At 38.3% G+C, this 114150-nt stretch overlaps 3 protein-coding genes across 6 annotated transcripts; all 3 read left to right on the forward strand.

Moving 5' to 3' along the window:
* Nucleotides 1–723: 723 nt before the first annotated feature.
* Nucleotides 724–20783, forward strand: tmbim4 (transmembrane BAX inhibitor motif containing 4). The gene is made up of 7 exons (XM_061913205.1): nucleotides 724–910; nucleotides 7586–7694; nucleotides 8353–8458; nucleotides 8765–8798; nucleotides 8880–8997; nucleotides 9126–9171; nucleotides 19412–20783. The coding sequence occupies exons 1-7, from the start codon at nucleotides 817–819 to the stop codon at nucleotides 19616–19618; spliced, it is 714 nt and encodes a 237-aa protein (XP_061769189.1). The 5' UTR covers nucleotides 724–816; the 3' UTR covers nucleotides 19619–20783.
* A 1078-nt stretch (nucleotides 20784–21861) lies between these two features.
* Nucleotides 21862–58530, forward strand: lemd3 (LEM domain containing 3). The gene is made up of 13 exons (XM_061913204.1): nucleotides 21862–23129; nucleotides 35136–35176; nucleotides 36513–36582; nucleotides 38321–38394; nucleotides 42007–42086; nucleotides 42178–42323; nucleotides 42446–42547; nucleotides 47637–47739; nucleotides 48065–48243; nucleotides 48315–48396; nucleotides 48469–48574; nucleotides 50484–50562; nucleotides 57164–58530. Exons 1-13 carry the CDS (start codon nucleotides 21935–21937, stop codon nucleotides 57340–57342), a joined length of 2436 nt encoding a protein of 811 aa, XP_061769188.1. The 5' UTR covers nucleotides 21862–21934; the 3' UTR covers nucleotides 57343–58530.
* A 2240-nt stretch (nucleotides 58531–60770) lies between these two features.
* msrb3 (methionine sulfoxide reductase B3) lies at nucleotides 60771–89986 on the forward strand. Of its 4 annotated transcripts, XM_061913208.1 has the most exons (8): nucleotides 60981–60995; nucleotides 72442–72556; nucleotides 78073–78220; nucleotides 80248–80356; nucleotides 83244–83321; nucleotides 88065–88093; nucleotides 88334–88431; nucleotides 88551–89986. In XM_061913208.1, exons 3-8 carry the CDS (start codon nucleotides 78145–78147, stop codon nucleotides 88716–88718), a joined length of 558 nt encoding a protein of 185 aa, XP_061769192.1. In that variant the 5' UTR covers nucleotides 60981–60995; nucleotides 72442–72556; nucleotides 78073–78144; the 3' UTR covers nucleotides 88719–89986. The 4 variants fall into 4 exon arrangements, with proteins under 4 accessions (XP_061769190.1, XP_061769191.1, XP_061769194.1 ...); XM_061913206.1 differs by lacking the exon at nucleotides 78073–78220 and having other exon boundaries at nucleotides 60771–60995; XM_061913210.1 differs by lacking the exon at nucleotides 72442–72556 and having other exon boundaries at nucleotides 60855–60995.
* The last annotated feature ends 24164 nt before the right edge of the window (nucleotides 89987–114150 follow it).

Below are 114150 nucleotides of genomic sequence, written 5' to 3' on the forward strand. Positions count from 1 at the left end.
TAAAAGAGTGCGTGCACTTTCCTGGCCCGCCTGCAGTCCAGACCTGTCCCCTATCAAAAATGTGCGGCGCATTATGAAGCGTAAAATACAACAGCGGAGACCCCGGACTGTTGAACGACTGAAGCTCTACATAAAACAAGAATGGTAAAGAATTCCACTTTAAAGCTCCAACAATTAGTTTCCTCAGTTCCCAAACGTTTATTGAGTGTTGTTAAAAGAAAAGGTGATGTAACACAGTGGTGAACATGCCCTTTCCCAACTACTTTGGCACGTGTTGCAGCCATGAAATTATAAGTTAATTATTATTTGCGAAAAAAATAAAGTTTATGAGTTTGAACATCAAATATCTTGTCTTTGTAGTGCATTCAATTGAATATGGTTTGAAAAGGATTTGCAAATCATTGTATTCCGTTTATTTTTACATCTAACACAATTTTTCAACTCATATGGAAATGGGGTTTGTATATATATATATATATATATATATATATATATATATATATATATATATATATATATATATATATATATATATATATATATATATATATGGGGCAGCACGATGGAAGAGGCGTTAGTGTTTTAACGTACAGTTCTAATTAGTTTTTAAAGGCAGTTTTATACACATTTATGTATATAAAACTGAACAAATAGTATAATGAGATTGCAAAGGTATATAGTTGCGTGTTTTCAATAAAGTTAGCGGGTTTAATGACGTCATAACTTCGCGCTACAGTGGCACCACCATTCGAGCTTCCGAGTCTCGACGCCTACCGGCTGCTCACCAGACCGAGGACGGTGTTAGGACTCGTTTTAATGATGAGCGGTGAAAAGTACCCAATGTCTTCAATAGAGGATGACTTCAACTATGGCACAAACGTCGCCACTGCTAGTGTCCAAATACGTATGGGTATGTCAAGTACACACCTGTTATGGCGCCGAGAAGGTGCAGCACTTGCTACTAGCTACTAGCTACTAGCTCGCCTGATGTTTCTGACATAATTATCATGTTGTTGTGCTGCTTTGGTATACTTTATTTACTCTGTATGAAAATGAGTTTATCATAATGTCGGTGTGATTAATAAACACCTTTAAATTCTGGTTATGTTAGAACAAAGGCTCTCCGATGTCAACACGCAGTTGGCTTTTAATTCACGCACTTCTGTGTTTACACTACAGCCATTTTGAGTCCATAAATGGGGCCAAATAACGACGTGACACTTAAAGTAGTGTTGTAACGATACTGATATTTTGCTACTTTTCCAAATGAAGGGGACCACAAAAATTGCATTATTGGCTTTATTTTAACAAAAAATCTTATGGTACATTAAAGGCCTACTGAAATGAGATGTTCCTATTTAAACGGGGATAGCAGGTCCATTCTATGTGTCATACTTGATCATTTCGCGATATCGCCAAATTTTTGCTGAAAGGATTTAGTGGAGAACATCCACGATAAAGTTCGCAACTTTCGGTGCTAAGAGAAAAGCCTTGCCTCTACCGGAAGTCGCAGACGATGACGTCACAAGTGTGGGGGCTCCTCACATATTCACATAGATTTTAATGGGAGCCTCCAACAAAAAGTGCTAGTCGGACCGAGAAAACGACAATTTCCCCATTAATTTGCGCGAGGATGAAAGATTTGTGTTTGAGGATATTGATAGCGACAAACTACAGAAAAACAAAAACAAAACGCAATTGCATTGGGACGAATTCTGATGTTTTTAAACACATTTACTAGGATAATTCTGGGAAATCCCTTATCTTTCTATCGTGTTGCTAGTGTTTTAGTGAGTTTAATATTACCTGACAGTCGGAGGTGTGTCTCCACGGGAGTCTTGACGCCAATGTCTCAGGGGAGTCGACGGCAGCTATGGGCGGCACAAGCTCAGCTTTTCTCCAGTAAGAAGCGTCTTTTCAACCAAAATTTTCTCACCGAAACCTGCTGGTTGACCTTCCGCCGTGATTCATGTTCGCTTGACCGCGCTATGATCCATAGTAAAGTTTCACCTCCAGGAATTTTAAACAAGGAATCACCGTGTGTTTGTGTGGCTAAAGGCTAAAGCTTCCCAACTCCATCTTTCTACTTTGACTTCTCCAATATAAATTGAACAAATTGCAAAAGATTCAGCAACACAGATGTCCAAAATACTGTGTAATTATGCCGTTAAAGCAGACGACTTTTAGCTGTGTGTGTGCGCAGCGCTCATACTTCTAAAAACCCGCGATGTCTTGCGTACACGTCATCATTACACAACGTTTTCAAGACGAAACTCCCGGGAAATTTAAAATTGCAATTTAGTAAACTAAAAAGGCCGTATTGGCATGTGTTGCAATGTTAATATTTCATCATTGATATATAAACTATCAGACTGCGTGGTGGGTAGTAGTGGGTTTCAGTAGGCCTTTAAACATGCGTTTGTTTGTTATCGTAATTCAGTTCTTAAATAAAATAGTGAACATACTAGAACAGTGGTTCTCAACCTTTTTTCAGTGATGTACCCCCTGTGAACATTTTTTTAAATTCAAGTACCCCCTAATCAAAGCAAAGCATTTTTGGTTGAAAAAAAGAGATAAAGAAGTAAAATACAGCACTATGTCATCAGTTTCTGATTTATTAAATTGTATAACCAGGGGTCTCAAACTCAATGCACCTGGGGCCGCAAGAAAAGATTTCTTAAAACATTTTTTTGCATACTACACAGCATGTCTAGTTGTATAATAACATTTCAAATTGTATTCCTTGTCCAGGATGTACCCCGCCTTCTGCCCGATTGTAGCTGAGATAGGCGCCAGCGCCCCCCGTGACCCCAAAAAAAGGGAATAAGCGGTAGAAAATGGATGGATGGATTGTATTCCTTTCTCTGTGCAAATAAGACACGTCGGGGTGCCCCTGTGCTCAACAAAGCAATATTGCATTTCCCACTTTTCCCATGAATTGTCTTTGCACATCACTAACCTTTCTCTTCACTGAAAAATACATGTTTGGGGTTGTGGAATATATATGTATTTAGCCGACGCACAGAGAATAATGTTATTTCCGCAATGTGTTTCGTTCCGCTTTTCCTCCCTACAGCAACACGGCGTACGGCGGATAATAGCCGGCCTTGAAAGTACTGGGATAGCGAGCGCAATAAAGTAATGGCTCCTGAAGTGTTATCCGGCGTCATATAAAAATATAAGTAGTGTTCATCATGTGAGGCAATGCAAATTAAACAATAAAACAAAAACAAATAACGGTTTGAATTGGTTTAGTTTATCAAGGACTGTTATTACTGACGAAAAGGTGTCACGGCGTGACTGCAGCCAGGCACGTAAGAAAACCCTCGTCTCCATGGCAACGTCTCTGTCGCTTGCACTCATTTGCCGCTTTTCCATTAACGCAGGGGTAGGCAACTCAGAATGCTGAAAGAGCCATTTTGGACCCAGATAACACAACGCTGTCAAGCGCCATTCATATAAAACTTGCGGGCCGCACTAAAATTAAACTTTCATATTAAGGTGGGGGCCGCAAAATAACGTCTTGCGGGCCACAATTGGCCCGCGGGCCGCTGGTGTGAGACCCCTGTGTATAACAGTGCAAAATATTGCTCATTTGTAGTGGTTTTTCTTGAACTATTTGGAAAAAAAGATATAAAAATAACTAAAAACTTGTTGAAAAATAAACAAGTGATTCAATTATAAATAAAGATTTCTACACATAGAAGTAATCAACTTAAAGTGCCCTCTTTGGGGATTGTAATAGAGATCCATCTGGATTCATGAACTTAATTCTAAACATTTCTTCACAAAAAAATAAATCTTTAACATCAATATTTATGGAATATGTCCACAAAAAATCTAGCTGTCAACACTGAATATTGCATTGTTGCATTTCTTTTCACAGTTTATGAGCTTACATTCATATTTTGTTGAAGTATTATTCAGTAAATATATTTATAAAAGATTTTTGAATTTTTAGAATATTTAAGTAAAATCTCACGTGCCCCTTGGCATACCTTCAAGTACCCCCAGGGGTACGCGTAGCCCCATTTGAGAACCACTGTTCTAGACAACTTGTCTTTTAGTAGTAAGTAAACAAACAAAGACTCCTAACTAGTCTGCTGACGTATGCAGTTACATATCGTGTCATTTATCATTCTATTATTTTGTCAACATTTTTAAGAACAAGTGGTAGAAAATGAATCATTAATCTACTTGTTCATTTGCTGTTAGTATCTGCTTACTTTCTCTTTTAGCATGTTCTCTGTACAGTTCTGTTAAAATGTAATAATCACTTATTCTTCTGTTGTTTGGATGCTTTACATCAGTTTTGAATGATACCACGAATTTAGGTATCATTCCGATACCAAGTAGTTGCAGGATCATACATTGGTCGTACTTAAAGTCCTCAAGTGTCCAGGGACATATTTACTGAGTTTATAAACATAATATACACAAATAAAAAACGAAATAAGAAGTTAGGATGCCAAAAAATAGCGACGTAATCATAGTATCGACAAGATACGTGTCTGTACTTGGTATCATTACAGTGGATGTTAGGTGTGGATCCACCAATGGCGTTTGTTTACATTTTGATACCGGTGAGCTACGGTGTGTTGTGAAGCATGTTTAGCTATTCCTCGTCCTGCAGGTATTATACTTTTAAGAAACATGCATTATTTGTTGCCATGGAGACCGGGATTAGTGATTTAGAAGTAGCTAAGACACTGCCGACGGTGTATGGATGTTAGCTGCTAGATAGCTAGCCATGTCTTAAAGCACCTCTTCCGGTGGGCGTTTCAGTGTTATAACTTCACCTCTATCGTTACTTTTTACATCAAAATGCATCTGTTCTCCCTTTTCTGTCTACACACCGTGTCTCCTTGTAAGTACTCCGTGATTGTGTGCCGCCGAACATGCTCGTCTGCTCATAAAACCAGCAACGTCACGATGTAACTTCGACGCGGGCGCGGGTGGTGCAGGTCCGGTACTTTTCAGAGACGGTATCGTATCAAACATTATTATGTAGTATCGCGGTACTATACTAATACAGTTATGCTGTACAAACCTAACTTAAAGCTACCAAGCTAGTGAGTGCGCAGTGCTGGACACATAATACCTTCAAAAGTTGCCAATTGGGCTAAATAACGTGGCCTTTTTACTCTATTAAAACTCTACAAAGAGGTTCAGTAGCCTCCATTGCAGAACATCCAGTTACTGAAACAACTTCTTCCCTCCCTCCATAAAACTCTTGAACGCATCATAATAATCCCATCAATTTCCTCCCAAAACGGATTAACTCGCTGGAATATAAAGACAATATAACATGTATCCATAAACATGGATGCATATGCAAAAGTACAATATATTTATCTGTACAGTAATATATTTATTTATACCTGCACCTTATTGCTCTTTTACCCTGCACTACAACAAGCTAATGCAACTAAATTTCATTCTTATCTGTACTGTAAAGTTCAAATTTGAATGACAATAAAAGGAAGTCTAAGTCTGTAGCCAAATTGACAACTTTTGCGGGGTAGTAAATGTCACTCACTAAAGAGGAAAGAATGATAACAAGCAGGTATTAAAGCAATACTCATTCCCGGTCAGTGGTCAACGACACTAATGTAATGTATTTTGGACTAAGTACACAATGTATACCGTATCCATCAATCCATCCCACCATCCATCCATTTTGTACCGCTTGTCCAGTTTGGGATAGCGGGGGGTGCTGAAGCCTATCTCAGCTGCATACGGGCGGAAGGCGGGTAGCACACTGGACGAGTCGCTACCTCATCGCAGGGCAAACACAAATAGACAGACAACATTCACAGTCACATTCACACACTAGGGACATTTTAGTGTTTCCAATCAACCTATCCCCAGGTGCATGTCTTTGGAGGTGGGAGGAAGCCGGAGTACTCAGAGGGAACCCAAGCAGTCATGTGGAGAACATGCAAACCCCACACTCAACATGTTTTTTTTACAAAATGTAAACAATTCACAAGCATTAATTTTTTGTTCAAGGAAAAGAGCAGAGCTTGTCTGGTCCTACCCATGTCCATTAAAAACTATTTGATCCAGTTTATGCTGTGCATACTTATCGGGGACCTACGATCATTTGAAACTGCATTTTTTTAATAGTATCTGATAGATGCTAGCCTAGCTACGGTATGTATTTTCTATTAAATAATGGCCTCTTGGTGCAGCCTCAATTATTGTGTGCAATAAACGTCCGTTAGCTCCAGGATGTTCAAAAATAAGGCCAACATGTGTTGAAAATTTTTACTCTGTTGTTACGCCACAGCCAGGTAAATAATAAGCATTTTGTTTTGTACACAGTGTACTTATTGAAGTGCACTGATGGAATTAGGAAATCCATTTGAGACGCAGGTGTTAAAAATGAGCTAAACAAGATTCTACTCTAAGCTTAGGTCTGGGCAATATTGACGAAATGTATATCTCTATATATTTTTACTTAAACTCGATATTTGATGTATATCTCGATATATTTTTCGGTGAAAGTATACATATAAAGATATACTTTTTTTTTTTTTTGCGAGATTCACTGAAATTGAATTGAATGACAACTGTACTGTAAAAAGTCTGTGGTATTTTTTATTAACCCGGGTAGTCAAGATGGATTTTAACAGCACTGAAAAGAAACTTGTTTAAGTAGCACATAATTACATAACATGAATAAAATACAAAAATATTATTTCTATGTAAAATAAATGACATAGCAGTGCAAATAATCCAATCGTTGTCAAACTCAGATCAAAAATACATTTGCAAGCAGGAGTTCTTTAATTCCCAGTCGACTATGTAATGGACTGTCACACACGTACGGTTCTGGTCAGCGCCAAGTAAGTGACTTAACTCAATTGTGCAGTTATTATCTTCCTCACTTAGGCATACATTTTTGGCAGCATTTCTCGTGCGAAATATGCCCAGCTTGGAAACTCGAGAGCAGTTTTGATTTGGGCTTACCGGGTAAACAACTCAATTGAATGTTTTATCCAGACGCATACATTTTTCCAAATGTGGCCATGTAGACGCATTGTGGGTTTCTTGGACGTGGTCTACATCAGTAAAAAGAAAAATCTAAAGAAGACAATTCCTCTGCCATCTTCCACTAGTTTTTTAAATACATAAATCGCCGGCTTGGATATCCTTTCTTCTCTTCGATGACTCTCGTCGTCATTTGGGATGTCTGTTATGCTTTCTCGTCCTGGTTCGATGACCCGCCCTATCTTGCCTCTGATTGGCCTGTCCCTAATGTTTTGCCGTAATCTCAACCAATCGTGACTCATCATAGTAAACAACCAACCAATAATGGATGTTCTTGTACGTGCTTGCACGTCTTGGAAGGGGGAAGGGGAGGGGTTTAGTAGGAAGTGGGAGGGAGTGGGAAGTAGGGGAGAACTAGGTACACAACAAATAAGCAGTGTTTGGTCATTTTAACGTAAAATAAAGTATTGATATTAAGATATTTTCTTAATTTGTATTTTGTTTAAAAGTATATCGATAAATCTTTCAAACTCGGTATATCGCCCAGCCCTATCTCAGCTCATCTAATTTTGCTATCTTTCCTTTTTAGACTTTCTGCGGAAAGTGTACACTCTGCTGAGCTTGCAGATAATTCTGACGACGGCCACATCTGCCCTTTTTATGTTCTCTCAGACCATCAAGGAGTTTGTCCATGCCAGGTAATGAATGCCATGACAAAGTAGTTGAGATAATGATTACAATGGTAGACCACTACATAATTACAGTGATAATTAGTATTTTGAATATATATTATATAAATAATCACACTATTTTTTGGACCGTGCGTGCCCCTTTGGCTTAACCGCAGATGGTTTCCTGAAAGGCGACGCAATTTGCTACATAGTCAGTGATCAGGTAAATGCAAAAGTCAATGTAGTGCAAGGATGAGCAAGGAGACTCCCAACTGTTGTGCTCGTTAGCAAATTTCACAAGAAAATATTCACAGATGGGACTTTAGACCAAACTGTTTATCAGTTTTGAGCAAATAAATTATGTGGATTCTGACAATAAATTTGCATTTGTGTCCAAGATATTGGGCTATTTTTACAGATGACTTAGATTATGCAAATTAGTGATAACATGTGATTAATCATGATTAATCTAAATTTCAGTGTGATTAATCTGATTAAAAATTATCTTTTGACAACACACTTGCATTAGTAATAACACGTGATCAATCATGATTAATCTGAATTCAAAAGTGTGATTAATTGGAGTAAAAAAATAATCTTTTGACAGCACTTATGCTACATTGCATGTACTGTACATGTATGCCGCTTTGTGTTGAGCTGACATTTACCTGTCTTTTTTTTTCAGCCCGGCTGTGGTTTTGGGTTCAGCTCTGGGCTCCCTGGTCCTGCTTCTGGCCTTGGCTGTGTACAGACATAAGCATCCAGTCAACCTTTACCTGCTGCTTATGTTTGTAAGAGAATAAGCACGCATATTTCCTTCTTTAAGACATGTGTGTCAAGTGGGAAAAACGTTTTTGGTTATGTGCACTTTGCGCGCCCTTGCTATAAAAAACGTTGGAAATAAAATATTCAAAGTAACCTTTTATTATTCCTATTTGTAATTTAATTGTCAAAGTAATGCATTTTAAGGATGATTGACGTTGAACTCCAAATTGTGCAACCTCGGATGTTAACTTTTGTGGAATTTTGTTTTAAGCTTTATGCATTTTTAAACACGAATATCGCTTGATTTTTAAATAACTGTTAATTGTTTTCAGACTCTGCTGGAGGCGATCTCTGTGGCAACAGCTTGTAAGTTTTTAACTGAGTATTACTATTTTGGGAGCCTGCGATGTGGCGGCTGAGCTAATGACAGAGCTGTTGTCTGTACAGTGACTTTCTACGACTACTCCACTGTGCTCCAAGCATTGTTTCTGACTTGTGCTGTGTTTGCCGGCCTGACCACCTACACCTTCCAGTCCAAGAGAGACTTCACTAAACTTGGAGCATTGTGAGTACAACATTGACTGGAAATTAAGTGTCTATATTTCCGACAGCACTCCTGAAGAAAACTATCTTCAGTGTGCCATGTATCCATGATCACCAAAATGTTTACTTTGATGTGCTCTCTGCTTACAGTCTTTTCTCCTGCTTGTGGATCCTCATAATTGCAAGCGTCATGAGGGTGAGTTCATCCTGAGTCCTTGATGTCAGATTGTCTTGTTTTATATGTAAGAATAATGTTACATATTGAGAATGTATCATAGGATAATGCAACACTCGGTTCACTGTGGAGGATATGTGGATTAGTCTCAGTTACTACTATTACCTGGTTTAGAAAAGACAAGGTGCATGTATGTTTCTGTAGATTTCTGTATACAATGGCCTTTTCTACTATACGATTGTATAGAGAGTCAATTATCATACAGTCCTTTTAAGGTAATACTGTGGAACACTATCTATTTGGGGATACTGAATTATAGGAGTGTAACGGTATGCGTATTTGTATTTAACCATTACAGTATGGGGGTTTCGGTCCGGTTCGGAGGTGTACCGAACAAGTTTCCACACAGACATATTAAGTAGCGTAGTGCACGTTGTGTAAACAATGCACACGAGGCACAACACACGGCATGCGAGCAACGACTGGGCTACGATAGATTGACCATACGTCCTCTTTTCACCGGACATGTCCTCTTTTGCGGAGCTGTCCGGGCGGAGTTTCTTAACCGCGTCAAATGTCCGGCATTTTGAGTTCTGGTTGCGTGTATTTTCAATATACGTTCAGGGTTAAGAACGGGTTAAAAACAAAACAAATTGTGCACGCAGCAGCATTTGTGAGGGAGGAGCAGAGACAGAGAGAGCGTTGCCAGGCTCTGCTTTTTATCCATAGATTTATCAGATTAAATGTTTTATTATCTATAGCAGGGGTGTCAAAAGTGTGCCCCGAAGGGCATTTGCGGCCCACAGCTAATGTTTTAATGGCCCACGGCACATTCTAAAAATACTATTAAAATAAACAAAAACATAACGAAAGTGAAATAAAAAAGCTTAAAGGTTAAATGTAATTAAGAAAAAGTTGCAATGTTGACTAATAAAACAAAGCTGTTTTTTTTTTATTTCAAACTGTCACTGCTCAAAACATAATATTGAATCAAAATCAATGTTATTATGAATTATTGACCTATCCAAGGTTCTGATTACTTCACATCAAATATTCCACTAAGAAAAATATTTTTGTTGGAAGATTTTGCAAATTTAGTAAATAAATAAACAACAAATCTATATTTTGTGGTTTTCTTACTGTACTGAAAATGAACCGAACTGTGACCTCTAAACCGAGGTACGTACCGAACGGAAATTTTTGTTTACCGTTGCACCCCTACTGAATTACCTTCCATTTGACTATATTTCAAACTTAACATGGGAAGTAATGAATTAGTATAAACTTTTATTAAAGGTTTCTCATTGTTATCCCATTGGGTTGAGTTTTTTCTTGCCCTGATGTGGGATTTGAGCCGAGGATGTCATTGTGGCTTTTGCAGCCCTTTGAGACAATCGTGATTTAGGGCTATATAAGTAAACATTGATTGATTGACTTGGGGATCAAGCAAAAATGCAGGATTAAATCCGTACAGAAAGAACTGACATTTTTCCTGCCTTTGCCCTTACCTCTCCCTCAAGGTGCACCCATTTCTGTCCCGCAGCATGTGTTTCGTTGGTACACATCATAACCGACAATCTCACAACCCTCATTAAAAAATTACCAGGGAGGATTAGGACCACACAGAATACATCAACAAGAAAGTGGGAAAAGACCAATGTTGTGTTTCTGCATATGGGCAGATATTGATATTAACACAAATCATGGATAATATTATTATTTTGTAGTGTGGAATGTTAAAAAAAGTTTGATGAAGTTAAGTTACCTAAACAGAACAATGGTAGGTTTGAAAAACAATAACCTGTGTTTTAGTAACTGTGCGGAAATGTACTAATGTTGCTTTTGTGCAAATATATTTTATTAGATTTTACAGTTAAAATGACAAACAGTCACATCCACTCATACACACACACATACACACTTGAGGAGAGAGGTGCACATGAACTTTAACAACTCAAGGTTTACAGTACAGACATTATTAGAAAATATACCCATATATTGTATATATATATACATACACACACACATATACATATCCATACATATATATATATATATATATACATATATATCCATCCATCCCGCTGCGGCTCACGATCAGCAGGCTATCGAGATCACAGCAAAATAGATGAACATACCTCGGCATCATGGATCCTCAGGAAGTGTTCACAAGATCACCTCCCGAGGGCCTGCCCACCGTACACACTTAGAGGGGAAAAAAAAGGAAAAGTTACAGGGCTTGATCAATACAAAACAATAATCACAAAAAAAAAAAAAAAAACAGAACAAAAAAGCAAGTAAACCATGACAAAACCATATCAGAAGTGACACAAGAAAAACAAATGTAGTGTTGAATCAGTACAAAAGATAATAACAATAAAAATAAAAAATAAAAAAGGAATACAACTACAAAAAAAATGGCAGTTTAGTTTTCCTTTAAATGTCTATAAGTTATGCTTCAATATATGTCAGTAAAGGTTTCCAGGTTAATTCCCATTTATTCATATTTGTAGAGTTTATAAATCTTATTTTTTCAAGAGTCATTACATTCACAAGTTCATTTAACCAGTTCCTGAAGTTGGGTGCAGATAGAGTATTCCAGTCTCTGAGAATGAGTCATTTGGCCAAAACCGTCCCAAGCAGCAACACAGTTCTAATATGTTTTGGAAGCTTTTGTGTTTCTGAAGACCACCCAAATAAGATCATATCCCTATCAGGGACAATTTTTCTCTGATATACCCCCGAGTAAAAAAAGAAAATGCTGGACCAAAATGATTGAATAATTGGACATCCCCAAAACGAGTGAGACAATGATCCTTCAGCAGATTTACATTTATCACAAAGTGGAGATGTATCCGGATAAAATTTGTGTAATAAAACTTTAGAATAATAAAAACGATGAATCACTTTAAACTGTATGAGCCTATGTCTGCTGTTAATTGAGCACTTGTGAATTTGAGAGAGTGTCTGTTCCCATTGCTGATTGGGTATTGTTGTTCTTAGTTCCTGTTCCCATGCTCTTTTAACACTGTCTGCTGATGTCATAGACATAATGAAGCAGCTGACAAATTTAGCGATAGACTTTTTACTTGTGGGTGGTAAATTTAATAGTTCTAAAAGAGGATGTTTTTCATTTACCAACTGAGACTTTGAAATGTTTTCTTTAATAAATGTTTTTACCTGCAAATAGCAAAACCAACTGAATTGGGACAAATTGAATTTGGTTCGTAATTGCTCAAATGACACAAGACTGTCCTCGACATAAATGTCTTTTATGCATTTAATTCCATTTGAGTACCAGTCAAAAAATGTTTTATCTGTTATCGATGGAATAAATGCATGATTGTGATATATTGGTGAATACATAGTTACATTGGAAATATTCAATTGTTTTTTAATTTGAGAAAGAATTTTGATAGAATTTCGTACTACAACACTATGACTTATTGATTTAATTGAAGAGACTGGTTTAGTAAAAAGTAACGATAGCAATGATGTATAAGGTTTCACTAATGACTGCAGTTCCAATTTCAGCCATAAGGGAGCAGAATTAAGAGATTCATTATTTGGGGACCCCATCTTCCAATAGGTCAATGCGTTCAGATTTGATGCCCAATAATAATTTTTGAACATTGGAAGACCCAGTCCCCCTTCCTCTGTAGATCTAAATAAGTGCTTTTTGGATATTCTGCGTTTTTTACATCCCCACACAAAATCTAGAACTAAAGATTCAAGTTTTTTGAAAAAATCTACAGGAATTACAATTGGTAAATTTTGAAAAAGATAAATAAATTCGGGCAGAGTGATCATTTTAATAGCATTCACCTTGCCTAACATAGAGAGAGGTAGGGTCTTCCAATACTCAATACACACTTTCAGTTTCTCAAAGGCTTCAATAAAGTTCAACTTTAGTAATGATTCATAATTTTTAGATATTTTTAAGCCAAGATAGGATATGTAATTTTCTGCGACTTTAACTGGATTTTGACTGATCTCAACGTTATCTCCTAGGAACATAAGCTCACTTTTGGACCAGTTTATTTTATAACCAGATATTCTACCAAAAGAGTCTACATATTCTAAAAGAAGTGGTAGTGCAACTTCTGGCTCAGTGAGTGTAACAAGTACATCATCTGCATAAAGGGAGATGAGACTCTCTGATGAGCCCACTGAAAATCCTTTAATATTAGAGTTCATTCTTAAACCAATAGCCAGTGGTTCGAGGGCCAAATTGAAGAGTAAGGGCGAAAGGCAGTCACCCTGTCTCACACCGCGATGTAATACAAAACTATCCGATATTACATTATTAGTTATGACATATGATTTTGGTGCAGAATAAATTATTTTAATCCATTTTATAAAATTTTCTCCCAATCCAAATAATTTGAGAACATGAAAAAGATAAGCCCACTCAATTGAATCAAAAGCTTTATGAGCATCCAGAGTCAGGACGGCAGCCTCTTTGTTTCCTGTGCAGTCTGAGTACAATACGTTCAGTAATCTCCGTACATTGCCAAAAGAAGGTCTGTCCGGGATGAAACCGACCTGATCTGGATGAATAATTTCTGTTATGTGGTTGCTTAACCTTGTTGCGAGTACCTTAGTTAGAATCTTATGGTCTAAATTGAGCAGGGAGATAGGTCTATAATTGGCTGGATCAAGTGGATTTTTTCCCTTTTTTGGTATTATACATATATGGGCTTCATACAAAGAACTTGGAAGTTTGTTGTTCACAAAAGAATCATTTAACATTCTAAGTATTATAGGGGATAGTATTTCACTGAAAGCTTGATAAAACTCCGCACCAAATCCATCTGGACCAGGACTTTTATTCAAGGAGAAAGACTTCAGTGCTTTTTGCAGTTCTTCAGTTGAAATAGTGTTGTCTAAAGAATTCTGATTATTTGGACTCAGTTGAGGTAAGTTTAATGAGGTAAAAAAATCATTTAAATCATTAACCGATATAGCTGAATTAGATTTATATAATTCTGAATAAAAGTCTTTGAAGACATTATTGATATCCTTTAAATCTGTACATATTTCACCTGTTTTTGAGCATATTTTGTGAATAGCAGCTTTGGCTTGATCTCCTTTGAGCTGTCTAGATAGAAGTTTTTGTGGTTTATCGGATATTTCAAAATGTTTTTGTTTATTTTTCAGCAGGAGTTTAGATACTTCCCCATGAAGAAGAGAGTTGTATTCATTTTTCAGTTTCAGCATCTTATTGTAATCAGACTGCAAAAGAGAATTTATATGAATTTTTTCCATTTCTTTAATTTCTTTTTCTAATTCTCTCTGCCTTTTTCTTGTTTCTCTTTGTTTTGAATTTTCAAATGAAATGATATATCCTCTCACAGTAGCTTTAAGAGCTTCCCACTACTAATGTTGCTTTTGATTAAGTTAAAATGTAGTGATAATGTTTTTTTGTGGGCAAAATCATTCAGTAAGCTAAACTCATGAAGCAATAAGCTGAATGATGCAGACACATTTGTTACTAGATACTTTCTAATACACTTCTGCCACGGAGACGTTGTATGTGTTCGTAATATGCAACCATAATTATTTGATACTTATTTATATTGACAAATGTGTTTTAGAACCCAGTATTTTTCAATTAACACTTAGTAAAAATGTCTAGCTTGTGTGCTAGCTCATAGGAGTTTATAGTCTACTATATTTTATTTTTGTAAGTGACTTGACTAAAATACAAGACAACAACAACCTTGTGTGCTTATTGAAGGACATCTAGATTTTAGCTGGCTGTCCAGCTTTGCACATGTAAACACACTGCAGGACTGCTTGTATTGAAGCTTATATCAGAGAGTTTAGGTGCAAGCCGATATAATCCGATACTTATTTTTTTGTTGATGGGATATCAGACTGATATCCAATATCAATGCACAGTGGAATACACTGTCAAAATGTTTGCATAAGTTAGTCCCTTCTTTTTCACTGCGTATCTAAGATGGCAACTATTAAGGGTCAGTTTCAGGCAAGGTAGCGTCATAGAAATGTGTAAGAAGAAAGATGATTGCAAAGCCAAATGTCCAGTCTGGGAATATTTAGGCTTCAAAGAGAAAAGCAGAGTGAGCCCATCAACATGGACGATCCAGAGATGGGATTTTGTTTGAAAGTGGTGGCAACAAAAAAGACAAAAAAAACTAACCACTTGTTGTCTTCCCCAACTTAATAATCTTCACCTCAAAATGTTTAACATTTTTTTAAGAGCATATTTTTCTTTTGTCGAGACTTAATAAGGCATTTCATTGATCTTATTCTTAAATGTGCCATATGCAGTAATGTGGCCAGAAATGGTACTGCAATCACGGTCAAAATTCTGTAGTCCCATCCCACACTCCCTGACTTGGGTTGCCAGATACGCAGCTGAATCCGAATCCTACTCCAAGGAACTTCAAATGACAATCGACGAGTCCTACCCTGTAGGTTTCTCTTGTTTGTGCTTCTTGCAAGATGGTTTACTAAGTAATTATGCCACATTTTACTAATGTTGATTAGCCAAATGTATTTGTAAAGTTACACAGCAATATTTTGGTCGGGAGACGGGACAAATTGTTGGCATTACCCTGCTTAAAGGTCTAGTTTGGCTGCAAGGACCACCATCGAAATAATGATATATAATAATACATAATATACTATATATCACATAGGCCTACTTTTAAGGTAAGCCAAGGTCAACAGTAAAATTACCGCCACATTTAGTTCAGCATAACTCCATGTTTCTTTCAACCTGACGCAATGCATTCTCCTTTATTTGCGCACATCAAAAGAGCATCACACACAAATACAAATAGGAGTAGACATTGAAAGGGTAAAATAAACTACATTTTTGGGTGTAATAATAGATGATGAAATTTACTAGAAATCTCATATAAAAAATATGCAACATAAGATGGGAGGAAATAATTCAATAATGAACAAAGCAAAATAGGTTTTGGACCAAAAATCACTCCATATTCTCTACGGATCCCTAGTGTTAGCATATCTGAGTTATTGTGCAGAAATATGTGGATATAACTACAAACGTGCCCTTCATTCATTAACTGTTACAAAATAGATCAGTTAGACTGATACATAATTTTGGATAGAGAGAAAAACAAACACTTATTTATTGAATTAAAAATATTGAAGTTCAGCGAGTTGGTAAAATTGCAAACAGTTAGAATTATGTACAAAGCAAACTATAACCTGCTAACTAAGATTGTACAACAATTCGTCTCAACTAAAGAGGAGAAATATAACCTTAGAACAAAAACTAACTTCAAACATTTGTATGCACGTACAACATATAAGACCTTTAGCATATCAGTATGTTGAATTGAACTATGGAATGGATTCAGCAAAGAAGTTAAACAATGTACTAATATGATCCAGTTTAAGAGGTTGTTCAAATTAATTGTGTTTATAAAGTACAAGGAAGAAGAATTATGAGAAATGCCTTCAACCTTATTGAAAGTGGGATATTCTTCATCTCAGTATGTTTGTCACGACTGACTTAATTACAAACCCCGTTTCCATTTGAGTTGGGAAATTGTGTTAGATGTAAATATAAACGGAATACAATGTTTTGCAAATCATTTTCAACCCAGATTCAATTGAATGCACTACAAAGACAAGCTATTTGATGTTCAAACACATAAACTTTTTTTTTTTTTTTGCAAATAATCATTAACTTTAGAATTTGATGCCAGCAACACGTGACAAAGAAGTTGGGAAAGGTGGCAATAAATACTGATAAAGATGCCAGCAACACGTGACAAAGAAGCTGGGAAAGGTGGCAATAAATACTGATAAAGTTGAGGAATGCACATCAAACACGTATTTGGAACATCCCACAGGTGTGCAGGCTAGTTGGGACAAGGTGGGTGCCATGATTGGGTATAAAACAGCTTCCCAAAAAATGCTCAGTCTTTCACAGGAAAGGATGGGGCGAGGTACACCCCATTGTCCACAACTGTGTGACCAAATAGTCAAACAGTTTAAGAACAACGTTTCTCAAAGTACAATTGCAAGAAATTTAGGGATTTCAACATCTACGCTCAATAATATCATCAAAAGTTTCAGAGAATCTGGAGAAATCACTCCAGGTAAGCGGCATGGCCGGAAACCAACATTGAATGACCGTGACCTTCGATCCCTCAGACGGCACTGTTTCAAAAACCGACATCAATCTCTACAGGATATCACCACATGGGCTCAGGAACACTTCATAAAATCCACTGTCAGTAACTACAGTTTGTCGCTACATCTGTAAGTGCAAGTTAAAACTCTACTATGCAAAGCAAAAGCCATTAATCAACAACATCCAGAAACGCAGCCAGCTTCTCTGGGCCCGAGATTATCTAAAATGGCCTGATGCTAAGTGGAAAAGTTTTCTATGGTCTTGACGAGTCCACATTTCAAATTGTTTTTGGAAATATTCGACATCGTGTCAATCGGACCAAAGGGGAAGCGAACCATCCAGACTGTTATCGACGCAAAGTTCAAAAGCCAGCATCTGTGATGGTATGGGGGTGCATTAGTGCCCAAGACATGGGTAACTTACACATCTGTGAAGGCACCATTAATGCTGAAAGGTACATACAGGTTTTGGAACAAGATATGCTGCCATCTAAGCGCCATCTTTTTCATGGCCGCCGCTGCTTATTTCAGCAAGACAATGCCAAGCGACATTCAGCACGTGTTACAACAGCGTGGCTTCGTAAAAAAAGAGTGTGGGTACTTTCCTGGCCCGCCTGCAGTCCAGACCTGTCTCCCATCGAAAATGTGTGGCACATTATGAAGCGTAAAGTACGACAGCAGAAACCCCGGACTGTTGAACGACAGAAGCGCTACATTAAACAAGAATGAGAAAGAATTCCTCTTTCAAAGCTTCAACAATTAGTTTCCTCAGTTCCCAAACGTTTATTGAGTGTTGTTAAAAGAAAAGGTGATGTAACACAGTGGTGAACATTCCTTTTCCCAACAACTTGGGCACGTGTTGCAGCCATGAAATGTAAGTTAATTATTTTTTGGAAAAAAAAAAAAAAAGTTTGAGTTTGAACATCGAATATCTTGTCTTTGTAGTGTATTCAATTGAATATGGGTTGGAAGGGATGTGCAAATCATTGTATTCTTTTTTTTATTTACCCTTTAACACAATTTCCCAACTCATATGGAAACGGGGTTTGTTTATATTGCAATAACTGCTGTATTAATCATTCACTAATGTAAATGTGTTACAAAAAGAAGACAGTAAATGAACATATTTATTTGTAAATAAGCTTTGTTTCTTCCTTCTCCTTTTCGGACATGATGTAAAGAGAAATTATATGAAATTATGCGTATTTACTTTAGATTTACTAAGGTCTAACATGTTCAGTAACTTTACCAGCGGTAGCTCGACAAAGAGGGCGGTGCGTAACTGGCAACGTGGATGTGACGCACTCACTGACTTTAATTGGTCAAAAGGTGGACGGCGGGGCATGGAAATGAAAAAAATAACAAGATTTCGGGGCTGAACTACGGTTAGCAGTTCTAAATATATTTGAAAAGAACATGATTTAATAATGCCTTTTGACATATTGGGGCCATTTAATGATGACTTGACATGACATTATTACATATGGCACCTTTAACATTCCAAATACAACTGTAAAACACTAATCATCAGATAGGGTATTTTCAAACCCAAAAAAGGATTTATCATGTGAAAAAATAAAATGTGGCGCTTGTTCAGAGGAAATTTTTTATTGCAATTTTCAACCATGCAGTCCTGTCTCAAAAAAACACTAAGCATGAGATAGGGTATTTTCAAACCCAAGAAGGATTTATCATGTCAAAAAATAAAATGTGGCGCTTGTTCAGGGGAAATTTTTATTGCAATTTTCAACCATGCAGTCCTGTCTCAAATCTTATGTTGTTGCACACTTACTGGAAATGACGATCACATTCCTTTCTAGCTGCTTCATCTGCCCATGGTCCCTACTTTTCACTGCAATGGGCTCATCAGCTGCCGTTATTTTCAGTTAATTCCTCCACTTCCGCTACATAACATTAATGGCGGCTACTGAGAGCGGTAAGTGTCCATCGTAGCACTCTGGCGATTGTCAGTTTTGATGCAACAACTATGCCAGGACAGAATATGGATCTTCCCTGTGAAAATAGATGCTCAGTTTTGGTCCAGTCGGTGAAAATCTCATCTGCTCACCTCCTGTATCACACTTACCACATTTCAGCTTGCTGATGTGCTTCTCTTTGGCAGGTCTTTTTCAACAACGATAGCACAGAGCTGCTGTTCGCCGGCACAGGGGCTTTAGTCTTCTGTGGCTTCATTATCTATGACACCCACATGCTGATGAAGCAGCTGTCCCCCGAGGAGCACATTTTGGCATCCATCAACCTCTACCTGGACATCGTCAACCTCTTCCTTCACATTTTACGTATCCTCGACTCGATGAAGAAGCACTAAAAAGAAGCTGCTCTGCTGGCCACACTCAATCATACCATCACTAATTGAATTAATGCTGTGTCTTGAATTGAATTGAGACACCTGTCTTTACTGAGAGCTCCATATCTGCACTTTATTTGAAATCAACCTACAATACACTTGTAAATATTGAAATGTGATACAACGCTCATTTACAAAAGCAACCAAAACCACAATGAAATAAGATCCTAATGTGTAATCTTAAAATATTAACCGTTTAAAAGTGCAAAAGATCAAAATAATCTTATATTGTACTGTTATTTGTGTGATACCATTACATGTCCGATATGCAATCTTGTATAAACGATCCAAAACCCTTAACTTACTGTTAAATGTGGTGCTGCATACGAATAAGCAATTATACAAATTACACAACTTATTCTTTGGATTGATTGCCATGCAGCATTGCTGCAATTTGCTACAGAAAAGTAACGACTAATTCATTTAAAATGTATGGATTTAAAATATCCATTTTATTTGACAACTAAAGTAAGGGACAACTCTGCACCAACATAACCCAAACAAAAAAGGAAAAACCGACGGCAAGTGCATATTTTGTTTATTACTGAATGTTTAAAAATGTCTAAAGATTTACATAAGATGGATTTTTTAAAGTTGTTTATTCAAGTGTTTTTATTCCAATAAGGCTATGTGCAATGTATTTCAACATCATTATTGAGAAGTTCCCTGAGGAACTTTTGCTGGAAAATGCCACAACACATCACGGCATAACATAGCAACCCCTGGAAAAGTGTGCCCACTCCAGTCTGCTATGAAACATACTGCAGCAGTGATTGCAATTTCCAGACACCAAGCAAGTGATGTATCCCACAAAGTTGGCTCATTTGGGGTTAGTTTGATGTGACGTCATCTCTATGCTGCTGACAACCACTGAGGATGTATTTGCATACATTTGGCGGCTATAGTATGTTATTTTCTTTTCTCAGTTTTATGACATTTCTACTTTAATGAACATTGGTTATCTGTACATAAACGTGCAACACCCAATATTTAATATTTGTCCAGTTTCCAATGTTCGTTATATGCTTATTCCTATTGGGCTTAACTACTTGATTATACTTACCATGCTTTGCTATTGTAAATTGCTGATTTCCTACCATGGGGTTAATAAAATATCTTAAGTGACGTTATGATTGATTGATTGAAACTTGTATTAGTAGATTGCACAGTTCAGTACATATTCCGTACAATTGACCACTAAATGGTAACACCCGAATACGTTTTTCAAGTCGGGGTCCACGTTAATCAATTCACGGTAAATTCATGATTCAATTCATGAATTTATAATAATCACGCATGACCGCAGCCCGGGGCCAGAATACAAGTGGTGGTATTGCATGTTACAGTACTTTGCAAGTGTCCTGGAGTAAGATACTGCAAAGACCTCTTAAGTCACAGTAAAATGCACACTTTTAATGACATTTCTTAACACAATTGTTAATCATATCGGAATGACAGAACGCCTTGATTGATTGATAGATACTTTTATTAGTAAATTGCACAGTTCAGTACATATTCCGTACAATTGACCACTAAATGGTAACACCCGAATAAGTTTTTCAACTTGTTTAAGTCGGGGTCCACGTTAATCAATTCATGGCCTGGTACACCACTACATAACAAATACTGATCTTTGACTTATTCAAGACTAATCACTGACGATTTGTTTTAGAACTTTAAAATATCTGTAGGAAACGTTTACAAAGTCAAGAGTTTGGCATCCGCGGCTAAAGCATTTTCTCCTTAAAGGCAATTAATGTACTTCCGACAACCGTAGGTCACATGTTCGAGGCGGCCAATCAGTTTCACCGTCTTATTTCCCTCTGCAGCGAATCAGCGTCACCCTTTGTTCATTGCGTGTGATTAGCGGTCTGGCAACAGGCTTTAAATTGACATACTGCTTTCTGTCGGTCGGAAATAGAACAGCACAGTTGCGTACAAATAAAAGTAAATACACTGTCCATAAAAAAATAATGTAATATCTGAAATAAATTAAATGAAGATATCAAATATTGTTTTGAATGCAGAGAAAGGGTGTGTACAAGTCTGATAAACGCTTGATATATATATTTGCTGTATTTTATTTGTTTATTATATTTTCCGAATTCTGATGATGAAATGAATGTAGAAGTGAACAAGCATTTTTTCTTTTACGCTTCTATTTATACACTTTCAAAGATTGCGTGTTTTGAATAAAGCCTATACTTTGGACGGCATCCTGCCCCTTTGCTGACGTCACTTCCGTCACAAAGTCCTTTGCGAGAGAGTTTGACCAAGATGGCGTCAACGCAGCTAACCGACGAGGATCTTTGCTCCGAATTAAAGCGTTTCGGTTTCACCCCAGGGCCAGTGACCGAAAGCACTCGACCGGTGTACTTGAAGAAACTGAAGAAGCTTCGGGAGGAACGGCAGCAGCAGCAGCGAGGGGTTCGGGCCGCCAAAGCGCGCAGCGGCGGTGGAGCCATCAACAGCAACACGGCGGGATTTGGGCCAGCCAGTCGTGACGTCACGCACCTGAGCTCGAACAGGCGACCCGGCCGGAAGTCTACCGTTCTCGGCTTCAGCTCGGACGAGTCTGACACTGAAACTCCACTGAAAAGAAGCGACGGGGGGGCGAAACAACAAGCGAAATATCCCGCCGGAACCCCGTGTGTTAAAAGTCGACATGGTGCCGGGAGTACGCTGAACAATTTTCCAGACGGGGTCTCGGCGAGTTGGGGACTTGGTGTTAGACCTTGCCCCGAAGCGGATGGTCGGGTTAGTGGCGACTCCGAGGACGAATTTGACGTTGGGGAGGAGAAGTCCTGCCGCTCTTTAAATGGCAGCAGGGCGTCAAACTTTAACGCTAGCAAGCTAGCCGGGAATTATTCCGACTCGGAAGAGGAGGGGGGTTGGGGCCTTGGGGGAGACCGACAGCGGGGTAGTCTGGATCCCAGACAGGGCCACGCGAAGGCGGGCTTCTCACCCCACGTCGCCCCCCGCGGGTCTAACACAACCGGGGGTGTACACATGGTGGGGAAACGTCACGGGGAGAATGAAGGAGACGGCATAAAGAGAAATGACTCAAGGAGGAAAACTATCTACGTGTCCCTCGCCGAGAACCACATGGAGACTGCAGGCAAAAACCACCACGCCGACAAGGAGGGTATTAACTCGAGTCGGTTCAGCACTGGGTTGAGACCCCGCTTTTCCACCTACAGCAGTCTGGCTCCGACCTACAGGGCCAACCACTCCAACCACAACTCCCCCAACCACTCATACAGCTCCCCGCTGCTCAAGGAGAAGCCGCCCGCTCCACCGGAGGATGACATTTTCCAGCAGTTCAAAAGGGAAGAGGTGGCGACCGCAAGCAGCTTCAGCGCCCACTACCTCTCCATGGTCCTGTTGACAGCCGCCTGCCTCTTTTTTCTACTCCTGGGCCTCATGTATCTCCGGATGAGAGGCAACGGGTCAACAGAAGTAGACGTAGTTGGTGAGTATCCCAACGTTCAGATGGGTCCCATACATTAATCAACCTGGAACTTCGAAGTACCAGTAGAATGGAAAAACAAGTTGCCTCTATATTGAAGCTATTTCATATATATCTGATTTATAACACTGAAATACTTAAAAAATTTGCATTGCAAATGTTGTATTTATTGCGACGCAATATTGGCTTTATTTTAACAAAAAATCTTACACTACTTTAAACGTGTTTGTTATTGCAAGTTTGTTCTTAAATGAAATAGTGAACATACAAGATAACGTGTCTTTTAGTAGTAAGTAAGCAAATAAAGGCTCTTAATTAGTCTGTTTACATGCAGTAATATATTGTCATTTTCCTTTCTATTATTTTGTCAACATTATTAAAGGCCTACTGAAACCCACTACTACCGACCACACAGTCGATAGTTTATATATCAATGATGAAATATTAACACTGCAACACGTGCCAATACGGCCGGTTTAGTTGACTAAATTACAATTTAAAATTCCTGTTGAAAACGTCGCGGAATGATGATCCGTGTTTGTGACGTTATTGGTTGGAGGGGACATATTAACCAGCACCACTTGCGGCTAAAAGTCGTCGCTTTTCATCGCGCAATTACACAGTATTTTGGACATCTGGGTTGCTGAATCTTTTGCAATTTGTTCAATTAATAATGGAGAAGTCAAAGTAGAAAGATGGAAGTGGGAAGCTTTAGCCACACAAACACACGGTGTTTCCTTGTTTAAAATTCCCGGAGGTGAAGCTTTACTATGGATCAGAGTGGTCAAGCAAACATGCTTCCCGACCACTTGTTAACCGGCAGGTTTCGGTGAGAAAATTGTGGTAAAAAGTCGCCTCTTACCGGAGATCAGCGGAGCTTGCGCTGTCCAATCAGCTGCTGTGATTTCCCTCAGAGACTGGCGTCAACACACCCGTGGACACACCCCTCCGACCATCAGGTACTATTTAACTCACTGAAACACTAGCAACACAATAAGCAGATAAAATAAGCAGATAAGGTATTTTCCAGAATTAACCTAGTACATGTGTCTAAAAACATCTGAATCGCTCCCAATGCAATCTGCCTTTTTTTTTTTTTTTTCCTAGTCCTTCACTATCAATATCCTCATCCACAAATCTTTCATCCTCGCTCAAATTAATGGGGAAATTGTCGCTTTCTCAGTCCGAATAGCTCTTGTTGCTGGAGGCTCACATTATAAACAATGTGAGGATGTGAGGAGCCCTCACACCAGTGACGTCATCATCTGCTACTTCCGGTAAAGGCAGGGCTTTTTTTATTAGCGACCAAAAGTTGCAAACTTTATCGTCGATGTTCTCCACTAAATCCTTTCAGCAAAAATATGGCAATATCGCGAAATGATCAGGTATTACACAGAATTGACCTGCTATCCCCATTTAAATAAGAAAATCTAATTTCAGTAGGCCTTTAAGGACAGCTGGTAGAAAATTACTTATTAATCTACTTGTTCATTTACTGTTAATGTCTGCTTACTTTCTCTTGTGTCAAGGTACATATTTCCAGAGTTTATAAATATATTATACATTTTTGAAAGACAAAAAAAAATGTTGTGATGCCAAAAATTATCGACGTAATCATAGTAATATCGACTAGATACGCTCCTGTACTTTGTATCATTACATTGGATGTTAGGTGTAGATCCACAAATGGCATTTGTTTACATTGTGACGCCAGTGAGCTACGGTGTGTAGTGAAGCATGTTTAGCTATTCCTCGTCCTGCAGAGATGATAGTTGTAAGAAACATACTTTATTTGTCGCAATGGAGGTGAGGATTATTCATTTAAAAGTAGCTAAAACACTGCAGACTGAGGCTAGACTTAAGCTGCTAGCTAGCTAGCTATGGCTTAAAGCAGTGGTTCTCAACCTTTTTTTTAGTGATGTACCCCCTGTGAACATTTTTTTTTTAATTCAAGTACCCCCTAATAAGAGCAAAACATTTTTGGTTGAAAAAAGAGATAAAGAAGCAAAATACAGCACTATGTCATTAGTTTCTGATTTATTAAGTTGTAAAAATATTGCTCATTTGTAGTGGTATTTCTTGAACTATTTGGAAAAAAAGATATAAAAATAACTAATAACTTGTTAGAAAATAAACAAATTATTCAATTATAAATACAAATTTCTACACATAGAAGTAATCATCAACTTAAAGTGCCCTCTTTGGGGATTGTAATAGAGATCCATCTGGATTCATGAACTTAATTCTAAACATTTCTTCACAAAAAAATAAATCTTTAACATCAATATTTATGGAACATGTCCACAAAAAATCTAGCTGTCAACACTGAATATTGCATTGTTGCATTTCTTTTCACAGTTTATGAACTTACATTAGGGACGGCGTGGCGCAGTGGGAGAGTAGCCGTGCGCAACCCGAGGGTCACTGGTTCAAATGCCACCTAGAACCAACCTCGTCACGTCCGTTGTGTCCTGAGCAAGACACTTCACCCTTGCTCCTGATGGGTGCTGGTTGGCGCCTTGCATGGCAGCTCCCTCCATCAGTGTGTGAATGTGTGTGTGAATGGGTAAATGTGGAAGTAGTGTCAAAGCGCTTTGAGTACCTTGAAGGTAGAAAAGCGCTATACAAGTACAACCCATTTATTTATTTAATTTATTTACATTCATATTTTGTTGAAGTATTATTCAATATATATATTTATAAAGGATTTGTGAATTGTTGCTATTTTTAGAATATTTTTGAAAAATCTCACGTACCCCTTGGCATACCTTCAAGTACCCCCAGGGGTACGCGTACCCCCATTTGAGAACCACCGGCTTTAAGCACCTCTTCCGGTGGGAGTTTCAGTGTTATAACTTAACCTTTATTGTTAGTTTTTAAGCCAAAATGCCTCAGTTCTCCCTTTTCTGTCTACACCCATTGTCTGTTTGTAAGTACTCCGTGATTGTGTGCTACCGAACATGCTCGTCTACTCGTAAACCAGCAATGACACGACGACGGGAGTGCGGGAGGCTGGTGGACCGGTACTTTTCAGAGGCGATATAGTACCGAATATGATTCATTAGTATCACGGTACTATACTAATACCAGTATACCGATCTCACAGTGATTCCTGGGCCATTTTTAGAGATAATGAGCAAGTCAGTCATTTGGTTAGTGATGTAAAGGTGGGAACCAAGGATACGTTCCCCATCAACAACAATGCTAACCGTGTAGACTTTGTGAGAGCCAACAACGAACACTTTGGGAAAATTATGATCCAGAAGAACCCTATATTTTTTTTAGCCTGAGTATAAAGAGAATATAAGTTTTTAGAAGCTGCGTGTAAAACAAACAAAACACTCTAGCATTGTGTAGCACTATTGTTAAGTGCTAAACAAGAAATACAAACTACGAACACAATAATACGATCGTTTGCTATACAATGTTGACTCTCACTGCAATGACGACTCATAGGATGTTCATATATTCCTACGAACATAACAAAATGATCGCTTGCTATACAATGTCGACTCTTAAAGCAATGACGATTGATGGGGTGTTCATATCTTCCCAGTTAAGTGAAGAATTAATCATAATCTGCATGAAGTTGCTGCCTGCATGCATCAAAGTCTGTCTTCGGTTGCCATATTTTTGATTTATGGCTAAATCCTTTCTATTCTCCAGATGAGGCATAATTTATAATCTAAAATAAAATCGACGAGCCAAGATGCGATGCAGCAGGACATCGGCCGGTTCAATGCTGCAGCATAAGATAGTTGCCTCTGTTAGTAATGCACCGCTAAAAATAGTTGGTCTGCCTTAGCGCTTATAATAACAATACAGCAAATATTTGGTTAATATTCACATTACGATATGTACAGTATTGTTGGTAGTAGGGCTGGGTATTGCCAAGGACCTCACGATACGATACGCATCACGATACTTGTGTCACGATACGATACGATATTGCGATATTAAAAGTTTTGCGATACATGCGATATATTGCAATATTCTACATAGTTAACTGAAAAATGTAAAATGCATTATGCATCTTAAAATCTGAGTTGTATGTACATCAGATGATCGTGATAATTCACGGAACAAACTGAGGCAAATGTAATTCAAGTTACCCATGCCATTTTATTTTAACTATACAAGCACAAGTTACAACATATTTGCATGAACAACACACTGTCTGAAACACATTGAAAAGTGCAGTGTGCTTTATTATTAGTCTCCCTGAGCACAATGACACAAAGTGCAGTGTGGGTCAGTGTCCACAAACTGAACTGAAACCTCAGTGCATCATGTTTATTCTGAACTTAGATTAAATACTCCAAATAAGTGGACGAGAGGACTTTGACAAGGTCCAATGTGGTCTGCTTCGGGTCGGCAGGTTTCGGCAGCTGCGGTTCTACAAATATGCCGGGGTGGTGTCTTACTAAATGTGTTCGCAAGTTTGTCGTGTTGCCTGAGTATCTAATGGGAGCGAAACAGCGTTTGCAAAGCGCGCGTAGTCTTTGTCCAGCTCACATGTGTGCTCTCTTTTCCTTTGGAATCCAAAATACTTCCAAACATCTGCCTTAAAGTTCGAGGGCGTCTCTAGTTTAAGTTTACCTTCCATGCTTGCTTGTTTTTTTTTTTTTTTTTTTTCAGCTCCACTGCCTCACTGCAACAGCCGGGGAAAAACGAGAAGAAGAGTGCAAACGCCTTGCAGTGAGGTAGCGGCACAGCGACACCTGGCGGAGCGGAGGTCGCACTGCATTTACAGTCCGTCTAAAAAACATGATTTTTTTTATTTTTTTTAATCGATATTCAAACTTTGAGTATCGATATTGAATCGGAAGAGAACGTATCGCGATGTATTGCTATATCGATATTTTTGCCCACCCCTAGTTGGTAGGTTTTTTATGTTTATTTAGCGGGCTTTGTGGGCAGAATAGATCACCCCCGTTGACTCTATTGTTAGCAGACTTTTTATTTATTTATGACTTAAAATGCATTTAAAAAACTGTTTTTTTTTTTGTGTTATATAATGATTGTAAATGATAGAAGACAGCACACCGCTGTCTAATTTTTGCATATTTCCAGTATGATTGATCTGCTGATATAGTCAGAGTGCAAAAGGGTTCCCACTGGGACGTCATGCCACCCCGAACCTTAGGAAATTGCCGAAGACATTCAGAGCGAAATATTCAAAATTGCTGTTCGAAATTGTGGCGTTTTGGTATGTTTAAATTGTATTTTCACAAACTTTGTGGATTGGAAATACAACCGGATATTATTTAAGGATGCAATGAAACACAATTAAGCATATAAAGTCAACTAATTTTTCCACTCCACTGATATTTTAACTCTAGTACAAGGAACACAATGGAAGGTGATGCTGAAGATTTTTGGTATCAGTCGCATACTGAGTATATCTAGGGCAAATATTGCCAATATCGATACATTGTACAAACCCCGTTTCCATATGAGTTGGGAAATTGTGTTAGATGTAAATATAAACGGAATACAATGATTTGCAAATCCTTTTCAACTCATATTCAATTGAATGTACTACAAAGACAAAATATTTGATGTTCAAACTCATAAACTTTATTTTTTTTTTGCAAATAATAATTAACTTAGAGTTTCATGGCTGCAACACGTGCTAAAGTAGTTGGGAAAGGGCATGTTCACCACTGTGTTTCATCACCTTTTCTTTTAATAACACTCAATAAACCTTTGGGAACTGAGGAGAGACATTTTTGAAGCTTTTCAGGTGGAATTCTTTCCCATTCTTGTTTTATGTACAGCTTAAGTTGTTCAACAGTCCGGGGTCTCTCTTATGGTATTTTAGGCTTCATAATGCGCCACACATTCTCAATGGGAGACAGGTCTAGACTACAGGCAAGCCAGTCTATTACCCGCACTCTTTTACTATGAAGCCAAGCTGTTGTAACACACGGCTTGGCATTGTCTGGCTGATTAAGCAAGGGCGTCTATGATATCGTTGCTTGGATGGCAACATATGTTGCTCCAAAAGCTGTATGTACCTTTCAGCATTAATGGTGCCTTCACAGATGTGTAAGTTACCCATGCCTTGGCCACTAGTACACCCCCATACCATCACAGTTGCTGGCTTTTCAACTTTGCACCTAGAACAGTCCTGATGGTTATTTTCCTCTTTGTTCCAGAGGACACCACGTCCACAGTTTCCAAATATAATTTGAAATGTGGACTCGTCAGACCACAGAACACTTTTCCACTTTGCATCAGTCCATCTTAGCTGAGCTCGGGCCCAGCGAAGCCGGTGGTGTTTCTGGGTATTGTTGATAAATGGCTTTGGCTTTGCATAGTAGAGTTTTAACTTACACTTACAGATGTAGCGACAAACTGTAGTTACTGACAGTGGATTTTATGAAGTGTTCCTGAGCCCATGTGGTGATATCCTTTACACTGAGGGAACGAGGGTCCGTTATATCATCGCTTACGTGCAGTGATTTCTCTAGATTCTCTGAACGTTTTGATGGTATTACGGGCCATAGATGGTGAAATTCCTAAACTCCTAGCAATAGCCCGTTGAGAAATGTTGTTTTTAAACTGTTTGACAATTTGCTCACGCATTTGTTTACAAAGTGGTGACCGTTTCCCAATCCTTGTTTGTGAATGACTGAGCATTTCACAGAAGATGGTTTTATACCCAATCATGGCACCCACCTGTTCCCAATTAGCCTGCACACCTGTGGGATGTTCCAAATAAGTGTTTGATGAGAATTCCTCACATTTATCAGTATTTATTGCCACCTTTCCCAACTTCTTTGTCACGTGTTGCTGGCATCAAATTCTAAAGTTAATGATTATTTGCAAAACAAAATGTTTATCACTTTTAACATCAAATATGTCGTCTTTGTAGCATATTCAACTGAATATGGGTTGAAAATGATTTGCAAGTCATTGTATTCCGTTTATATTTACATCTAACACAATTTCCCAACTCATATGGAAACGGGTTTTGTACTTAGGGATGGGCGATATGGCCTTTTTAGGCGTTATTTTTAGGCCATATCACGATACACGATATATATCTAGAAATTTTGCCTTAGCTTTAAATGAACACGTGATGCATATAATCACAGCAGTATGATGATTCTATGTGTCTACATTAAAACATTCTTGTTCATACTGCATTAATATATGCTCATTTTAAACTTTCATGCAGAGAGGGAAATCACAACTAAGTCAATTGACCAAAACTGTATTTATTAAACAGTTAATAACAGGTGACTTTTCAAATGATGCTACATATTAGCAGTATTGCTACTTCTGGTAGCAATGCTTGTGCCCCACACTTGACAAATTAAAGTTGGTTATTCGACATCTTCCTGCTTGAAGCCAAACCACCGCCAGACGATGGACCCCCTGCTGTTTTTCTTGGGAATTAATTCTTTTTTCATTTGTTACCAGATTCGCACCTTCTTTCTCTCGTATTACCACTCATACTGCTTCGCTAGCATCACAGCTAATGTTACCTAGTCTGCTACCTCTCTGCTCCGCCAGGGCGTATACATACGTATGTGAAGTATGACGTGAAAGTATGTGACGTGTGTAAGAACGTGGTCTTGCTTGTCTGTGAGAAGGAGAGACAAGAAGGAGTGGGAAAAGCCTGTAGTGTAATGCCAGCAGCTAAAAGCAACTGCGTGAGAACGTATACCGTATTTTTCGGACTATAAGTCGCAGTTTTTTTCATAGTTTGGCCAGAGGTGCGACTTATACTCAGGAGCGACTTATGTTAAATTATTAACACTTTACCATAAAATATCAAATAATATTATTTAGCTTATTCATGTAAGAGGCTAGACGTATAAGATTTCATGGGATTTAGCGACAAGGAATGATAGATTGTTTGGTAAACGTATAGCATATTCTATATGTTATAGTTATTTGGATGACTCTTACCATAATATGTTACATTAACATACCAGGCACGTTCTCAGTTGGTTATTTATGCGTCATATAACATACACTTATTCAGTTCACTATTCTTTATTTATTTTAAATTGCCTTTCAAATGTCTATCCTTGGTGTTGGGTTTTATCAAATACATTTCCCCAAAAAATGCAACTTGTACTCCAGTGCGACTTATATGTTTTTTCCCTTCTTTATTATGTATTTTTGGCAGGTGCGAGTTATAGAACGGAGCGACTTGTACTCCGAAAAATACGGTCCTCGGAATATCACGATATAGTCGTTTTCTATATCGCACAGAGACAATCCCGCAATATATCGTGTATATTGATATATTGCCCAGCCCTAATTGTACTTGACATTTTCAAGATCTGTAAATTATTTTTGCCTTTAATTGATCGTGATAATAATCAATACAGAAATTAATCCAGAAATTTATTCGTAAACAATTTAACAAATTTGAATACAACCACTTAAAATAGTGTAGCAGTATCAAAAAAGTAATGCAATTTTACATTTTATAAAATACATAATAATAAAATCAGTAGAGCCCCACTCTTCAATGGGGGTTAGTTCCAAGACCCCAGTAATTGACAAAAACCGACAATAATGGACGCATCCATAAAAGTCTTTAAAATAACCATCACTGTATCAAAAAATAATTCACATTTACCTTTTATAACATACATAATAGTACATCCCCACTACTTGTGGAGGTCAATTCCAAGACCCCTGCGAAAAACAACAATAATGGACACATCAATAAAGTCCCAAAAATGAAGTTTTTATTGGTCTTTTTAGCCCTTTACTAATCTCTTTTAAATGCAAGTTTTTTTCACATATTAATAAATAATTACAGGCATACAGTATGCCTCGTGCTTACAAAACGTGCAGTTTAGGGCTAAATGCGATATATCCTTTCAGAAATAACTTTGCGATATACAAAGCGCACAATATAGTCAGTATAGTATACAATAATGTGCTTTGCGATGTACGAATATGCAATAGTCACACCGCGAAGTCCCTGAGATAGTTTTTTTGCCAGCTTTGTAAGTGTGTCGTGATTTTAAAAGTGATGTACACATTGTATTACTAATATCTCATTCATATTTGTCGCTGCAACCTGGCGCAGGTGTACTACTGTCTCACCAATTTCTGGTATCCGCATGCCAACATTCAAATTCAAGACTTCAATCAACTGGGGCTGCAACCATTCACTGATTAATGTAATTAAAAGAAGGTTACATTTGTACTTTGATGCTTGAATGTTTTGTTTAATATGTAAAATAAGCGGGCATTGTTTCTGCAAGACTACTCCAATAGGGTTCACAAGAGAGCAGTGCACCTATTGGTCGCAGTGCCGGTGATGTGACAGGACCTGTGGTTTTAAGAAACACAACAGTGCAATGGTGGAACGACAGCAAAGGGTATAAAGAAGACAAGAGATTTTTTAAAAAGACATGTTTGTCCCATTGTCGAGCAGCACGGTGGTAGAGGGGTTAGTGCGTCTGCCTCACTATACAAAGGTCCTGAGTAGTCCTGGGTTCAACCCCGGGTTCGGCATCTTTCTCTTTGGAGTTTGCATTTCCTCCCCGTGACTGCGTGGGTTCCCTCCGGGTACTTCGGCTTCTTTCCACCTCCAAGGACATGCACATGGAGATATTGGCAACACTAAATTGACCCTAGTGTGTGAATGTGAGTGTGAATGTTGTCTGTCTATCTGTGTTGGCCCTGCGATGAGATGGCGACTTGTCCAGTGTGTACACTGCCTTCCGCCTGATTGTAGCTGAGATAGGCACCAGCGCCCCCCGTGACCCCAAATGTAATAAGCGATAGAAAATGGATGGATGGATGTCTCATTGTCTTGTCAGAACATCTTCAAACTGAAAAGTCTTACGCTAGTACTGATTTGATGTCAGTGTTTAACCTTAGTATCGATATGATCAATGTTTGGATAAATCTGCTCACCCCTTGCAAAATTTCAGGTTTTTATTATGTACAAAATGATACAACACAAAATTATCTAAAAACGCATCAGATAAATAGGCTGGTATTTTGTAAAATACAATTAAAAAGGTTTTTCTTAGGTAATTAAGAGCATTTGTGCACTTAATCAATTGACAATCAATTGATTCAATACAGGGACGCAATGCTTAACTCGAGCGTTTTTTAAATTATTACTTTTAAGCACTTGCCATTTAAAGTCTTTGGGGCTTCTCAATGGCATTTTTTCAGTGTTATTTCCTTTTATTTGGAAGCCAACCTTTTTGATATAAATCAGTCAAAAAGACTTAAAATGATCGATTAAGTCTAAACATGAACCAGTCGCTCACTCAACTGTATATCATGTATTAATTTGATAAAATACTAACAAAAAGGAAAGCAAATTAATCAGTGGGCTCTATTGCTCCTCCGTCAGCTGGTGATGCTCTCCAATAGTTTGTATTTCAAACTTAAATCAATATTATTTATTCAAATTCTATTTCTATTAATTTATTCTCCTTTTATTTCATAATTCTGCAGTGAAAAACACCATGGAGTGCAACATGAAATAAATCAGTTTTCAGGGTTTCCCGCAGGTTGCCAATACTCTTGTGGAGATGGGGGCGTGTCTAGGGTCGTGGTGAATATGACGTCATCATATAATTAGCCTAACAGTCGCTGATGCATATATTTTCTTTAAAAAAAGGCAAAAAAATGTAAAATAATTTATAAACAAATCTGTGTTAAGTATTGAGATATTTGTTTTTTGTCGTTTGCTCTGTTATAATTATTGTACAATGTAAAATGCCGTATACCAGTGGGGGCTGCTGGTATTTCAAATAGGGGAAGCTCATTTTCAGCTTCATTCTAAACACAAGTACTGTCTCCAATTACATATTACAGATATCAAAATGCTAAGTTTTACAAAGAAAACATCACTTAAAAGATAGTAAAATTCTCCATATCAATTGAATGAAAATTTAAAAATGCAATAGCAGTGGTTTATATTTTAAGACTGCTGATTAGATCATTTTGCTTTCAATCAACAAGGAATTTAGCCTCAGACAGATCCTCCAATCACTATGCGGACGCTTGACATCCAGGCCAGCCAAGGCCTCACCCACTTTTCATTCATTTTTAGAGATGCTTGGCGTATGTGGGCGGGGCAAAGCTAAGCATTTATCCAATGACTATCTAGTTTTGCTGCAGTGGAACAACCCACACTATGCTTCAAATTAATGAGAAGGATGTCGCGTCAGCTGTTATGAAAGTAGTTGATTCTGAACAAAAAGAAAGCATGAAGAATGTATCCTTGCGCATATAGTTAATGAGCTGTACACAAGAGTACATATTTGACCACTTTTTTGGGGAAATTTTAGGGTAAGCTGTCTTGCAGTCTTAGAGCAATTGCCACTGCTGTATACCCACATATCCCCAGCAGGTCTCCAAGGTAAATGCCTCTGGCATGTTGGAACAAGGCGGGTAAGGGAAGTCAGCAAGTCAGATCCATAACTTTGAGACGAGGATTTGCTCTAATGGCTGGGTCGGACTGGCTGGAATGCATAGCGCGGCTGTGTACTTGCAATTGTTGGAGGAGCAGCCGCCCCACCCTGAGTCAAGGTTTTGGGCAAAGTGGCGGCGCCTCGGTTTTACTGCCAAGGCTCCGTACAACCGCGTGCGTCTTGCTTACGGTTGATCAGAGTTTTTTGGGGGCGGAATTTTTAGTGCATCACTAGTCAAAAGTGTGTAAACAATTAGGTATGTACATCCATTCATACAATGTATTAATTCATTTTGTTTTCTTGGTAAATACCCTGATTTTTAAAGGTTTCATTTGTAAGGTTTGGCGGCTTTCATATTGCCATGGCGCTTCGCCACGACTCATTTCATGTAGGGCAAACCCTGAGTTTCTCATAAAATATAAATATTTTTGAATAATCAAAGGCCATGAAATATACAAATATACCATTAAATACATTTTCACAAATAAATGGAAAAATTGATGCATTATTTGACATTTTGGTTAATTTAAGATTCAATTATAGATTGCAGTTTTGCTGTTTAACAATTATTGTCTGTTTTTCTCTGTTGCAGTTAAAAATCACCCCTTTGGCAGTGAGTTTGATGATACATATGTAAGTACATAGATTTTTTTATATCTGTACATGTCCATGCACTAAATTAGTCCAACTTCTCAAATAGTTCGGCTGTAGGTAAGCCTCCGACATCCCATGGAAACACTTTAATCCGATCGTGTTCAGTTTTTGAAAAGTCAGACTAATACACCTGGATTGTGCAATTGAAAACCATCTCTCTTGAGGGGCGGGGTGTGCGGCAGGAGAAGGCCCTTTTGTACCACGCATTTGCCAGTCACAACGTGTGGGATACAACTCGGAAGAAGATGCCAAGCAATAAAAACATAGCAACAATTGTAATGAAAGGGAGACTCGTTTATTTGCTTCACGGATTAAAAAAACAAAAACATTTTGAAGTGCATTGATGGTAGAAAAAAAGAACCTCTAATTTATTTAAGAAGGTATCTCAGGAAATATAGGATACCGGCTTAATTTGGACTACCGAACGAAATACAAATAAGATTAAATAGAATGAAGCAGGTATATTAAATACAAATAATAAAGCGTACACAAACCTCTTCACACTGCATTTGTGCAAGCGAACTGATTAACTTTCCACACAACTGGCAAGATAGTCCAGAACAATAGCAACCTTCATCTGGATATTAGTCGGGGCACACACGGTCTTTTCCTTTGAATTTAAAATTATTTTTATCAATCCACAGATCCTTTTGGATGAACTTTAAGACATTCAAATGTTTTGTTTCCATGATTTTCGCCCGCAAATTCCTTAGAAAAAAACGCCGGTCTTTCATTGCATCCGACCTGCCCGATACATTCTTGGTAGTACCCCATGTTCGTAGCACAATCTAAGATCAGTTCTTGATGCTGTCTGCTATTTAACAACAGCACCGCCATCAGAGACGTAATATATGTAATACCTGTAATATCTGACAGTATTACATTGGACATCAGTTAAAACCAGTATTAAGGATTCACAAATGGCTCGGGTGACGTCAAATTCATTGAACCACACTAAAAGGCATCCCCCATAGTACGGTGAGGCACATGGAAAGAGTGCATGGACTCTTGGACTTCATACTTTGGAGTGAAAATACAAAAAAACAACTATATACTTAAGTCTCGGATGTAAAGCTAAACAACAGTTGACACAAGCAGTTATCGCATTCATCAAATTTGGACAAACTTTAGTGTTGACGTGCAAAGATGCAGCTCATCCTACTTACTACTAATCCCTGTTTTCTTGGGCTCCAAAAGTTGCATAAAGTGTTCTGTCTTGTTGCCCAACATTCTTTAAGAACTGTTACGCAGCCACCAATGACGGTAAAGAGCATGGAAGTAAAATTTCATTACATGTTTTCTTTTTTGTTTGCAGGACAAGCCTGTGAGAGACCTCATCTTGAAGTTGTTGCTCAATCTCCACGACCATTTGGCACACATAGCTGGTAGTTACCAAACATTAGCACTGCACAAAAAGACAAAGTTGCTTAGTTGCTGCATCAAAATTGCTGTATTAGTGAAGGGAGAGTTCTATCCATATAGATTCTGCCATCTCAGTTTTGTCCTGGGCTTTATTTCGGTTTGTACACTTGACGATTGATTTTTAGAACAAAGAAACCATCCACTGTTTCTCCAACCAATAAATTAATCTTTCTATTGCTTTCCATTACAAAAGTCAGTACTAAAGGTCAGTGTGAGGGTTTTTGGTGACAGTTGTTTGTGTGAACATGTTTGGCTACGTTACATGTTTGCAACTACAATGCCGCAATTATTTAAAATACAAAGTAACGTATAATTTCAATTTGTGATATTTTTCTGTACCTGGTGAGAAGCGTACCTTGAAAACTACAAAAATGTCTGACAAGGGGAAGCAATCTCAGTAAGATGGAGGGGGTTAATCCACCCCTTGAAAAGACAGCCCCCATAATGATTTTGAATGGGTTTGAAGATGGGGTTGTAAAGGGAAATGTTTTGCATAATTTGACTAAAGCCCCAGCATTTCAGGTTATGTAGAGAAGGAAATATGTTAAATGTAGATTACAATCATAATACTATATGGCCTCATTAAGTTAGGTACTGTTATTTTTCTCCCAGCATGTTAAACTTGTGACTATTGTAAATTAATGTTGGGTAATTCTTAAACATAATGTCCCCATTCAGGCCATGTGTACAAAATCAACAGTGTGGATTATTTTCAGTCTCACTTTAATTCTTTCTGATTGTTTCTATTTGGGGGGTGGAGGCTGTCATTATGTGACCTAAAATAGACATAGTTATTACGCATACTAATGTGGTTGCGAGTGAGTGAGCGAGCATACCCAAGAGATAAGATAGCTTTCTACGTCAGTACCCGAATCATATCTGAGTTTGTAATGGACAAAACAATGCTTTAAGACACCACAATGCACTCCATTTATGTTGAAATAGCATGGCTCCAAGTTCCACATTTACACCATCAAAGTCATGCCGACCCCCTGATTAAGAACACACGAGCGCTTGTTGCTGGAAGTGCGCTGCTATGGAAACAAATCAATATGCGGAAGAAGTCACTCCCAAAATTGATTAAAAAAAAAAAAAACGGTATATATAGAACGTATTACATGTTGTTATGAACTTGTCTGTGACTACATTTTATATAGACTTGTGTGTATAAAACTGTGGAGGGTTTTGAAGTTATTGTAAAGGGTTTTGAAAGCTACAACAGTGACTCATTATTGCGTCTTCCAAGCGTTTTTTATCATCTTTAAAATCCTAAAAAAGAAAAAACACATGCGTTCTTTTCTCTCATAAAGATTGTGAACGATAAGCAAAATTCTCCAAAAAAGTGCAGTTTCCCTTTAACGTTCAAAAGTTAGGGTTACCTGCTGTGGGATGTTACATGATGTTGCTGGTGTTGCTTCCTCTTGTGGTTAAAAAAAAAAAATATTTTCACATTTTTATTTCCATCAAATTACATGCGTTCATTTAAGGGATGCATCAAATTAAAATTTCCAACCAAAACCAAAAATTTGTAAACCAAGGTTTAAAACCGAATCATCCAAATAAATTGTTATAGTAATTATTATTACAATTACATTTTTTACCATGACTGTGTACTACCTTCACTAAAATGAAGACAATGCAGTTTCACACATTGATATTTATATTTTGGGGGTTGTTTATGTTTATTTGTTGTGTTTGCAGGCAGACATGACTGTGGAGAACAGCAGTATCCAAACAGAAGTCTGTCCATAGCTGAGGCCTCTGCATATTTAATGGTATAGTTTATAATTACAGTGAAACCCATTTAAGTCGACACCCTTTAGACTGGCTGACTCACAACATACAGTGCATCCGGAAAGTATTCACAGTACTTCACTTTTTCCACATTTTGTTCTGTTAGTCTCATTCCAAAAATGAATAAATTATTTTTTGTCAAAATTCTCCACACAATAACCCATACTGAAATTTTTTTTTTCTTGTTTAGTTTTTTTTTTGCAAATGTATTAATGATAAAAAACCAAGACATCACATGTACATAAGTATTCACAGCCTTTGCTCAGTACTCAATGCACCTTTGGCAGAAATAACAGCCTCAGTTGTTTTTGAATACAATGCCACAGGCTTGCTTTGGGCACTTTTGCCCATTTCTCTTTGCAGCACCTCTCAAGCTCCATCAAGTTGGATGGGAAGCGTCTGTGCGCAGCCTTTTTCAGATCTCTTCAGAGATGTTCAATCTGATTCATTTCTGGGCTTTAGCTGTGCCACTCCAGGACATTTATAGGGTTGTCCTAAAGCAATTCCTTTGGTATCTTGGATTTGTGCTTAAGGTTGTTGTCCTGTTGAAAGATAACTTATTGCCCCAGTTGGAGTTCAAGAGGTTTCTTGAGCAGGTTTTCATTCAGGATTTATCTGTACATTGTTGCATTCATCTTTCCCTCTACCCTGGCTAGTCTTCCACTCCCTGCAGCTGAAAAACATCCCCACAGCATGATGCTGCCACCATCATAATTTACTGTAGGGATGGTATTGGCCTGGTGTTGAGCGGTGCCTGATTTCTTCGAAACATGACGGCTGGCATTCATGTCAAAGAGTTTAATTGTCTAATCAGACCAGAGACTTTTGTTTTGTCATGGTCTGAGTCTTTCAGGTGCATGTTGGCAGACTTTTACAACAAAAGTTTCCATCTAGCCTCAATACCAAACAGGTTTATTGCTTCAGAGATTGTTGTCCTTCTGGAAGGTAGTATTCTCTCTACAGAGGAATCCTGTAGCTCTGACAGAGTGATCACCAGGTTCTTGGTCACCTCCCTGACTAGGGCCCCTTTCCCCCGATTGCTCAGTTTAGACGGCCAGCCAGCTCGAGGAAGTGTTCTGGTGATTCCAAACTTTTTCCATTTATGAACAATATAGATCACTGTGCTCATTGGGACCTTCAAGGCAGCAGATATTTTCTGTACCCATACCAGATTTGTACCTCAAAACAATCCTGTGTCAGAATACCACAGACAATTCATTTGACTTAATTCTTGGTTTGTGCTCTAACATGCAACTGGGGGACCTTTACAGTGGTTACGGAAAGTATTCAGACCCCTCTAAATTATTCACTATTTGTTTAATTGAAGCCATTTTCTAAAATCAAATAAGTTAATTTGATTTCTCATTAATGTACACTTGGCAACCAATCATGACAGGAAAAAAAAACCGAAATCTAAATATTTTAGCAAATTTATTATACAAAAACTGAAATATCACATGCTCTTAAGTATTCAGACCCATTGCTATGACACTCATATTTAAACTCACATGCTCTCAATTTCTTCTTATCCCCTTTAAAGGGTTCTGCTCCTTTATTGGAGTTAAGATGTGTTTAATTAAACTGACTGGACTTGATTAGGAAAGGTACTCACCTGTCCATGTAACAACTTACAGCTCACAGTGCATGTCAAATGAGAATCATGAGGTTGAAGGAACTGCCCAAGGAGCTCAAGGACAGATTTGTGGCAAGGCACCAATCTGGCCAAGGTTAAAAAATAATTTATGTGGCACTCAAGGTTCCTGAGAGCACAGTGGCCTTCATAATCCTTAAATGGAAGAAGTTTGGGACGACCACAACTCTTCCTTGACCTGGCCGTCCAGCCAAACTGAGCAATCGTGGGAGAAGAGCCTTGGTGAGAGAGGTAAAGAAGAACCCAAATATCACTGTGGTTGAGCTCCAGAGATGCAGCAGGGGGATGGGAGAAAGTTCTTTAAAGTCAACTATCAATGCAGCTCTCCACCAGTCTGGGCTTTGTGGCAGAGTGGCCCAACAGAAGTCTCTCCTCAGTGCAAGCGATATGAAAACCCACATAGTTTGCCAAATACACATGGACTCCCAGACTATGAGAAATAAGATTTTCTGTTCTGTTGAGACCAGGATTGAACTTTTATGCATTAATTCTTAGCGGTATTTGTGGAAACTAGGCACTGCTTATCACCTGCCCAATACAACCTCAACGGTGAAACGTGGCGGTGGCAGCCTGCTATGGAGATGTTTTTCAGCCATTACTACTGGTTGCAATTAAAGAAAATTTGAATGCGTCCAAGTACAGAATTATCCTGGAAGAAAGCCTCTTCCAGAGTGCTCAGCACCTCAGACAGGGCCAAAGGTTTACTTTCCAGCAAGACAAGCACACAGCCAAAATAAAGGATTGGCCTCGGAACAACTCTGTGACCATTCTTGACTGGCCCAGCCGGACCCCTGACCTAAACCCTATTAAGCATCTCTGGAGAGACCTGGAAATGGCTATTCACCAACGTTCACCATCCAGCCTGACAGAACTGAAGAGGATCTGCATGGAAGAATGGCAGAGGTTCACCAAATCCAGATGTGAGATCTTGTTGCATTATTTTCAAGACTCATGGCAGTACTAGCTTAAAAAGGAACCTCTACTCAATACTGAACAAAGGTTCTGAATACTTATGGCTGTATGATATTTATTTTTTTAATAAATTAGCAAAAACTTCTACATTTCTATTTTTTCTGTCAAGATGGGGTGCTGAGTGTACATTAATGAGAAATTAACTTTTTTAATTTCAGCAAATGGCTGCAATGAAACCGTAAACATTTTTTAAGGTGTCTGAATACTTAGAAACAGGTATGTGCCTTTCTAAATGATGTCTAACCAATGTAATTTTCTAAAGGTGGACTTAAATTAAGCTGTAGGAACATCTCAAGGATGATCAGTTTAAACACGATGCCCCTGACCTATCTTTTGAGCTAAATGGCAAAGGCTTTAAATACTTACCTTCTTATTTTTTAATACATTTTCAAAAATGTCTAAAAAAGTTTGTGTGTAGAATGTTGACAAAAATGAATGTATTCCATTTTGGAATAAGGTTGTATCTAACAACACAATGTGGAAAAAGTGAAGTGCTGAGGCTACTTTGGACATGGAGATAATCAAAACCAAAATTATCCAGTGCTTGCACATTTATTACTCATTTGTATATGGCCAGATACATTAGAAGAATGGCCGATGATAAAAGATTTTTGAATTAATAGTTCTTTGTATTCATATGATTTTGTATGCTGTTACCTAACGAAATTTTAACTCAAATTATGTCTATAAAAGAGTTCAACCATGTATGTCGATTTTGACTAAGCGGGCACTTTTTAGTAATTAGAAATACATGATGGACCCGAATTTTATGAGTTGGTCAACATTAACGGGTTGTTGATATAAACAGGGCAGACTTAAATGGGTTGTATTATACAGTATATTTATTTTCTGTTTCTAAGCTTTCCAATGTAACCCCTGCGCTGCTATTGTAAAATCAATTGCCACATTTTAAGCGTTCTTTATGACATACAGTGTGTGCACATTAAATAATTGTTGTATTTATTGCTAGACTCAGAATGAGGAGTTTGAAGACTTAATCTACTCGTCACTTGAATGGATCATCCGGACAAACCAAGATGTTGGGATAAGGTATTGCATAGTAGACATTTTCATGCCAATGAGGATTTTTTTTTTTTTTTTTTTTTTTTGCACACAATAATTACTCCTCATGTGTCTTCAGGCTGTTCGGGCAGGCAGCCGATGAGCCCATTACTGATGTGTCAGAAATCGCTCGTCTGGAGTCGACGCATCCACAGATGCCATTCACATGTCGCTTCCGCCGAGCTTTCCTCACAGTCATCAGCAGAGTCTTCCTCTTTGTGGCTGGTAAGATAAATGTCACCATCTTCTCCACCTCTACTTATTATTTCTGAAGTATTCAAATGGAATGTGCATTTTATTAATCATGTTTTAACCTGCGAATCATGTGGGTGCTCGTCTGTCTGCAGTAATTGGCAGTGTGTGGGGTCTGGTCTGCTACGTCAAGTATCACTGGAGGAAAGAGGAAGAGGAAACTAGGCAAATGTACCACATGGTGGAGAGGATAATTGGTAAGAAATACCTCATGTTCAGGCTGTTGACTCTTGCATACAAGGAGAGGCGCAACTCATAGAAAAGCACCTGGCTTCTTAGTTGTGAGATATCAATTATGTGTTTTCTCCTATTATATCGAGGGGGAGGTCAAGTTAATTTGTTTTTATTTTCTATGTAGTGACGGATCACAACATAAGTAATTTAAGAATATCTTTCATATAGGAATGGGTGATATAGCCTAAAATCTATTTTGCGATAAATATTCAGCCTCCTGTGATAACCATATATATTATTTGGTATGTAAATGATAATAGGACCATTAAATTGGTTACACAGGCCCCTAATTTGGCTGCCGACATATGTGGTAACATAATTTGTAATTCCTTGTAGTTATTTTCTCAAAACTATTATTGATTCACTTGCTAATTTACTGTTAACTTCTAGTTACTTTCTGTTGAAGCATGTTTCTATCTACTGTAGCACATGCGTTATTGGTCATACCAATGATGATTCTTAAAATTTTCAAAATCATTTACTGATTACATTTTTGATCACAATTATAATCAGACAAAAGCATAGCGTGACAGCGTAATAATATAAATAAATTATTTCATTATTATTTATTAAATGCAGCTGGGATATGCTCCAGCCATCCCCACGACCCTGAGAGGGCCAAGGGGTAGAAACTGGAGGGATGGATTTTCTTGAAACAGTTGATGTTTCTACACAATTATTTGCACTGAAAAAAATGTTTGCAGTAATGAATATGACGTTTAACGTTTTAAAATTATGTTTGTGTTCAAGTGTGTTCATCCTAAACATTTCGGACACTTATCTTTACACACTGTATTTTTCTTTCAAATTTGGGGACATATACCACAACAGTATCGTACCGAGGCCTTAATACCGTGATATTGTACCATGAGATTTGATACCGTTACATCCCTGCTATAAATTGTGTGCTTGCCAATCAAAATTGCTATTGCGTTATCCAGTGGATTTGTTTACTACAGCAGTTTCTTTCATGAAAAATTGAAGCTAATTTTTATACTTAGGAAACTCTGCTTGACGGATTAAACCGGTTTGACACCCCTGCTCAACAGTATACTTGGTATTGTTACTGTCAATTTTTGTATCGATCTGCTCCTTTACTTTCAAGAGCTGTAGTTTGCGGTTAGCATATCCTCTTACTGGAGGTGGGGGAAATTATCGATTTTTAGATGCATTACAATTCAGACAATTATAGAATCGATTAGTCAACGTCAATAATCAATGTATTTATTGTAAATAATGTTATGCAGACATTTTTTTAAATTTGTCTGACTTCAGCGAGCCAACTCACCAAGAGATCCGACCAGCTCTTTTATTATCGAGCACTTATGGTGCGGTTTTGCACACATTTTCATTAATTTGTGAAATGTGGGAATTAATTTAACTGTTTCTTATTATAAAATAAATAGTTTTTTTAAAGTTACAAATGATAAACGCTTATTCAGTGAAACTAAAAGAAATCTCAAACTGTGTCAATAAACATGAATTAAAGCTGCATCAATAATATACTTTAATTCAAATTGTGGCTCCTGAATCGTAATGGTAATTTAATCGTGAGGTGCCCAAAGATTCCCACCTCTACTTCTTACAGTGTCTAGTGTAGCATATTTAGCAACTTCTCGTCTTCTCGTAATAATACTTGTGTATTTGCCGCCATATAGGCGAGGATTGCTGACCTAAAAAGTGGCTATGCACAGTAGAGGGACATTAGCCGCTTACAAGAAAGAATACAATAGTTTAGGAGGCATTTGTTTGCTTGTTTCTTTCAAGTTTGCGGGACACAGCTACAATGTGTCATCAACATACATAATCACAGTTAGAGATGTCCGATAATATTGGACTGCCGATATTATCGGCCGATAAATGCTTTAAAATGTAATATTGAAAATTATCGGTATCCGTTTCAAAAAGTAAAATTTATGGCTTTTTAAAACGCCGCTGTGTACACTGATGTAGGGAGGAGTACAGAGCGCCAATAAACCTTAAGGGCACTGCCTTTGCGTGTGGCCCAGTCACATAATATCTACACACACACACACACACACACACATGTGAATGCAAGCATACTTGATCAACAGCCATACAGGTCACACTGAGGTTGGCCGTATAAACAACTTTAACATTGTTGGAAATATGCGCCACACTGTGAACCCACACCAAACAACAATGACAAACACATTTCGGGAGAACATCCGCACCGTAACACAACAGAACAAATACCCGGAAACCCTTGCAGCACTAACTATTCCACGATGCTACAATATACACCTCCCGCTCTCTGCCCCACACCTCAACCCCGCCCCCCAATCCCGTCCACCTCAACTTCCTCATGCTCTCTCAGGGAGAGCATGTCCCAAATTCCAAGCTGCTGTTTTGAGGCATGTTAAAAAATGCTTTTCAATGACTTCAATAATAAATATAGCGGTGCCATGTTGGCATTTTTTTTCATAACTTGAGTTGATTTTGTAAAACCTTGTTACATTGTTTAATGCAGCGGTTCTCAAATGGGGGTACGCGTACCCTTGGGGGTACTTGAAGGTATGCCAAGGGGTACGTGAGATTTTTTTTTAATATTCTAAAAATAATAACAATTCAAAAATCCTTTATAAGTATATTTATTGAATAATACTTCAACAAAATTTGAATCATAAACTGTGAAAGAAATGCAACAATGCAATATTCAGTGTTGACAGCTAGATTTTTTGTGGACATGTTCCATAAATATTGATGTTAAAGATTTATTTTTTTGTGAAGAAATGTTTAGAATTAAGTTCATGAATCCAGATGGGTCTCTATTACAATCCCCAAAGAGGGCACTTTAAGTTGATGATTACTTCTGTGTAGAAATCTTTATGTATAATTGAATCACTTGTTTTTTTTCAACAAGTTTTTAGTTATTTTTATATCCTTTTCCAAATAGTTAAAAAAAGACCACTACAAGTGATCAATATTTTGCACTGTTATACAATTTAATAAATCAGAAACTGATGACATAGTGCTGTATTTTACTACGTTATCACTTTTTTTGAACCAAAAATGCTTTGCTCTGATTAGGGGGTACTTGAATTAAAATAATGTTCACAGGCGGTAGCTCACTGAAAAAAGGTTGAGAACCACTGGTTTAATGCATCCAGCGCGGCATCACAGCAAAATTAGGCATAATAATGTGTTAATTCCACGACTGTATATATCGGTATCGGTTGATATCAGTATCGGTAATTAAGAGTTGGACAATATCGGATATCGGCAAAAAAGCCATTATCGGACATCTGTAATCACAGTATAAGGATAGTATGAAAACCGCTATCGTCAGCCAAATGTATATAATTTATTTTGTCTGTATTGCCCAACTTTTCTTTTATATAAAGCTTCACATATTTTGTTCTTTTATTAAACACACGTTATAGCCTTATTGTATTCTTATTTTTATTACAGGATGTTTTTTTTCTCTACATGGTGGTGTTTACAATTCATCATCAGCTCTCTATTTTGTGCAGTGAAGCGATCACATTAATTGAATGATACGTTTTTGTTCTGACTTGGTAGACTAATTTTTTTTAATTTATTTGGGCTGCAAGGATTCATGGATTAATTTGATTACAGAAAATTATTGATTTGTATTTTGTTCTTGGATTAGCCGTTAAATGAGTTTAATAAAAATGTATAAGATAGAGTTTACATAAGAGTGCTGCTGCTGAGTGTCAATAAAAAGAGACGGCTCAAAGAAGGACGACGAGGAGGAAAAGTGAAAATGACCAGAAACAAACAGAAGCTGTCAAAAGTTTTGCAATTATTTCAAACTGAGAGACAGACAACAGAGGAATTGTTTGCGCTGTCAAACGCAGCTGACACTATTAATTGAACATATTAATCAATAGATTACCTGTTTACTAAAATAATCAATAGCTGCAGCCCTACTTTCTACTATCATAGTTTTGTAAAGTGTAACAATAGAGAAGCAATTGCAATACAGTCAGTTGAGGAGTGTCCCAATACAACCTTTTTACTTTCAATACAAGACCAACAGTATAATGGACCGATGTTGCAGCACAAATCCCACATACTTTTGTTATGTTGTGTGGGAAATGTTAGAAAAGGTCTGATCAAGTGAAATCACTAAGAGAACAACGGTAGGTTTGAAAAACACTACTATATTTATTTTTAAATGTCTGAAATGGATTTATGTTGTCTTTGAATTTTGAAGTGGAGTGTTGGTTTTTGGCGACCCCTCGTGGCCACAATGATTAGGTAGATTAAGCTCAATGTTTAATTAGATTAAGCTCAGCACCTGAATGTTGTGGAAAGGATACTCTAAACTCTAGACCTTGTATCTGTTTGAAATATGCAACTATGATTACTTCATACTTGTTTATGTTGACAAATGTCATGTTTTACACTGTAATGTTCTTCTGGTTAAGACATTCACGAGCTGAACTGTTGTATAGCTACTAGTAGCCTAGCCTTTGTAAATGTCTTCATTAAAATACAAGACCAACCATCTGTTTATTGAAAAACATCTAGCTGTTAACTGGCTGTCGAGTGTCGCACCATTAATCCTGCTGCAGGACTGTTTGTATCCGAGTCTTCTACTGGAAGTTAAATTGCAAGCCAATGTTTTTTTGCTGGTATCAAACCAATATCCGATATCAACATCGGATCGGCACACCCGCAACAAACAGTAAGCTACGCTGGGCACATGCGTGTGTTTGTATCACCTTGTTGATTGAGCCAAATCGTCTTCAACAGGCACACCCGCACTACAAACATCCTTGTGTGCACCCCAATAGCTCGATCACACTATATTCAGCAAAGATGTGCGCGTGTACATGCTTGTTTCGTTCGGCACGTCGATTGTCTGCCCAATCTCTGCCAACTCACATACACAAAAATGTAACTGTAGAGCATTGTTGAAGCAATAGCTAGTTTTGGTTATGTCGACATGAGTCAGCCAATCCAAAGGGCGTCAGCTTAATCAAGTTCCGCTGTAGTTGAATTAATTGTCATCGTCTGAATTGGGTTTTGGCGCTGATTAAATCTCAACTGTGTGATGTTCAGATGTGCTGAGGAGCCATAGTGAGGCATGCCAAGAGAACCAAGACTTTCAGCCCTACTTGCCCATACCCCACGTCAGAGACTCACTCATCCAACCTCAGGAACGGTAAGTACGGTCACTGCCAAAACAGAGATGGTTAAAAAAAAAATAAAAAAAATCACATTTTCAAAAAGTCAATTACTCAACAGAAGTCAGATTCAATTAATCCATTTAATCAAAGGCAGAAGCAGTGGGGTCCAAATTGCGGGCCCCAATATTACACTGATTTGCTTTGTCCTCTATAACACAAAGCTAAGATGTTTTTTTTCAGGTATTTTAGCATGTACAAACATTGGCTTGGTTTAAAGCCTCTTAAATTTTCTAAATGTAGCAAAGTGGCCCTCCAAGTTTTTGACAATGCGGCCCTTGCTGGAATATGTTGCCTTTACAGGAAGAAAATGAAGAGGATTTGGGAGCGTTCTGTGAGGTTTCTGTCTGCAAACGAGTCTAGAATCCGAACAGAGACCCAGATCATTGGGGGGGCTGACTATCTTGTCTGGAGGTGGATCCACCCATCTCAAAATTGCGACAAGACCAGCTCGATTCCCTCCAAAGTCTGGCAGGGAAAAGGTAACCAACCTTTAACACTCCCTGTGCTGTGTTTTTATTTGGCGGTTTCATCTTCCGTTTCTGCTTCTCAGCCTTCCCTCTAGACCGCAGGAATTCCCCTCCAAACAGCCTGACCCCGTGTCTAAAGATCAGGAACATGTTTGACCCGGTCATGTGAGTGTCTGCTTTTTTGTGCTTAATTTTCCTATGTTCTTTTCAACTCATAACTTTTTTGCGTGTCATTAGGGAGGTCGGTGACAACTGGGATCTAGCTATCCACGAGGCCATTCTGGAGAAGTGCAGCGATAACAAGGGCATCGTCCACATCGCGGTCGACAAGAACTCGCGAGAGGTATTCATGCACAGTAACAGCACTTACTTGCTTTAAAATAACTCAGGCTGCGGTGTTTTGCAGGCATGTAAAATGGTTCCAAAAATACGGAAATCTGTGTTTATATAAACAATGATTTCCACGTCAAAATATCACTTAAAAATGGATGGATGGGAAAAAAAAAATGTGTTTAGCGCTCGCCTCAGCCATAGGTACTCGCTGTTCCTTTTGCCTAAACGCCACCCTGAATTGCAGGACAAGGAGACGACCAGGGGCGCCAAAACAAGCTTGCTTGTTTGCATCATCTAGATAACTTACTTGTTGTCGCCTGCATTCGCTTACCGAGCCACAACGTTGACGGCTTGCTACTTCGCTGCTAATCATAATTGGATGATTACAATCCAAACACTATTAATTCCCAACCATTATACTTATAGACTATTTATCTGTGGCCAGTGAGAAGGTATATTTTTGACGTGACTAATGTAAACAGAGGTCGCAAGACCGGAAGTATCTTACCCGAGGGGGCGTGGCTACAGGGTAGAGTTTCCTAATGGAAAATGTTTTCAGAGTTCTTTGCATGCATGTTATAGAATTTTACATTAGATTTTTTTAAATAATAATTTGGGTTGTCAAAAAAAATTCAAAGGATCGCGATTCTTACTCAACTATTCTTAATCGATTCAAAGAAATCAAACATTGATTTAGAGAAATTGGAAAAAAAAGATTAATTTATATTTATATTTGTTTTATATATATATATATATATATATATATATAGATAGAAAGAGAGAGAGAGAGAACTGTCCGATCCAGCCACTAAGGCAAATCATGTTGTTGATATAGATGCCGATATATGCTGTACAGATTTACTTTAGAAAAGAGAAATTTTAAATACTTCTCTTGTTGCCTTATTTGTATTTGACTTTATTAAATGTTTGGGTAGAATTTTATTAAACAAAACTAAGTTTTTTTTTCAGAAACATAAATTTATCAAGGCTTTTATCTATTTTACAGAGGAATGTAGTTAATCACAGAACTGTCATCATATAAATTTATCAGGGCTTTATCCAATTTATGGAGGAATGTAGTTAATCATAGAACTGTCATCCAGTGTTATTAGAAAAACGGTTAATTTTGAATAGAGAATCGCTTTAAATCGAGAAACAATTCGCAATCAAATTGTTAACTCTGAGAATCGAATCGTGTGGTGCCCAAAGAATGACAGCCCTAATAATAGTGTTAGTAAATTATTTACTAAAAAATGTTAAGGCACATTGCATGGGATATGCAAATGTAAAAAGACAGCCACAAGAGTTAGATTAGATTAGATTAGATAGTACTTTATTTATTCCGTCAGGAGAGTTCCTTCAGGAAAATTACAATTTTCAGAACAATCCCATTCAAGATCAGACAAACATTACAGGGAAATAGAACAGGATCGCTGACGGGTCTGCCGGCTTCCAGCGCCCCTTACAAAAAAGATGACATAAAGGTAAACAGGGAGGGGGGGGATGGGAGAAAAGAATAGAAGATTAAAATAAAATTAAAAAAAATCGGTCTTAGCCTGGGCCCTGGAGTGGGGGTGCAGACTGAGGCCAAGGGGAAAAAAAAAAAAAAAATACAACAACTCATAGCCATAGTACACATCCCTCTTACATGTGTGTAAGAGGGAAACATCAAACATCAAAGAACACAGAGGACATTAAAGACATTAAAGCAGCAGTCAATGAGAATAAATGTGAAGGTAAATTGTAAAGTATAAATACACCCAATTGCAGGAAAACTTGATTGTCAAAATTTTCTTTCGGGGCTTGCGTGATAGAAGTTTGTGCCGATAGAAATTATCCTTTTTTTTCCGTCAGTTTTCCTGAAAGGGTGCTTACTTGCCTGGTTTTGACGACTGTGTTTTCTCCTGCTCTCTCTCCAGGGCTGCGTCTACGTGAAGTGCCTCTCTGCAGAACACTCAGGGAAAGCCTTCAAGGCACTTCATGGCTCTTGGTTTGATGGTAGGTGACTCATTATTAACACAAGTCTGCACTCGAAAACATCTCTAAATCTCATACATGTACCTGAACGTTTACCTTTTGTGTCACCTAGGAGCAGAGGTGGGTAGAGTAGCCAGAAATTGTACTCAAGTAAGAGTACTGTTACTTTAGAGATGTATTACTCAAGTAAAAGTAAGGAGTAGTCACCCAAATATTTACTTGAGTAAAAGTAAAAAGTATGTTGTGAAAAAATTACTCAAGTACTGAGTAACTGATGAGTAACCTGTTCGTTTAATGATTACGGCAACAAATAATGCATAAAAATATCAATGAGCAAATTAAGAGCCAGGAATATCTCTTAAGCAACTAAAACAATAATATATAGTAAATAATAATATATTAAAAAAAAAAAAAAAGGCAAATTGAGCCACAATAACTTAACAGCACCATAGGCTCAGTAGGCATTGATTGATTGATTGATTGATTGATTGAAACTTTTATTTGTAGATTGCACCGTACAGTACATATTCCCTACAATTGACCACTAAATGGTAACACCCCAATAAGTTTTTCAACGTTAATCAATTACTTAATAAATGACCAAGTCGAGGTGATCAGACTCATACATTCATATACAGTACATACACACAATCATATATATATATATATGATATATATATATGATATATATATATATATATATATATATTTATAATCAAGGTTTACTTATATAGCCCTAAATCACTAGTGTCTCAAAGGGCTGCACAAACCACTACGACATCCTCGGTAGGCCCACATAAGGGCAAGGAAAACTCACACCCAGTGGGACATCGGTGACAATAATGACCCAGTTGGACGTCGGTGACAATATATATACATACATTTATATATACAGTATATAATTTATATTTATTTATTTTGCCGTTTTTTTTCCACGTTAAAGGTGTTTTAATGAATATACATGCATGTTTAACACATAGATTCCTATCTTTCATAATAACAAGAATATAAGTTGGTGTATTACCTGATTCTAAAGACTTGCATTGATTGGACTTATAGTGCTGATAACGTCCACGTTTTCAAATGGAGGAGAAAAAAAGTTCCTCCTTTCTGTCTGATACCACATGAAAGTCGTTGGTTTTTGGCATCTTATTTGTCCAGCTTCCATATTTGTTTTTATACACCTTACAAGACATAGATTGGCGGCAAACTCCGTAGCTTGCTCGCTTGTTTGCGCTGGCTTTCGGAGACTCTTATTTTGTTAGCGCAGGCGCGATGGAGCAGCACTTTTATTGTGAAGACAGGAACTGTGCGACCAGTCTTTAGGCTTTTGACGGGAAGTATGGTTGAAATAAAAAGTGTCTTTTTTCCTTAATACATTTGATTGATTGATTGAAATTTTTATTAGTAGATTGCACAGTACAGTACATATTCAGTACAGTTGACCACTAAATGGTAACACCCCAATAAGTTTTTCAATTTGTTTAAGTCGGGTTGGACGTGTGACGGTCACGTGACCGCCTGGCTCTGTTTGATTGGTCCAACGTCACCAGTGACTGCATTTGATTGGTGAAACGCAGGCATGCATAGATCCTACTTTGAATGTGGTTTACTGAAGGAACTAGAGCTCAGAAATTATTATGTAGAAAGCTGGAACGCAAATGGCGCACGACTAAACTTGAGGTGCACCATCAAGCATGGAGTGATAGTTTAATAACTTATAAACGAATGCTTACCTTAGCTAAAGCTAACTATTACTCAAATCTCATCCACCGTAATAAAAACGATCCTAAATTTTTGTTTAGTACGGTAGCATCGCTAACCCAACAAGGGACTCCTTCCAGTAGCTCCACCCACTCAGCTGATGACTTTATGCAATTCTTTAGTAAGAAAATTGAAGTCATTAGAAAGGAGATTAAAGACAATGCGTCCCAGCTACAACTGGGTTCTATTAACACTGACACGATTGTATATACGGCGGATACTGCCCTCCAAAATAGTTTCTCTCGTTTTGAGGAAATAACATTAGAGGAATTGTTACAACGTGTAAATGGAATAAAACAAACAACATGTTTACTTGACCCTCTTCCTGGGAAACTGATCAAGGAGCTCTTTGTATTATTAGGTCCATCAGTGCTAAATATTATAAACTTATCACTTTCCTCGGGCACTGTTCCCCTAGCATTCAAAAAAGCGGTTATTCATCCTCTTCTTAAAAGACCTAACCTCGATCGTGACCTCATGGTAAACTACTGACCGGTGTTTCACCTTCCCTTTATTTCAAAAATCCTCGAAAAAATTGTTGCGGAGCAGTTAAATGAACACTTAGCGTCTAACAATCTATATGAAACCTTTCAATCCGGTTTCAGGGCAAATCACTCTACAGAGACGGCCCTCGCAAAAATGACTAATGATCTATTGCTAACGATGGATTCTGATTCGTCATCTATGTTGCTGCTCCTCGATCTTAGCGCTGCTTTCGATACCGTCGATCATAATATTTTATTAGAACGTATCAAAACATGAATTGGTATGTCAGACTTAGCCCTGTCTTGGTTTAACTCTTATCTTACTGACAGGATGCAGTGCGTCTCCCATAACAATGTGACCTCGGGCTACGTTAAGGTAACGTGTGGAGTTCCCCAGGGTTCGGTCCTTGGCCCTGCACTCTTCAGCATCTACATGCTGCCGCTAGGTGACATCATACGCAAATACGGTGTTAGCTTTCACTGTTATGCTGAAGACACCCAACTCTACATGCCCCTAAAGCTGACCAACACGCCGGATTGTAGTCAGCTGGAGGCGTGTCTTAATAAAATTAAACAATGGATTTCCGCTAACTTTTTGCAACTCAACGCCAAAAAAACGCAAATTCTGATTATCGGTCCTGCTAGACACCGACCTCTATTTAATAATACAACTCTAACATTTGACAACCAAACAATTAAACAAGGCGACTCGGTAAAGAATCTGGGTATTATCTTTGACCCAACTCTCTCCTTTGAGTCACACATTGAAAGCGTTACTAAAATGGCCTTCTTTCATCTCCGTTATATCGCTAAAATTCGCTCCATTCTGTCCACTCAAGACGCTGAGATCATTATCCATGCGTTTGTTACGTCTCGCCTCGATTACTGTAACGTATTATTTTCGGGTCTCCCCATGTCTAGCATTAAAAGATTACAGTTGGTACAAAATGCGGCTGCTAGACTTTTGACAAGAACAAGAAAGTTTGATCATATTACGCCTGTACTGGCTCACCTGCACTGGCTTCCTGTGCACTTAAGATGTGACTTTAAGGTTTTACTACTTACGTATAAAATACTACACGGTCTAGCTCCATCCTATCTTGCCGATTGTATTGTACCATATGTCCCGGCAAGAAATCTGCGTTCAAAGGACTCCGGCTTATTAGTGATTCCCAAAGACCCAAAAAAGTCTGCGGGCTATAGAGGGTTTTCATTTCGGGCTCCAGTACTCTGGAATGCCCTCCTGGTAAAAGTTCGAGATGCCACCTCAGTAGAAGCATTTAAGTCTCACCTTAAAACTCATTTCTATACTCTAGCCTTTAAATAGACTCCCTTTTTAGACCAGTTGATCTGCCGTTTCTTTTCTTTTTCTCCTATGTCCCACTCTCCCTTGTGGAGGGGGTCCGGTCCGATCCGGTGGCCATGTACTGCTTGCCTGTGTATCGGCTGGGGACATCTCTGCGCTGCTGTTATCCTGCTGGCTCCGCTGTGAAAGGGGCTCTCGCTGCTGTGTTGGATCCGCTTTGGACTGGACTCTTGCGACTGTGTTGGATCCATTATGGATTGAACTTTCACAGTATCATGTTAGACCCGCTCGACATCCATTGCTTTCCTCCTCTCCAAGGTTCTCATAGTCATCATTGTCACCGATGTCCCACTGGGTGTGAGTTTTCCTTGCCCTTGTGTGGGCCTATCGAGGATGTCGTAGTGGTTTGTGTTGTGGTTTGTGCAGCCCTTTGAGACACTAGTGATTTAGGGCTATATAAGTAAACATTGATTGATTGAATGTGTCTTACAAAATCAAAACAAACAAAGCGCGCATTAACAGATCGATTAAAAAAAGTAGTGAGCTGATCGTAGATAAATGGAGCGGAGTAAAAGTAGCGTTTCTTCTCTGTAAATATACTCAAGTAAAAGTAAAAGTATGTTGCATAAAAACTACTCTTAGAAGTACAATTTATCCCAAAAGTTACTCAAGTAGATGTAACGGAGTAAATGTAGCGCGTTACTTACTACCCACCTCTGCCTAGGAGCGACCCAGTATGTTTCTTTGTTTTTTTAGCTGTCTGCAAGCAACTCCAATTCCACACATTGTTCTCATTCGAACAGGGAAACCTTACATATTTAGTGGAACCAGCTTAAAGTGGAACTGCACTTTTTAGGAAATGTTCCTATCATTTGAAATCCTTATTTAAGACAAAAACATGTTATATGTTTTTTTTTTTTTAATGCATTCTAACTGGTAAATAAATGCAAACAAAAGTCTGCTTACCATTTAGCCAATGGGAGTCGCTCTATTCGGCCTATAAAGCGCTTAAAAACATCCAAACACCTCCATCAAAGTTTTATATAAATGCTGTATGCATATATGTAATGTAGTGACACTCACATTCATAATCACTTGTATAATTTATGTATTTTTCTCATTTTCAGCATACGGAAGCTCATTAATTTCACATCGCGTTACAGCTTTTTCTTTTTCCATCCACAACCTCCACTGATTACTACTAACTGCAGACTTCATCAGAGCCAACGTAATAAAACATCACGTACTGTATAATGTCTGCTGTCTGTCTTAAATGAAGTAACTCAGAATCCACTCAAAAAATGGGGTTGGAACAAATTGTCTTTTCGGGTCTTTGCCATTTCTGGGTGTAAGTTGGCTTTCAGAGTCTACCAACTTCTTAGTTTATACCTACAACATTTTGCTATCAAGGTGAGAGACATGATTTATATTCTTAGAGAAAGCAGCTCACCAGCTGATGGACAGCATCATAGGGAAGTTGCCTCCCTCTGATCAATGTGCTGCTGCTATATGTAGATATTCAATGCTTATAACGATATAGCTAATATTCAGTTCACGAAATGTAAATGTAGTAATGTTGGCGCTTTTTGGATGGTTGTTGGGTTTTATGGTCAAAATAGACGCAATGATCATGGCTCCCAGTCCTTCTATTGCAAGCAGACTTTTGTTTACAAGTTAGAATGTATTTTAAAAAAGAAGTGTTCCTGTCTCTCATTAGAATTGTGAATTATAGGCAAAATTCCTTAAATGTGCAGTTCCCCTTTAAGTCAGCCCTGTTTTAGTTGACAACTTATTGATGTCAACCAACTCAACTCGTCAAGTCCCTTTCGAAAGTGTTTTTCTTATTAAAGATATTATGAATAAACCAGTGATGAAGTGTTGCATTGTAGCAATAAAATGAACAGCAACAATTGAAAAACACAGCAAATAATGTATTGTAACATGAAAAAAGATATCTTTATATTAACAGTTTAGCTTTTTTTCAAAGACAATATGTACTTTTTTTTTATATTCTTACAAATAAGTATTGTAGCCAATTTAGTAAGTTTTATATAATGACATTGACACTGCCCTGGCCACACCCACACCACCCCTGATAACGCCCGGACTGCGACAAATAGATTGCCAATCTGTGGAAAACACTGCCTTATATCCTTAATTGTGGTCACAAGTAAATGTGCAAACAATAGCTCGTGTCTGTTTCAGTTTGGGTTATGTCCACAGCGCGTATGGACTGTTATCAATGAAGCCAGTCTGACGTGCGTCATTATAATTGGATGCCACTGTAGAAAAATGGAAAGGTGTGGGAGTCGGCACTAAGAATTCATGAAACACATTAAATTAGTTTAATGTTGGTCAATATATGCTAAGCTATTAATTAAATATAAAATTTTTTTGTGCATAAGTCATTATTATTGAAAACTTGACACATTTTGCAAGCATGTGTCTTCTAGCGGAATGTGGCTTCTTTCTGTATGGAGGCACAAAAATCATGGAAGGCCATATGTAGGAGTCACATGCAGTCAGCCATTTTGGTTTGCTGGTGCCATTTCGGGGGGATTTGGGCCAATGCCATTTTGTCTGTGGAATATTTTGTGGGCTAATTAAAAAAAAACTGACTGCAAATGGTCCCCAGGCCGCACTTTTGACACACCTGCTCAGTGGCCTTGTGGTTAGAGTGTCCGCCCTGAGACTGGAAGGTTGTGAGTTCAAACCCCAGCCGAGTCATACCAATAAAAATGGGACCCGTTGCCTCCCTGCTTGGCACTCAGCATCAAGGGTTGGAATTGGGGGTTAAATCACCAAAATAATTCCCGAGCGCGACTACCGCTGCTGCTCACTTTTCCCCTCATGGGGATGGGTCAAATGCACAGGATACTTTCACCATACCTAGTGTGTGTGTGTGGCTATCGTTGGGACTTAAACTTTTAACTATTTAAAGTCTTTTTTTGGTCGTGATTTATATGTTATCACAATGATGGCTGGCCAATGTAGTTGAGGAGCTTCATTAATTATTTTTTTAATTAAGTAATTTCTCTGTGACATGGTTTTAATTTTGTGTTGCCAGGTAAGCTGGTGACAGTGAAATACCTGCGGCTGGACCGGTACCACCAGCGCTTCCCCCAAGCTCAGGCCTGCAGCACACCACTGAAGGCCTTCAGCCTACACACCAACGCCACAAGCACCACGAACACTACGCCCGGCCTCCAGCCCCGCGGCTCGGCCGACTCCTCAGGCTTTTCATGAGATGAATTTTTGTGGTTTCTCATCGCTTGACATGGAGGAATAGTCTGCCATGGGAAACTTTTTTTTTTTTTTACATTTCTATATTACTTATTTTTCCAGAGTCTTTTCCAGAGGAACAGTCTGTGACACCGTGTTGGTTTTCTACAATATTTGTATTAAAAAAGTCACAGATAACCTCTGGATTTGTTTTAACGTGTGCAAAGACTCCTCTGCCTCTGTCTCTTCAACAGTCTGATGGATATTTCCCACAGCTTGCTAGGGACATTAAGCTTTTGCATGCAGCGGTGTATGCCTCCACGTCAGCATTGAGGACAGAAATGTGGATTTCCCTCGTTACGTAGTTAATGCAGGGAAGGCATGAGCAGACTGGAAGAGGACATGCTGTGTAAATACACGGGAATGACGGCACAAGCTTTTATAGAATAACCCGCATTTAAAGCAAAAGTGCAATGAGTGCACATGCAAGATTGTCATTTTGAGCTGCTCTTGGTTCCCTGACTTTTCCCCCTTTAAATCTTAACTTTAGGGAGGAAACCAATAACAGAGTGTTGGCTTACACTTTCCTCACTTGTAATCCAGTATATCATGTTATGATTTATGTTTATTATTTACCTGTCATGTCTGGCCCTATTCATTCATGTTACCAATTGATGGTTTCTACTTTTTTGGTCAGCTTTTCCCGCTGTTATAATGATTCTACCATGACCTTTAGAACACTGAATTTGCTCCTGCTAAGACGTGATTTTTTTTTTCAGAGTAGTGTAAAAGTTGCAGTGTATAGTCGTTACTAATGATGCACATTACCAATGTTCACAAACATCCCAACCGTGCCTTAAAGTTGTGTTTTTTTTTGTTTTTTAAAGATGGGCACTGCATTGCTGAGGAAATGGTACTGGTTTCCAAAGGTTGAAACTGGTTTTAAAGCTTGAGTAAAACCTCCCGTAGACAGAAATCTGACATCCTCACATTTGGTATTTTGTAGCTGTTTCCTCAAATATTAAAAAAAAATGATCCTATTTATTATTTTTTTAATCAGCCATGGTGATGTATTTAATGATGTCACTGGACCTGTTACATGTCGTAGTTTTTTGTGTTTGTTTTTTTAAGGATTGACCATACATCCGCAGCCAGACAATTGTCAGGATGTTTAAAACAACAAAATAAAGAACACTTTCAGATACAGTATAAGACTTTGTAATGTTGACGTGTTGCTTAATGATACCCCCCAAACTTTTTCCATAGAGAACCACGGACTGACAAATCATAAAAATGCGGGGGACATTTTGGAAGTTTCACCTCCAAAAATAGTTCACTATATAGATTTTTTTCTTCTTCAAATAACTAGAAAATGTAATTTTAGTAGCGATTATGTGTGAATACTAAAATGCCAAAAGCTGAACTGGAATGCTAACAGCACGCTGGCCAGACAGCATCAAGTTACAAAAAATAAAGTGAGCATGCTAACAGTAGTATGTTAACATGCTAACAATAGCATGCTTACAGTAAGCATTACTGAAAATAAATGCAACTAAGTTGTATACCTGTAAAATTAGCTAAACAAATAGTATGCCAATGTTAGCATGCTAAAATGCTAACTGTAACCTGCCTGAAGTAGCAAAAAAAAAAAAAAAAATTGACACTGAGTTATAAATATACTCCCTTTTTAGACCAGTTGATCTGCCGTTTCTTTTCTTTTTCTCCTATGTCCCACTCTCCCTTGTGGAGGGGTCCGGTCCGATGGCCATGAATGAAGTACTGGCTGTCCAGAGTCAGGACCCAGGATGGACCGCTCGTCCAGAGTCGGGACCCAGGATGGACCGCTCGTCCAGAGTCGGGACCCAGGATGAACCGCTCGCCTGTGTATCGGCTGGGGACATCTCTGCGCTGCTGAACCGCCTCCGCTTGGGATGGTTTCCTGCTGGCTCCACTGTGGACTGGACTCTCGCGGCTGTGTTGGATCCACTATGGATTGAACTTTCACAGTATCATGTTAGACCCGCTCGACATCCATTGCATATGTGGTCCTCTCCAAGGTTCTCATAGTCATCATTGTCACCGACGTCCCACTGGGTGGGAGTTTTCCTTGCCCTTATGTGGGCCTACCGAGGATGTCGTAGTGGTTTGTGTTGTGGTTTGTGCAGCCCTTTGAGACACTAGTGATTTAGGGCTATATAAGTAAACATTGATTGATTGATTGATTGATTGATTGATTGGTATTCCTGCAAAATTTGCAAAAAAGCTAGCAATGCTAACAATTGTGCCACCGGCCGTTAAATAATTGGCTACGGGCCGCAATTTGCTCCCGGGCCGCACTTTGAACATCCCTGCTGTTCTGCAAGAAGAGCTCTGTTTCAAATTGAATACTATACGTTTTACACTTCAATAAATATATTGAGTAAACCGTGTACTAAAGTTCTATCATGAATTGATTAACGTGGACCCCGACTTAAACAAGTTGAAAAACGTATTCGTGTGTTACCATTTAGTGGTCAATTGTACGGAATATGTACTGAACTGTGCAATCTACTAATAAAAGTTTCAATCAATCAATCAAATTAGTGTGCTTCTGTCCCAAATACTTTACTGTCATTGCGAATCCACCTATTTTTCCAGCTGGTTAAAATTTATTACAAAATAACTAACCCAAAAAGGGGACAAGCGGTAGAAAATGTACGGATGGATGGATAAATGGACATCACTACTGTAAGCACAATACAAATGGCGCGCAATTTGCAAAATGCGCAACCGCATTTTGCAAATTTAATGTCAAATCAAATCAAATAAAATGTTTATTGGATTCATCACTATACAGTGTACATCCAAGTGTGGATTCAGGCCGGGTGGCCTATTTCAAGTTCCAGGTAACCCTACATTACTATATTTTATAAATAGTAAACCAAGTTGTGGTAGTAGTTTAGTCAGTAGTTCTGTCGTGGATGTACACTGTATAGTGATGAATCCAATAAACATTTGATTTGATTTGATTTGATTTGACATTAAATTTGCAAAATGCGGTTGCGCATTTTGCAAATTGCGCGCCATTGGTATTGTGCTTACAACACGCACTACTCAGACCATTTTTTATTGAAACATCCGGGTACCGATAGTGCACTTCCGCACTCAGAATCCTCAGCACGGAAGTACATAGCTCTTTAGAACGTCCTTAATTTACTTTGTTTGAAAATAATCTTAAAAACATTCTCTGGTAAATCTGATGTAATTATATCAATTCTCGTGTACGTGGCCAGTAAGTGGCAGTGTCGTACAATAACAATTCCTATACAGTTGTATTCACTATTCAGGATTTAAAAAAGTAAATTAGTTTATCAATTTAAAAAGTAACAAAAAATATTGTCATGTTTTTATATATTTTTAATGTCTTTCCCACCAACATAACTGTATTGTACTAAGTTTACGTTTAAATAAAGTTTTCAACCGGAAATATGGATGACGTGACCATAAAAGGAGATGATGTCCTACAATGGCAGCCGAGCTGTTTCCTAGCTGAGTGTCGCGGGACGTGTTACCAAGCTTGTCCCGGCTGTGTCAGTCACGTTCCCGACTCATGTTTCATCCCCACACCGGCAGACTGTTGCTTCATAGTCGTCGCCACTTCACTCTCTACGTGGACTTTCTGCTCCTACTTCTATCTGGTATGTCACCGTATTTCTTTTTACAAACAAGTTTATATATTTGTTGAGCTAGCTGTGTACTGTGTATGGTCTCCAGGCTGAATGTGACCGAAGTACCACTGGTGATGACTATTGTGCAGTACTTCGACACCATCAAATAACATAGTCAAGTTACTAACACAAATGGATGGCTTTTGATGTACAACGAAAAATATATAGAGTATATGCTATTTTGACAGAATGCATGACACATAAATAGTGGGGCTGGGCCCGGTGTTAAACACAACAGTGGTTTCACACATGCAACTTGACACCTTTGCCTTCATTTAAGCCCCCGTTTACACTAAGCTGGCTAAGATTATCCAGGGTAAATGCCACCTAACCTTATCTCTGTCACCCACACACAATGGTCGTTTAAGACATACTTGCCAATCCTCCCGGATTTTCCTGGAGACTCGAAATTCAACGCCTCTCCCGAAACCCACCCCCCGGACAAATTTTCTCCCGAAAATCTCCCGAAATTCACGCAGAGCTGGAGGCCACGCCCCCCAACATTGAGTCAGACAGATCTGACTCAATGTTTTGACCCTCTTAAACAGGACAATACTGCCATCTACTGTACATAGAATAGAGTGTAACTATATTCTACATTTGTTCTGAAGCCCACGGTAAAGAGATGTAACTTCATCACGTTGCCTGGTTATTGACTCCAACCCAATATGTTACACCGTCGACGGGCAAAATGAAGAAATACGCTTGCATGTTCCAGAACGATTGGAAACAAGAATTTCAGTTTATCCAGGAAAGTTCGAAGAAGAAGGGGTATGTTGCCTGTAAATTTTGTAGAACAGACTTCTCCATTTAACACGGCGGCCGAACGGATATACTCAGCCATGAACGGTCAGCGAAGCACAAAGCGTCCGCAGCGCAGCATCGTTCACAACCCAGTATTATGGCCCACCTCGCAAAATGGAGACGGTAGACCCGATGGTGTATCTTATGCTGAGACAAAGATGGCTATGCTGATAGCTGGAAACAACATCCCGTTGTCATTTGCGGATGTCTACAACAAATCCGTGAAGGACAATACGCAAATGGCAGAACAAAGGTTAGTCAAATAGTGAAAGGTAAGTGTTGTTGTTTTTTTAATAACCAGCAAGCACAGTACATTTAGTAGAACAACTGTGTTTTTATTACTGTGTATTTGATAGGTGCCATCGGAAATTCCACTATTTCTTTTATTTATATATATATAATAACATATATATATATATATATATATAACTAGAATTCACTGAAAGTCAAGTATTTCATATATATATATATATCTGTCTATCTGTGTTGGCCCTGCGATGAGGTGGCGACTTGTCCAGGGTGTACCCCGCCTTCTGCCCGATTGTAGCTGAGATAGGCGCCAGCGCCCCCCGCAACTCCAAAAGGGAATAAGCGGTAGACAATGGATGGATATATATATATGAAATACTCTAGTTGGTGAATTATACGCCACCCCTCTTAACCACGCCTCCCCCCACCCCAGACCACACCCCCCACCTCCCAAAATCAGAGGTCTCAAGGTTGGCAAGTATGGTTTAAGACCCCCGCCTCCCTCCGTCAGCCGGCGGAAAGCGACCCAATACGCATGCGTGGAAATGCGCACATCATAGCTTTTTTTGCTTGATTGATTAATTGAAAGTTTTATTAGTAGATTGCACAGTTCAGTACATATTTCCTACAATTGACTAAATGGTGACACCTGAATAAGTTTTTCAACTTGTTTAAGTCGGGGTCCACGTAAATCAATTCATGGTCACCTCCAGTGTTGCTTTGTGTGCAAGTTCTTACATTTAACTTTCCTGGACAATACCCAGTGTTGTGGTTACTCAATTTCCTGGAATCCAGTGTGCTTTGGGACCCTATTGTAGTGAATCACACCTGAGATATCATAAATTATTCAAATCTTTATTGGACACAAAAGTAAACAACGTGACAAAGAACATTTGACAACAATCACTGTCGGTATCAATATATCTGGTCAGGACACTCCTCACTCTTTTGCCTTGACCTTCATTGTCCATCCGTTTTTGATGTTTTTACAGTACCGTATTTTCCGCGCTATAAGCCGCCCGTGTTATAAGCCGCACCTTTAATGAATGGCATATTTTAAAACTTTGTAAACCTATTAGCCGCACCGGGTCATAAGCCGCGCCTACGCTGCGCTAAATGGAATGTCAAAAAAACAGTCAGATAGGTCAGTCAAACTTTAATAATACAAACCAGTGTGCAAATGTGCAATTACAACAATAGTAACACTCAAAATATAATGTGCAAATGTGCAATCACAATAGTAACGCTCAAAATATAATGTGCAAATGTGCAATCACAATAGTAACACTCAAAATATTGCAGAGCAATAGCAACATCAATAACTCAACGTTGCTCGAACGTTAAGGTCACAGCACACAAAATAAACATTCAAAACTCACTTTCAGAAGTTATTCCTCATCAATAAATCCCTCGAATTCTTCTTCTTCGGTGTCTGAATTAAAAAGTTAGGCGAATACGGCATCCAAAATGGCGGGCTCCGTCTCGTCGAAGTCATCAGAGTTAGTGTCGCTGTTGTTGTCCGGCAGTTCCATGAATCCTGCCTTCCGGAAAGCTCGGACCACAGTTGAGACCGATATATCCGCCCAGGCATTTACAATCCACTGGCAGATGTTGGCGTATGTCGTCCGGCGTTGTCTCCCTGTTTTAGTGAAGGTGTGTTCGCCTTCGGTCATCCATTGTTCCCACGCCGTTCGCAGTCGAGCCTTGAATGCCCTGTTGACACCAATATCCAGTGGTTGGAGTTCTTTGGTTAATCCACCCGGAATGACGGCGAGTGTTGTATTAGTGTGCTTTACTTGTTTCTTGACACCATCTGTGATGTGGGCACGCATGGAGTCGTAAATCAACAGGGACGGAGCTGCGTGAAAAAAGCCACCCGGTCTCTTCACGTAAACTTCTTTCAACCACTCGCTCATCTTTTCTTCATCCATCCATCCCTTCAAGTTAGCTTTTATGATGACGCCGGCTGGAAAGTTTTCTTTTGGCAAGGTCTTCCTTTTAAATATCACCATGGGTGGAAGTTTCTGCCCATTAGCATGGCAAGCTAGAACCACAGTGAAGGACGACTTCTCATTCCCTGTTGTGCGAATATTTACCGTGCGTGCTCCCGTTTTATCCACAGTGCGGTTCACAGGAATATCAAAAGTCAGTGGAACCTCGTCCATGTTGATAATGTGCTCTGGCCGGATCTTTTTTTCAGCTATCTTGTTTTTACAGTATGCGCGGAAAGTAGCCAGCTTTTCTTGAAAGTCTTTTGGCAGTTGCTGTGAAATAGTAGTCCGTGTGCGGATGGAGAGATTGCGTCATTTCATGAAGCGGAAACACAAAGAAGCACCACCTTAAAAATCATCCAAGTGAAGTTCGCTTGCTAGCGCTGTTGCCTTCATTCGAATAGTGATGGTACTGACGCTTCTGCTTGCTGCTCTCTGCTCAACAACCCACTGTTCGAGTTTGTCCTCCAACTGTTGCCATCTTGCTTTGTTCCCTCGGAAACTCTGTGTTGTCTTCTTTACTTGGCGCAGGTCATCTTGTTGCTTCCTCCACCTACGCACCATTGACTCGTTTATGTCGAATTCTCTCGCTGCTGCTCTATTTCCGTGTTCTTCTGCGTGACTTATTGCCTTGAGTTTGAATTCTGCGTTGTACGCGTGTCTCTTAGTAGGAGCCATTTTGTGGTCGTCTTTAGAGAAACACACAAATGAAATGAATCAAATTTGCCGCGCGCTTCTTCTTCTACGGGGGCGGGTGCTTACCTTTGCTGTTGCGTACTGTAGAAGAAGAAGCGCTTCCTCTTTCCAGGTGGGCAGGTGCTTACCTTGGCGGTTGCTTACCGTAGAAGAAGAAGCGCTTCCTCTTCTACGGGGAAAAAAGATGGCGGCTGTTTACCGTAGTCGCGAGACCTAAACTTTATGAAAATAAATATTTATATTAATCCATATATAAGGCGCACCGGGTTATAAGCCGCACTGTCAGCTTTTGAGAAAATTTGTGGTTTTTAGGTGCGGCTTATAGCGCGGAAAATACGGTATATACTCTGGACCTAGACGTTGAGTTCACGACATACATGTCGGACAATAACTGATACAGTCTGCTTTGCCAGTCCAAAAGCATTCGGCATTTTCCATAGTTTTCCCTCGACGGCCTGATAATACAAAGCACACGCTACTCTTTTTATCACATCCACGGGAGCCCGCATCCTTGTTGTCTCTCCTTCGACAAATGGACAAAGTTTTTTGGTAAGTAAAATCAGAGCTGACCTGGACATTCAAAAGTTCTCTTGCCGTCTGAGAAGTGTAGCATCCGAAATAGTTGCAATCGCTTTCTCTTAAGGCAGGGGTCGGGAACCTTTTTGGCTGAGAGAGCCATGAAAGCCAAATATTTTAAAAATATATTTCCGTGAGAGCCATATATTATTGTTTAACGCCGAATATAACTAAATGCGTGTATTTTTAAGTAAGACCAACATTTTTAAAGTATAATAAGTCGCTTATTCTTTTTAATGACATTGTTATTCTGAAGATAACCAATAATAAAAAAAAAAATACTCCTTACTATTAATGCGACTTCTTGAACAGGTGCGGTAGCAAACGGGTGGATTAAAATACTTGAGAATGTGTTACATTTTGAACGTTATTTTTCACTGTAATTACCAGTGAAACTATTCATTACTTATCGTGTTAAGCAATGTCAGCTAAGATTTATCTGAGAGTCGGATGCGGTCATCAAAAGAACCACATCTGGCTCGAGAGCCATAGGTTCCCTACCCCTGTCTTAAGGTATTCATGTGTGATTTCCATAAGCGTCTGTACAGACGGAAGGAGAAAACACGGGCATATCTGGATGACTCGCCTTCATATTCCCAGTGGTTAGCTCCGAGTTACAAAACCGCTTCATGAAGCTGGCTGTGGCGTGTTCTTTCTGACGTCACTTCTTGTGTGCGGCGCGGTCTTTCTGGCGTGACTTCCTCTCCGAACTCAGTTTGTAAACGATCTATGAGTCCATACGAAGCGAAGAGCCGTAGATTCAAGAAATACATGGTGCACTTACCCGTGTGAAAATTTGTTCGAGGAGGGGGACCCTAAATGCTGGTTTAGTTTGGCTGAAACATGGCTTGGGCTAAATAATTATTCGTTTAAGCTATCCCAGCTGCATTCGGGTGGAATGCTTAGTACACCCTGGACAAGTCGCCACCTCATCGGAGGGCCAACACAGACAGCATTCACATTCACACCCAGGGCTGATTTAGTGTTTCCAATCAACCTATCCCCAAGTGCATCTCTTTGGAGGTGGGAGGAAGCCGGAGTACCTGGAAGGAACCCATGCAGTCACGGAGAGAACATGCAAACTTCACACAGAAAGATCCCGAGCCCAGGATCAAACCCATGTCCTTTACATTGTGAGGCACATGTACTCACCTAACCCCTGTGCCAATACCATAGTGTGTAAAATGAACCTGTGTGAAGTTGCCACCCCAGTACCCACCTTGTCCAAAGATCCCTGAATGTGTCCCAGTCTTTTGTGCTAGTTTGAAATTGTTTTGTTTGTGCCGTCACGTTTTTTAAGTTCTTAACGTGATATGGTTTGTATGTTAACATGTAATTAACGTGTTATTAATTATAACTAGAACCCCCCCCCACACACACAATGATGTCAAAATCTCCCCAAACCTGTCTCATTCATTTGTGCTGCAAATGTTTTTGGTGTGACCATTATAGTTTGTATGGTAATAATGTTTTATGGAGCTGGTTATTAATTATAATTTGTTAATGATGTTGTAAATACCGTATAGCGCTCTGCTTTGCAGTGCACAGACTTGACCTCCCCCAAAGAGGTTAGGTTTTTCTCAAGTTTTTTTGTTTGTCTATTTGTAAGCAATATAACTCAAATCAATTATGGATAGATTTTGAAGAAAAGTTCAGAAAAGGTCCATAAAAAAACAATTCTTATCTACTTCAAACACACTTCTCCCGCATGTTTCCTCCCTTTAACGGCTTTCCGAGCCCCTAATTAGCTGATGAAAGATGTGGTTTATTTTTAAACCAGCCAAAGCAAAAGCGCCAGAAAAAAATACACTCCCCAAGTTTTTGTTTGGCACCGTCACACATCATGGCATTATTGTGAGGACTTTGAAACCGCAAGAGTTCCTACAATACGGTTACATCCCTACTATTTACCCATTGTGGTTCACTTCCTGTGTGTGATATAGTCCTACATTACAGCTGCAACAAAGAAATAAAATCCTGATTTCACTTCTGTGCACAAATGCTTTAACACAGAAATGATAGACAACTAAAAATCACACAAAACACCATAAAATAGATGCAATGGAAAATGCCATTGCGTAAACACTGTAGGATGAAAAACCAAAAAAATGGAATGGCAAAAACACACAAACTGCCTAGTAATGAAGAAGAAGCAGCAGGTCTCATGACCTGAACTGTGGATAGTTTTCGGAAGCGCTCAAGGGAGAAAGGGTACATTTGATGTAACACCTCTGGATTCATGGTGTGGGGATGAAAAGAGTGCCTCATTTTTGACGTGTTGCAAACTTTGTTGCTCTTACCAATGAGAAACCGGTAAGTAAAACAGTAAATTATGTCCGTCTTTAATGCCAACATTGAAGCAGCACGTAAATAATAGTGTTACTGCTAATACGGTGGAGGGGTTGATCAAAGTGTGGATTCAGGTTTTTTTTAATTTATTATTTATTGAGAAGTAGAGTCTGGTGTAGGTTTGCACTTTCTTTCATGAAATATTCCTCTTCTTCTTCCTCTGCTGTGTCTTGTGGGGGCGTGTCCATGTTGCAGAAAACCCGCAAAAATCAAGAAATAGTATTTGATGTCGGGCAAGCGAGGTTTTTATTAGTGATGTTGATGTCAGCTTTAAATGAGTCATTTCTGCCTTGCAACACTTTTTTAACAGACAATTATCCTGGGAGGGTCAGACGGCTTTCTGGGTATTGTTTTCCAGGCATTGTTGTTCCCCTTTTGAAAAGGTCTGTCTGTTTGTGTTGTTGTACTGCGGATTTATTCTACGCTAGAATACCCTGTACACAAGGTTAATACTAGCACACTCAAACGCTTCTAAACAAGGACACTAACCGAGTATTTAGTGACCATGGCCTATGGATTTTGTCAGGCACGCATTTAAATGTGTAAGGACCAAGAAGGAATACTCTACTCATTTCGATAGATCAGCGTTTTTCAAAGTGTGGGGCGGGCCCCACTGGTGGGGAATAGAGACATGACAGGTGGGGCGCGAAGAACGGGACAAAATTTCACTCAAAATTGTTTATTTTAAATTATATATTTTTTTTTTACTATGCTTTCATTTTCTATACACACTGTAAATCACTTTGTGATTCTGTCTGTGAAATCCGCTTTATAAATAAATGTAAGTTACTTATTTTTCCTATAGGCTTTAAATTTCTAGGTAGGAGCGAAATTATGACAGACATAGCAACAGTAACTAATGGGGGCGGGGCTAAGCAGCACAAACTTTCGCGCGGATGGGTAGCAGGATAATGTGTGGACCACAATTACACAAAATGGATAAATTTGTGACTCGCACCTCAAAGGTCGTCGAGCCAACGCCTACAGAGAAACAAAAATCTGACGGGCCTGATCAACCAAAAAGCCAACCGAAAAGAGAATATGATGAAGGGATCTTGCTCTTGGATTCACGGCAGTGGTGGGGGGGGCAGAGGGGAAATTCTTGTGTGTTCTGTGTCTAAAACCGCTAGCAGCAGACAGCATGTGACCCAACAAATTAAAGAGACACCTTGAGATCACACACCCCAATCACGTCAATAAGCCACTTGATTTCTTTCAAAGAAAACTGGCAGAGTACCGTCAACGGGAGAAGCGCATGGTAAAGCTGCATCAGTAAACCGTAACGCTCAAATGGCTTCATATAGAGTTGCATACAGAATTGCACAATGCAAAAAAGCACACAATAGCTGAGCAGCTCATTCTCCCTGCTGCAATAGACATTGTGTCAGTCATGCTTGACGAGACAAGCGCAACAAAATTAAAAGCTGTCCCACTGTCAAATGACACAGTTTTGAGACGTATATGCGACGTTGCAAGTGATCTTGAGGAATAACTCGTAGACAAATTAAAAGAAAGTCGTTTTGCTTTACAAGTGGACCAAGCTACTGACGGCAATAAAGACTGCCTGTTCATCGCATACGTCCGCTTTGTGAATGGCGAGTCACTGTGCGAGGATTTGCAAATGCATAGCTCCTTTTTTTTTTTTTTTTGCAAAGATTGCAAAATGGCACTTTTATTTAATTTATTATTGAACTTGATGCCAATAACACTTTTTATTTATTTATTATTGAACTTTATGCAAGTTATACCACAGCTGCACAGTTATTTTATTTATTATTGAACTTGATGTTATTTTATGTTATTGAATTTGAATGTATACATCTTGATGTTACTTGATGTTCAATAAATGTGAAAATGTTAAGCTTGGCATTAACGTTCTGTTGGGGCGATGGGGGCAGGTGGGGCTTGAAAACTCCCCCTTGTCCAAAGTGGGGAATGACAAAAAAAAGTTTGAGAACCACTGCTATAGATACAGTATATCACTATAGTCTTGATGATCTTGTTTTTTTTAAACTTTCAGTGGATGTCAAATTTTTTGTTGGGCGGATTGTGTTGTTGGTGTACGTATGTACACGCACAATACAGCCAAACACATTAATCCATTCTTACCAGTTAAATGTTTATTGGGGTAGCACGATATAGACAATATGCGATATAAATTGTATAAATGTGGCCAACGTTTGCGCTTTTGATCCAGTTGTTATATTGCCATGATGCATGTTGTTGACACATCCTGGCTGTGTCCCACAAATATGACAGCGACAACTTGGTAAACGACCGGATCCTCAATGCACCATAGTATGCTTGCTAGTGGCCAACGTCCCACTACTGTGCAAGTCAGCTATCATCACTTCCCTGGCGGCAAATAAACAAAGTTTTTTTTTTTTTACAAGTATCAGGACAAGGAATAGCTTAACATGCAACACCACACAATGTTGGAGGATATGCAAACCACAAACTAGAGATCTTGAATTAAAAAAAATAAAAGGTAGGCTAATTGTTGCGATTACGACAGTAACGATACCCAGTAAACTATCAGTGTATGGTCGATACTACAGTGGTTAGATTTATATTTTTGATCGTCAAAAAAATTTAAATCTATTTTTTAATTGTTTACAAACTAAGGAAATAAGTTTCTCGTCACAGGCAAGTATTTTAGGGCAAAAAAATAAATAATTGAATTACTTATTTGATATGGTTTAACCAACATTCTTTTTGTCTTATAATTGTGATAACAAATGTAATCATTGAATGAAATTGAAATTTGGAAGTATACTGCAAGTATCAGCATTGGTAAAACCAATAATGCTATTCTTGATTTTCTTTTCTAAACTCTGAGCAGTTTTGGTCATATCATAAAGTGGATAATTAACCATCTTAAAACCTTTGGGACATTGCTGTATAAAGAACAGCGGAACCCATTAAAGTCGACCTAATTTATGTCAAATACTGGTCTATGTGGAGTGTGGAACAACTCTAGTCACTGTTTACCACGTTCTTATTACCAAAAAATTGACCGCTTAAAGGCCTACTGAAATGAGATTTTCTTATTTAAACAGGGATAGGAGGTCCATTCTATGTGTCATACTTGATCATTTCGCAATATTGCCATATTTTTGCTGAAAGAATTTAGTAGAGAACATCGACGATAAAGTTCGCAACTTTTGGTCGCTAATAAAAAAGCCTTGCCTGTACCGGAAGTAGCAGACGATGAGCGCGTGACATCACGGGTTGTAGGGCTCCTCACATCCTCACATTGTTTATAATCATAGCCACCAGCAGCGAGTGCAATTCGGATCAAGAAAGCGACAAGTTCCCCATTAATTTGAGCGAGGATGAAAGATTCGTGGATGAGGAAAGCTAGAGTGAAGCACTAAAAAAAAAAAAAAAAAAGGCGACGGCAGTGTGAGCGATTCAGATGTTATTAGACACATTTACTAGGATAATTCTGGAAAATCCCTTATCTGCTTATTGTGTTAATACTGTTTTAGTGAGATTATAAAGTCATACCTGAAAGTCGGAGGGCTGCGGTGAACGCCAGTGTCTCTGAGAGAAGCCAATGGAGTAGCCAAGATCACAGCTGCCTTTTTGACAGCTACAGGAGAAGGTCGCATAATCCACTCAAGTTTCTGGTAAGAGCCGACTTAATATCACAATTTTCCCATCCAAAAACTTGCTGGTTGACGTGGAGAAACATGTTCGTTTGACTGCTCTGTGTTAAAGCTTCACAACAAACAAAGAAACACCGGCTGTGTTTTGGTGCTAAAGGCAGCTGCAATCCACCGCTTTCCACCAACAGCATTCTTCTTTATCCATCCCATCCATTTTCTACTGCTTATTCCCTTTTGGGGTCGCGGGGGGCGCTGGCGCCTATCTCAGCTACAATCGGGCGGAAGGCGGTGTACACCCTGGACAAGTCACCACCTCATCGCAGGGCCAACAATATATAGTCTCCATTATTGAACAAATTGCAAAAGATTCAGCAACACAGATTTCCAAATTACTGTGTAACAATGCGATGAAGAGAGACAACTTTTAGCCGTAAGTGGTGCTGGGTTAATATGTCCGCTACAACCCGAGACGTCACAAACAGGCGTCATCATAGGTGTCATCATTCCGCAACGTTTTCAACAAGAAACTCCGCGGGAAATTTAAAATTGTAATTTAGTAAAATAAACCGGCAGTATTGGCATGTGTTGCAATGTTAAGATTTCATCATTGATATATAAACTGCGTGGTCGGTAGTAGTGGGTTTCAGTAGGCCTTTAAAGGGGAACTGCACAGAAGACAAAAGATTTTAGTTTGTTTAGTTTTCTAACATATACAACTTGGCTCGTTCGAGGTAGCTAGCAATGCATCTAATGGGAGAAATCATTTCTACCTCTAAATCACTGAAAAATGCTTTAAAAAAAACGCCAACAGTACTTAATTTACGTTCCATAACCTGTATAATGACCGAGCTGTAGCGACATTTTAATTGTAATCGATGTCCATCCGGGGTAGCGGGGGGGTGGAGCCTATACTAGCTGCACTTGTGCAGAAGGCGGGGTAGACTCTGGACATGTAAATGTTCATAAATACAGAAAAAAACATGTCAAGAAGCTGCTGTAGGTTCAAAAATCTGTTCTTTTTGATATGCGCTCTACTGACACCTACAGTAGGAACTTCCTCTCGGAGAGTTGTTAGATACAGAATGCTTCGACCTTTAATCTATAGACGAATAATTCAGCCTACTCTCTATCTCTCTTTAGTGTGACGGTCTCATGGCTGCTTTCTTCAGACGTGGGCTCTTCCTGGCCCTGCATCATGCTATGGGGCAAGGCAGTAACTCAGTCTGCCATCCTGCAGTGTCTGCCACTTTGATAGGTAACAAATAATAAAGTCATTTTTCTTAAGCGTGATAATTGAAACTGTTCAGACATGTATGTAAAATCAACATGTTTATCTACTCTAAAAGCCAGGCACTCTGGGTATGTAATGTCAAACAGCTATGTAGGCCTCAGTCATACCGCAATAAAACTCAGCTTTTCCAGCTTGCATTGTAACACAAATGTTAGCTATTAGTTTTAAATAGGTCGCTTTGTCCTAGTTGGCGAAGCTGTTGTTTGCAAATGGTTTCTGGTAGTTGGTCTAGAGAGAGGACTGGGCTGGCATATGAAGCATCCCCAATAAAGCTCCTTATGAATCTGATGATTGGCAAACAGCAACAAGTATGTCCTGATTAACTGAACTACGAGATGTGGACGACGACGACAGCTGTTGTTAAATGCATGTCGTTAGTGCTAGTCAATATAGCCATTGCGTGCGCTTGTTGTAGGATTACTTTGGTACCCTGATCAAAATGTCAACATTGTGTATTTTGAACGCACCATTGACGTAACATGCAAACGCCAGACGGCACATGTACTGCAATATAAATTTGTCCAAATAATGAAACAATAATCCTGTAATTCACCGTCAATGGTTGTAGAAAAAACGGTGCGGAGGGTGTTAAGTGGTTATCTGCATCCATTTTCAAAACAACACGCTCTTCAAAACGTTAAACTAAGTGGTTCATATTTTTTTTAGAAATCGTATCATTTCTATTGCACACATCTCGAGAGAAATATATGTCACAGGATGCAATGTGCCACTTGTTGCCTTGGCTATAAGTTTTGGGTCATTGTCCCACTGTAAAACACATCTACGACCTATCTTAAAGGGTACCTATTACGCAAAACCATCTTTCCTTACTGATTGGTACATGTTTTTGTGTATTTGGGATTTGCGTGGGGCACCAGAATTTTAAATCAAGAAAAGCAACTCCTCCTTTTATAAATCTGGGCTAAACCCTCAGCCTTTTTACAATCATCCTTATTTTAGGTGGTAAAATCTTGCCTTGGGCTGTAGAACGAGGGCGATGAACTTGTTGTCTTGTATTTTTTCATTTCCAAATGATTGCGTCAATGGGCTCGTTCTTGGTCTTGTGCAGGTCTACAGTCTTGTCCCCGTGGTCCGGTGACAGCTTTTTGGTTTTGTCCAATGGTTTTTGATTGAATAGAATAGAATAGAAAGTACTTTATTGATCCCTGGGGGAAATTCAACACCACAGTTCGCTCACAATAAACCATTATAATAATAAATAATATATAACATTATATATATAACATATGAATGATATAAATATATTCTACATTTAAGTACAGTCAAGAAGGAACATTTGTATTATACAGTCTGATGGCTGTCGGTATGAAGGACCTCCTGTGTCGTTCCGGGTTACATTTTGGGAGTCTGAGCCTTATACTGAACGTGTTCATTCTCTCCGCAAGGTCCGAGTGTAGTGGGTGGGAGGTGTTGTCCATAATGGCTAGGAGTTTAGCTAGACTTCTCCTCTCAGATACCACTGCCAGAGAGTCTAGCTCCACTCCCACCACGTTACTGGCCTTCTCTACCAGCTTTTCCAGTCTGTTTGTGTCCTTCACTTTCAGCCCGCTGCCCCAGCAAGCCACGGCGTACAAAAAGGCGCCTGCCACCACCGACTCGTAGAACATCTTCAACATCTTTGTACAGACGTTGAATGATCCTAGCTTCTTGAGGAAGTAGAGGCGGCTCTGTCCCTTCTTGTAGAGGGCCTCAGCGTGTTTTGACCCATTCAGCTTGTTGTCGATGTGTACTCCGAGGTATTTATAATCCTCAATCATGTCCACATCGACCCCCCAAATGGAAACAGGGGTCGCCGGAGTACTCTTCCTCCTTCCCAGGTCCACAACCAGCTCCTTGGTCTTCGTCACATTGAGCTGGAGGTGGTTCTTTCCACACCATGTGACAAAGTCCTCCACCAGTGCCCTGTATTCCTCATCATCACCTTCCTCAATACACCTCACTATCGCAGAGTCATCAGAAAACTTCTGAAGGTGGCACGACTCTGACTGATAGTGGAAATTGGTGGTGTAAATGGTGAAGAGGATGGGGGAGAGGACTGTACCCTGCGGGGCCCCAGTGTTGCTGACCAGCCTGTCAGACACACAGTCCTGCAGTCGAACGTACTGTTGTCTGTCAGTGAGGTAATCCACAACCCAGGACACCAAGGGGGGCTCCACCTGCATCTTCTCCAACTTCACACCCAGTAGCCCAGGCCGTATAGTATCGAAAGCACTGGAGAAGTCAAAAAACATGACCCTTGCAGGCTTGTCCAGGGGGGTGTGGGCTTGGTTCAGCAGGTAGATGACTGCGACTTTCACCCCCAGTCGTGGCTGGTAGGCGAATTGGAGTGGGTCCAGGTGGGGATTGACTGTAGGGCGGAGTTGTTCCAGGACCAACCTCTCCATGGTCTTCATGATATGGGAGGTTAGCGCCACCCGCCTGTAGTCCTTTGACGTGCTGGGTCGCGTGCACTTGGGGATGGGGACCACACATGAGGTTTTCCACTGTGTGGGGACTTTCTGCAGCCTAAAGCTCATGTTGAAGATGTGCTGATTGATTGAAACTTTTATTAGTAGGTTGCACAGTTCAGTACATATTCCGTACAATTGACCACTAAATGGTAACACCCGAATAAGTTTTTCAACTTGTTTAAGTCGGGGTCCACGTAAAACAATTCATGGTAAATGGAGTGGAGAGGTTTTAAATGGAAGAGACTGTTTCTGTGATGGGTCTGTTTTTGTTCATAAAATTAGTTCAGATTAGGTTTCCTTAAAAAGTGTACACATAATCAGCCTGTGGGGGTCAGAATACTTGCTTATATAAAACACACTAAACCAATCCAATGTAGGTCAACGAGGTCTTGATTAGGGTTGCATACTGATACTCTGATAAACTGACAAAATTAAGACGTTACTAACGCCAGCCTCACAGGAAAAATACAATCAAAAGTTTTTGTTTTTTATTAATATTTAGATGCAGAAAAATACAATCAAAAGTTTTTGTTTTTTATTAATATTTAGATGCATATCTGTCGGGCAAGGAGTGAGGGCTTGGAACTGCAGATCAAGTGCTTAGCGCTTACATCAAACCGGGATCTAGCAAACAGGGGTAGCCTCTGCACTTCTTTTGCCTGTGCTCTCAGATGGGCATGGATGGGGAGATGGGTGACTGCTCTCCTTCATTTGAGTTCTACAGCCAATGTGTGTATGTCCAAGCAGGCTAAACTGCCATTATGGACACAAAAACACAACAGAAAAGCATTCCGTGTACACTGGACACTGGATTGTTTCCCCTAGCAGGAAAACGCCACTGCAAACGGCCTAGATATAAGAGAATGGTCCAATCATTGATACACGTGACAGACGACTTGAAGACCCCTCAAACAAGACATTCAATTATATACCCTTTGTCTTAACTTTTAGAATGTTTCATTTTGTATGCTCAGACCCCTTAAAGTAACCAGGCCGAAGAACTAAATAACTATAAGTGCCTCATTTTGGTGTGTATGGAAATCAGGCAAAAAGGAGGTATACTTTCCGCATTGCAAAAAAGAGCTGATAAAATTAAAATACTACATAATATGGAAAATATACTAAAAACAGGTGAAATTATATGTCCACGTATTTAGTTAATTTTACTTGATAAGACATTCTAAATTAAGATTTCTATATCTAGAAATTTAACTTAAGCAGTGAAATATATGCACTTGGAGTCTTGGTAAACATTGTAAATTATTTTTTGTTTTGCTGTTATAATTATATATATATATACATTTCATTTAGGTGATTTTTTTTTTTTTTAATGTTTTTGTTGTTTTATTCATATTACTGAAGTATTTAAATTACTATTCCCCTCAACTTGCATGTCACAAAATTCCATAGCATTGTTTTTTTGGACGAAATGAAAGTGTATATATATATATATATATATATATATATATATATATATATATATATATATATATATATATATATATATATATATATATATATATATATATATATATATTTTTTTTTTTTTTTTAAAGTATCGGTCAAATCATTGGCAACGGTTATTTGATAATATGCTAACTGTACCCAACCTTATTCTTGACCAAACACAATGTAGGGTTGTTCCGATACTTTTCTTATTCCACTCAAAAGAAAATTTACAAGTGTATATATTACATAAAGCCTGCCATAATCTAGAATTTGGTTAGAATAGAATACAAATCTGTACTGTATTGTATTAAATGCTTCATGACTTCTGGTTGCCACGCTTTGTCTGGCTGTAAGACAAAGAGTATCATTGTGAATACTAAAATGAATACTATGGCTAAAAGTACACAGCTGAGACATGTAGCAGGTAAAACAGATTGTCAAAGATAAAATGCAAATTGTAGGAATTTGTTACAGAATTCAGTCATTCACTTGCATTAGTTTGCGCTACACGCCAAGCAGCTGTGTGCACGTCTACATATCTGTATGCCCACAGCAGGGGAGTTATTTACTATATTACCTGTTGATCAAGCTAAGTTTGAAGCAAATATTGTAATACTTCAATCATGCCACCTCTGGCGAAGCATGTTATAAAGCAGTGCTGCAGCGCGGCGCTTCATAGTTTTTAGCATCATCTTTGTAAAATTTTTTGAAGCCGCAATACCACCACATTGAGCTTCACGCACACCAGTGGAATTGCCATTTTTTTCCAAGCTGTTTTATTTTCTTTTTCTTTACTTAAATGAAACATGTACACTTTGGATTCCTTTTTTAAAGTTATGTAATCTAAAATAAAAAATCCTAATAATCTCAAAGCTAGGAACCAATGCCTTTTTTCTGTGATTTCAATGCATTTTAAAAATATTTTTGGCTGATTAGGTCACAAATGGCAGTAGACAATGGATTGCTTTTTAATTGTGTAATCTATTGATTATTGTGATTATTTCTATGCAAGTCAATTAAAAGCAATTGCAGACTGCTGTTGTTTTCTACAGTTGTTTCTTTTGCAATTTTATATAAATTATTTCTATATATCAGCTCTTACTTTTTACATAACTTTTATTTTTTGTCTCTTAAGTATGCCCTTAATAATGCATCATTATGTTCATGTTTTTTTTTTTCCAAATTGTGGGGTTGATAAAAACTAGCTGCGGGGTGGAATGGCCCAAGGTCGATACTTTGAACACCACAGTCCTATGTAAATGTTGCTGAATCTTTTTTTTCATCGGTGTTTCCAGATGTTTTTCCTCACTTCCTAGGCCAATGTTTCCTGACAATTTCTTTATTTTAAACTTCAGAACAAATCAAATGTCCTTTCCATATTCTGACATCATTGGCTGCAAGGTGTTAACATTGTCTGTTTTTTTTATTTAGGTGTGTGTGTGTTCCGAGTCATAACTATTATTTATGTCTACATGACCCAGGAATTCCAATAATCCTGCACCGTTTCCTTGACCTTTTATGTCTTGTTATCTTTCCTTGTGTCTGCCCCTCTTCTTCCAGCCCAGGCCTTGTTGTAAGCGCTGCTGTGTTTGGTTCTAGTGGTGGTTGGAGTATCTCTCTTCAGCTGCCAATATGTCGGGCTTCAATCTGCTGCATCTAATAAGCAAGAGTCAGCCTGTGACTCTGAGGTCCTGCAGTCTTCCCTCAGGTCCACAGACAGGGTGCTGTGTGTCTGCTGTGCTCTGCCCTTTCTCTTTATAAATAACATCTGGCTGATGTTTTAGCATGTCTAAACTGTCCAAGTGTTCACCATGATGCGCCGCTTTCACTCAGTGTTCTTTTTTTGGATCAAACCTCCCCAGGAGCACTAATTGCACTGATGCTCTACAGCTTCTATTAACACGTAAGCAATATTGGAATTCAATATTGTCTTCAAGTTGACTTCAAATTGTATGAAACGTAAGACTGCAAAACTATACTACTTGGGATTATGATGATATTACAGTTAATACAGTGGAACCTGCTTGCATTTTTGTGGTTATGTCGCCGCTTTAAGGTAATGATGACAATAACACATTTTTTATCGAAATGACCCCCTTTTGTCTCACATTTTGTATTAAACAAAAGCACTGAATAGAGTATGTTTAATTTACTAAAGAGAAACAGTGTGGATTTGATGAGTCGTTGACATAAACTGACTTAAATGTGTTCCACTGTATTACCAACTTCAGCAGTGATTGATTTGACTATATTATTATTATTATGTTTTCCGCAAAAGGAATGTAATGGGCTGTGCTGTTTTTGCTCCTTTCCTGCTGCTGTTTTATTGTCTGTCACCACGCACCTACAATAGAGTGCTTACAGGACAAAAAAAACAATTCACTGCTTGGCTTCCTTAAAGTGTGCACGCACTCAGTACGCGTCCATGCACTAAATTTGTCTGATTTCTTAAATAGTTTGGCTCTAATTAAGTATTCTACAGCCCATGGAAACACCTCAATCCGATCGTGTTCGGTTTTTGGAGAAGTCAAACCAACACACCCGGATTATGCGATTGGAAACCAGATCTCTCTACAGGGGATTTGCGGCCGAAGAGTACCTTTCGTACCGCACATGTGCCTGTCTCAACGCACGGGATACAACCAGGAAGCAGTTACCGTTCAATAAAAACGTGGCAACAATTGTCATGAAAAGGATACTTTTTATTTGAGTCACAAATTAAAACTGAACATTTGAGTGCCTAGATGTTAAAAAAAACAAAACTGATTTATTTAAGAAGGTAGCTCAAGAAATGATAAATGCCATCTTAATTCAAGCTCCCGAACAAAATACGTATGAGGTTAAAGATAATGAAGCAGATATATTTAAGGCAAATAATGAAGCCTACACACACTTCTTCACGCTGCATTTGTGCACTCTAAGCTGATTAGCAATAACTCTGTATTCTGCACAACTGGCAAGATAGTGCAGAACATTGCAAACTTCATCTGGAATAGTTTCGACAGTGGCACGAACAGCCTTTTCATTCGGATTTAAACCTCCTCCCATTACTCCACAAAGCCTTATTAATGAACTCAGAGACATACAAAACTTTTGATTCCATGACTTTGTTCTAAAATTCTGTCAAAAAAACTATTCCACAGGTCTGTCTTTGCTTCGGATCAGCATTCGCCCCGATACATTCTTGGAAGTAGCACCATGTTCAGATCACAATCCAAGATAATTTTTTGATATTGTCAGCTATTTAACAACATACAGACATATTTTGTAATCTGTGCCAATATTACAGTGGACATCACTTAAAACAGATGGCTTGTGTGATGTCATAGGTCAACTGGAAAAGGAATTAAATTACTCTCGCTAAAATGAAATAAGCAACCCTCAGTGTACGGGAGGCACATGGCATCTGACCAATAGTTGCATTAGAGAAAGTGCATGGACACTTGGACTTCACACAAAAGTGTGAAAATACAAAAAAAAATAACTATTTGAGGATTTGGACTAACTTAGTGCATGGAAACGTAGTGACTGAGTGGGTTTGATTTTGGTCTGACTAACGTGTACGATGAGTTTGGTAGGTCTTTATCCATGTTTATGGATGAAAATAATTATATTGAAGTTTTTTTCTAACAAAATAAAGCTTTTGTTCTTTTTTTGTTGTTGTAAAAGTCTAAAGTGTCTCTAATCACTTACTGGATTAATTTCTGAGCGCTACCTTTTTAATCCTTATTATAGGAGCTGCTCGAACCAAGAAGACATGGCCGGTGACCTTTTCTCGGGAGGAAATGAAGGAACGCCTCACGCCCATGCAGTATCATGTTACACAGGAGCGAGGGACAGAAAGGTAAAGGCTTAATCCATCTACTTATTAGTATTACTGCTATTAATATCTAATTTCCTCTTTTCATCGTTACGTTACGCTACAGTTGGAATGTAACAATGTTGTAGATACCGTGGTATTGCGGTTTCAAAAGCTTCACAAAATTGGCATGATGCGTGATATCAATCAAACTTGGTGAACCAAAAAATCTCTTATTGCAACAAATCAAATTTCTCGATATATGACCAGTGTTGGGTTAGTTACTGAAAATCAGTAACTAGTTACTTTATTTCAAAAGTACCTCAGTTACTTACACCGAGAGGTAATGTGTTTCTGTGAAAAGTAACTAGTTACTTATTTAAAAAAACAAAAAAACTAAATTAAGGCTCCCATTAATGCCCTTTTAGCCTTCATTTCAGTACAGTTATTGCACTGGAGAATAATACAATCTGTTGATGAACTTGACATGCATTTGCATCACTGAACTCTACGCAATGTAGTCTATATACACAACACACAAAGACATATGTTTCAAAGGGTCAAAACAAATTGACAAAACTATTTTAAATAGCTGCAACAAAACATACATAAGTAACAAACCGCATAATAACTTGTCACAACGTAGCTGTAAACCTGGTTTCACCAAAGGAAGGCACACATGACATGATTGTCATGTCACTACATACTGTAGAGCACACATACTGCTATACACATGCATAACCGGGAGTTTTTTTCTCTCAAGGAATTGTGTAATAAAATATTTTCTTCAGGAGAGCAACACCGTACTGAAGCCCAGAACACTATGCATTTCCCCAGTTTTAGTTCAGAGAAAAGGAAAGATTGGCCTGGCTCACTAGGATCCCTCTTTGTTTGTTAACTTTATAGACTATACATTTAGAGTGATGCGATAATGAAACACTCTAGAAGTCTAGCATGAAAGAGTATGTGGGAGAATTGACTGAGTGTGTACCTTCAGTGCTGAATGATGAGCAGAAGCAGAGTTTGGAATGTCTTCTTTAGCTTGCTTTCCATTTTTATGTGCTCACAGTCCGTCTCCAGGAACTTGGAAAATGTTTTCGTGCCATCAAATCAAATCAACTTTATTTATAAAGAACATTTAAAATTTACCACAGGGGTAGCCAAAGTGCTGTACAATGGACAGGTTAAAAGATAATACGAGAACCGAGCAAACACCACAACACAAACAGAACATGATAAAAATAAAATAAATAAAACAAAAACAGGTTCACAGCAGGTGTATAATGGGGCGCCATTGCAGGATGGATATCACTCAGTGTTAAAAGCCAGGGAATAAAAGTATGTTTTTAAGAGAGATTTAAAGACAGGAAGAGAGGAGGCTTGTCTAACACTCAGAGGTAGGTTGTTCCAGAGCTTGGGAGCAGCAGCGGCGAAAGCTCTGTCACCACTAAGCTTAAGCCTTGTGCCAGGGACCGTCAGTAGCAGCTGATCGGTTGGGGCAGTAAGGCTGAAGGAGGTCGGAGAGATATGTTGGTGCGAGGTTGTTTAGACATTTAAAAACAAATAGGAGTTTAAAATTGATTCGATAACGCACAGGGAGCCAGTGAAGGGACGCTAATATAGGGGTGATGTGCTCAAGTCTACGGGTCTGTGTTAGACGAGCAGCAGAGTTCTGCACGAGCTGCAGGCGGGCGAGGGAGGCCTGGCTAATGCCTACATACAGGGCATTGCAGTAGTCTAAACGATTCGAGATAGGCGTGAATTAATTTTTTGGAGATCATGTCCTGACAAGCGGTTTCACTTTCGCTATTTGGCGAATTTGATAAAAGCCATTTACCGTTTGACGCCCGCTATCATGCTCATTAGCTACCTGAAAGCAGGTGACCCCACTGTAGAAATAGCCTGCATGTCTTCTAGCACATACGTTGCAATGGCTCCATCAGTGTTGTCCAGACAAGCAGTCCCTCTGTTAAAATCCTTAGGTGGAGGTGAAGTGGCATCGGAGTCTGTGCTTTACTAGCATTGAAGCATGTTGCTTTCATAGCTGTTTCAGGAGATTTGAATTGCTGTTTTGGGCAGTAGATAAGACCTTTGATCCAAGACACAACTTATATTTAACTAAAATGTTATTTTCTTTCTGCTCGACAAGAAAAGTAGTTTGAATATCTCCATGAAACTCTGCTTCGGTTTTGCCATGGTCTTGTTCGTAAACACAGACACACCCCCACCCCACACACAGCGCCTCTTCTCTTCCTTGTGAAACAGGAAGAATCAGGACAACACAGCAGCTCTCCAATAAAACATGCATATCTTCTCAGTTTCTAACCGATACTATATAAAAAATAACGTTCAGTAACCGAGTTACTGAATATAAAATAACTGGTTTGTCCCAACACTGGATATGACAGCTTAGAAAAACTGATGTTAACAGAAAAATTTGAAGAAATGAAAGCTCCAGGTCGACAAGATATGTCACCAGCCTTAGAAACGTCGGTGGAAATATCAGTATATAACTTATACACAAGACTGACAGAAGATGGGAGCGCTCCGATCTTCAATGTCTGCAAACGGGCCTGATAATCCATGATGGTCATAATATATTCAGTAGTTGCCAGACTATTTTAAAAACATTATACAGTAAAGGAGAATGAATATCCATTCACAGATGGGTTTACGTGAAGCACAGCGTTTTGCCTTCAATATATAGTTTACCTTTACTTAACCAGAACCACATTCCATCTTTCTTCTGCCAAGTATATTGTGTTTTATTCATGCATTGTTGGTTTGGATAGAACTTGGTAAAAAGTTTATAGTTTGTCTATACTTTAATTCAATACTAAGATAACAAAATGTTGCTGATATAAAGTGTTTATTTTGTTACATCCCTAATAGTGTATAAGGATGTATGTTTACAATGAAATTTTCTGCACAGTGCTTTCACTGGAGAGTTCACACACCACAAAGACAAAGGAACCTACACCTGTGTTGTTTGTGGAACTCCGTTGTTCAGGTAAAACCTTCATTTGTGGTTTAGTAAGTGCCGCAAAGATCCAGAAAGTATTTTTAATCCATTAGCTGTATTAAAAAAACGAACAGACAAATCAGTGGGAATTATTACACAGTGCATTAAAAGATACTGAGTTCTGATTTAATGCACCATTGCACAAAGCATTGGATTTCCTGTAAAGTTTGCTAAGCCTTAGCTTTAATCAATGGTGACAAGTGCTTTTGCGTCAGGTCGCCACTGTCCCGTTTCTTTGTACCAGAGGTGGGTAGAGTAGCCAGAAATTGTACAAGTAAGAGTACAGTTACTTTACAGATTTATTACTCAAGTAAAAGTAAGGAGTAGTCACCCAAATATTTACTTGAGTAAAAGTAAAAAGTATGTTGTGAAAAAACTACTCAAGTACTGAGTAACTGATGGGTAACCTGATTACGGCAACAAATAATGCACAAAAACATAAAAATAGCAATGAGCAAATTCAGAGCCAGGAATAGCTCTTAAGCAACTAAAACAATAATATATATTAAATAATAGTATATTAAAATAAAATAAATGGCACATTGAGCCACAATAACTTAACAGCACCATAGCCTCAGTAGGCATTCATTGATTTGATTGATTAAAACATGTATTAGTAGATTGTACACTACAGTACATATTCCGTACAATTGACCACTAAATGGTAACACCCCAATAAGTTTTTCAACGTTTATCAATTACTTAGTAAATGACTAAGTCGAGGTGATCTACTTCATATATACATATACATACACACACATATCATTTATACACACACATATACATATATATATATATATATATATATATATATATATATATATATATATACAGTATATAATTTATATCTATTTTGCCGTTTTCGTTTACATGTTGAAGGTGTTTTAATGAATATACATGCATGTTTAACATATAGATTCCTATCTTTCATGAAGACAAGAATATAAGTTGGTGTATTACCTGATTCTGATGACTTGCAATGATTGGAATCAGACGTCCACGTTTTCAAATGGAGGAGAAAAAAGTTCCTCTTTTCTGTCCAATACCACATGAAAGTCGTTGGTTTTTGGCATCTTATTTGTCCAGCTTCCATATTCGTTTTTATACACTACAAGAAATACATTGGTGGCAAACTCCGTAGCTTGCTAGCTTGTTTGCGCTGGCTTTCGGAGACTCTTATTTTGTTAGCGCAGGCGCGATGGAGCGGCACTTTTATTGTGAAGACAGGAACTGTGCGAAGTACGGTTGAAATATAAAGGGTCTTTTTTCCTTTACACTTTTGATTGATTGATTGAAACTTGTGTTAGTAGATTGCACAGTACAGTACATAATCAGTACAATCGACCACTAAATGGTAACACCCGAATAATTTTTTTAAGTTTGTCGGGTCATGTGACCGCCTGGCTCTGTTTGATTGGTCCAACGTCACCAGTGACTGCATGTGATTGGTGAAACGCAGGCATGCGTAGATTCTACTTTGAAGCTCTCATTAACCAAAACAAACATTAATAGATCGATTAAAAAAAAGTAGCGAGTAGCGAGCTGAATGTAGATAAATGGAACGGCGTAAAAGTAGCATTTCTTCTCTATAAATATACTCAAATAAAAGTATGTTGCATAAAAACTACTCGTAGAAGTACAATTCATCCCAAAAGTTACTCAAGTAAATGTAACGGAGTAAATGTTGCGCGTTACTACCCACCTCTGCTTTGTACTATATGCAATATCTTTAACCCCATAGAAAGAAGTCCAGGGAAGTAATATCTGCCAAAGAAGATGATTAGGGAATTATCGCTTGCCTTTCAATCCTCCAGTCTGAAAAGGTCTGCTTTAGGAACCCTTGAACATGTGCACTGCACTTGCACTGTGACATGTGGCAATGTAGTCAGAACAAATCTGATTAACATCTCACTAACTGCTTTTGTAACACTATAAAGAGACTGTGGGCACCATGTACAGTATTACCATGGTGCAAACTCACCCCGCCTCAGGTGAAGGTAATGTAACCTTGGCAAACCAGACTTTCAAATCAAGGATGGCAAGGCACGCAGTGGGTAACTGTTTACAAACATTTATTTACAACCCAAAGTGTCAAAAGGTGAACAACAAAAGGGAAACAAAGCATCCAAAATGTGCAATAGTAATAGAGGCAATATTAGTAAAGTATATATTGTAAATGTACACTCTAAATCAATTTCAAAGTCACATGCATCAAAATAAGCATATAATTAAATAAAAGGTAAATCCTCCATTATAAAAAAATACATGTATTCACAAGCTAAGGTCAATAATCAAATGTCAGGTATAGAATTAAATAATCAAACAGATTTAGCAAAATCAATTAGCAATCAACAAAACTCATTTAACCGGTTATAAAACAATCTCATCATCAAAATAATCACTTCAGTAGGTGTTTGATGCATGGAGACCTGAGTTCCTGCTCAGGCTATATAGAACCTCCTGTGGCAGTGACAGACAGTAGACTGTCAAAAAAAAGGGCATTTTCCAACTTAAATAGCCCTTAGCCCCGCCCACTAGCTGGGACCAATTTGACAGGGGGAATTAAGAATGCTGTTCTTTTGTAAAATACACCTTAAATAACCATCACACATCAAAAAGTATTCACATAGTACTTTTGCATTTGTAGATCAGTCATTTTTGTATACAGTGTATTAAGGCTTGGATAACATAACCTTTAAATGTCCAGTGTCCTTCTATAACACCCAGCTTTTGAGTACCATGGTTCGGCCCCAATTAGGCCTAATTAGTCAAGACAGGTGTGTTCACCTATATAAAGCCCTCAGCCCCACCCTCACTTTTTTAGCCATCCTTTCAGAGCCATGGTGAGTGAGAGGGTATGATTTGTTTGAGCGCATGCTTTTTACTGATTAACAAGATTGAATGTTTGTAGTGATGGGTTGATGAGGCTTCATGTATTGTTACAACACATTGCAAAACTCCATTGATACTGTGTCACTAAATACTGACATCTGGTGGACATTAAAAATCCCTACAGGCAACCTATGGACCGACTCAACTGACACTGATTTTATGACCTAGTATATACAATAATATAAACCAAATCATTGTTTTTCATTTAGGATTATTTCATATCTTCATTTAAATAACAATATATTTCCATCTTTTTTAGATACAGTCAATAATGTGAACATGATTGATTGATTGAAACTTTTATTAGTAGATTGCACAGTTCAGTACATATTCCGTACAATTGACCACTAAATGGTATGCACATGTATCATAACATGGACTAAGAGAACGTGTTGTGATTGAGGATACTCATTTTAAAATGTTTATTATAAATGTTCATCACTGTTCTGTGCCACTTCGGCCCCCTTGCCAAATTTACTTCACACATGTGCAGTGTCTGTCAATCTTTATTGAGCCACATCTCTTCAAACAAATGTCATGTGAATGAATTGGTGAATAACCAGGTTATTTATGTACCTTCTCCCATCTAGCAATCCATTGCTCTGCCTATCACAAATTGTCCTTGGTGTTGCTGGACTCACAAAGATACAATATTTTTACTAAATAATAAAAATAAGGGGATTAGGTTTATATAGTGGGTTTTCTAGACACTCATAGCGCTTTACAAGGAACTGAGAACCCATCTTTCACTCACTCCACATTCACACTTTGATAGTGGTAAGCTACATTTGTAGCCACAGCTGACCTGTGGTAGACTGACAGAACTGCCAATTTGCCCCTTCACACCATTGTGAGCAACGGTGGTGAAGTTTCTTGCCCAAGGACACAACGGCCGTGACTAGGATGGCAGAATCTAGAATCGAACCTGGAACCCTCAAGTTTTATCATTTGAGCCACAGAACCATTTAAGTCACTGACAAATCTCCGACGGCACATTGTACAGTGTTTTGGAAGCATTGCTCTAGTGTATGTTTTCATACGGTTACATTTTATTTCAGTAATGTGTAACGGTACGCCAAAGTCAGGAATCGGTATGGACCTCATGTTTTTTTTTCTATAAATCTGCTTAGCTTTTGTGTTAAATCAGAATCATTTTATTGCTAATGTCAGTGAGTGTTCACAATGTAGGATTTATTTTGGTGCAATAGTGCTACATGAAACTTTAACTAGCACAACTAAGACCACCAAGCTAAAAAATAGAACACAAATAAAACAAGACGAATAAAAAATGAATGCAGTAGGTACAGTAAATGATTATTTTGAAATGTTAAAGCCAATCCAATGTAGGTCAATATACTGTATTGAGGTATGTAAACTTTGTGTTTTATATAGGTGGCAAAGCAAATTGGTGTAATATGTAATACCTAACAATAATTAATCAAACTTTATTTATATGGCACTTATTATGGACAGGCAAGGCGCCGAGAATTGAGGAGAAACGCCACCTTTGAGGCTCTACACTGAAAATAAAATGTTTGTCACCTAAAAAAAATATATGAAATATATTTGAATGTATATGTAAAACACAATATAAATAACAGATTATCGAATAAATAAAAAGAGTGGGAATAGTTGTAATAATATTAATAGAATAGACAAAAAAAAATTAGGAACTTAATTAAAGTTTACAATGATCAATAAAAATCCTGAGTACACAGTACCAAACCATAGGCTGGGTACCGATAAATCACAATACAAGCACAGATACATTGACTCTGTTTTTGTCAATCTAATACAAACTACTTGTTCTAAAGTCTATTTCTTTCCTTTTTTTGATAGTTCTAAATCCAAATATGATTCCGGATCAGGTAAGCTCCCTCGCATCATTCTGAATTTTGAACGGTTCAGGAATTATGAGTGTTTTTTAATGTTGACGACGAATTCAGTGTTAGTGTTGAAATAGGGTGATCAGTATTATCACTTGTGTAATCAAATATAGCAAATGTCAACCACAAGAATATAACCATGCAAACACATTGTAGCACAAAGTTTTTGTTTGGTTTGTTGAGTCGCTACACCGTATTTTTTTGTGCATATCATACGTGCAGGTTGGCCTTCCTTCTTTGACCTTGTGAAAGAGGATTCCATCACAGTGTCAGATGATTTCTCCTATGGGATGCACAGAGTGGAGACCACCTGCAGCCAGGTACACTAATGTATCGCCATAAAGATAAAAAAAAAAAAAAATCTCCTAATTGTCTACCAAATATGTTATCATTTAATAAAATATCAAATTAAATAGCTAATTTCTCCATTTGGACGCAGTGTGGCGCCCATCTGGGACACCTGTTTGATGATGGCCCAAAACCCACTGGCAAGCGATACTGCATCAACTCGGCCTCGCTGTCTTTCCAGCCTAAAGACACGGAGTCCGCTGGCTCCGCCTCCACGGCTGAAGGTGCTGCCGGGGGCGAGGCCAAGACAGAACTTTAAAAAGTAGACCCGGCGAGATTGATGTTGCTGTGCGTGTGTTTGATTGAAGATTTCTACGCATAACAACATAACAGGTTATTAAATTGACATGATACACACCAAATATTTCCACATGCAAATAATACTGACCAAAAGTCTCCCGCTGCGTTGTTCCTGCCCAAGACCGATGTGTTATTGACGAGACAGGAGTCTAAGATAAAGTGCACCAAAAAGTTGGTCAACTTGATCGTCGCAGCGAAAATGGTGCCAGCATTTGCCGTGTCGTTTGCCTTGAGTGTCACCAAGTCCTGCCGCGGCAGTCCAGTTTTGTCGTTTGACCTCGGTCACATTAATGTGGAGATGCATTATTGATGAGGCAGCAGTTAGAGATAAAGTGCATCAACAGTTGTACTCGTCACTTGACATGAAAAACAGGCACGTAAACAATGACTCCCCTTCTAATTTGAAAACGGACCCACTTAGTGAATATTTTATTGTGATCAAGCACAACATAATACAGTAACAAGAACTAAGACAGATACTGTCGTGTAAGACATACAAAACACAAATAACACTTCATTTACGAGAAAGATAAAAATAAAATGCTTTTAAAAAAGTGATGTGTGAAGTCGCAAAATTTGAAGCGCAAAGTGGCGAAGGATTACTGTACTGTCGGTGCACTGTATTTTGCTGTACTAGTCAGTGTGAACTCACTTAAGCACTCAGTGTGTAAGTACAAAATGCATTGAGGACAAATGCTGGGTCTCAAATTTATCAATTGCATCAGTACGCTTCAATAAGTATACTGTGTACAGTGTGTACTTAATTCCTGAGGGTGCACATTTAAGAATATTAGTGCTATCCTGAATCTATTACAGTTGCACACTTACCTGAAGTGACGATTGCAATATTTACTTCCTTTTCACTCCTTTGTGGTATTGCAACTAGAAGTTTATCCCATTCTTCATCCGCCACATAGCCAAGTTGACGACTATCGAGGGTGGAAAGGGTCACTGCACACTCTCCATTTTGGACATTCTGAGTCCAACAACTTAACAGCGCACTGCATTAGCCATACTTCACACACACTCAAAATGCTAAGTGTAATTTGCGGAAGTGCAAGAAGGGAGACTATATTTGGGGTGTATCTTTGATGCTTTTTAGGATTCAACAGAACATGTGGATTGCTTTTGGCAAATAATGCACAAGTGGGACTATTTTCTATTTCTTCCTAATTGCTTTATAGTGATTTTCACAGCTTTCCGTGGATGAATAAAATATCTGAAGTATGTCACGTCTTGTCACGTTTTTTTTAAATCAAGGTGTGTTAAAACTACTTCAATTCAATGTTAAATATTAATTTTGCTTGCATAAAACAAATCCAAATCATGAATTATAAATTACTCTACTTTTGGTAACCTCTTAACCCCTGTGTTATGATTTTCTGGAATTAAAAAAATCCAAATAGGGTTTGTTCAGAGCCCACCAGGAGGCAGAGTGCGCTGCGAGCATGGATTCATGTCAGCTACACCAAGGGTGGACCAGCCAGGACCCCCTGCCAAGCTTCTCTCAGTATAGTATCTGTGAAGTGAATATATATTGTATATATTTAAAAAATCCAGTATTTTGACATGTGATTTTTTTTTTTCTGTTGTACTTTCCAGTTGTACTTCTAAAAGTGATTTTTACTTTTAGTCATTGTATCAAAAGTGTCTCTATATCCTCTTGAACCTAATCGCAAATGGATGTTTTAGGGTCAAGGGTCAGAGTTGGTGAGCCCAATGAGTAATTACTCACAGATATTAGGAATAATAGTTTGTATTAATACTGTTTTTATTATATTTGTGTTTATATTGTTATAAAAATATTATACCTGTTTTGTCCTAAATCTAACTACTTAAGATTTCATTTACGAAAAAATATGGAAATTGAGTTAATTTCATCAGAGATTATACATATATTTAACTATAAATTAACTAAAGTAAATATTAGAATCGTTCAAACCAACTATTATTTTTATTAAACTATCATAGTGTATTATTATAATTATGATGTGGTGACTTGTCAAGGGTATACCCCTCCTTCCGCCTGATCGTAGCTGAGATGCGCCCCCCGCGACCCCAAAGGGAATAAGCGGTAGAAGATAGATGGACTTGTCAAGGGTGTACCCCGCCTTCCGCCCATCTGAGTATATGTGTGTATATATATATATATATATATATATATACAAATACATAAAAAATATTTATGACACATATTTGGTATTTAGATATATCCATCTTGTGTATTCAATATTAAAAAATAAATAAAAAATGTGTATTGTATAATATGTGCATTTTTGCCTATACAGTAAGTCCAGACGCCACTGGACTAAAATAATTTTATATATAATATATATTTCATTTTTTGCCTACATTCTCTGGGGATTTAACCACTATTACTTTCACATGCTAATTGTGTCAGCATCTGCTTGGCAAAAGAAGTGTGTTTGCAAATCATATATTTGATGAAGTATTTTTTTGAACAGCTTTTTTTGTCTACACAGTTTGTAGTGTGTGGACCAAGTGTACTTGTTGACAGCAAGTGGGAAGAAAAGGATGAAATTCTCCGAAGTCATAAATTTCAGTTGTTGGGTGAATGATAAAAGAAATTTACTTTCCAGGCCTCGTAGGAGTAACACTTTTTATGATGTTCAGGTTGACAGCATAGTGTATTTTTCCAGTGCACAGGAGGGAGGGACTTCTTGTGAACAAGTCAGAGGAAGAGCAATTCTCAGCCTTGATTGAAGGCCTGGCCAGTGCAGAACATTGATTTATGACACAGAGAGTCCATGTTTGGTGCAAAGCAATGCAAGGAATGTCTCAGCCTGGCTGGAAATGTTTATCCTCTTGGAAAAACACTCGCCGTCGAGGAAAAACTCACAGGCTTTTTTTTTTCTGTGGTTTATTGCTACTGTGGGAGAGTCCTGTGAGGAAGTAGGTTGAATTGCCTGATTGCACAAGTCCTCACAACAATTGCCACTTCCTCTTGCCAACCAGATTGGACTTTTGTTGTTGTTGTTTTGTGTTTTACGTGCAAATGATTGTTTTTAATCAGATTAATCATACTTTTGAATTTGGATTATTCATGATAAAAAAGACCCCAATATTTGTAGACAAAGGCAATTTTATTGTCAGAATGTCATACACACAGCATTGTTCAGTGTTATTATGCGTTCATTATACCTGAGGAATGGAATTTTTTTTGTGCAATTAATGAGTTAACTCTTATTTTTTTTACATTTAAGTTAAAGTACCAATGATTGTCACACACACCAGGTGGGGTGAGATTCTCCTCTGCATTTGACCCATCATCCTCACCCCCTGGGAGGTGAGGGGAGCGGTGAGCAGCAACGGTGGCCGCACCCGAGAATAATTTTGGTCATTTCCAACCCTTGGCCAAGTCCAACCCTTTATGCTGAGTGCCAAGCAGTGGTCCCATTTTTATAGTCTTTGGTATGACCCGGGGTTTGAACTCACAACCTACCGATCTCAGGGCGGACACTCTAACCACTAGGTCACCTCAGAAAATACTTGGCTCTCAAAGCTCAAAGTACCACTGTAACGGGACGGCGTGGCGCAGTGGGATAGTGGCCGTGCGCAACCCGAGCGTCCCTGGTTCAATTCCCACCTAGTACCAACCTCGTCACATCCGTTGTGTCCTGAGCAAGACAGTTCACCCTTGCTCCTGACGGGTGCTGGTTGGCGCCTTGCATGGCAGCTCCCTCCATCAGTGTGTGAATGTGTGTGTGAATGGGTAAATGTGGAAGTAGTGTCAAAGCGCTTTGAGTACCTTGAAGGTAGAAAAGCGCTATACAAGTACAGCCCATTTATTTATCATTTATAATGCCCGACATTGATATACAGTAACATGGTAGGCCGAAGTATTCTATAAAAACGAGGCAGATGTTTTTTTAGCAAGCATTTTTAATATTTTGGGCCACTGTAACATTACATGCAGTTTGAACAGTAACACTGTGTTTGAATATGGGAAAATAAAACACCTGTTTATTTTATTTGTATTTGATTCATTTTGTAACAGACGGGGTCTGTGTACTTTTATTCAACAGTTACCAGATGTTGTGGTTTCCCATGTCCTTGAAGGCATCATTGTTATGTGCAGCTTTCGCTGCCAATGTTCCGCTTTGTTTACATGCTTTCTGCGCCTTGATTGGCTGAGAGGCTGGGAAAGGGGAGAATGTGGAGAAAATTAAGTTCCCACACATGTCGAGTAGAAGTGGGAATCTTTGGGCACCTCGCGATTTGATTACGATTCAGGAGCTGCGATTCGGTTAAAAATTGATTATTGATGCATCTTTAATTTATGTATACGGATGCAGTTTTATATTTATTTTTGTTTAACTAAATGAGCGTTTATCAATTGCAACTTTTAAAAACAGTGCAATTGTAATAAGTGAAAATAATAAATTGAAATAATGCGCACATTTATTGAATTAATAGAAATGTGTGCAAAACTGGAACAAAAGAGCCGTAAAATAAAAGAGCTGGTCAGATCTCTCGGTGAAGTGGATCTCTGCAGTCTGCCAAACTTTAGAACTATCTGTATTACTTTATTCACAATAAATATATCCATTATTGATGTGTACTCATTGATTTTGTAATCGTCCTCGTCCGAATTGCAATGCATCTCGAAATTGATTATTTTCCCCAACTCTTGTGTTGAGTGATAGAAATGACAGAGTAAAACAGTCTTAATTCTTTATTTTGGCTTTGACTACGGCCTACAGTAGTTGAAATATAACGACTTCCATTGAAGACTGATAAACCTTTGATAACGACTCCAGTCACTTCATTACTAAATTTAATTAAGGGTTCTTAAAAAAAAACTAAAACACTTTTTTTTTTTAAGTGATTTGGCGTACGAGTAGATAGAGCCATCGAACACGTAACACAGTTTGAAAATTGATCGCTATCTGTTAATTAGGCCCCGAATGTATGTAGTTTAAAAAAAAAGATTTGCTTGATACATTTTAATTCAAATGAGGTGGCGACTTGTCCAGAGTGTACACCGCCTTCCGCCCAATTGTAGCTGAGATAGGCGCCAGCGCCCCCAGCAACCCCAAAAGGGAATAAACGGTAGAAAATGGATGAATGGATGGAGTTCATTTTAAAATTTTCACTTCACCATGTTTCTCAAAAACGAAATTTGAATAATAATAAAACATGTTTTTAAAGCATTTAAAAGTCTACATATGTAGATGTTCTTACTATAAACATGTTTAAATTTTAATGGATAAAAATGTATGTGTCGTACTATTTTCCATTGGGTATAAGCAGAGATGGTAGATTTCCATTTTTATTAAATAAAAGAAAATCAAAAATGTAGACATTAAAATCCCATTAAAAATTTTCTTTTTTAAAAGAAATACAGTGGGGCAGAAAAAGTATTTAGTCAACCACCGATTGTGCAAGTTCTCCCACTTAAAATGATGACAGAGGTCTGTAATTTTCATCATAGGTACACTTCAACTGTGAGAGACAGAATGTGAAAAAATTTCTTTGTAAAATATGGTGGAAAATAAGTATTTGGTCAACCATTCAAAGCTCTCACTGATGGAAGGAGGTTTTGGCTCAAAATCTCACGATGTTATTTCCTTAACACGGACCAATCGTCCTGCCCCTTAGCAGAAAAACAGCCTCAAAGCATGATGTTTCCACCCCCATGCTTCACAGTAGGTATGGTGTTCTTGGGATGCTACTCGGTATTCTTCTTCCTCCAAACACGACGAGTTGAGTTTATACCAAAAAGTTCTATTTTGGTTTCATCTGACCACATGACATTCTCCCAATCCTCTGCTGTATCATCCATGTGCTCTCCAGCAAACTTCAGACGGGCCTGGACATGCCCTGGCTTAAGCAGGGGGACATGTCTGGCACTGCAGGATTCGATTCACTGTCGGCGTAGTGTGTTACTGATGGTAACCTTTGTTACTTTGGTCCCAGCTCTCTGCAGGTCATTCATCGGGTCCCCCTGTGTGGTTCTGGGATTTTTGCTCGCCGTTCTCATGATCATTTTGACCCCACGGGATGAGATCTTGCGTGGAGCCCCAGATCAAGGGAGATTATCAGTGGTCTTGTATGTCTTCCATTTTCTGATAATTGCTTCCACAGTTGATTTTTTCACACCAAGCTGCTTACTTCATGTAGATTCACTCTTCCCAGTCTGGTGCAGGTCTACAATTATTTTCCTAATGTCTTTTGACATCTCTTTGGTCTCGGCCATAGTGGAGTTTGGAGTCTGACTGTTTGAGGCTGTGGACAGGTGTCTTTTATACAGATAACGAGTTCAAAGAGGTTCCATTAATACAGGTAACGAGTGGAGGACAGAAGAGCTTCTTAAAGAAGAAGTTACAGGTCTGTGAGAGCCAGAGATCTTCCTTGTTTGAAGTGACCAAATACTTATTTTCCACCATAGTTTACAATGAAATTCTTTAAAATTCCTACAATGTGAATTCCTGGATTTTTTTTCACATTCTGTCTCTCACAGTTGAAGTGCAACTATGATAAAAAATTACAGACCTCTGTCATCATTTCAAGTGGGAAAATTTGCTCAATCGGTGGCTGACTAAATACTTTTTTGCCCCACTGTATGTGTAATTAAAAATATAGAAATTGGTGAAAAGTAGAATTTTTTAAATTTGTGTAAAATTTCAAATTTTGGGGAATTCTGGTGCGAAAAATGTGGAATTACAGGCACAGTTGGAATTTGTTGTTACGTGTCAAAAAGGTGTCAAACAAGGAAGCGCCGCGCTTCAAGTGTTGTAACAGAATGCACCTTATCTCACTTTTAAGCTTCATGGCAAAGGCAGTGAATACTTATGTACATGTGATTTCTTATATTCTATTTTTAATACATTTGCAATAGATTCTCACAAAAAAAAACACGTTTTGATCTTGTCCTTATAGGGTATTGTGTGTAGAATTTTGAGGGAAACAAATTAATGTATTCCATTGTGGAATAACTGTTAAATAACAAAATGTGGAAACAGTGAAGTGCTGTGAATACTCTTATAGGCTATTGTGTGTAGAATTTTGAGGGGAAAATGAATGTATTCCGTTGTGAGATAAGGCTGATGCATAACAAAATGTGGAAAAAGTGAAGCGCTGTGCATACTGGATGTACTATATGTGACACATATCAGACATAGGAGTTCCTTCAGTGCAGATTTTGTCGCTTTATATCCTCACCTCCGTAAACATCTGGCACCTTGTGAGGCATGGATGCAGTCATTGGAGGTCCTAATAGGTCTATAAATAGTAGTAGAAGTTGTGTGTGCGTGCAGGAGAGGAAGGGTTGATGTCATAGCAAAGGCCTGTAGGCTCTAAATGCGGATTAGTGAACATTTAAACATCCGCCTGCTGAGACGGGCCTGGAACATGTGAACTCTGACAACTCTGAAGGGAATGAGATTTTTTCCATTCCTTCAGCGGTCATTTACAAAATGACCTTTAAAATTGTTAACATATCAATATTGAGCAAGGAACTTAGTCAATACTGAATACAGTGAATGCAATTCCAAAACTAATAGGAGCCAGTTTCAGAAAAAGTGTAAATAGGATCTAATATCATTTATCCTTAATTCATTTATTGAATACCACATTGTCTGATATCGTTCATCCTTCAGTTTATTAATGTTTTAATTTTCAATGAAAACTAGTGTCTGATATAATCCATCCTGAATTAATTAATTTCTCATTACATCATAAAAACCTCAGTGTCTGACATCATTTATCCAGAATGTATTCATTTATCATTATTTAATAAAAAAACACATTGTCTGACATCATTCTTCTTGAAATTGTTTCTCTATCAATATTCAATGAAAACCAGTGTCTGATATAATTTGCCTTAAATTCATTGATTAATTTCAAGATATAAACCTCAGTGTCTGACAGCATTCTTGCTGAATGTATTCATTGATTATTATTAAATAAAAACAGTGTCTGATATCAGTTATTCTGAATTATGAATTTATTGTTGAAGGGAAATAATATCACTTATCCTGAATCTATTATTTTCTCAATATTTGATGAAAACTACCATGTCAGATTCATTCATCGCTATTTATTGAAATCCAGTGTCTATCATTTATCCTAAATAGAATAATTTATAATTTAGTAAAAAAAAAAAAAAAAAATAGTGTCAGATAACAAATACAATAATTGGGTTCATTAGATAATGAAAACCTCTATCTATCTATCTATCTATCTATCTATCTATCTATCTATCTATCCATCCATCTTGCCATTTAATAGCATTACCTTCGTTTAACCAGCAGAGGACGCTGTTTCCCTGCTTTATATTTGTTTTATGATTTTAAGGTTCAAAATTCAAATTATGTCATGAGATTAAAACCAGAAAAACAAGTTTAAAAATGTATCACATACAGCATTTTGCTTTTAATTGGAATCCCTAATAAAGTGTCTGTCTTCAACTTGCTCAAAGTTACATTTTTGAAAGCAACAATATGAGAAGAACACCAAAAGGCCAGCTGATGTTACCAGTGTGGTTGAAGAGAAGAGGGTATATTTTACATAGTCCATGGCAGGCAGCCCTTTATGTTGTCCCCTGACAGTCAGTGACTATTCCAGGGTATGCAGGCTGCCCCACAATGTCAGCACAGGTATGTCCCTCATCATTTCACGGCTTCTCTTCCTTTCATGTGTAAAACACATTTCGAATCGGATTCCTGGAAAAAATAAAAGTGTTCAGAGGCATTTTACCTCCATGTGCGCTGACAAAGAGTCCTTTTGAGATGGGACCTCTGTCCTCTGGGGGGGTGTGGTCCCTGGATTCCACAAATCCATTGGAATTCAACTGCTCGGTTGAAAAAAATGAAAATACAACAAAAAACATTTGTTTTCCTCATGTTGACTTCCTAAGTGCTTTATCCACAGTTACATGGGGCATAGTTCACGTGCTAAAAAAAAAAGAGCACGATAAATAATGCTTTGGAAAGTTTGAAATATAAAAAAAGTATAAAAAAGAATATTGATATAGAATATATAAAAGTATAAATAGACAATAAAAATGTTTTCTATAGACATACCAGAGCTGTATTTACTTTAAAGAAGGTATTGTTGTCCCTAAAGTCTGGACACAAAAAGCAAACAATTATAAGACACATATCCATCAATCAATCATCAATCAATATTTATTTATATAGCCCTCAATCACAAGTGTCTCAAAGGGCTGCACAAGCCACAACAACATATGCAGTTCAGCGCCCACATAAGGGCAAGGAAAAACTCACAAACCAGTGGTACATTGATGAAAATTACTATGAGAAACCTTGGAGAGGACTGCAAATGTGGTTACCGGATGCAATGGACGTTGAGTGGGTCTGACATAATATTGTGAAATATTTCAAATACTTGATGTAAAACATATACTTTAATGCAGGGGTCCCCAACCTTTTTTCCACCAGGGACCGGTTGGATTATTTTCACGGACCGACTTTCAATGTGTGGCACATAAAAACAGCAAAAAAAAAAAAAAATTTGCATGAAAAATGAACTCACTATAAAGCTGAAGTTGTAATATAAAGGAGTTGTGATGTACATCTGTTAAAGGGGAACATTATCACAATTTCGAAAGGGTTAAAACCAACAAAAATCAGTTCCCATTGGCTTATTTTATTCTTTGAAGTTTTTTTCAAAATTTTATGCGTCCCGGAATATCCCTAAAAAAAGCTTTAAATTGCCTTATTTTCGCTATCTGCGAAACCATCGTCCATTTTCCTGTGACGTCATCCAGTGATGCCAATACGGATAGTACAGCAAGATATAGCGACATTAGCTCGGATTCGGACTCAGATTTCAGTGGTTTAAGCGATTCAACAGATTACGCATGTATTGAAACGGATGGTTGGAGTATGGAGGCAGATAGCGAAAACAAAATTGAATAATAAACTGAAACTATTGAGCGAATAGCTATTGACGCTATTCGGCCATGTCTGCCTTAGCATCGCCGGTAAAATGTGCGGACCAACGATCGGAAGTTTCGCATCTTGTGACACTGGATCAATTTAAATCAGTCGATTGGTAAGTGTTTGTTTGGCATTAAATGTGGGTGGAAGGAAACGCTGGATGTAAATATAATTTCAAATGTACATACAGCTAGCCTAAATAGCATGTTAGCATCGATTAGCTGGCAGTCATGCCGCGACCAAATATGTCTGATTAGCACATAAGACAATAACATCAACAAAACTCACCTTTGGGATTTTGTTGACTTTATCGTTGGAAATGCATCTGCAGGTTATCCACACATCTCTGTGCCATGTCTGCCTTAGCACCGCCGGTAAAATGTGCAGACACTCCGGCACATTCAATGGGGGTCTGGCGGCAGATTTCTTTGACTTTATCGTTGGAAATGCATCTGCTTTGAGTGTCGCAGGATATCCACACAATCTTGCCATCTCTGTAGTAGCATGGCTTTCGTCGGTAAAGTGTGCGTAACAAACAACTGACAATTTCGTCGGCTTTACCCACACCCTCGTATTATAAAACAAATTTCGTCCAATTTCTTGTCACTTTTGCATCTTCGGGCCAGTGGTGCAACTTGAATCCCTCCCTGTTCGTGTTGTTACACCCTCCGACAACACACCGACGAGGCATGATGTCTCCAAGGTTTCAGAAAATAGTTGAAAAAACGGAAAATAACAGATCTGAGACGTGGTGTTTGTAATGTGTGTGAGAAAATGAAAATGGCGGCTTTATTACCTAGGTGACATCACGTTCTGACATCATCGCTCCTAGAGCGATAAATAGAAAGGCGTTTAATTCGCCAAAATTCACCCATTTAGAGTTCGTAAATCGGTAAAAAAAATATACGGTCTTTTTTCTGCAACATCAAGGTATATATTGACGCTTACATAGGTCTGGTGATAATGTTCCCCTTTAACCAGCTCATTGGTGTGTTAAATGGGACAGGCGGAATTTAGGTCGGAGAAAATGCGGTAGTTTATACATTAAGTAATGTTTCTGTGCAGCAATTGCGCCCGGTTGGGGACCACTGTTTTAATGCATATACATGATACAATCGAAATATGTTTGTATGAACATAACACAATGATTTAAATTTTAGATTCACTATACATTTTTATATAAGTATTATTTATTTATAACATAGGAGTTTGCATGTCCTCCCCGTGAATGCTTGGGTTCCCTCCGCGTACTCCGGCTTCCTCCCACCTCCAAAGACATGCACCTGGGGATAGGTTGATTGGCAACACTAAATTGTCCCTAGTGTGTGAATGTGAGTGTGATTGTTGTCTGTCTATTTGTGTTGGCTCTGCAATGAGGTGGCGACTTGTCCAGGGTGTACCCCGCCTTCCGCTCGATTGTAGCTGAGATAGGCGCCGGCGACCCCCGCGACCCCAAAAGGGAATAAGCGGTAGGAAATGGATGGATGGATTTTAGTTATAGCCTTTTTTGCATAAGTTAATTAATTATTATTTAAATGTATATTATTTTTGTTCAATGTATGTTTAATTTTTACCATATATGTATATTATACAGGTTATGCAGACTTTTGCTTCTTACTAGTCTCGTGATTACTAACTACTTCATTACATTTATCCATCCATCCATTTCCTACCGCTTATTCCCTTTTGGGGTCGCGGGGGGCGCTGGCGCCTATCTCAGCTACAATCGGGCGGAAGGCGGGGTACACCCTGGACAAGTCGCCACTTCATCGCAGGGCCAACACAGATAGACAGACAACATTCACACTCACATTCACACACTAGGGCCCATTTTTTAGTGTTGCCAATCAACCTATCCCCAGGTGCATGTCTTTGGAAGTGGGAGGAAGCCGGAGTACCCGGAGGGAACCCACGCATTCACGGGGAGAACATGCAAACTCCACACAGAAAGATCCCGAGCCTGAATTTGAACCCAGGACTGCAGGATCTTCGTATTGTGAGGCAGACGCACTAACCCCTCTGCCACCGTGAAGCCCCATTACATTTATTCTAATGAATAATCAATTTTTTGTTTAATATTTGGTAGTTATTGAAATGATTTGATTTGCATTTTTTAAACAATAAATTATATATTTTTTAATGTATGAGTTATTCATTAAAAGTGTACTGTTTATACAGTGTATTATATAGGTGTGTATTAATAATATAGAGAATAGGGGTTGTTTTTGAGGAGTAGCACCTCACATATCCATGATAAGGCAAACTAATGCTTGGGCTTTCACCACCCTGAATCTCTCACTCATGGCTCCAAGTAAACGGGCGGGCACACCTTTGGCCATACCAGACTTTGCCTCGACTGGTATGCCAAACTAAGTGAGGGCGGTCGGGCTCCAGTGGACGTAGACAGAGAAATGCCATCCTCTCTAAGTGCATGTGAACTGGACCTGGTGGACAGGACAGAGGAGCCAGCATGGTCTCTGGCCCAGATAGCAGGGGTACACTCGAGCATGGTCTTGGCAAGAACAAACAAATGGTCAGTCACCTCAGAAAGGACCGGGACCTCACTCAGTTGAGAGTCATGCTGGGACCCCTGCAAATAGCAGCAGGAAAGAAGAAGACATTCAGCTTAATAAGAAGAGGCTTAATCAAACTGGAGCCTCAAAACCAGCGTTGAAGGCCCTTAGATGATGTGACTCATCTGAAAACCAGGAGGAACATCTTGAAGATTGGAACTTGGAATGTAAGAACATGATACAAACCAGGAAAAGTGGAAAATCTAGTCAACGAAATGGCAAGGTTAAGTACTGACATACTGGGAATAAGTGAATCGAGATGGACAGAGAATGGGATTCACCAATTTGATGAGTATTTGCAGTACTACGCAGGAGGTTTTAAAAGTTGTGTGGCAAAATCTCAAAAACATTGGTATTATTAGCTTTAAACATTTAGCATTCATACCAAACTAATTGTTCATCTTTTTTAACTGTGTGATGTGGCTTAAAACCTTCATTAAACCACATAATCAAAGACATGATTAGAGTATTTTTGGTATTATTGTTAAAAGTATTGTGGCGTGATATATTTTAAAGTTGGTAAAATAACAATATTTGTTTGGGGTGTTTAAAATCGTGGCACCTTTTAGAAGCAAATAAATATTTATTTTTAAGTCATTCACTTTTACTATGATGGGAAGTAATATTCAACGTAGCATTAAAATTAGAGATATCCAATAATGGCTTTTTTGCCGATATTCCGATATTGTTCAACTCTTAACTATCGATTCCAATATGAACCGATACCGATATATACAGTCGTGGAATTAACACATAATTATGCCTAATTTTGTTGCCATGCCCTGCTGGATGCATTAAACAATGTAACAAGGTTTTCCAAAATAAATCATCTCACAAACACACACACACGCACGCACGCACGCACGCACGCACGCACGCACGCACGCACGCACGCACGCACGCACGCACACACACACACACACACACACACACACACACACACACACACACACACACACACATTCACTTTTTAGTTGCACTTGTCTTCTTTTGTTCTTGTCTTCACTCCTTTTCTGAGTGTGTTTTCTGTTCATATGAAACAACATTCTTTTTACTTGCCGCCTGCCTGCCGCCTGCCTGCCGTCTGCTGCATCTCGGGGTCATTTGGCCAAAGCTGCCTCCACGATCTTGACACATAATCTGTGTCAAAGTCAACTCCTGGAGGGGAAAATAGAATGGGAAAAGGAAAAGACGCAGATGGGTTGACAACATCACAACATAGATTAATAAATGCTATCAAAACTGTAAAATAACACCTCAAAAAACGGTGCTACCGGAGAACCATGACATCCAACCTTCTACGAGAAGATGGAACGAGATGATGATTATTTATCATAATTGCTTATTAATTTACATACACTCAGTATATATTAATTAAATTCATATTAGATCATCACTTCATGAATTAACATTTAATATTCATCTTTTGTGATTTTAAAAAAATATAATAATATCGGTAAAGTACAAAATGTATGAAGGAATTCAATGGTTTGAATCTTTAAAAATATATATACTTTTAAATATGTTTTGATCCAATATTGTGTCAATTAGGGAACGTAAGAGCCCTTCACGGTCATTAAAATCCCCCGAAAAGACAGTTTTGTCAAATTGAGCTGCCTATTTCCGCGCAGACACAAACCATATGAAGCTGCAGCCGGGGAAGTGAGTCCATAAACCACCCACCATGGGGTCACCATGTAAACAGCTCAGGTCAAAGGTCGCAGTGCAACTCGGTCAGGTCAGACCTGTGCTACCAGAGGACATCCTGCTTGTGTGAATCCAAATTACAATAACATCCCATTTTTTTTCCTTTTTAAGCATTTTGTGTACAACTTCACCACTGCTTGTCTGATGGGGACAGGCTGCCTTTATTTAAAATAATATTTTTTATTGCTTTTTGTCCACATTCCAGCCTCCTTAATCTTCATGGATCCTGTGTTTTGTGGAATGTCACACTCGGATCCCTGCACCATGTATGAGGATGAAATAGTTGACTGCTGGAAGGTTAGGAATGTACTCAGACTGAAGACCGTGTGCTTCTGACAGCAATTCCCAACGTGAGACTCAAGTCTGTCTGCAGCCCACTTTGTCTCCTGTCTCCTCATCAGCACATATTCTTCCCGCCTTTGGACGGAATGAGAGAGAAGAATAATATATAAAGTACTGTATATATACCACATGGTTCTCAAACTTTTTTCACAGAGTACCAGTTCAGAAAAAAACTTGGCTTTCCAAGTACCTCCATAATGACCAACATTAAACAACAGTAGCATAGCAGGCCCAGGTATTCATTAAACACAAGGCAAAGGTTTTATTTAACGAGTACAGGTAATATTTTGGCGACTGTAACAATACACATAGTTTGAACGGTAAGACTGTGTTTAAATATAGGAAAATAAAACACTGTACTTTAATGAAGTCATTATTTGGCACACCACTTGGTAGAGCTGTAGCACAGTTTGAGAATCACTGGTAAAGTGCCCGACTAAAGGCTCTTTTTTTTAAAATTTGCCCATCGTTCACAATCATTATGAAAGACATGATGATGGTTGCATTTCGTGTATATTTTTTTTACTGCATTCAAAAAAATTAATAAAAGTCATCTTACAGCGGACCAAATGGGAAGTCCTCTATTCCGCCCATAAAACCCAATAAAAAACATCCAAAAAGCGCCAACATTTACATTTCACGACTTGAATATTAACCAAGTATTATGATATTGTTATCATAAGCGCTAACACACACAATATTTACGTAATTTAGTGGTCAGCTGTTTCCTTGCTTCACTGCTCATGGAAGTTTATTGTAGATCATAAATCGCGCCTCTCACCTGGACAGGTGAAGGACGAGAATGTAATCCCACAAGTTGGTACACTTTGACAGCCAATTTAGACCTTGAATTGGCGAGAACGACACAAAAAGACGCTTGGTTCGACTCATAATCAGTCATTCTTCATTTAAACGGAAATATAAGAACATCCGAGCAGTCGGCATCCTAATGACAACAGACCTTGTACAGTAAGTGATGTTTAGTATGTTTGTTGTCCCTCATGAAGTCTGCAGTGGGCAGTAATCAGTGAGGTGGTTAAAAAAAAGGCAAATTTTGAGATTGTGATACGTTTTTGAAATGAATGCGCCGCATATTCTTAAAATGATCAAGATACATAAATATTAAATGTTATTATAAATGTACCTGTTACTACATAACATATATAATTACATCATGTATACAACATCTTAATGGAGGTGTTTGGATCTTTTTTAAGGGATTTATAGGCAGAAATATAGAGCGGCTCCATTGTAAGCAGACTTTTGATCTAACTTATTTATTATTTAAAATGCATAAAAAAAGTAAAATATGTGTTCTTGTCTTACATAATTGTGAATGATAGGCAAGATTCCAGAAAAAGTGCAGTTCCCCTTTAAGTTGACGTCAAAATACATGGTTGACCGATTTAGTGGACATACAATTTGAGAGCCATAGGGCCCGTTTATGTTGACATATGCAGTATTGTTAACTTCATCATTATCACTTAGCAGCGTGAATCGACATAAACATGATTACGTTCTAGTTACACAACATGAAAACATGCACACGGTGACACAAACAAATACAGTATCCACAAACTCCACACAAAATCCACAAACATATATCCAGCCCCTTCCTGCTCTGCCACAGATAAGAATGTAGTGGCAAATCCCCTCGTGCAAAAAAAGACACTTTTATTTTTCAATGCTGTCGTGGATTCTGTTTGCGCTTTTGTCATTTTTGGTATTCAAATACAATTCCAACTGCTTGATATCTGTATGGCTCACTTTATCTTCTGGTGTCTTTATCCACAAAAAAATAAAAAATCTTTCAGCAAATTTTGTAATCTGAGATAGAAACAGGAATTCTTCAACGGTCTTAAGTGTTTGGCACATGGTCTTTCAGCGCAGTGTGGCGTAAATGGATGACATATGTGCCGCTTGTGGGACATGTCTGGAGGGGAGACGCTTCAAATGGTCTTTGGGTGGCGTAGCGGTCAAACCTTCATCTGTTCTTCCTGAGCTGTGAATACATTCTTTTTTTTTTTTTTTATCTGAAAGCCCAACCAAAAGACTTTCTTATTCATAATGAATATTAACATTATTAATAGGACTATAATAGAGAGTATTTATTTTAGAGAATTCATTTTCAGACAATTAGGCAAAAGTAGTAACATTATGAGACCAAACAGGACTTTATCAATCATGATGGAATTATTGTGACTTTGTTTTTTCAGTGGTATTAATGTGAAATTACCTTTACATATAAAAAAAGTTTCCTCTCCTTTTTTGTATTCATTGTCAAAAATGATACATTTTTCATATATATATATATATATATATATATATATATATATATATATATATATATATATATATATGATACATTTTTCATATATATATATATATATATTTTTTTTTTTTTTTTTTTTTTCTACAACTGTATGCACGCTATTTCCAGAATATTATTCAAAATCTTGGTAGGTAAAATTACAAGCTTTTCAAATCAAAATGTTCCATTTTTTTTGTTGTATTTTTTTTAATTTTTTTTCTCTCTCATCTTGCATGTTTTTCCTCATAATAATATTAACCTATTGTCCCTTTTGGGGTCACAGGGGGTGCTGGAACCTATCTCAGCTGCATTCGGGCGGAAGGCGGTGTACACCTGGACAAGTCGTCACCTCATCGCAGATGTATATATGTATATGTATATATATATATATATATATATATTATTATTATTATTATTTTTTTCTACAACTGTATGCACGCTATTTCCAGAATATTATTCAAAATTTTGGTAGGTAAAATTACAAGCTTTTCAAATCAAAATGTTCCATTTTTGTTGTTGTATTTTTTTAAATTTTTTTCTCTCTCATCTTGCATGTTTTTCCTCATAATAATATTAACCTATTGTCCCTTTTGGGGTCACAGGGGGTGCTGGAGCCTATCTCAGCTGCATTCGGGCGGAAGGCGGTGTACACCTGGACCAGACGTCACCTCATCGCAGATGTATATATGTATATGTATATATATATATATATATATATATATATATATATATGGATAGATATTCAGGCTCAGCAAGCCCCTGCGACCCCAAAGGGTACAAGCGGTAGAAATATATATAAGCGCGATATAAATCTAATCCATTATTATATATATATATATATATATATATATATATATATATATATATATATATATATATATATATATATATATATATATATATATGTACAGCACGGCCAAATTGTTTTGTTTTAACTTAATGTGGCCCCCTGAGTTAAACATTTTGAGTACCCCTGCTCTAAGCGCTTTGACGGCTTAAAAAAAACGTGCTGAATCAAAAATGGATTCTCTAATCGAGTTGAATCGTTAGTTGTTAAAATATTTATATCCTTATAATATAATTTTTTGTTCATTTTTAATTTTCTTAAAGATTTTTGAAAACCATCAATCGAGTTAAAATTGGAATAAATACAAATCAAGATTCAAATGTGAAGTGATTTTTATCCGAACAACTTAATAAATTATGATTACAAAAAATATTTGAAAATACCTACCATAAATGTTATTGTGATTTTGAGTCGTCATTTTGCTTTTGTTTCTTTACAAAAAAGCATGTTTTCCCCCTCATAATAATATTACTTTATTTTAATATAATTATATTAAAATAATTATTGCAATCTTCTGTCTGTTGTTGTTGTATTTTTAGTGTTTAAAGATTTTTTTAAAACTTTTTTTTTATCATGGCTCCATTCACACACATTAATTGGATGTTGGCGTACGAGAGTCTTGGTGAGCATCACATCACTCGCACTGTTTTGGATATATCTATTGAGCTCAGGCAGCATTCCAGGTAAAAAAAAAAAGGAAAAAAAAAGGTTAAAGGTCACGGCTTCTCCGGAGCAGCCTGTCTCACTCCCGTGCATTCCTGACACAAAGGCTGCAAAAAGCGCAATAACACGTTGGGGTTCTGGTTTAACGATGCTGCAACAAGGGGTCGGACTTGTGCCGCAAACCACCCTGAAGGTAACGGAGCTGCCATTGATCGTGTGGGTTTGACGCTGACGCCACTCAGTCTGTAGGGGCGGAGCTTGCGCAGAAACCCCTTCTTTGGGGTGGGGGCTGTTTTTTTTATGAATGAAGTGAACGCTCGCCACAAATTAACCATGTGCTCTCAGTGGACACATTGTCTGTGTGGACGCGAGACGCTCCAGTAGGAAACATCTTGATGGCGTTTAACTTTAACCTGTGGAAGCGGGGAAAGCACATTTGGACCTAGAGTATGGGATCGTGGGAAAGGTCGTCCGCGTAACGCACTTTACTTTGTTATTGTTGTTCTTGTGTCATCCATCTCACAGAGCTTTAAAGTGGGATTCACCTCTGCGTCAAGCAGATGTCCCCAAATTCACACTTCATCACGTCTGAGATAACTAAAGGCCTACTGAAACCCACTACTACCCACCACGCAGTCTGATAGTTTATATATCAATGATGAAATATTAACATTGCAACACATGCCAATACGGCCTTTTTACTTTACTAAATTGCAATTTTAAATTTCCCGGGAGTTTTTTCTTGAAAACGTCGCGTAATGATGATGTGTACGCTTGACGTCACGGGCTGTTAGGAAATATGAGCGCTGCGCACACACACAGCTAAAAGTCTTCTGCTTTAATGGCATAATTACACAGTATTTTGGACATCTGTGTTGCTGAATCTTTTGCAATTTGTTCAATTAATAATGGAGAAGTCAAAGTAGAAAGATGGAGTTGGGAAGCTTTTGTCACACCTATGGATCATGTTTTGTTTTGGTCATGTTCGGTTTGGTTTTTTGGACATTTGGTTCTGTCTTTTCACTTCCTGGTTTGTTTTTGTTACCATAGCTACTCATTAGTTTCCCCTAGTCACGGCCCGTTTATCAGCCTCTCACACCTGTTTCTAGTTACCACGGCCACTATTTATGTCACTTGCTTTCTGTTTATCGTTCTGGGATTTTTGCATTCTGCCTCATGCCTTCACGCACCCTCGATAACCTTGCTATCCATGCCCCTTGTACCGGTCACAGTAAGTGTTTTTGTGTTAGTTATTCATAGTTCTGCCAAGGTGCAAGTTTAAGTTTAGTTCATTGTCTTTCATGCCATCGAGCAGTTGTTTTGTTTTCCTGTTTGTATTTTTCTAGCCAAGTTTTGTACCTCATTGTGAGCGCCCTTACTTTGTTTATTTTTGTATTTAGTATTCCTAATAAACAACCATGTACTCACAGTCACGTCTGGCTCGTCCCGTATTCTCCTTGCATCGAAAAAGCAAAAATAATCCATGTCCCGGTGTGACAGAAAAAAAACCAAACCGAACATGACCAAAACAAAACATGATCCGTAGGTGTGACAGCTTTAGCCTTTAGCCACACAAACACACAGTGATTCCTTGTTTAAAATTCATGGAGGTGAAACTTTACTATGGATCACAGCGAACATGGATCCCAACCGAATGTCAACCAGCAGGTTTCGGTGAGAAAATTGTGGTAAAAAGTCGCTTCTTACCGGAGATCAGCTGAGCTTGTGCTGCCCATAAAGCTGCCGTCGACTCCCCTGAGACACTGGCGTCAACACACCTGTGGATACACACCTCCAACTATCAGGTATTATTAAACTCACTAAAACACCAGCAACACAATAGAAAGATAAGGGATTTCCCAGAATTATCCTAGTAAATGTGTCTAAAAACATCTAAATCCGTCCCAATGCAATCACGTTTTTTAATTTTTTGTACTTTTTATTTTTTTTTCTAGTCCGTCACTATCAATATCCTCAAACACAAATCTTTCATCCTCACTCAAATTAATGGGGAAATTGTCGTTTTCTCGGTCCGAATAGGTGTTTTTGTTGGAGGCTCCCATTAAAAACAATGTGAATATGTGAGGAGCCATCAACATGTGATGTCATCGTCTGCGACTTCCGGTAGAGGCAGGGCTTTTCTCCAGTTGCAAACTTTATCGTGGATGTTCTTTACTAAATCCTTTCAGCAAAAATATGGCAATATCTCAAAATGATCAAGTATGACACATAGAATGGACCTGCTATCCCCGTTTAAATAAGACAATCTCATTTCAGTAGGCCTCTAAGTGTTCCTTGTCACTTCCAGTAGCACAGGATTTCAACAACAATTGGAAAACAAATACTTCTATTGATGTTTTACTCGTTTTACACCACACAGACTTTAAAGTATACACAACCCAGCAGGCACAAGACATTACAACAACGTCGCAAAGTTGTTGAATTTAGGTCCTGATGTTGAAACAACATGCTTTTTGACAATGTTTTATCAATTTTTGGTTCCGATGTTAATTTGACCATTTAATTTTTTTGTCAATTCCCAAACAATAATCTTCACCAGTTTTTCTCAAATGGGGGTACGCGTACCCTTGGGGGTAAATGAAGGTATCCCAAGGGGTACGTGAGATTTTTTTAAAATATTCTAAAAATAGCAACAATTCAAAAATCCTTTATGAATATATTTATGGAATAATACTTCAACAAAATATGGATGTAAGTTAATAAACTGTGAAAAGAAATGCAGCAATGCAATATTCAGTGTTGACAGCTAAAAAAAATGTGTGGACATGTTCCATAAATATTGATGTTAAAGATTTCTTTTTTTGTGAAGAAATATTTAGAATTAAGTTCATGAATCCAGATGGATCTCTATTACAATCCTCAAAGAGGGCACTTTAAGTTGATGATTACTTCTATGTGTAAAAATCTTTATATACTTGAATTACTTGTCTATTTTTCAACAAGTTTTTAGTTATTTTTATATCATTTGTTCCAAATAGTTCAAGAAAGACCACAACAAATGATTTTGCACTGTTATACAATTTAATAAATCAGAAACTGATGACATAGTGCTGTATTTTACTTATTTATCTCTTTTTCAACCAAAACTGCTTTGCTCTGATTAGGGGGTACTTGAATTAAAAAAATGTTCACAGGTGGTACATCACTGAAAAAAGGTTGAGAACCACTGATCTACAACACAAACACAACGTTGAAGCAACATGCTTTTTGACAATGCTTATTCAATGTCAGGTTGTGACGTTGATTTTAACTCTAAATGTTGGTCATTTCCCGACCAACAACGTGAATCTAACATTGGTAATCAATGTTGTCTCAAGTTACAAATACAACTATTTTGCAAAGTCAGTTTTAAAGGACATGTACATACAATCGACATTATATCAATGTCTTGTGCCTGTTGGGTAAGCACATAGTCAGAGCTCATTGTCAAATGGCTATAATGTTTATAATGATTATAATTACAGCAAGAAACAGCAACAAAGGATTCCTGATTGACTGCAGTCAATCCACAAATTGCAGACATTTTCAGTTTTTATTTTACACTTGAAAAATGTTTGTCGATCTTAAACATTCATTAATGTTCCAACACATTTACCTCCAAACGTTAAACATATTAGTGAGCTGTCGAGAGCGATCATAGCAGTGATTTTTTTTTTTTTAAGTAAGTGAAAGAGGATGAGAGATTATCATCACACTTCAACATCTCAAGCATGTAATTGCTGCCTCTTTGCTAGGTCAGCATTGCAAATTAAAATCGGCTCTTTGTTACCTTAGCCTGGATAAAAATGTAAAAAGGAATCTATGAATGCACGTAGACTAGGAAGTATATGTTTAATGTACTACATTACCCAGAAGGCTTAGTGCAGTAGACAATTAGGAAGTCGCTCTGAGCCACACCAGAGGACAATTGTACCGTTTGAGCGGAAAAATAGTTGATATATCGTTACACCTTGCACTTTTTGCTCTGTATACACAAAAAACAAACACACATTTGGATTAAACCATTAAATCGTGCACGTAGGGACTTCTTCCTATGCAGTGCAAAATAAGCTTCAAAATAAAAGCATGGCAATATTAGCTGAATTCTACCACAGCAACAAACAAAATGCACGCATTTATACAATTTTTTAAAGAATGTTAGTCACCATTGGAGATTTGCACACAGATGAAAGTTATAAGGTCTTTGTAGTCAAAACATGCAAGAATAAAAAATATAATATGAAAACATAATAAAGAAAATATGCACAGTACACACAATGTCCAAAATATGTTATTATCCGCCATTCTACACACTGTACATTATTTGAGGATGTCTCGCGGGATACATTTTTATCCTCTACGATCACACATCTCAAGTTATAAGACATCTATATTTGGCCAGTTATATATAGATATGATAGTCGCCAGCATCAACCTACCATTGAGAAGGAACTTTCCTCTCAATGGCAGCAGTGAATTCCATTGAAACGTGTGAAAATGTGAATTTAATTCATAAATGCGGTCTGTCATGTCTGGCCTGCCGCCAGGGTTCAGTCTCCTGTGTTTTTTCTGGAACCAGTCCAGAACTCCCTCCTCCTTTTGCCTGTGTGTGTGTGTGTGTGTGTGTGTGTGTGTGTGTGTGTGTATGTGCATGCGTGTGCGTGTATGTATGTGTGTGTGTGTGTGTGTGTGTGTCCACTCACTGGAGAGGTGATTTCTTTCATTCTGTTTTACCCCCTCTTTTTTTTCATACCCACTGTAGAGGTGGCCGATACTGCTAACATGTTGTTATCCATCCGATATTAAGTAAATACATAGCCAGTATTGCCGATATCAATATATTTTTATCTGAAATTATTCAGATCACTGAATGATTTTGTGACTTTTGCATTTAATTTATTGACTATGATTATCCCCCCCCCATAAAAAAGCAAACACAAAACTAATATTTGTATCGACAAACTTGTTTGTGACCAGTATACACAATAATGTATATTACCATGAATTGATTAACGTGGACCCAAACTTAAACAAGCTGAAAAACTCTTTCGGGTGTTACCATTTAGTGGTCAATTGTAGGGAATATGTACTGTACTGTGCAATCTACTAATAAAAGTTTCAATCAACCAATCAATCCAAATGTGAGGCAATTTCACATTTGCAACAAAACACTAAGATATTCTCTTTTATTACATACAAGATTAAAACAATGCTGCCAAAATAAAAAATATTGTATTCCTTGTTTTTCTGAAGGGGGTAAGTGAGGGGCAAAAAAAGCAAGTAGGTTTTTTTCCTCATAGCAATATTACAATATTGTAACAAAATAACTACTTTCTAGTGAAAATGATTTTTTTGTAATCCACTGACTTTATTGTCATGGTATAATTAACATATCATAGTAATATATAAATTATAATAACAATACATTAATATTTTTGCCTGTTGCTTGTAGTTTGTCACGTGACTTCTTCCCAGAAGTGAAAAAACCTTGGTGGTCAACCAAGCCAAGATGGCTGTTGTGCAGCGAGCAGGGAGCAAACTCTCAGAGAACGCAAGTGGCCTAGATCTTCATGTAAAAAGCAGATATGAGTAAAAAATAGATACCTGTACTTTATAAAAAAAAAAAAGTTTTTTTCAAGTGATATCAAGGATAAGCCGTCAGGGGAGTTCCCAGACATATCAAACTATCTTGTGCTCCAGACATCATTCTTCACCACAAAACAGATGAAAACTTGAAAAAGCACGGAGGTCTTCAACTTATTTGTGTGTAGCAGGGTAAAACTGAGATCAGGACTAAATATGCATAGTTTTTGCTTGGGTAAGGTTACATTCAATAAGTCATGTGTATTGCGAGGACGCATCCATGGAAACAAACATCGACGACAAGCACCCGAAAACTGACATATCCATTTAACAGATTCAATCAATCAATCAATGTTTACTTATATAGCCCTACATCACGAGTGTCTCAAAGGGCTGCACAAGCCACAACGACATCCTCGGCTCAAATCCCACATCAAAAACTCAACCCAATGGGATAACAATGAGAAACCTTGGAGGGGACTGCAGATGTGGGGACCCCCCCTGTGCGATCGGTGCAATGGATGTCGAGTGGATCTAGCATAATATTGTGAGAGTCCAGTCCATAGTGGATCTAAAATAATAGTGAGAGTCCAGTCCATACTGGATCCAAAATAATAGTGAGAGTCCAGTCCATAGTGGATCTACAAACCCCGTTTCCATATGAGTTGGGAAATTGTGTTAGATGTAAATATAAACGGAATACAATAATTTGCAAATCCTTTTCAGCCCATATTCAGTTGAATATGCTACAAAGACAACATATTTGATGTTCAAATTGATCAACTTAATTTTTTTCTGCAAATAATCATTAACTTTAAAATTTGATGCCAGCAACACGTGACAAAGAAGTTGGGAAAGGTGACAATAAATACTGATAAAGTTGAGGAATGCTCATCAAACACTTATATGGAACATCCCACAGGTGTGCAGGCTAATTGGGAACAGGTGGGTGCCATGATTGGGTATAAAAGCAGCTTCCATGAAATGCTAAGTAATTCACAAACAAAGATGGGGTGAGGGTCACCACTTTGTAAGCAAATTGTCGAACAGTTTTAGAACAACATTTCTCAACGAGCTATTGCAAGGAATGTAGGGATTTTACCATCTACGGTCCGTAAAATCATCAAAAAGTTCAGAGAATCCGGAAAAATCACTGCACGTAAGCGACGATATTACGGACTTTTGATCCGTCAGGCGGTACTGCATCAAAAACAGACATCAGTGTGTAAAGGATATCGCCACATGGGCTCAGGAACACTTCATAAAACCACTGTTAGTAACTACAGTTGGTCGCTATAGCTGTAAGTGCAAGTTAAAACTCTGCTATGCAAAGCGAAAGCCATTTATCAACAATACCAACGCCGCCGGCTTTGCTGGGCCCAAGATCATCTAAAATGGACTGATGCAAAGTGGAAAAGTGTTCTGTGGTCTGACGAGTC

The sequence above is a fragment of the Nerophis ophidion genome, linkage group LG10, assembly GCF_033978795.1.
Source record: "Nerophis ophidion isolate RoL-2023_Sa linkage group LG10, RoL_Noph_v1.0, whole genome shotgun sequence".
Taxonomy (NCBI): domain Eukaryota; kingdom Metazoa; phylum Chordata; class Actinopteri; order Syngnathiformes; family Syngnathidae; genus Nerophis; species Nerophis ophidion.

Bases quoted from the DNA above. Each gene is read 5' to 3' on its own strand.
- tmbim4 (XM_061913205.1), top strand. From the start codon at position 817: ATGATGAGCGGTGAAAAGTACCCAATGTCTTCAATAGAGGATGACTTC. The intron at 911-7,585 runs GTATGTCAAGTA...TTTCCTTTTTAG, and splicing joins TAGTGTCCAAATACGTATGG to ACTTTCTGCGGAAAGTGTAC. The intron at 9,172-19,411 runs GTGAGTTCATCC...TCTCTTTGGCAG, and splicing joins TAATTGCAAGCGTCATGAGG to GTCTTTTTCAACAACGATAG.
- lemd3 (XM_061913204.1), top strand. From the start codon at position 21,935: ATGGCGTCAACGCAGCTAACCGACGAGGATCTTTGCTCCGAATTAAAG. The intron at 42,087-42,177 runs GTATTGCATAGT...ATGTGTCTTCAG, and splicing joins AACCAAGATGTTGGGATAAG to GCTGTTCGGGCAGGCAGCCG. The intron at 48,397-48,468 runs GTGAGTGTCTGC...GCGTGTCATTAG, and splicing joins AACATGTTTGACCCGGTCAT to GGAGGTCGGTGACAACTGGG.
- msrb3 (XM_061913206.1), top strand. From the start codon at position 60,786: ATGGATGACGTGACCATAAAAGGAGATGATGTCCTACAATGGCAGCCG. The intron at 80,357-83,243 runs GTAAAGGCTTAA...TTTTCTGCACAG, and splicing joins CAGGAGCGAGGGACAGAAAG to TGCTTTCACTGGAGAGTTCA. The intron at 88,432-88,550 runs GTACACTAATGT...ATTTGGACGCAG, and splicing joins TGGAGACCACCTGCAGCCAG to TGTGGCGCCCATCTGGGACA.